At 44.3% G+C, this 144,179-nt stretch overlaps 1 protein-coding gene and 1 long non-coding RNA gene across 2 annotated transcripts; one reads left to right on the forward strand and one right to left on the reverse strand.

Moving 5' to 3' along the window:
- Positions 1 to 3,929: 3,929 nt before the first annotated feature.
- Usp31 (ubiquitin specific peptidase 31) lies at positions 3,930 to 75,390 on the forward strand. Its single transcript, XM_078024215.1, has 16 exons — positions 3,930 to 4,701; positions 37,178 to 37,315; positions 38,450 to 38,538; positions 38,624 to 38,716; positions 39,518 to 39,653; positions 42,004 to 42,148; positions 45,387 to 45,567; positions 48,512 to 48,623; positions 49,129 to 49,223; positions 50,535 to 50,612; positions 51,181 to 51,310; positions 55,663 to 55,782; positions 58,057 to 58,282; positions 63,405 to 63,563; positions 65,085 to 65,237; positions 67,226 to 75,390. The coding sequence occupies exons 1-16, from the start codon at positions 4,084 to 4,086 to the stop codon at positions 68,791 to 68,793; spliced, it is 4,041 nt and encodes a 1,346-aa protein (XP_077880341.1). The 5' UTR covers positions 3,930 to 4,083; the 3' UTR covers positions 68,794 to 75,390.
- A 34,105-nt stretch (positions 75,391 to 109,495) lies between these two features.
- Positions 109,496 to 119,895, reverse strand: LOC144367071 (uncharacterized). Its single transcript, XR_013426277.1, has 3 exons — positions 119,595 to 119,895; positions 110,588 to 110,745; positions 109,496 to 110,269 (listed from the first exon to the last, which is right to left on the reverse strand). It is a non-coding gene; the product is annotated as an uncharacterized LOC144367071 (long non-coding RNA).
- Positions 119,896 to 144,179: the final 24,284 nt, after the last annotated feature.

Here is a 144,179-nt window from a genome sequence, read left to right on the forward strand (position 1 = left end):
TATAAAGAAAAAAGGTTTTATTTTGGCTTATGGTTCTGAAGGCTGGAAACTCCTAGGTCTGGTGGCAGCATGCGGTGAGGGCCTTGTATTACTTCAACCCATGGTACAAAGCTGAAGGGCAAGTGGGCCACTTGGAAGAGAAGCACAAGAGAGTGAAGGAAGCTAAACTTGCTTTGTAACAGCTTGCTCCTGTGGTAACGAATCCAGCTGTGTTCAAACAAGAAGGAACTCACCTGAGAAGGGCATGAATCCCTTCATGAGGGCTCTGCTCCCTAACCCAAATACCTGCCCCTAGGTTCAGTCTTCAGCACTGCCACATAAGGATCAAACCGCAGCATTTTTGTTGGGGACAGATGACATTCAAGCCATAGTAGATTCTTACTGCATTCCTCACACAAAAATAAGTTCCAGACAAAGCAGGGGCAGGGCTGTTTGTCTAACCATGCCAAAAAAATCAGAAGCTTCCATTTGACTATATAAAATAACTAAAATTCTCTATATGATATAGAAACAGTGTAAACACAACCCAGTGAAATGGGTAGACCAAGGAGTTAATAGATGTATAAAGTGATTTTTTATCAGGTCACATTTATAAAAGGAATACAACAAAAGTAAAAATACAAATTGCTAATAAAAAGACATTGCGAGTCATTTTCTTGATTGCAAACAACAGAAACTGACACCAGTTAGTTTCAGCCATAAAGGAATTTATAGGAAGCCTATCAGGTTAGTTCACAGGATAAATAGAGCCGGAGAAACAGGCTTGGGCAGAAATGCAAGAAGGCAGATACTGGTCAGAACTTGCCATGAGAGCAGCTAACTAGAGACTGCTGCCACTGTCCCTGGCCCTGTCCACCACCGCCGGCCACACAGCTGAAAACACTCACTCATTTGCTGCTTTATCTCTAAGTCACTTTGTATCAACACTCCCAGAGCCAAAGACCAGGTAGGAGCTTCTAGCATGGGGTCACCTTCCTGGTTTCTACCTAACAGGGGGTGACTGATCAAGTGGAAGGGGAACACCTTCTCTCCATTCTGGCCCAGTTTTTATAACAGGAGTTTGGGTTGTCCTCCCCAATTTGATATCCCTTCTAGACAGGGTGCAGCTTTAAATGTTGGATAGCTCAAAGGCCGGCACACGATATGCAACCTCATTCATTCGGGAAGCCAACCGACATGCCGTCACATTGTTCATCAAATTTGTTCTCGTGTTTAATAAAACCGCACTCTGCCTGCTACTTACCAGCAGGGTACGAGGCACCTGGATGGATATATTATCGGATATACTAACATCCATAAAAATGTGAAGAATGAGGGGTGACTCTTTTTCATAGATGAAAAACCGACTCTTGAAGAAATAGGTCATTTTCCTCCAGTCATCTCTCAAGTGTGAGGCAGGGTTCATTTATTCAAACCAAGGCCTTTTGAGGACCCAGGCATAATGCCGACATCTGGGTTATTGGTCGTCAAATCTGCTGATGTGAAAAAGCCTGTAAAACTCAATGCGATCTTGGAGGTGGGAAATGTGTGCCCCTCATTCACTGTTGGCTGGATAAAACATCTCTAGGGGTCAGAGTGACAATAGGTGTCTTGTACGAAATGTGTGTACCCTTTGATCTGAGGTTTCCATCGAAGGATTGAGACGCAGGGGTGGACGAAGCATAGGTCAGGATAATATTCCTGCCATGTCACTTTTATTTGTGTTGAATTAATGAATAGCTTAAGAATAAGGGGGAAACAGTGGAAAGTTTTCTACATTGTCCCACCTTCCACTCCACACCCCCAGAGAGCTGGGAATGGGACCCAGGGCCTCATGCGTTCTAGGCAAGCACTCGACCACTGAGCTACTGTCCAAGCAGGAGATTTACTACAGAATGCTGTTTGGGGGTAAATCCTACAAGAATGACTGAGTGCTCCAACTAGGGACTCTTTCAAGCCTGTTCTGGCCAATCGCTATGGCTTTGGTGTCCTTGAGGACCACGAAGTCTAGAAGGGTAGGAGAGGCCAGACTGGGAAAGGGGTTCTCAGGTGTCCTTCAGAGAGTTCAGATGTCATTTAGACATTGCTTCATAACAACTATACCTTACAGTATTGAGTAAGATGGGTCTCTTCTGGGTTGAAGCCTGTAACTCAAGAGTGAAGGTGACAGATTGCAAGTTGAATTTCAATGTGATCAAGTCAGTGTCATGACTTAGAGGGATCAAGACAGCCTGCAGGAGGGGTTGCAGCTTCCTGGAGGGGTTGATGCCCAAGGTGAGACTTTGAGGATGAGGAGAATTTAGCTAAGTAAAGAATTTCAAGGAGAGATGTTTACAACAGAGGAAACCCATTGCGCAAAGGCTTGGAACAGCAAATGTGTGCAAACCTTGAAGGTCATTGTGTTTTTCTTTTAGGATGAGTGATCAGACAGATTTCTTCCTGATGTTCTGATGAGCTGAAGGTGCATCGAGGAACGGATGTTTTGACTAAGGGGTGGGAATAGAGGTGGTTTTGGGCCACTGCAGAGAACCCCAGGGGTATCACTATGGAACCCTACTTATCCCGAGGAGGTCAAAGACAACAGCCACTTACTTTGAAATGGACCTAAGATGACCTTCACGTTTTAAAAAGGCAAAGGGTTCTCCGATGATTTTTCTCTTCTTCAGTAACCAGGACTTAGCAAAGAGAATACACACAGAAGAGGTCACAGACCGGTGGCTTTGGGGCTTTGCAGCTTAAACACATACTGTTCTTTCCCCTACCCCCGCACTAATTTTTTTTTCTTTTTAAATTGAAAACCAACATTTAAAAATAGGATTTCCGCCTTCTCTTTAAAAATCGGATGATCTGGCAACACAGTCATCATTCTTGCATGGAAACAACTAACTAGCGCTGAGCGGATGCCACTCATTTAAAAGGAAAGATGTAGATTTGTAGTTTGTCCCATCATTTCTTATATTCTCCCCAACATTGAGAGCCAACGCACTTTAATTAAATATTATAGGTCAACAGATGATCCTTCACTCGTTGCTATGAGCTATATCTGGTCTGGTCACCGTGACAGTTGTGGTCTGTGACCCCTGGATTAGAGATCAAGTTTAGGGACTTGACTGAAACTTGGGTTTGAATGGGGGGTAATCTCAAAGGCGTTGGATTGAAGATTAAAGATCTACATGCGTGGCATATGGAGGCCATCGTAAGTATTCACCAAGAGTGTAGCTTGCAGGCGGACAGGCAGAAACCATGTTAGTTTCATTCGCTGTCGCATCCCCTCCCGCGCCCCCCAGTGCCTGGCAGGTGCTCAATAAATATCTGTTGACTGACTAACCGACTGAATGAATGAATGAACGAATGAATGAACGTTGGGAGAGCTCAGCGAGGTTTGGAAGGTTGCTCTGAAAAGCAAAGTAATTCTGATAACCCCGTTTCGCCAGGACCTCAAGGTACAGCTTGGAAGAAAAGTCCACCGGAATGTGCCCTGCTCCGTGACAGCGTTGGGGTGGTGCGCAGGCAGCAGGGATCTGCAACGTCCCTCGGGAGCCAGGCAGGGCTGCCTTGCCCAGGACTGGACAGAGCCACGTCCACTAGCTCTTCCACGGTCTCGTAAGGGGCAGACGTGGAAATCAGGCTGTTCGGTTCCCTAGACCTCTGCCATCAGATCAGCAACGACGGAGACCCGCCCGCGGAGGTCCCCCACCCAGCTCAAGTCTAGCCTTCTCCCCGAAGCCTGGACCATGCCCACACTAGACATGGCTTCCCTCAGGCTTCACGCCGCAGGACCGCGCCCGGAGCCGCGAGTCCTAGAGTCCGGCTGGAGAGGCGCTCCGTTCCCACAGTCAACATGGCGGCCGCCGCGGCTTCAGCCCCGGGCGGGCGGCGCTGAGAGGCGGTCACGTGAGCGGCCCAGCTGGGCGGACCGCGCGCGCGCCCGCCCGCCCCGCCGGCCGCTGCTCGCTCGCTGGCTGGCTCGGCGGCGCTCTGAGGTGTGTGGGGCGTCGAGCCCCCGGGCCCGGTGAGGCGCGGCGCGGCGGGATGCGCCGGCGGCCGTGGCGGGGTCCCGGGCCGGGCGGGCGGGCGCGGTGATGAGCGTCGGCGGCCGCCGCCATGTCCAAGGTAACGGCGCCCGGGCCCGGGCCGCCGGTGGCGGCGGCGGGCGGGAAGGAGAAGCGCTCCTTCAGCAAGCGGCTGTTCCGGAGCGGCCGCGCGGGCGGCGGCGGCGCGGGGGGCCCCGGGCCGGCCGCGCCCTCCTCGCCCTCTTCGGCGCGTTCCGTGGGCAGCTTCATGAGCCGCGTCCTCAAGACGCTGTCCACGCTCTCGCACCTCAGCTCCGAGGGCGCCGCCCCGGACCGCGGCGGCCTCCGCAGCTGCTTCCCGCCGGGGCCGGCCGCCGCGCCCACGCCGCCGCCCTGCCCGCCGCCGCCCGCCTCGCCCGCGCCGCCCGCCTGCGCCGCCGAGCCGGTGCCGGGAGTGGCGGGGCTCCGCAACCACGGCAACACGTGCTTCATGAACGCCACGCTGCAGTGCCTCAGCAACACCGAGCTCTTCGCCGAGTACCTGGCGCTGGGCCAGTACCGGGCGGGGCGGCCGGAGCCCTCGCCTGACCCCGAGCAGCCCTCGGGACGCGGCGCGCAGGGCCAGGGCGAGGTCACGGAGCAGCTGGCGCACCTGGTGCGGGCCCTCTGGACCCTGGAGTACACCCCGCAGCACAGCCGCGACTTCAAGGTGAGCCGCGCGCCGCGCCGCGCCGCGCCCCGAGCCCCGGGAGCATCGGCCGCCCGCGTCTTCCCGGGGCTCCTCCAGCCGGCCCACTTCTGCACCGGGTGCTTAGGGCGGTCGGGGCGCGTGACCGTGACCCGCACCCTGATTGCAAGGGAGATTCCTTCGTGCGTTCATCCATCCATCCATCCCATCATCGCTCCCTCCCACCCATCTGTTCATCCGTCCGTCCATCCATCATGGTGTATTGAGAGCCCACTGCGTGTGTGCCACGTCCTGAGTTAGGCACTGGGGAGGGATTTTTTTTTTTTTTTGCCCTGAGCAAAGCTCTGCTTTCAGGGAACTTGCATCCTTGTGAGTTGATAATGGGTCAGGGAGTGTTGAACTGGGTTCAAATCCTGGTTTTGCTATTTACTAGTGGTATGACTCTCAGCAAGTTACTCGCCATCTCTGTGCCACTCACTTATCCCCCCCACCCCCACCCCGTATGGTTACCAGTTTATAGCAAACTAGTTGATGCGTTAGGTTGGACACTTGGAAATTCCCCATTTTTGACTTACAGATTGATATTTAGTAGTAGTCAACCTACCTATGTTAAGTGCTTCAGTTGTTTAGTACCATGCGTATTTGTTGTTTTTTTTTTAAAAAAAGTTATTAAACACTTTAATAAGTTAAGAAGATAATATCAGATAGATAGTGGTTTGAAGAAAGCAGCACCTGGTGATGTGATTGATGAGCTGGCGGTCTGCTTTAAATTGAGGGAGGTGGCTTTGGGTCCTCTTTGCTGTCTGCTGGTGTGGCTACCCCGTATAGTGAGGGTGAGATTTTGAGACTTCAGCCATAGGCTTGGCCCAGTTGGTGGAGGGCCATTTAGACTGCATTATGGAATTGGGCTCTTATTTTAAGCAGAAGGGGAAGATGATTTGCAATTGTGTAAGGGACACTTTTAGGTGGGATGTTGTTGTGGTATTAAATAGAATGAAGTCACATTGTGAGGAAGTCTGTTCCTTTTTGTTCTCTTTATATCCTGATCCTGTGGAGGCGAAAGTTGCAGCATGATATTAGCCTGTTTGTAACACCTCTTCCAATTCCCCACACCCACCCTTTACAGATGGAACAACCTTCAAGTTTAGAGGCTTTGGTGGGTAGCAGTAGTTAGATTTAATAAAGTCATGCTTTTATTGGGCTTATTTTTTCATTTGTCTTTTCTATTTATGGCAAGTGGTGCTGGTTTTCCATTGGTTCGATCAAGTTTCTTTCTAAAATACATTTATTAAGTAAATGATTTGATTACAATATAAAATGGTGATCTGGCCGAGGAGTCTGCACTTGGGTAAGGTCCTGCTTTCTTGCTGAGAAGCAGTATTGCTGGTGTGCATCCCTTCCCTTTTAATACTTTTTACTTGTATTTTGTTTATGTTGCCCAGTAATGTTTTTCTCAAGAAAAAGTGGTTGCTGTTTGATCTTGAAAATTTGAATGGAAATACTTCAGTGAGCTAAGGGCTGGAAAAAAGAGAGTTCTGTATGAGAGATCTCAGAAGGTAGGAGAATGGCCACCAGCTGGCTATTGTAGTAGGTTCTTTGTGTTTCCTGCTCTTTGCTTAGAGCTGCCTGTAAACAGCCATAGCACTTGAAACTTTTCAAGGCCAGAGTGTGGTGTTAAGTTTGGTTTTCTGGTCTTTTTCAAAATGTGAAAGTCAGTTTCTACAGCATCTTAGCATGTGAAGATTTTCATTGCCTTTTATAATACGGTGTTCATTTTTTTTTTTTTAATCCATGAAGCTGTGAGCAGAAGTGGGTTAATAAGTCTGCAAGTGCAGGGGCTGATTGATGACAATTTTGGCAAAGTTGGATGGATTCTTAGAGGTCATTTCCATTACTTTTTATGAAGTCATGTTCACTTTTTTATCCATTAAGCTATGAACAGAAATGGGTCAATAAATCTAAAAGTGCAGAGACTTCATAGTCATGCTTTGGCAAAGTAGAGCAGATTCTTAGAGGACCTGTATTTTTTTAAAAAATGTCATCTTCTGAACCTTTACATTTTACTCGGCATTCATTTATTCACCTCCCATTTACTGAAGTTTTACTCCATCAGTTGGGAATGCATTCTGCACAAGATAGAACAGTCCCCAGTGAGAGTGCCTTAGCAGTAGAAATGCTCAATTAGCTCACGTGGGAGTTCGGGGTGGATGGTTCTGAGGTGGTTCAATGGACCTGCACCATTTCTGTTTTCCCACCCTGTTGTTCTTAGATATTATTGGCTTTTTAGTCTCATGCCTCTCACCTCATGGTTGCCGGATGATGGCAGCTGCAACACCCTACATTCTACCCAGGAAGGCAGGAAGTCATTAGGGAAATAGAAGTTGTTCCAGAAGCCCCTGCAGCAGGCTTCTGCTGCATCTCACTGATATAACCGCGACTGCCATGGAGGCTGGAATGTGGGCATTGGAGTTTCCTGCCTTCCTGGAGGAGATAAGTGGAGGAAGCGCTTGCCTCTTATGCATCCCATGAGAGAGCCTCACCTAATGTGTGTCAGGCACCATCTTTTGAGGAAGACACAGTACCTGTCTCTGAGGAGTAAATTCATGAACGCCACACTAAAGTGCCTCAGCAACACTGAGCCCAGGGCTGGCAAATTCCCCGAGATAGCACTTCTTACACTTTAACTTGCACACAACTCACACTCGTAATTTACATGGGGATCTTATTACAAAGCAAATTGGGATTTAGTAGAACTAGAGCGGGGCCTGGGAATCTGCATTTATTTCTAACCAGCCCTGGGGTGATGCGGATGCTGATAGTGCTGGCCCAAGGACCATACTTTGAATAGCAGGCTCAAAGGAAAAGTAAAACAGTACAGAAAAGGTGACTGGAACAGTGTTCTGAAGGATGACTAGAAATTTGCTGGGCAGAGAAGTGATGGGGCTGGCCTAGCAGAGCATGTATTTTTTGGGGAAACATGTTTAATAGCTGGTTGTATCTTGGAGAGCCATGGGGTGCAGAAAGCTCCCTCCATGTTATAAGGGGTTGTGAGTGGCTGTGTAGGCTGGTTTTGAGTTATCATTTGGAAGTTGAGAATCAGAGCCAATTTTTTTTTTTAATTAACATTTTTTAGTTTTCGGCGGACACAACATCTTTGTTTGTATGTGGTGCTGAGAATCGAACCCAGGCCGCACGCATGCCAGGCGAGCATGCTACTGCTTGAGCCACATCCCCAGCCCTTCAGAGCCAATTTTTAATAAGAGAGCGATATGATCGGATTTTTTCCCTCTCCTTCTCTGACTCTCTCTCTTTTCCATTCAATATGCAAACCTGGTGGCACTGTGGTGATTTGTGACTTTTATTTTTCCCCTAAAATCTTTTATTTTAGCCAAACTTGATGAGCATTATTTTGAGTATAAAGAACATGGAACCCCAAAGAGATGGACATGAGGCTCCCTGTCACCATATCCCTTGCCTGCTTGTGGCAGATGTTGATAAAGATTCTGATACTCTTGTTCAGAGCTCATATTCGGCCTCAGCATCCTGCTCAGTTCTGATGTCTAGGCAGCCACCACCAGTTGGTTATTGTTGGCAGAGGAGATAAAACCAATTTGCCATTTTGAGGTAGTTTGCCTTGAGGTCCCGAAGAGCATTCACTGTCTTTGAATGTGCTTTAATCATCTGAAAATGTTCCTAAGTTTCTAATGCTTCTCTCTGCAAGGTTTTCAAGTAGAATTCCTACTTGCTTTCTAACCACATTGATTTGAGCGTGAGGAGCTTGCCAGGTTAATGGTGTTTTGGTCTGATCTGGGTTCTGTGGTGGTAAAGTTGGATTTTCATATCCCAGAATGAAACAAGTTGAGTGGCCCCACCTTGATATGCTTTAAGAAACTTCTGTAGCTGTCACTTATATCCTATTCTCTCTCTCTCTCTCACACACACACTCTCTCTCTCTCTCTCTCTCTCTCTTTTTTTTTTTTTTTTAAACAGGTGTTTTTTTCTGCTCTTAAAGCACTGATTTTCAGCCAGGGCACTTTTGCTTCCCTCCACACCTCTCCCTACCCCTTGGGACACTTGCCTGTCTTTGGAGACATACTTGGTTGTCACAGCTGGAGTGGAGATGCTGCTGGCATCTTGTGGGTAAATTCCAGGGATGTCACAGAACATTTCAGGGCAACCCCTCTGGTAAAGAATTATCCAGCCCCAAATGTAAATAGTGCTGAGGTTGAGAAAGTGTTGGAGGAATGTTTCCAGCCTCTTCCGCAGTTTTCCTTCCTTTTTCTCTCTCCATCCAGGGTCGTCTTGCTACTCTGGCCTTTGCCTGTGCACGTGTTTACAGCAGCACTAGGGGAAAACTTGGATTTGACCGTATGTCAGTCATTTTCTTGGTAAAACAGTGAAAGTAAACATATAGTGTTGAACCTCTATACTAGTCTGTGCCATTTTAAGGGGAAATCTACTTACTGCTCTCACTTTAATAGGGGCATGGGTGCTCCAGATTCTTGCAGATCCTCTTTGATTTCTAGTTCTCAGTGCCCTTTTGCAACAAGTAAAAAAAAGAAGGCTAGGCATCTTTCAAGCAAGAAAGGTGAGTTTTATATCAGCAATTTTCAAAGCATGTTCTCAAAGAACAGCTAGGAACAGAGTGATCTACTGATAAAAGAACTATGGGGACTTCTTCCAAATTTGCAATAAACAAGAAGTAATTGATTAAAAGACTTTTTTTTCTCCCATATGTGTTCCCGTGCACCTTAATGCCTGGTTCTTATTAATCAGACTTTTGAAGCAGAAGTGCATAAATGAGTTAAGTCCAACAGCCTAGCAATCAAGATTACACTTGCTTAGTGTTTCACCCTATTTTTCCATGGACTCATGCTGGGGAGCTCTGATGATATGCTGTAAACAAATGATGTTAAATTTCCAGGTTTGTGTAAAGCTTTTTTTTTTTTTTTTTTTTTCAGTTGTAGATGGACACAATACCTTTGTTTTGTTTATTTACTTTTTTTATGTGGTGCTGAGGATCAAACCCAGTGCCCGACACAACGTTATGCAAGCGCTCTACCACTGAGCCCCAGCCCCAGCCCCTGTGTAAAGCTTTTTAGTATGCTGTTATATCAATGTTTCCCCCAAAGCAGTCTGACTTCAGGGTGTCCCCTGAGTCATTTGAAATGTAGGGAAAAATGAAGTTGTGTAGGTCACATTTAGATTTGTGATAGAATGGACATCTCTTCCCGATCAGTTCCCTTGTCTGTCACACGTTGTCACTTGAGTTTTTGTAAAGTTCCAGATCTCTGAAGGAGAAAGGAACGTGGTGGAATCCTAAGGTTGCAGACTTGGAAGCAGCCTTGGATGTGGTATGACTAGGCCCGGCCTTTCCAGATGAGGGGACCAAGGCTCACCCCCAGACTTAGGCGGAGGAGCAGAATCAGAGTTCCGATCTCCATTCACTGCCCTGCTGAGGTTCATACTGAATCCTGGGCCTGGGGTGGCCTCATCAGTACAACCATTGAAAAGATAGCTCTTAACATAAAACTTCAGCAAGCAGAGTGGACGTGCCAAAACGTGTAGCATCTTCCCCCTCTGAGATTGTGGTTCTGAACTGTAGGAAAATAAGATCATCCCGCAGCTAGATTCAAATGTGTGCCATGGCTTCTCAAGCTCAGGTACTTTTAAAAGTCTTCTTAAAAACAGTGTAAATGCATATGTAAATGTGTGGATCTCTCGCCAGTAAGGTTTGAGTTGATAAATGCACCTTAGTAAAGGAGAAATATAAGCATTATAAGAAATATTCCAAGAGGACTACTTGGGGGATAGAAATACACGGGACAACTATAGAACTCCGTATTTGCTGATGTTTTAGTTCATTCTCTGCTGCTGTGACAATTCCACAAACTGGGTAACTTAACACATTTTTATTTCTTAATAGTTCCGGAGGCTGGCAAGTCTGAAGTCCCACCTCTGGTGAGGGCTTTCTTGTTTCATTATCCATGTCAGAAGATGGAAGGACAGAGAGTGAGAGCCCTTGTCTTGTGAGAGAGGTAGAAGGAAGAGAGTAAGATCAGGGGGAGGCCAAACCCATACTTTTGTCCCTTGATAACTAACCCACTTGTGTGATGATGACATTCACCCCTCTACCAGGACAGAAGCCTTATGATCTAAGCACCTCCTAAAGGTCTCGACACCTGCATTGAAGATGAAATTTCTAGCACATGGAAACATATTCCCAGCACATGAGACACATTGAAGACATTGCAGCTAACTTAAGCCCTGTTAAATGCACAGTTATTGTGTTTAGGTGAGGGATTGGGAATAAAGGATTAAGTGTGAAGATTTAGGACCAGATTCTTGCCCTCAGAATTTACCTTATTTTAAGGAAGCTATTTTTAGGTATACTGAGAGACAGTTCAGTGGGAGTTCAGAGAGGGACAAGAAGCAGAAGATTCATTCATTCATCCTTTTCATTCATTATCAGCAATTCAGCGTCTACAAATTTGAGTTCCAGCTCCATGTTCTCTGAACACACGGTGCTAGTCACTGTGTGGTATTAGTGGTAAACAAAAGGTATGGGGATGGTAAAAAGGAAAAGGCTGCATGGCTCCTTCCCTAATGCACCTTGCCACAGAGGAGGCTGACGTTAACCAGTGAACACTGATAAATGTGAAATTAAAAACGATAAGAGCGGGCTGAGGTTCTGGCTCAGAGGTAGAGCACTCGCCTACCATGCATGAGGCATCGGGTTCGATCCTCAGCACCACATAAAAGTAAAATAAAAAAGATATTGTGTCCACCTATAACTAAAAAATAAATATAAAAAAAGGATAAGAGCAAAGAAGAAAAAGATAAGGTGTATGAGAAGGAATAATGTGTGTGACTGGGCAGGAGAAATAAAAGATCAGCGTGAAAAGTTCTATAGTTGGAAAGAACTGGGGGTGCTTTTAAAAGTCTGACAGGCCTTGTTTGCAGCTCAGAGAGCCAGTAGAGGGGACAGAGGCAGTAAGGAGGCAGGCATCAGGACAGGTCATATGGCACCTGGAGGCTGACCTGGGGGGTTTAGGTTTTATTCTAAGAGCAAAGGGGTGGCTGTTGCTGGTTTTAGATAGAGCTCTGGCATGATCTCATTAAAATGCAAAGTGGACATTCTGGGTGCTGAATAGGTGTGTAGAATGGGAGCAGGGAGGCCGTCTGTCACCGGTGAGGCATTTGTGACCTTCTAGGTAGAAGCGGTGGTGGGTGGAGATGGAGAAGTAGACAGTTGATATATGTCTGCAGTAGCCTCTTTTTTTTTTTTTTTGTGGGGGCGGGGTTTACCAAGGATTGAGCCCAGGGGCCCTGGACCACTGAGCCACACCTCCAGCCCTATTTTATACTTTATTTAGAGACAGGGTCTCACTGAGTTGCTTAGTGCCTCATTTTTGCTGAGGCTGGCTTTGAACTCATGATCCTTCAGCCTTAGCCCCCAGATCACCGAGTCCGGCTCCGGCTGTGGCAGCCTCTTTAGATTTGCTGAGTCTTGATTTGGGGGAGGGCACGGAGGCAGTGGGGATTCAAGAATATCTCCCAGCTGCATGTTCTGAGCAGCTCAGAGATTGCTGGTGCTGGATACTCATTTGAGGAGAAACAGGTTTTTGGGTTTTTTTTTTGGTGGTGGGGGGGAACCAGCAGATCATATTTGGATGTATTAAATAGGACACTACTGGAATGTCCAGAGGCAGTTGAAATAAGGGAATCTAGAGCTCAGATTGATTCTGGCTGGAGAATCAATCAGCCTGTAGATGGTATTGAAAGCCATGAGCTGGAGACTTAGAAAGTGGTTTGAGGATAAATAAGGCGTGGATAGTAAGTAGGGAAAGAGAGAACATTCCAGGTTCTGGTGAAAAATTCTGAGGAGAGGTAGAGAGGTGGCATAGCCTAGGAACAGGAAGCCTGGAATCGAACAGGGAGTTGGCACTGTGGGTGCCAAAAGCCCTGTCCCTTACCCACTGGGAAAGTGGTATTCCTCAAAAAAGGTCTCCAGATGTTGCTAAGTGTCCCCAGGGGGTCAGAATTGCCCCTGCTTGGGAACTGCTGTTATGGAGAAAAGGGGAAATAAATGAAGATGACTGGGAGAGGTGGGGGCAAATTATGGCTGGCTTTGAAAGTCTGTCACAACAGTTTAGTCTTGAAGCTGCAATTAGTAGTGATTCAAATTGAGGCTTCCTGAGGGTGCAGAGAGGGATTTGGTGAAACCGAGGTTTTAGGAGAATGGGTCTGACTGTGAGCCAAACTGTAAAAGCAGGAGAGCGGTGAAGTGAGGAAAAGGAGAAGAGGTGGGCGCAGGAGATGTTTCGAGGCCATTGTGACATTGAGAGAACTCCAGAGGTGGAGTGGTAAAGGGAACACCGGGTTTCAGGCCTGGGCGGACGGAGGGGAACTAAATGGGGACATGTGGTAGAAACTGAGCAGTTGGAACGGGAAGTGGTGTGTGGGTGCCAGGGGAAGAGAAGACCGTCCTTTGAATTTGGATATCTGGGCTGGGGTCATGGGACCCCCACACAGCGCCAAAGGGTAGTCTTAATAGTTGGAAATAGGGCGTTATTTCAGACCTGGATTCTGTACAGACAGGTGATAATTCCAGTGCCTAGTGGCCAGAGGCTGAAGGCCAGGCCCTTGGGGGAAACTAAACTGAGAGGAGAGAGAGGAACTGTTGAAGGGGGAGACCGAGGTAGGAGGGAAAGGCAGAAGGCAGAGTCGGGAGACCTGGATCACCTCACAGTGTGACTACGTGCTTTTAGGCCTGAATACGGTGTGGAGCTGCAGATATGTCAGTTTATACCTGTTAAGAATCAAAATTCATGTTGGTGTCATAGCCAAGAAATCATTGCCAAATCCAATGTCATGAAGTTTTCCCTGTCTCAAGAATTTTATAGTTTAGTTTCTTATGTTTAGGCTTTCAGGGTTTTTTTTTGGTAGGGCTGGGGATCAAACCCAGGACTTGGTGTATGCTGGCAAGTGTTCTACTATTGAGCTGTATTCCCAGCCTCCTTTTGATCCATTTCAAATAAATTTTTATAGGTAGTATAATGATCCAACCTAATCCTTTTGCCTGTGATAATTAGGTTTTTCCCAAGACCTTGGATAAAAAGTCTTTCCTATCTTTATACAATGATCTTGGCACCCTTGTTGAAAATCAGTTGATTATGTGAGGCTTCACTTCTGAGCTCCCTGTTCTATTCTGTTAGTCTGTATGTCTGTCTTAATGCCAGCACTGCCCTGTTTTGATTATCAAAGTTATTTGTGTAGTAAGTTTTGATATCAGGTATGACTCCTCAAACTTTTTCTTTTTTCAAGATCATTTTGGCTTCAGAATCTCTTGAGATTCTACAGGAATTTAATGATGGATTTTCTAAGAAAACGCTGTTAGGATTTTGATGGGAATTGCATTCAGTCTTAGATTTCTTTGGGTCGTAGGTCATAGTGTCATCTTAACACTATTAAGTCTTCCAGCCCAGGAACAGGGGGTGCCTCTTCATTTATGTCTTTAATTTCTTTCAGCTCTGTTTTGTAGTTTTCTGTGTATTGTTGTTCCCCCCCCCACTTCTTGATTAAATTTATTTCTAAGTAATTCATTCTTGTTGATGCTATGTAAATGAATGGGTGTGTGTGTGTGTGTGTGTGTGTGTGTGTGCGTGTGTACACGCACTGCACGGATGTGAGCATGCTTAAGCAGGCTCTCTAACACTGAGCTACACCTTCAGCCCTATAAATGGAATTGTTAATTTTCTTTTTGGATTGTTCATTGCTAGTGTATAAATGAAAGTGATTTTGCATGTTGATTCTGTACCCTCAGCTTTGTTAAATTCATTTATTAGCTCAAACAGAATTTTCTGGAATCTTTGGGGTTTTCTATAAACAGGATCATGTCATTTTTAAACAGAAATAATCTTAACATTTTTCTTTCTAGTTTTCATGCGTTTTGTTCCCTTTTCTTGCCTGATTACTTTGCCTAGAACTTTCAGTGTTATGTGAATAGAAGAGGCAAAGTGGGCATCCTGGAGGACAGGCCTTCTGCCTTTCCCCATAGTGTTTGGTGTTGGCTGAGGATTTCTGCATATGGGCGTTATCATGTTGAGGAAGTTTCCGTCTGTTCCTAGTTTGTTGAATGTGTGTGGGGTGTGTGTGGGGTGTGTGTGTGTGTGTTTAAGTCATGAAAGAGTATAGAGTTTTGTCAGATGTTTTTTTCTGCATCAACTGAGATGATCATGTATTTAGCTTTTTCCCAGTTCATTCTGTTAATGTATGCTTATTACATTGCTTGATTTTTGTATGTTGAACCGCTTTTTATTCCAGGAATAAATCCTACTTGGTCATGGTGTCTCTTGAGATGTTGAAACCTCCTCACTTTCTTTCTGTCTTCTCCATTTCATCTTTGTATAGTGTATGTGTGTGTAAGTAACAACTTCATTAAACATTGATACACTTGACATGAATTTCTTAGCCAGGTTCCATAGCGCATATACCCATTTTCCAACCCAGCAAATGTGAGGCTAAGGCATGAGGATTACACATTCGAAGCCAGCCAGTTTAGCCATTCCTAACTAACCTAAAGAGACCCTGGTTCAAAATAGAAAAAGGGAGGTAGCTCATTGGTAAAGCACCCAAGGGTTTGATCCCCAGTACCCAAAACAAAACAACAACAAAAAATATGTGTCTATTTCCTTCAGTCTCCTATTTTTCAATTTTAGATTGGTATATTTGTGTATTATAGAAAGTCTTAGTTTATATTTTTCAACCTGCCCCTTTTCCATAATTGCTTTTATTACTATATAGCTGAAAAAGTTACTCTTGCATATAGAATAATTTTTTCCCCTTTTTTGTTCTATTATGTTCTAAATTTTCTCTCTCTCTAGTACTTTGGAGTTGACTTTGGTGCTTGTGTAAAGTGGGTGTTTATCCTAAGGTTTGGCATTTCCTATCTTGTATGAATGGTGAGTGGTTGAGAGCTAGGCCACACTGCCCATGTGTGAATCCCACTGCACTGCTTCCGTGGAACCGTGGAGCTGAACTCTCTGGGCTCCCTTTCCTTATCTTAAAAACAGAGAAAAGAGTATTTCTACTTCATAAGCCTGTTTTGAAAACAAACAAGAGAAGGACTTGGCCAGGGCCTGGCTCAGATGATGATGTTACCATTACTACCCAACCTTATTATCACCTTGCTATACACAAAAAGTTTCTCCCTGTTTAGGATTTCTGAATTTTGTATCGCTTCAATCTTTTTGTTGGTACCATGTAGTATTATTATTGCTTCTTACTCTTTCTCATGTTGTTCTTTAAAAGTTCTCCAAATTTTAGGTCATTTTGCTAATAAGTTTCAAAAAAACCTCGAAGTATATTGTGTGAATTTTAATGTTAGATACCTTTAATTTGAGACAGATAACCATGTCTACTGAATGCCTGCCGCCATTGATAAAATCAGTATCTACCAACAAAACATTAATAATGTTACAGTGAGAAAATCTGAATCAACTGATAACTGAGAAAAGAATTCAGAGTGAATAAATAAATGCTTGTTCCCCAAAGGAACAGGGTTGTGTGAATTTACTCATATACTCCTCCAAGGATCAGACAGTCCCCATGTTGTGTGAACTGTTTGAAAAAGAAACACTTACTCTCAGAATCAAGAGGATTTGGTTTCTTAAACCTACTCTCTGTTTCCCCCTCCCCTTGCTGGTGACTGTTGTCTTCTTCAGCCTGAGTCTCTGTACTTGGTTTGTGGGAAGTGCACAGCGCTTGGCTAATCTGTCTGAAGAGGCCACATCCAAGGACACTTCACTCCAGCCTCCTTGTAAAGGGGAGGTCTGGTGAGGGGTGTTCTGACGCACACTTTGGTCAGATCTTAAGAACTAGCCTGATGACTCTTACTGGACTTTAAGCTTTCAGAGAGGAAGGGAGAAATTGGAAGAGGGCGTGGCAGGCCTCGGGCTATGGGATTTTATGAGCACAGTTGTCTGAAAATCAAAGGATCTACCTTAATGGTAGAGTACCTGTCACTGGACTCCTGCAGGCAGTCTTGGTGACTTGCGCCCCATTGTGGGTTGGGCTGGATTCTGCTTCTTTTCCTTTGCTTGTCTCTTGCTCCCTTCTTCTGACTTTTGATCACCTATAAAATGCCTGCTGGAAGTTGATGGTGTTGGCAGCTTGATGGGTGGGAAAGAACAAAGAGGAGGAGAAGCCAGGAGATTGAGGTTTTGGAGTAGGAGTCCAGGGGTGATGTTCCTCAGGACTGGAAAACAAAGTGATTAGTGGTTGCGTGGGGAGTGGAGTTCAGTTGGAGAGGCTCCTATGGTAACTGAGCATTAGAATCCCAGAGAAGCTCTTGGTGGAACTGTACTTGTTGAATGCTAAATTTTCAGGTGCTGCGCAAAGTGAAGCTGAAGTGGTCTAGACAGAGAAGTATCTTCTAAGTCAGGACACAGCTGTGGTAATATAGAGGCTGGTCCTCAGCCAGTTTTAAATTTTCCTTTGGCCTAAAGTTTTTGGTTTGACTCTGCCACTTTTGTTTTGTTACTAGTGTGTGGTTTGATGGATTTTTCCTGTCCCCTTCTATACACTGGTCACAATGAGGGGCTATTAAATGGGGCAGTGTTCTCTGTGTAGTTCTCCACAGCTGTTTCCTATAGTAAAGACTCTGGAAAACAATGACCTCATAGTTTCCATAAAAAAAATCCTTTTATATATAGTAGTGGAAAAGAAATCATTCAAAATTGAGTAATTTAAAGTTCTGCCCTCTGTTGCTTCTTCCTTCAAAAATATTCTTGTTTGCTCTGCTCATTAATTGTTCATTGGCTGTTCCTCAAATGACCTTCTGTGTTAACAAACAACAGTTTTGCAGTGGCGCCTATCAGGATGACTTGTCTTTCATGAAACCATGATTGTTCGTTGTCTGTTTAGCAGCCATTGTCTTATGTCATGGACTGTGGAGTTCCTAGAGGAATTGGCCAGTCACTGAACATCTGTTGCTTCTTCCCTCCAGTTGTCCAGCTCGGAAGGCAGTAAACAGTGTATCCACAAACAAACAGTTCACGTGGTGGAAGATTTCATGGTGCTGTTGGACCTGCTCCTGCTGGGAGGACTTTTAAGCTCATTAACCAGATCAGCACATCTTTTTACCTTTAACTTTTGGCATTTTTCTAATCTTTTAAGAACAGGACAAAGCTCTTTGATCTTTTCAGGAGATCTTAAAAACATTATTATTCATAATTCTGAAAGCCCCATTCATTTATGTAGAGCCAGATTATTTACAAGATAACTTCAAATTCATATGATGTTTCAAAATTTAATCTTCACAACAACTCTGTGAAGAAGCACTGATAACTCTCTAATTTTTTTCCTTTAAGGGTACCTAGGATTTAACCCTGGGGGCAATTTACCAATGAATCACATTCCCCGTTTTTTAAAAAAAATTAATTTGTTTTAGTTAGTTATACATGACAGTTGAATGCATTTATGCACTTTGATATACATAGATGGGATATAATTCCTCATTTTTTCTGAGTATACATGTTGCAGAATCATATTGGTCATGCAGTCACATATATACATAAAATAATAATGTCTGTTTCATTCTATCTCTTTTTTTTTTTTTAATTTTGAGAAAGGATTTTCACCAAATTGCTTTTAAAGTTTGGAAGTTAGAATTCACTGCAAGTAAGTAGCAGGGGTAGGACCGAAATCCTGCATGTTTTTTGTGAGCACGAAATGAGAAGATGTAAGTAAGGGTTCATTGTTGAAACTAGTAAGATGGATGGTGCAGGCACGTGTTCTCAACTTAAGGCCATCTGATTATCCTTACCTTTTCCTCAAGTAACCAAAGCCCTGAAAAACAAGCAAGTCGATGATGTGATTCTTCACACTCTGTATGGTTCTGGGGCCACTCATTATGACACTTGTTTTCCTGACCTGCTCCTTTCAGCGCTATGGTTCTCTATTGACATTGCAGATTTTCATGTATCATCCATCCTATTTGTAAAAATATTTTTGCTAGTGAATTGCATGAGGACCTAACAGGTGCATTACTTCAATTTGTAAATGTTCTACAACATACAGTTTATATTCAGAGTTACACGGTACATGAAAATCTTTAATGAAAATTAATAACTGACATAGAATGCCATATCTTGCATTGGAGTTAACAAATGCGCTACCCATAGTTCCTTTACATAGGGTCTGTTTTCAGTTCTTAATCTCCTTTCAAAGAAGTGTCATGATCTGGGGAGGTGATAGTGCTGTTCTAGTCAGACCACACCTTAGATTTTAAGTTTCATGCTGGGACATTACAGTGTTGTCTAATTCTGGGAGTGACAGCTGCATTGTGTCTGGATGGTGGTGCAGGAGCAGGGAAGTAGAGCTCCTGTTTGCCTCCCAGGGGGGTGTCCTCTAGTGGTGAGAGAGCTTCCTGGCACATAATTCCAACTCTCCTAGTTCCAGCCATCATGTCTCAGGTATATATCCACATTAGCCTTCCAGCCTCTCCCTGTTTCTAAACTTTCTGTTCCAACTGATGGTTTTTATTGCTGCTAGGTTAATCTTCTTAAAGCTTACCTGTAGTTATATTATTTTTCTTTTTAAAAATTGCCAATACTTTTCCTTTTATATACAAAAGGTAGTGTGAGTGTGTTAGCTTGCCATTTAAACTTCCCATGATGTGGCCCACCTTCTCCCTACCCAGAGAGACAGCGGACATGGGGAGAGCTGAAGACTCAGACTTGGGTCCAGATCCTGAGATCTGAGGCAAGTAACTTCCTTCTCTTAGCTGTTTCCTCTTTTATATGTTGCTTTCTTCATAGGATTGATATCAGGAATAGGAGAAATACAGTGTTAGGCACAGAGGAATCTGTTAGTATTGTTATTCATGGCCACCTGACCATCCTGCAGCTTTTTAAATGCTCCATACTTCTCTGTCTGTCTTGCTTTCTCTCTTTCTTCTTCCTGGGCCCAGGGTACAAACATTCTTCAAGACCTACTTTAAAAACCACTCCTGTGCAAAAGTTCCCTTTAACTCCCGTGGTTGGAAGTAATAGCTGCCTCATTTAAAAGCAGGTAGCATTTTTTATGAAATTTCTAGTGATACTAGTACGTCTATCTCTCATATACTTATGTTTAAACAATAACAGTAATAGCTAGGTATTCAGAAAACTATGAAAATTTCATGTCCCTCTCAACCAGTGTCAACAATTACTTATTTGTAGGTAACCTTACTCCATTTGTTTAACTGTTGTCTTTCTTCCCAAAAACCTTTGAAGCAAATTTCAAATGTGTTTCATCCATAAATATTTCAGTATATCTCTTTAACGGCTAAGTATGCTTTAAAAAATCATCTATTTTCCACCTAAGGAAAGTTAACATTAATTTCTTATTATCAGTTATCCACTATTGTTCACATTTTTCTGATTGTCTCACATTCATTTAGTCATGCACAATAGAGATTGTATGTGTGTGTGTGTGTGTGTATTACAGTTTGTGTATATTAGGACTCAAGTCATAAATTTTCAATGGATTGATAAATCATTTAAGACTCTCATAATCTGTCCTTTTTTATTTTAGTTTTTTTCTCTTGTAATTTATTTGTTGAATGAATTGGGTGTTTGTCTTAAAATTTCCAATCTCTTGTAAACTGATCATAAAATCCAATGTAAATGATTACATAAAAAGTAAAATAAAAAGGCATATGTAAGACCAGCTCCATTTAAAAAAAATTGTCAGGTTCATTAGATATAAAGGTACTGTTTAATCTGTAGATGTTTTAAAATGCATAGTCTCCTTTTCTATATGTATCTTGTCATGGACCAATGACAAAGAGTTCACCTGTTGCTGGGTCATATTTTGAAGAGCTTTGACAGACATTGTATGATTTTTTGTGCAGCTTCATTTAAAATGTGGTAGTTATATATAAAGTGGTAGTTATATCTCAAAAGTTTAACAAAATTAAAGTTGAAAGTTTTCCCTCCTTTTTTTGGGGTGAAACTGTGTTGTGTGGGTGGCATTGAAAATTTGCATCAGGAACCTATTCTGTCTGGTTGTACTTTTTGTAATGTCAATAGTCATTGATGATTATTCTCTAATCTGTTAATTCATTAAGGGTCAGAAAGTGGTAACATTATAATTCTAAAATTCACTCTTTATTAGCTAGAATACTGAAGATATTCTTGCCCTCATCAATTATTTGGTTACCCTAAAGCAAATTTGTAGAAAGTCTAGATAAATGTTTGGGTCCCTCTCTTTATTTTCCAGTTTTCACAATAATTATTTGATTTCAGATGTGGCTAGTTTTGGTAACCTATGAACTCAAGAGTTTAAGTGTATTTGATTGTTTAGTCAATTATAGTTATTAACCTTTTTTTGGGGGGGGGTGTAGTTCTTGTTATGTTGTCTTAGACTGATCTGATACTCCTGGGGTCAAGCAACCTCCTGCCTTGGATCTGCTCAGTGCTGGGGCTACGGGCTAGTACCAGCATACTTTGCTGTTAACCTTTTTTTTTTTGGTGGTGCTGGGGATTGAACCCAGGGCCTTGTGTATGCAAGGCAAGCACTCTGCCAACTGAGCTATATCCCTAGCTCTTCGCTGTTAACCTTTTTGTTGCTCCAAATTTTGATCATTTGGAACAGGTTGCCTTCCAAGTCCTTTTGACACAATACCTGTATTCTGTGCTGTTAAACCAGAGTAGAAGGAAGCCAAGGCGTTCTAAGCAATCTTACGTTTCTTGTACCAGGTTTGGAATCTCTTTAAGGAGCTCTGGTTCTTCGATGGTAAATGGTATTGAGAGACCAAATCTGGGCATTAGGGTTATGCATAGTTTCCAAGAAATGGATAATTTCTTTTAAAGTTAAATCATGATTTCATATTCATAATTCCAGTTCTGGGTTTCAGAGGTTTTATTTACCTCATTGGTCTTATAACTGTGTCTCCTTTCTCCCAAGCTGAAAATCCTATTTGTAACACCCATTTAAATTCTTACTTGCCTTATGTCATCATTCACTGACAAGTCACAGAATGATAACCCCAACACTACCACAAATAATATGAATATTAAAAAGTGGTTTAAGATTATTTGTAAGTTTTTTTTCTTTTTTGTCTATAATAGGGTATATCCTACTAAGTTTGTACAAGTTACAGTGTCTTAAAGCCACTGTGGTTCTGTCATCAACTGGATATAAAATTAAAATAATTTGTTTCTCTTGATTTTGAGGGATTGCTGTTTAAAATTTAACTTTGTTGCATAATTGTGCAAAAAATAGAATATGTGGCCCAGAGACAACTCTGCAAAGCAAAATCTGTTCAAAAGTCTAGCTTTGTCTGATTTTTGTACCCTATTTCTATTCTTCCCAAATTTTGTGATTTAGTCTTTGTTTAAATGTAAGCAGATATGTATGAGTATGTGTGTGTATGGTGTGTATTCATATTCTCCCTTTTATTTGCATAAATAGTAGCAGACTATGCATGTTTTTCTCCATCTCTTTCATGTAACTATCATAGGAGTGCTTACCATATGCTGTGCACAGTGGATTATTGTATTTAATCTTTATAGTGTTGCAAGGTAGACACACAGATTGTTATTTGTTTTCAGATGAAGAAAGGGACATCTCTGCACAGACTTTTAATTCCAGGATTCTCTTTATCCCCTGTAGTAACTAGTCCTGTTCTTTGTGTGCATATTCATGAGTACACAAGCAAGGAACTCCCTATTCTGCTTTGAGTAGTGATTGGGGCTGGGGGGCAGCAAAGACAGGCTTTGTTTAAACTGTAGGGAAAGACATTCAACCCTGTCTTTATTTGAGGGCCTTGGTTTTCCGTAGCTGGAGAAGAATAATAGTTAAGGTCCTCTTGTCTGACCAGAGTTGCCCCCAGCTGTTAAAAGATGCATTAAGTTGAAATGTACTTTAATCTTACCCTAACGAAAGAGTCCCTTTTTAACAGTTTAGTGACTCCTTGGTAAATCTCCCTTTAATTCATGGAAGTTATAATAAACTAGAGTAATTAAAGAAAAGACAACTCCTCCAACAGCAGCTGCCCATGGCAGATAGCTACTCGTTAATGATATCAGGATTATACAGAGGACACGGCAGCTTTTTATCCTGCATCCTGCAGTAGGAGGGTTACTTACCCTTCTGGCTCTGCTGTGATATGGCAGCTTGGTTGGGCTGCTGTGACCGATGCCATCTCTGGCCATATGGATCTCCTAGACTTCAGGCTGTCAGCATCAGAGGACAGTGTTGGGAGGAAGTGAGGGTTGGGGCCAGCAAGGTTTGGGGTCTCCTCATTTTCTTTTGAAAATCTGTGAACCCAGGAATTTTGAATTTAGTCAGAATTCTGGTGCGGCTGTGTTGGCTGCACTGTGTTTCCTTATTTTTCTTTTCATTGCCATATAACATCAGCCTTATAGATCCTGGCATTGAACAGCTGTGGGTTCCTTTACATCTGAGTGATGAAAACATTTTAGCAGGAAAAACCAGCCTATGAGAGCAAGCCTGTGACACATGAAAGGGACTCTGGCAGGACAAAGGTGTGGAGATTCCTGCAAAAGGCCACTGTATGAAATGCTGAAGAGGAATAATGCTCTGCCTCAGAGTCTTCTCCAGGTCTGGCCTGGCAGCCATAAGGGATGGCTTCCCTTGGGGCAGCTGTGCTCAGGGCTCTGGCCCTAGGATTGCAGACAGTGACTCACGGCGGGGTAATCCTCAGCAGGGTGTGTTCTGTGCCATTGTACTGTCATTGTATCATCTTTTGAAAAAACATGGTGATACTCCATTCATCTGACCTTTTGGGAAGTTCATTTTTTACATTTTATTTTTCAGATAAATTTTTTGAACATCAGATCTTAAAATTTTCACTTTTTTTTTGAGAGGGTTTTAGATGGATAAGCTACACGCTGTACACTCCCCCAGGGAGAGAATCCTGGACACACTTTCGCTTTCCTTTATTTGAGTCTCTGATGTGACCATGCTCTATGAGTTCCATTCTGTTTTATGGGAGGTTTTTTGGGGGGCCAGTTGGACAACACAGGGCCTTTAAGTGTTGGATCTGGATCGCTGCGTTGTTTGGGTTCTTGTTTGGCTTTGTGTGTTCTCCTCTACCGATTCCCACGTCTTCCTCCATGTCGTGTTCTCTTGCTTCATCCTCCTCCTGGGAGCCTACACCTTCTTCCTCACTTCTCTGTTTTACAGTTTCTAATCTGCTTTTAGTTAAGTAACTAGATAAATAGAATTGGCTCTAAATAAGATGAATTGTGGTCTAAGAGTCTGGCTAGATTTTAGTGTGTTTCTTTTTAGAAGACAACATTTTCTTTCAAATTTCTAAGTAAAGTATGGCATATACATACAGAAAAGTGCATAAGCCATTAGTGTACAGCTTGATGAATTGCCCTAAAGTAATAATTTATCACCTCGATCAAGAAATAGGGCATCACCAACACTCCAGAGGCTCTGTGCACTCTCCCTTCCCCACGCCACCCTCCCTGTCCTGCCCAGGAGACTACTCTCCTGGCTTCCAGCACTGTCAGTCAGTTTTGTCTATTTTTGAACTTTGTTATATGTTAAATAATAAGTGTTTATTTTAAAAAACAGCTTTATTGAGATAGTTTACTCAGCATGTAATTCACCTATCAAAGTGTACATTTCAGTGGTTTTCAGTTTATTCTCAGGTTGGGCAACCATCACTGTGATTTTAGAAAAATTGTATTATTCCCTAAAGATACCAGTGCTCATTAGCACTCACTCTCCGTTCCACCCTCCTGCCCTGGGCCACTACTAATCTACATTTCATATAAATGGAATCTTACAGTAAGTGGCCTTTTGTTTCTGGCTCCATTCACTTGGCATTGGGGTTCAAGGCTTATCATGTTGTGGCATGCATCATGCTTCAATCCTTTTTGCAGCCAAAAAATCCATTTTATGAATATTTACATTTTGCTTATCCATTGATGGACATGTGAGTTGTTTCTGTTCTTGGCTGTTATGAATAATTCTGTGGGACACCTGAGTATAAATTTTTGTGTGGGCACATTTTTTTCATTTCCCTTGGGTATAGGAATAGAATTGCTGGGTCATATAATAATTATGATTAATTAAGGAGCTGTCAGACTCTTTGCCAACATGCCTGTACCATTTTATACTCCCACCATCCATGTGTGAGGATTCTAATTCTTCCTTATCCTTATCAATACTTGTTAATTTTTTATTTTTATAACCATCGTAGTGTGAAGTGTTATCTCATTGTGATTTTGTATTATGCATCAAGTATGTATTTTTTGTGTCTGGTTTCTTTCCTAAGATTTGTTATAACTCCATTTCACTAAGGGTAGTATTCAAATTATTATAGAAAACTTAGAAAGTATATAAAAGTTAAATGAATAAAATGAAAAAAATATGTTATTTGGCGTGTTGCTTTCTTGCCCTCTGCTGTATTTAACCTAGTGTAGACCATGCACTGTATGTGTATATAGTTTTGCATTTATTTCATATTGTATTTTGAGAGATTTTTGTCATAAAAGTTTTCAAATTATTGCATGAGATACTGCAGTTTATTTTTGAGCACTTAGATGACTTCTGGTTATGATGAACCTTTTTTTTTTCTACATGAATCTTTCACTTTTGATCATTTCTTTAGGCTGTAGGAGTGAAATTCCTGATTAGTAGGAAGGCTAATTAAATCATATTCTTACCTTATTTTACAGAAGGATTAACTACTAGCAGTGAGTAAGGATAACTATAGTATACCACTATTGGAATAATAAAAGAAAAAGAAATCTTCTAATTAATCTCTATGTGAAACATAGCATTCTGCTGGTTTAACAGATTCCTAGTGCATTTCTTTGATGAGTAGTAGGTAGGAAAGTTTGATCTGATCTTTAAAGGGGAAGTATACCTACAGGATAGTAACGTGTTGCTTAGGGAATGACACTATTCTGATTTCACAGACTTTGTCTTGGCTTGCTACCTATGTATTTGTACATTCTTGCATTTAGCATCCCCCTAAAGGAGATGATCCAGGCCTCCACTGACTGGAATTTGGTCAAGATGGGGCCAGGTCAGGCCTAGGCTGGGAAAGTTCTAAATTGACTTTGCTAGGAAAATACTGGAGCCAGGAGGAGCTGGAGACTCCACGTTGGTGCTGGTTTTTATGGAATTTCATTATTGTGGCAAAGGCTGAAGGAATAGGTGGAAGCTGTGAGGGATTTGGGGACCACGCCTGTCTAGCTGAGGGTCAGCCTGGCTTGACTGGAGCCTGGACCTAGCACTGGGCGTGGAGAGGGGGTGCAGGGCCCGGGGTTGAAAAGCATCTCCAGCCAATTAAGATTTACTGGGAGCACCTGGGGTTTATGGTACTGTGCATAATGTGCAGTGAAACTCACGGAATCTGCTTGTGAGTAGTGCCTCTTGGTTACTGCTAATTGACGATCCAGTCATAAAAGAGCAATAGCAGAATAGTGATTCAAAGCAAGGCTGTTTTCAGAATATTTTGGATCTTATTATAAAACCTGTTCAGTGAAAAAATATCAATAACTAAGAGGACATCCATTTTTCCTGTTTGTGTGTAGATATACACAGTCTTGTGTTTTTTTGTGTTTAGAGAAGAAACAGTTCATCCTGTTATCTTCAGGTTCTCCGCCCACGGATTTTACCAGCTGCCCATGGGGTGGGGATTGCATCTGTACTGACCCTGTATGAACTTCTCTTCCTGTCATCGTTCCTTAAACAGATAGAGCTCTCTCCATAGCATTTGGGTTTTCTGTAATCTGGAAAGGACTTAAAGTATGCCAGAGTGTGCAGGGTACATGCAGGTGCATGGTGGTTGGAGGCCTCGCTGCCTCCTTTCTGCTCCATGTTCCACCTCTCACTTCACTTCCACCCCAGGGAGAAGAGACCCTCAACCAGGAGGTTCCTGGGCTGCCTTCTCAAGTCCTTGGGTCTCCCCTACTTCCTACCACTTGATCAGGAAGCGAGCTGGTGCCTCTCTTCTGTTTTCTCTTGCTAGTGCTAAGCTTTCCTCTCCCACCACCTGGCAAACGTGGATGGCCTGAAAACTCTCTTTTTCCTCTCTCCTTACCTCATTTTTCTTTGATGCGGGAGGCTGTCAACCTTTTTCTTCCTCAGAGGTTGGCATGGACTTTGGATTTAGCATTGATATAACTAGAAAACTTTGGTTTAAGACTCCATAGATCTGTTAGGTTGAAAAAAAAACCAGCTTTATTGAAATGTTATTGATATTTTGAAGTTGTAAATATTTAAGATGTACAGCATGATTCTTTAAAAACTCTCAAACATTTGTAAAGTTGGTGATAGAAAATATATAAAAATTTCTTAGATATTTAGATGGATTTCCCAGTTTTTCCTGTTTTCACTTTTAGCTTTTAAGATTTTATATTTACTTTAGGATGACCTTTTAGTTGTATAAGTCCTGGGTGTTTGCTTTGTGATTATAAACCAAAATCTCACCTCCCTTCCCTTCTTCCTTTCACAAAGAAAAAAAAGAAAAGGCGTTGTTTTACCATAACTGGGAAGAACTGTAGATTGTGCTGGGAAATGACAAGGAGACTGAAAAGAAGATAATTTTGAGTTACTTAATTGGATACATAAACACACTTTGGTGACCTGGGCTGACTTTACACTTGGAATTAGCTAGTGGCTGCCCTCAGAGTGTGCTGGGAAGGAGGGCAGACGTGATCTCCACCAGAGGGGGTGGGCACCCCAAGGTGAAGAGCACAGCCCTTCACCTTAGCGGATGAGACACCGAGTTGCGCAGAGCCAGAGCTCTGTCTCCTCTGTTGGCTTTCTCTAGCAAACTCCAGCTGGCGGGTTCTTCACAGGCTGTAATATGACCTTTCTACATAGTCTGCATTCCTCCTTGTTCCTCAAATAATAACATCTCAATTAAGCGGCATTTTTGTTTCTAGGCCATATTTTAGTCATAGGAAAAATGCAAATTACAACAAAACAAAAACTGATTAACAAGGATTTGTTTAAGAGCAAATAAACTCTTAGAAGCCTGGGGTTGGAGCAGCTGTAGTTGAGTCTCCAACATGTGTTTTATATCCACGTTGAGAATTGACACTTGGAATGAAGAACCTCACGCTCCGCGTAATCTTGAGTTGTATTGGGGGAAAACATTGTGAGTTCCTTTGTTTCTTGAAGGAGGATCATGGACAAAAATGTTTTAAGGCTTTTGTAAACAGTCGAGGTTGAGGAGTAGTGTAGTGGTAACTTTGGACAAATTATATCCCTTCCGAGTCCAAGTTTTTTTTTCTACTGTAAACAATAATGTAGCATGGAGAATTTCCTAAGGGTAAATTTTGTAGGAAATAAGACCCGTAACCACTTGGTATAATGTTTGATACAGTACAAGCACTCAGACATAACTTATTATTGTTAATCTTTGTGCCAAATATTCTATTTGGAAGGAGCCAGGGAAATAATAATGAATGAAGAATCACTCCTGATCCCTGTCCGGAGGTGAAGATGCACACCGGTTATCTGTCTTGGTAGTCCCAGGGCCATCAGTAAGACCCAGGGTCACCAGTGACTCAGTGCAGGTGTGGCTGAGGACCCTTTTAATGCTTTTGGAAGTGAAACTCTAGAGCTTTTCCAGGGTGGCCAGGTTTTTTCTGCCTTCACATTAGAAATACGATCATTTCAAAAGAAAATCATAGGGCTGAGGTTGTGGCTCAGCGGTGGAGCACTTGCCTAGCATGCGCGAGGCCTGGGTTCCACATAAAAATAAATAAATAAAATAAAGATCCTGTGTTCAATTACAATTTAAAAAAAAAAGAAAAAAAAGAAAATCACACTTTTTTTCTTTTAATTTATTTCTTACGTACATGACAATAGTGGAATGCATTACATTCATAATTATCCATTCATAGCACCATTTTTCGTAACTCTGTATATAAAGTATGTTCATCAGTGCTCAAATCCTGTCCATAGATTTGAGTCAGCATCTTTGGGCTCTTGTCAGGACATGGTTTTTATTTATTTGTTTGTTTGTTTTTAAGGTTTCCCAGGTGATTCTGATGTGCAGCCAGAGGGAAGAACCAGTGCTTTCAATATTTTCTCCTTTTCTTTCTCTTTGACATTTTCCAGGATTATTCCTTTCTCTTTTCTTGATTTTTTAAAACTCACATAATAGCATCTGTGTAGAGTTTTGGAGTTTATAAGAGCATTTATGTTCTCACTAAAGCCTCACATTAATCTTTGTATTATCATCCCCATTTTGTAGAAAAGATAGTTGAGGCTCAGAAAATTTGCTTTAAGTAAAGCTATTACGATGAAGACGTGGATCCGGGTGTTCATAATCCTGACTCTTTGCTTCTGCATTTGTAGCAGAAAGGGTCACTGCTAGTTCAGTACTTGAGGGCTTCTCTTGCTGCTGTATTTTCTACCTGTGTAGCTTTCTGATCTCTTGGGAAAGCTTTGCTCATTGTTCATCTGGCCACACCATTGTAGGATATCTTTTTGGTATTTGCCTCTTTTATCCTGGCCCTTGACTGTACTTTGACCCTTAGTTTTGTGGTTTCACGTACTGGTTATAATTTCTTGAAGTTCAAGACTTATTTTCCGGTAAGCCCTCTTTTGTATCTTTTTCCTTTGGTAAGGTATAATTCCTTCTCTCGTTTTAATTTCAACAATGGGTTCCTGTTACCATGGTTTGTGGTGCATATCTGTTTGTTGACCTTTTCAAACATTGTGTTATTATAATTGGTGGCACATATTAACTTCATAGATTAATGGGATTCACTGTGATATTTCCATATGTCCTGCATTGATTATGTCCTCCTACCCTTCCTCTGCTCTCTTTGCCCTCCTTTCCTTCCTTCTACCTCCTAGCATATTTCTCAGTCTCTAGAAGTCCCTTTTAATTTTTATCTGTCCCCTCTTCCTCCTTTCCCTGTCTCTAGCAACCACCAATCCATTTAGTAATTCTACCAGGCTGACATTGTTTCCCATAAATGAGTAAGGATGTGGTATTTGTCTTTATGTTTGGCATGTTTTATGCCACATAATCTCTAGTTCCGTCCATGTTGCTGCAGATGACAGGATTTCATTCTTTGTTTTATGCCTGAGTAGTACTTCATTGTGTAAATATACACGTTTTGTTTATCCATGCATCCACTGGAGGGCATCTGAATTGATTCCCTAATTGAGCTGTTGTGAATGGTGCTGCAAACGTGGTGGTGTAGTGTCTCTTTGGTAAGGAGTTTTCTTCTCCTTTGGGTATATGCCCAGTACAGGGGAATTATTCTTAAAATAGTGCAAGTATCTTTTGCAATCCATATCTGTTTGGTTCCTGAATTTGGATCCTGGGAATTCGGAGGAGGGGGAGGGACACCTGCACTTGAATTGCTCTGTGTTAGGCCATTGTGTCTGGAAGGATGAAGGAGCTGTGCACCTTCTCCTGTGGCCAGGCAGGAGCATGGAGTGCTGCAGGTGGCCTTCCCTCGCATTCTCATGTGGTTGTCTTTCCATCCTTGATGGAAGCTTCCTCCCTTTTCTCTCTCCTCTCTCCCGCCAGGGCTCTGCTTCATCCTGCTGAGGAAGGGGAGTGACAGTGGCTTGGTGGCTGGTGGAGGTCAGTCCAGTCCTAGGGAAAGAATGTGTGAAAGTTGAGGAGCCTGTTGTTGCCATGACCAGCTGATGCCAGGGCCTCTCAGCTGAATTTGTGCTGTTAGGTTAAAAGGCTTCCCCACCAGAGTGAAGAGGGGAGAAGCCCTCCAAGGGCACAGAGCCCTGTCTGCTGGGGCTGCTTTCTGTACCTGGGCTGGCAGAGCGCTGCATAGATACTTTGTCTCTATTATTATCTTTTTCCATGGGTCATATTGTTTTTATAGTATTCATCCATTTGTACAGATTTCATCCCTTAAATTTTAGTTATTCTTTGTCAACCTAGTAGGTAGCCTAAAAATCAGATTCATAAATGAAACTTTTCTCAAAACAAGTACTTACCACTCTTTCTAACAGGAGTCTGAGAACCAGATTTTACTTTTAGATACCAGCAATGAACGTAGTTGTTGACATTTCATCTTTCTATTTCTTTCTCTAAAATTGTAAATATAAAAAATACATTTTTTTCCTTTAAGGGAAAATAAATAAATGAATAAAAGTTCTCTGTTTGAAGTGTAAGGTGAAATGTTATGAAACTTAAAAACCCTGCAAGCATTTTGACTTTTGACTTTATTATTTAGTAAGTGATTGCTAAGGATCATCAACTGAGGGGACTGGCATAATGGCCAAATTTATTTATGGTAGAATGTATAGGATTCAAGCCACATGACTCAATATATTTTCTCGGACAGAAGCATTATGTCCAAATTCTCTAAAACAGACACAAATATGGAAAGTTAATTTTAACAAGGTTCACAAAGAAGCAACATATTTGAATAATTTCAATTCTTGAATGTTTGAATAATAGCATTGCTGCTATTTACAGATGACAGTGACAATCAACTTTTTAAAAACTGCAAAAAAATACAGAATGATTAATTTTAGGACATCAAATAAACTGAAGTTTAATTATGAAAAAAATCATAAAAGGTAAACCAAAGCAGCATTAGTTATGACTCAAAAGATGAACCAAGGTAAAGGTTTGGAATGCCAGGGGTCTCCATGAACCAGGAATCCCAAAGGCTGGTGGCAGAGCTGGGGCTTCCTGACTCCCACTGTTCTTTTCTGTGACATCAGCTAAAGGATTGACCATGAGATTATTCTCTGATTTGTTTTGTCTGGGGAAGAAGTAAAAATAAACAGACCCCTGGTTATCTGCACTGGGAAGAAGCCACCTCTGTGAGGGGTTAAAAGAGGCAGAAGGTGGAGCATTTGTGTTTGTGTGTGAGTGCTGTGATTTTCTTTTCCTTAATTTTCCCAGGTAGTGATTTAGGGTGGGGCTGACCCAGAGTGGTTTGTGCCCTGTTAGGTAGTGGAAGCCTTTCTGCTTGTCGAGTCGTGCCCAACAAAAATCTTGTTGAGCAGCCTTTTCACAGCACCTTAGCACGTGGTGATTGGTGAATTGCTCTGGACGAGGTGAAATGGTAGTGGTGTGGAACCTAGATACATTTAATTCAGCCCTGATAAAGAATGAAATATTGGTCTACCCTGAATTTGAATGGATGCTGTGAATAAAATATGTTTTGCCGGGTACAGTGGCACATGTCTGTAATCCCAGCTCCCTGGGAGGCTGAGGCAAGAGGATGGCAAGCTTAAGGCCAGTCTGGGCATCTGAGCAAGAACCTGTCTCAAAATAAAAAATGAAAAAAGGACTGGGGATGTAGTTTAATGGGAGAGTGCCCCTGTGTTCCATACCCAGGACTGCAAAAAAAATTAATAATAGTGAAAATAACAGTCTGTTTTGATGCATACTAAAGGTTTGATTTCAGTTAATTTGTTTTTTGGGGATGCATAGGCTGATAATCTTCTTTCATTTTTTTCCTTTGGGAGAACATAAGAGCATTTGAAACCAAGTTTGCTGTGCCTCTGACAGTTTTTGGCGGCCAGCTAACATGTCAAGAGATTTATTGTCACCCTGCTATACCTAGGACTTCCTCTGGGCAGTTGTCCCTTGCTTCCTCCACAAAGGGCAGAAGCACAGGATACAAAACAAGTTCAGGAAAACAGGTTCCCTGCCTTCCTGGAGTCTGCTTATCTGAGTCAAGGCCTCTCCTATGCCCTTATCTCCCTTATCTTCCGTGGCCCACTCTGTTTAAGGTGGATTCCTCTAGTTTTTCCAGCCCTCCTCCTCCCCAGGCTGAAGAATCCTCTTTGTCAGGTTTCTTCTTCCCCGGGGCTGCTTCTCGCAGGGGCTGCTTCTCCCAGCGTGTCCTTCGGGCAGTCCCAGCATCTTTCCTCCTTCCTTGTAAGCCCCGGCTGCTTGGACATGGCCGTCACTCAATCTCCGGACCTTTTCTTCTCTTCTAACCCTCTCTGACCAATATTCTGCTTCCCTGAGCACGCACAGGCAGGAGGCCTCTGCTCTGCCCCAGAGCCCTGTGCCTGTCCTCACTCCTGAGCAGTCGCATTGTTGCCTCATCCCCAGGGGCTTCCCCTCCCTCAGCTGCTGCCTCTTGTTTTCTTCATGGGCTCCTTTTCTGTGACTTGTCCCAGGATTCCTCAGCATTCTGTCCTGGTTGCCTCCTTTTCTCACAAGGTGTCCCCTGGGTCACCTTTCTCTGTCCATAAGATAGGCATACGCCTCTCAGATTTAAATTAATTTCACTTGGTTTTGTGTAGGTGCCTCAAACTCAGCTTATTCAAAACTCTGTAGTTCCCACTCCCTTCCTCTGTTCCTGATTTCATTATTCACCTAAGTGAGAAACAGAAAATTTTTGTGTCATCCCTGGTTTTCTCTTTTGCTCTGGTGACAATATAATAGTGTCACCACTCACCTGTTTCTCTTCTATTCTGAGTTAGCCACAGGGTTAATTGCTAATGCTGATGTATGTGTGTGTGTGTTTGTGTGTGTGTATGTATATGAGTGTGCGCGAGCAAGTGTGTAGCATATAGCTAATGATGTATATGAATATATGTTTATATGTGTTCTTTTTGTTTATTGATCCATTTTTTAAAACTAGGAAATCTTTTCTGTAGCTCTCATTCTTCCAGTATATTTACCAATGGCTTAGGTTTTGATGCTCTTAAATAAGGGAAACATAAGACCACAAGCCAAACTATTTCAAAACTAGTGTATAAAACGTGACAGGGAAATTCAAGAAATCAGACTGAGAAGGAGAAGATTTGATTTTCATTCAGATGGCATCTCCCTGTGTCTGGGGGAGGTTGTGGAGTAAAGACCTTCCCACATCTCCTCCTGCATGCCTGGTCTGAGTTGGGACCCCGTGGCATCTTTCCAGCATTTGAAACCTCGTTTATTATCAGGGTCCTTCTTCTCCCTTGTTCAGTTTATTAAGTTAGAGAATTTTGCCAGTGTCACCTCCATTTCTAATATTCCTTTATCCCGAATCCAAATCTCAGGATGTGTAATGAATCAGCTTGTCATTCCCATCTGATTGACTATTGAGCTGCGATGGTTCTCCCTCAAATTACAAGTCTGTTCCTTTCATCTCCATTATCATTATCTGAATTGGAAATATAGCCCACAGTTTTTGTTTGGCCTGCTTTATTATTCTTCAACTTTAATGCTGTTTTCCAACCTTTCCTTTGTACAACTCTCTTTACTTGACTCTTGTGTCTCCGTTTTCCATTGTCTTGCCATATCTTTGATCTCCTTTTAGCGCCCCCCCCCCAAAAAAAATATAGGTGTCCTCTGGATGCTGCCCTCTGGATGCTGCCCTCTGGCTTGGTCTCTCAGGATTCTGTGTGGGCACTCTCAGCCACACTCATGATTTCAGCTTCCACCATCTGTTGACTCCAGAATCCTTGTCCTTGGTGCAGACTCTCTTGCTGAGCCCGAGATCTGTCATTCAATTGTCTACTAGAACATTTTCTGGAGGTCTGCAGAATAGAGTAGATTTGAAAGATAACACATCACCTTCTGTCCCAGACTTCATCCTTCTTTGTTTTGTCTTGATGTAGTTCACCACCAGTTGTCCATCGTCCAGCGGAGACACTGGGGTCACATTAAGGCCTGCTTCCTCACCCTCCAATTTCACTGTGTCTCACAGAAATTCTATTGATTTTTTTTTAAAAAATCATCTTTTAATTTTTTTAAATTTTTGTGGTACTGGGATTGGACCCACTGGGCGCTCTACCCCCAAGTTACATCACCAGCTATATTCATCTATTTATTTATTTATTTTTATTTTGAGAAAGGATCTCACTAAATTGTCAAGACTGACTTTGAACTTGTGATCATCCTGCCTCGGCATCCCGAGTTGCTAGGATTCCAGGCATTTGCTGAGGTTCCAGGTATGTGCTTGTGCACCGGACTCCTGAATTCTATTGATTCTACTGCTTAAATCCTGAACTCTCAAATCTGCCTTCACATTTTGGTCTCATTGCTAAGTCTGGATCTTTGTTGTTTCTTGTCTCATCATTTTACTGTTTCCTAGTTACTCTCCTATTGTGTAGATGCCCCCCGCTTTTCTCCCTGCTTCCTAATATAACACCCACAGCTACAATTGGAGTGCTTACTATGTCTCAAATTTTACATGTAAAACATTTTGCATACATTCCCATCTCACAACCACAGGGAATAATTATAATCCTTGTACACTGGCCTCACAAATAGCAAGTGGGGGAACAGTTTCTTGGTCAGCTTTTTTGTCACTGTGACCAAAAGACTTGACAAAAACAATTAGAGGAGGAAAAGTTTATCTGGGGGCTTTCAGTTTCATCTCAGTCCATCGAAGGCAGGCTCCATTCCTTGAGGCTTGAGATGAGGCAGAACTCATGATGGAAGGGCGTGGCAGAGGAGAGAGGCTCAGGACATCCCGTCAGGAAGCCCGAGAGCTAGCTCCACTCAACAAGGAAGGACATCCCTGTGATCCCCCTCCTCCAGCCACACCTTACCAGCCTGCAGTCACCACTCAGTTAAGCTCTTTGGGGGATTAATTCACTAATTGGGTAAAGGCTCTCATAAGCGAATCCTTTCACCTCTAAACCTTCTTACATTGTCTCACATGAGCCTTTGGGGGCACCTCACATCTAAGACATAACGAGCAGGGACTGAGGTCGGCGGTGTGCTGTAGAACCCCATAGCTCACTCACAACCTCTGTGTGGCTTCCTAACCCCCCCCTGAGCCGGCCTCTACCTTACTTTTTCATTGCCTCCTACTCTGCCTGAGTGGACCTAGAATTGGGTCCTTTGGAACTTCTTGGTCTTCCTTAAAGGTATCATACTTTCTTATACCTTTGTGTGTTGGGACATGTTGCTTCCTCTGCCTTGAGATCCTGCCTTTATCCTTCAAGGCCCAGCTTAAGTGTCATTTCCTTTTGGAATGTCATCACTGTCCTGTTCCTTAGTTTGCTCCTGTTTTGTTCCCATGACACCCAGTATGCTCAACTGCCATCTTTATATTTATAAAAAATATATATAATCATATTTAAGTAAAAGTTTAAATTTTAGGATAGTTTTAAAGTTAAAGGAAAACTGGCAAAGGTGGCATAAAGAGTACCTGGAAAGTCCGCACACTCAATGTCCTTGTTGTTAATGGCCTGTGTCATTGTAGTGCAACTAGAAAACGAATATTGGCATGTTGCTCTTGACTAAATTTCATACTTCAGTGGGATTTCACCAATTGTTCCCTTGGTCCAAGACCCCATGTGTGCAAGCACACTGCATTTGGTTGTAGTGTCTCTAGTTTCTTCTCATCTGTGACAATTTTTCAGATTTGCCTTTTCCTTAATGACCCTGGTAGTTTTGAGAAGCACCAGTTAATTTTATTTTCATATATCCCTCAATTTGGGTTTTGTCTGATTTTATTTAAATTTTTTTTATGATTAGATGAGGCTATGGGTTTCTGGAAAGAAGCCACAGGGGTGAAGTGTTCTCCCATTACATCATATCAAGGGCGCACACAGCAGCAGGACTCGCCACTGATGATGCCAACCTTGCGCAGGGCTAGCTGGGTCCTGACTTTCAGCTTCCATCCTACCCCTCTTTCCATACTCAAGTCTTTGGAGGCAAGTCACAGTAACAGCCCACCCCTAGTAGGGGGTGGTAAACTCCACCTGTGGAGGAGAGATTATCAACATAAATTAATTGCAGTTCCTTTGTTAGGAGGAATTATTTATTTATTCATTTAATTATATCAGTATAGATTCATTTATGTTATGCTTTGGATTATAATCGCTGTTATTTATTTTGTTGCTCAAATAGTTCCAACTTTGGCCATTGGGGGCTCTTTGGGTTGGTTCCTGCATCCCTGTAACATGCCCATCTCAGCCCTAGAAGCAACCAGTTCTCCAAGAAACCCTAGTTTTTTGTTTTTTTTTTTTTTAAATTAGAGAATGACATTGGGAGGCAGTCTAGGTGCTGGTTGTACAGGTGTTGTGAGGGCATAGCTGTGCCAGCACGTGCAGGTCATGCTGTACTTTAAGCTTTGACTTTGCCCTGGCTCCCTCGCCAGGCTGTAGGTACCTTGGCCACTTATTAAATCTGTGTTGAATGAGTGATGAATCTTGAAAATGTAATATCTTACAAAAAAGTTTATTTAGCATTTTAGAAAAGTCAATTTAAATACATCTTACTCTAAAGTTTGAAACAAAAAAGTGATATCTGTAAACATTGGCTATTCTAAACCCTGATGAAAGTCTGTATAGTTTTGGCATGCTGTTTCAGTTGTTTCGTTTAAATGTATTCTAAAAGTAGAAGTGCTGGTTAAGGCGCATTTTAAAGTTCTTGGTTATATTTCTGGGATGAGGTTTTTACATTCAAGCATCTGATTTTACAGTGCTGCCCTTCTGGGATGTAATCTTCAGCATCTTTGGGCTCTTGCATTCCTCTTTTGAAATTATGATAAATAGTTTTCTCTTTAAAGCCAGGAGCTTACACCTGTTCATGCTGATTTATTTACTTGTGTAGAGTATTGTGTCAAAGAACGCGCTGCAGTATCGGGGGAATTCCCAGCATGATGCCCAGGAGTTTCTGCTGTGGCTTTTGGACCGAGTTCATGAAGACCTCAATCATGCTGTAAAGCAGAGTGGCCAGCCTCCTCTGAAGGTGAGGACCTGCGTTCCCCCTACTGCAGTCGGGGAGCAGTGCAACCTTTTCTCCCCAACCTCCACTGAGGACTTGTTGCATTTAGTTAATAAAATGAAATTGACTAAACGCTGGGTGAGTATAAAATTAAGTGGATCCTTTCATGAATATTCCATCTTATTTGCTACTGTGTGGCAGTGTAAGGCACAAGAGATGTGGTCTCTGCTCACATCCTTGTTTAACGAGAGTGGAAACATTTGTTCTCCAATAAAACATACTCGGCATCATTAGAACAAACACACAATCCAAAAGGAAATGTATGGAAGCTGTTGGAATTGGCTTTGAGCATAGGAACTGATCCTCCAGAATGGTCTTACTGAGAAACATGACGGTCGTACTCCTTTTTTTATACACGTAGCCTTAATATGATAGGTACTATGATGTATATAATGGAAACAGTTTAAGACTAAAGAGATACTTTCCAAAGCAACTTTTAAAAGTTTTTGCTAATTTTGCTCTGTTTCAAATTTCAGATTTCTAGTTTTGGTAGGTTATTAAATTATTCTGATCAAGATCCCTTTGTGCCTACACACTCTACGCTGTCATATGACTTTATGCATGTTGCTGACTCTCTCACCAAATTGAGTCCTCCTCAAGGTCACTGTGTCTTATTTACATTTGTGTTCTGAGGTTCTGTATGTGGTAGTAAATGCTCAATAGCTAGTCCTTAGGTGGAGGGACATGAAAAGTAGAATGTGATTAGACTTCAGAATGAATAGCCCAGCTAATAGCTGCACTAGAATTTAGGCATGGGGAGAACGGTCCTTTCAAAGTGGTTGAGCTTTTTTTCTTGGAAGAGGTTGCGGGTTGGGGTGCTTTGAGAGTTGGAGGGAGATTGGAGCATACTGGGGAAGAAGAGCTGCCCCATCCCTGAATGGGCTGGAGGTAGAGAAACCTGGTCTGTCTAAGGAGATGGGTCCATGTGACCTACACGCTGTTTGCTATGCTTTGGTTCCTTTAACAGGTGCCTGTCACTGAAGTATCTGGACATGATATGTAGCTTATAAAAGAAATTAAGGCAATTATGACTTTTTAGATTAATATTCAATAAAAACTTGGTACTTCTAGTCTGTGAATTGTACTTTTCTTTTTTAGCCTCCATCAGAGACTGATGGCATGCCTGAGGGACCATCTTTTCCTGTGTGTAGCACTTTTGTACAAGAACTTTTTCAAGCCCAGTACAGGTATGAACAAAGCAAATGTTCCCTCATATTTTGACATAGTTCAAGGTGATCTTAATGTGAATATCTTACGTTTTTGTTTTCAAAGATCTTCTTTGACATGTCCTCATTGTCAGAAACAGAGCAACACTTTTGATCCTTTCCTCTGCATTTCTTTGCCAATTCCTCTACCCCATACAAGGTAAGAATAGATTTGTAAAATTAAGACTGTACACTCTGATAGTATACCTTTTCCTCTATAAACTAATATTACATCTTTTACTTATTTAGGCGAATAATAAATTTAATGATAATTTTAATACATGCTTTATTAATTCCTTAAAGAAATAAGTACCTGTCTAAGTTTTCAGGTGAGCCTCAGGTTCAGCTGGTCATTCACAGACAGTATGGGGAAGGAGGAGGAATGTTGATTGACTTCTAAATTCTCTAGAGACTTTGCATTGTCCTTGTAATTAGGACAATGTTCCTCAAAACTTCCAGGAGTTAGGTTGTTTCAAAGGAAATACAAAAGACAGAATCAAGCATTGTTCAGTTTTGTTTTATGAATATTGCCTTTTCCAAATTGCCAATATTGCCTTCTCTCTCTCTCTTTTTAAGGTACTGGGGATTGAACCCAGGGACACTTAACCACTGAGCCACATTCTCAGCCCTTTTTTAATACTTTATTTAGAGACAAGGTCTTGCTGAATTGCTTAGGGCCTCACTAAGTTGCTGAGGCTAGCTTTGAACGTGCAGTCCTCCTGTCTCAGCCTCCCAAGCTGCTGGGATTGCAGGCATGTGCCACTGCTCCTGGCTCTCCAAAGATCTCTTGATTGTTGTTTTGATAGTTCTCCTTAGGTCCAAATGAACTTTTTAAATTCGGTTTCTAAAAAGAGGTAGGGATTGCTTCAGTTTTTGGGTAGATTTCAGATCAGGTCTATTTTATTTCTATATTTAGTTAAAATAAGTGACTAATGAGAAGATCTGACTTTGATCTGTACAGGCCTCTCTATGTCACTGTAGTGTATCAAGGGAAATGTTCTCACTGCATGAGGATTGGTGTGGCTGTGCCTCTGTCTGGGACTGTTGCCAGACTTCGGGAAGCAGTGTCTGTGGAAACAAAGATCCCCACTGATCAGGTAATAATGCTGCCAAGACCCACTGCATGTGAGCCACAAAGGTGCTGATTCTGTTTCTCTGAAATTTTTTATAATTCTTTGCCAAATATGGTCACTTAGATATTTAAAACCAGTTACATGTAGTCTGAGGGGAAAAAGAAATCAAGACCCATAAGAATAAAATGTATAGAAAACTTTTCATCCTTCATTTAATCACACACACACACACACACACACACACATATGTGTATGTATGTATATATTTGTGTGTTTGTATATTTGAAAGGAAAGGCTTATATTTTACATCAACACCTTCTTTAGCTTTGTTCATATAGTATAATTACTTAATCCCTCCTAAATTCTTATGGTTGTGTATGTGAACAATAGAAGAACATTACTGTGATGTTTGATAATCAAATAGGCTTAGAGAACTCTAGAACACCTCTTCCCATTATGGTGATGAGAATGGACATCTTGCTAGTATCGTGTCCTGCTCACAGTACATACTCAGTGTGTTTCACCCCCACCCCCTGCCAAATCCTGGGGTTGAACCCAAGGCCTCCTGCATGTTAGACAAAGTGCTTTACCAATGAGCTACTCCTTCAACCCTATTTTGTTTTCTTATTATAACTGAACCAGAGTCTCTTACTTGTTGAGATAAGGGAAAGTTGTGATTCTGTTTTTGGGGGAGTGGATCTTTGATAAGTAGTTAAAGTTTAAATGACCTAAAATGTTTTGGCCTCTTTGTGACTTGACATGTTTTTACATACAGTTTTTATTCAGTTCACTATTATTATTTCATTTGGAAAAACATCCCTTATTTAAGATTTTACTTCATAGCTAAACAACTTTTCCCTAGATAGCTTCTGGAAGCCACTATGTAATCACTTGAACAATAAAGGTGTTTTGTAGTCTGGCCTCATGTGGCCTTGGTTGGGAAGTTACCACAGTAAAACAAACACAACCAGTAGTGTGGCCCCAATATAGCAAATCTCTCATATTTTCATAGGCCTCGCACTGGCACATTGATAAAATGTTCATATTCTTCCTTACTCTGAAGAGCTCATTGATTCTTTTTTCCCCTCCAGGATGAGGGAAAGACGGAGAGGGAGGGAGAGAGACTTTGGTGGGGTCCAGAGAAAATCTGGTTGCATCTTTAAAGCTTCAGTGCTGTCTGGCTCTTTGTGCATGTGGTTCAAATTGGTGAAATAATTACAGTTTGCGTTGACCTCGGCTTGCTAAGGAGAGGGAATTATATTTGTGTGTTCACCAGCAGAAAAACAGCATGGCCAATGAATTCATTAGAAGGAAACCTGCCAGGAACATTTTCCCTGGGCTATTTGTAGAGTAGGTCACCAGCTCCTTTCTCCTCATAGACTGAAGAACGTTAATGCTGATGGGGGACCTTAGGGGTGCAGTGCAACCTTCCCCTTGCCCCATTTGAAGGAGGCCAAGAGAAACCATGTGATTTCTGCAAAGTCACAGGGCTGGTTGGTGGCAGGCTGGGACAGGAACCTTCTCTTGCCCAACCCAGTGCTTTTTTACCAGACAATGATGCCGAGCCTGTAAAGAGGCACTAAATGTCTTCATTGTTTTCCCCTTATCTTTTGTTTTTCTGTTTCACTGTAAAATACTTAACCATTTCAGAAGTACAACTTAGAAAGTGGAAGTATCCCAATACTAAATATTTTCCTGTACTGTACTAACTTTAGTACTGTTACATAGTGTTCATTCAGATTTTTTATGTGCATACGCTACATTATTTTATAAAAACATTGTTTATACATAACTTTTTTTTAACTTTACTTTTTTCCTTGATAGTGCAAATATATGTGCTCATTCTTTTTCTAATAGCTTTATAATTCTAGTAGAACTATAATATATTTCATTAGTGACTGTTATTGGACATTTGAGTTGATTTCATTTTCCCCCGGATGTCCGTGATTATTTGACATTTTCAATCTGAAAAGGGGGAAATTTAATGATGAGGGAGCAGATGCTACAGTCAGTTGTGAACTTTGTTCTTGGCATGAGATGGAATAGTTGTGCATCCTTAGGTGGGTTTCTCAGCCTCTCTTTCCTCTGTAAAACCAGAGAGTCTCCTGGCTCTCTTTTGCACCAAAACCTAAAGGAACTCTGGGTTAATGCCATAGATTTCTGAAACAGTCTGCATTGTCACACAATCGTAGGTGATATTGTGCTTCTAAGATGCTCTCACTGAAAGCAACAATGAGGGCCTGCGGGATATTTCAGAGCCTTTTTAGAGCGCTGCCAAGTCTTGATGGTCCAGAGAAGTTCATGGTGGAATTAGAAGATCATTTTGTATTGAATTTCCAGCTACCCAACTATTTTTATTTTCCCCACATTTCAGATTGTGTTGACAGAAATGTACTATGATGGGTTCCACCGTTCCTTTTGTGATACAGACGACCTGGAGACAGTCCATGAGAGTGACTGCATTTTTGCCTTTGAGACTCCAGAAATATTTCGGCCTGAAGGAATTCTCAGTCAAAGAGGTAAAGGAGCACCTGTTTCCATGCTGTTACCTGAGCTCTCAGGCCTGACAACAATCTCCCCTTTCAGATATAATATCATGTTATAAATATTTTTTAATTGTGAGAAAGTGCACACAGTGCTGTCCACTCAGATTTTCTTTATGTTTTGCCTGACAGTTATTTTTCTTGCTTTCAGTCAAATCCCTATTTCTCTGCCAATAATCTTTCTGAACCCCAGACCTTATTCCTCTTTATTGAGCATCTGACTGCTCAACTGCCTGTTGCACACAGTTCTCCACACTCCTCCATGGTGCCTGCCGCACCAGCTTTCTCTTCCCACTGGGGAGATTTACTTTAAGCTACTTTAGTCTCCAATTGTCTGTGCATGAGTGTTCTAATATTTCTGTTCTATTTAAAGGCTATGTTATGCACCTTTTAAAAATTTGTTTTCTTAATTTATTCAGAGAACATAGGTGCACCATGTTACACACCTTTTTTAAGATTTGTCTTCATACTTACTCAGAAATCACTTCTTGTGTTACCACCAGACCTACTGTTGTTCTGTATCTCATTGCAACAGGAATTTGTGTTCCTCAGTGATACATAAGAGTATTAATAAGTGGTGGTTCTGAGTATTAGGTGGTAAGCTCTTTCCACTGCCAGCTTCGTATTTAATTTTGTCTGGCCCACTGATGTTTATATTTCTCTCTATATCTATCTATCTATCTATCTATCTATCTATCTATCTATCTATCTATATTTATTTTTTAGTTTTAGTGGGGCACAATAGCTTTATTTATTTATTTATTTATTTTTATGTGGTGCTGAGGATAGAACCCAGTGCCTTACACGTGCCAGATGAGTGCACTTCCGCTGAGCCACAACCCCAGCCCCTGCTTATTTTATTTTCAGGTACTCTGTTATTTCAGTTTTCATTCTTCTTTGACCCAGGAACTTTCTTTTCTTCCAGTTGTTGCATTTTCATTCATATGCTTTTGTTTACTTAAATTATTTTCTAATTTTATTTCATTACAGTAAAAACACCCAGTCGTCACCTGTTCAGAAAGCCTTCTGAAAGTTCTGTCCTCTGACACCAAGGCTGGCTAACTCCCGCTTTTCTGTGTTCCCATTGCTTCTGCTATCTCTTAAGCTAGCGTGTGTGTGGAAATGATCTGTTTTCTCCTCTCTTTCCCATCATGTCTTTCCCAGTATGATGAATTATAAGAATTCTTACAAAGAATTCTTATAATTTAACCCCAAAACTACAAAGTGACTTACAAGAGTTGTGACCACTCTTTGCTTCATTTTTTGATACACAGTAATTCCTAATATGCAGCAAAAGCCCAGCTAATGATTGTTCAACTGAACATTTTCCCAAATTCCCTTTCCCATCCCCAGTTGTTTAGGATTAACACTATGTGTCTATGCTGAAGTAAATTTGTTAAGTCCAAATTTATCACGTGTGTTTTGGCTTCTGATCTAAAGACCTTACGAATGTTTGGCCCAGCACCTGTGAGGCATCCACTTTCCTCACTCTGCTTAGGAGGGGGCTGTGGCTGAGAGCAGTGAAGTAACTGGCCCCAGGTCACATGGCTGTAGGAGATGGGTCCATAATTTGAACACCGAGTTTGATTTCTGTTTAGTTGAGTGGCATTCTCTTATCTCATTATGGTTCTGACCGCTTCTAGTGACCTAAGTCTTCCCACCCTGACCTCTGTCAGGAACCTAGGAAAGGAGGTCATTCATTGTTTCAAATTCAGATTTCTAATATCTTTTATTCTCATACCAAAGTTCACGATGGTTATGAAGTGAAATCAACTCTTGTTCCTTTTGGGATTTCTTTATTGTGTTATGTTCAGAAAGCAATGGGAGCACAGAAAAGCAGGAGTTAGCTAGCCTTGGGGTCAGAGGACAGAACTTTCAGAAGCCTAAAAAGTTTTCTTCCCTCTAATAGCTTGATAAAGATTCAATTTTTTTTTTATTTCTAGTGTCTGTGATTTTTTTTGTCATCCTGTTATTTTGGTATTAATTATGTAGTCATAATTTCAAATTGCTATCATGCTAATATATCTTCAACAACATCTTGTATTGCTGGATATTTAAGTTACTATCAGAATTCTGCTATGAATAATTTTGTGCAGCCATTTGAATTTTATTCTTCTGATGGTAGTGTTATTATTTATGATGGTGGTAGGAGGGGCTTCTTTCTTCTCTATCATTTTACTAGACTATATACTTCCAACGGATTAAAGAAATGAACTGATATTTAGTCAGTATTTATTGACCTGCTGCAGGGCCTTGTGCAGGCTAGCTCTAATTGACAGGGAGGTCTGCTTTAGGACCTTGTGGAGACTAGTACTATGTCTGCCATACATCTATTTTTGTTAACTTTAATGTGAGTTGATTCAGTCCAGTTGATTTTGTTAAAGTTAGCGTGTTCTCATCATTATGAGAGTCTTGTTTCTTGTAATAATCAGGAATGAGAAACTGCTGTTGGGCTGGGCACAGTGGCACGTAATCTCAGAGGCTTGGGAGGCTGAGGCAGGAGGATCTAGAGTTCAAAGCCAGCCTCAGCAATGGAGAGGAACTAACAGTGAGACCCTGTCTGTAAATAAAATACAAAATAGGGCTGGGGATGTAGCTTACAAAATAGTGGTTCAGTGCCCTTGAATTCAATCCCCAGTACCTTGCCCCCCACCAAATGAAAGAAACTGATATTGGAACATTATAGACCATTTCAAATGTTCTTGTCTTTATTATTAGTTTTTAAAATTTATTTGGTTGCTGGGGCTCACTTTAAATTTTATTGCTGGATTATCTCTGCAAATTTATTCTTCTGAAATTGTATCTAACATTCATTGAAGTGGAGAATTTTGATTTTCAGTTTTTAAGATAGGTAAGGCTAATTTAAAGAAAATAATAGATGCTAATTTTTTTTCCTTAAAGGCTACCAGAGTAATTTCACAGGAGAGTATTTGTTCCTATTTTCAATTGTAGTTTAAATTATTTTTTTTTGAAAGTATTGGGGATTGAACCCAGGGGCACTGAGTTCATCCTTTAGCCTTTTTAATTTAATTTTATTTTTTTGAGACAGGGTCTCACTAAGCTGCTTAGGACTTCACTAAGTTACTGAGGCTGACCTTGAACTTGCAATTTAAAATGACATTTTTTTTTTCTGTTGGGTAAATGTCTTTGTAATGCATGAATGAATGAAAATAATTTTGAAGAGGTAAAAAGAGTAGTTTTTATTCTATTTCAGGAATTCACTTAAACAACAATCTCAATCACTTGAAGTTTGGCTTGGATCATCATCGACTGTCTTCCTCCACACAAACAGCAGCAAAGCAAGGGGAAATGGACCCGCCCACCACCAGAGCAGGCAGTGACAAGATTGTCGTGCTGGTGTGTAACCGAGCCTGCACCGGGCAGCAGGGGAGGAGGTGAGGCCAGCTTAATTTCCAATAAGTACTGAAGCTTTCAAGTTTGCTGCTTTTAAATGTTTAAAAAAAGCAGGGTGAGAAGCCTTACATTTAGCAGGAATAGTTGTGTAAGTTGACCTGATTCAGTGGGAGGGGGAGTAAAAGATTATGATGTGAGTTAGGAAGCCTGTTACAGCTCATCTGGTTTTGAAGGCTTATATGAATATTTTAGTTCAGACTCTCTTAGGATGCTGGACCTGTATCCAGATTGTCCTTTCCTTTTTAATTGGTACATGATAATTGTAGAAAACAGTAGGGTTCATTATGATGTATCTGTGCACGCACATAACAGAATTTGGTCAGTTTCACTGCCCAGCACCTCCCTTTCCTTCTCCTCCCTCCCTCGATCCCTACCTTCTAGTCCACTGGTCTCCTTTCTATTTTCATAAAATTTTTTTCCTTTTTTTCTAGCTTCCACATATGAGAGAAAACATATGACCCTGACTTTCTGAGTCTGGCTTATTTCGTGTCCAATTCTATCAATTTTCCTGAAAATAACTTGATTTTGTTCTTTTATGGCTGCATAAAACTTCATATATATACACACACCATATTTTCTTTATCTATTTATTGATAGGCACACAGGCTGGTTCTGAAACTTGGCCATTGTGAATTGTGCTGCTAGACATGGGTGCGCATGTGTGATTATAGTTACTGACTTTAATTCCTTTGGATAAATACTGAGGGGTGGGATAGCTGGGTCTATGGTGGTTCCATTCCTAGTTTTTTGAGAAACCTCTGTGCTCAATTGCATAGTGGTTTATAATCCCACCAGCAGTGTGTGAGTGTTCCTTTCCCATCTCATCCTCGCCAGCATTTGTTATTATTTACATTCCTGATGACCGTCATTCTCACTAGAGTGAAATGAAATCTCAGTGTAGTTTTGATTCACATTTCCCTGATTGCTAAGGATGTTGAACATTATTTCATAGCTTTACTGGCCAGTTGCAGTTCTGCTTTCTTAATAGCTTTTTAAAAAACAACCCTTAATTTATCTACTTTGTTAGTGCCTGCCCCCTAGTCTTAGGTCTCAAGCTGAGCATTTTACTTTCACCATGATACTGGTCCTCCAGTATCTCCTGTTGTGGCAGATGGCACAATTGTTCACTCAGCTTTGCAAATCAGAAATTTGGAACTCAGAAATCGCCCTCAGATTTCTTTTGCTGCCCTAAGAATTTATGGGAACTTTAGACTATCTTTTAAAGTAGCTTTGTCCCAGTAAGGTAAGTACCTTGGATGGTAAATACCATTGATGTGAAATGTGCTAATGTGTATATTGATCGTATTCATTAACGAAGGTGTTAGTGTTAGTGTCAGCGCTGTTCCAAACCCTAGGAATCCAGCGGAGAGCAACACAGACAGGGCTGTGTCCTCAGGGGGCTTGCACTCCCAGGGCCAGGCTGGCCTTAAGCAAGTGAACAACACATTAAGCTTGAGACAGTTAGCACCGTGTTGAAGACATCAGTGCAGGTTAGAGTGAGAGGGTGTGAGTGAGGAGAGGCGGCAGCTCTGCACTGGAAAGGCAGCTGGGAGGTGGCCCCAGGAGGCCTTAGCTGAGCCCAGTCCCTGTGAGGAGGAGCAGGCTGTGTGAACGTCCTGTGTGGCAGGAACACCCCGAGTGGACACTGTAGGAGGCTGTTTAAAGCTTGGGAGAAAAGGCAGCTCCTCATAATGGAGTTTCTTGGAGCCCATTTCACACCACAGTTGTTTTCAGGAGGGTAGGTTCACTGTTAAGTAGTACTGCGGGTAAACAGCTCCATGACTGTTAGGAATGAGTTTCCCAGTGATCTTTTATCTCTGCTTCAGCCTTGGCCTTAGAGCTCCCCTGGTAACTAGGTCGATTGATCATTCCTTCATTCATCATCTGCTATTTTTTAGGCATGGTTGGTTTAGGTTACTAACGCAAATCAATAACAGTTCTTGTTGTCAGATAACTCAGTCCATTGGTGGAGGCAGAAACACAGTATTTACAGCATGGTGGAGTTAGTGCCATGGCACACATAGGGAGAAAATAACCAGGTGCTACCTGGAGAAGGGTGTGTTCATGGGTATGAGTAGAAGACAGCCTAGAGAAGGGTGGGAAGGGTGTTCTAAGCTGGGGAGTGGCCTGCACAGAGACCTGAACATGTGGAGCTGGACACAGTCAAGGATCAGCACATAGGTTTGAATGACTCTGGATGTAGGTGAAAGTTGAGGCTGGGTCAGTGACCTTCAACTTCAGCTGCATACTAGAACCACCTGGGAAACTTCTGAGAAAATCTCAGCGTTTGGGGCCACATTCCAGACTGATGCCATCAGAATCTCTGTGGACTGGACTTAGGCATCATTATTTTTTTATAGTCCTTTGGTGATTTCACTGTGCATCTGAGGCTGACAACCACAGAGCTGCCTTTGATTCTCCAGGACACAGAACCTGGCAGAGGCCAAGTGGTGTCTAGCCTAAGGTGGGTGCTGACTTTCAGTGTGGCTTGCTGGCCAGTGCCTCTCTTGTTGTCAGAGGCTACCAGGACACGGCTGCCTGCCTGTTGGGCCTTCCGGCCCTGCCTGCTCCTCTGGCACCTCCTTGTAGGTTTGACCCACACTGTTTGCCAGATTCTTGTTTGTTCCCATCCCCTTTCTCACCATCCCTGCCAACCCTGTCCCTGGATGCCTGGTAGCCCAGCACCATGCTTCCCTGGAGTCACTTGGCATGGAGGCTGTTGAGATTTCTTAGAAATCGAGGCTGCACTTCTGACTTTGTCATCTTCTCTTTATGACAGTTACTGTTGACTTGTCTGTTCTGATTTGAGAACTGTCCTAAAACCAATTATGTTGTCATTCCATTTTAAAAGATGAAGAATAAGGAGTTAGGCCATTAAAGGAATTGCCATACTTTTAAGGTGATGCCAGTGTTTCTGTTTGGTAGATTTGGACTGCCTTTTGTGCTGCACTTAGAGAAGACGATAGCATGGGACCTTCTGCAGAAGGAAATCCTGGAGAAGATGAAGTATTTCCTGAGGCCTACTGTTTGCATTCAGGTTTGTAGGCATTTTGATATTCTAGCAGAGTGTGCATGTCTACACAGTGAAGAAACAGTCATTACAATGGAATTTGAATTTGTTTTGTTCAGATTTTTAAGACTGAGAACTTATTTCTCGTTTTATGAATGGAGTTGGTCATTGCAAGCTTTCCTGGACTGCTGTATATTCCTTTATAAAATTTATTTAATAAAGTTTGGAGAAGTTGCATAACCATCTGTATATTTTAAAAATGATTACTATGTTCAGGCACCCATGGAAGACCATTAAGTTAATGTTCAGCGAGAGCAGTGTATTATTTGCCTTGTATGACATTTGGTATATAAATTGCATTTGGTTAAATCATATTTAATAGTGTATTTGAGTGGCTCAACAGCCTAACAGATGTCATAGAGAAGCATTTTGCAAAACAGTTTGCTGTACCTCTAATCTGTTTGGAAATGCCACTGTAAAACATGCCTATGAAGAGAAAGTCATCCTAATTTTCATTTAATACTTGACGCAGGTGTGTCCGTTCAGTTTGCGAGTGGTCAGTGTTGTGGGAATTACATACTTGCTGCCCCAGGAGGAGCAGCCCCTGTGCCACCCAACAGTAGAAAGGTAAAGAGGAAAAAAAATTCACCTTCCATAATTTCACTTATACTCCATGTGATGTTTGGTATAATCCCATGTTATGTTCTTTAAGCTCACTAAGAAACTGTACTTAGTTCAGTTCTGATTCACACGTGAGTATGAAACATTTTATGGATCTTCCTTAAAATCAGAAAAGCCACAGAATATTCATGTTAGGAAAACAAATTACAGTTTCCTATTCACCAAGACTGAAGTTTTCCAAAATAGTGTGCTAGTCACACCTCGTTCCTCCTTGAAGCCTTTCAGTGGTGACTGTGGCCTACGAGGTGAAGGCTGGCTTCCACCGGATGCCAGATTCTCCACAGCCAGGACTCTGAGGACCTCTGTTTTGTGGGTCCTGCTCTTCCTTTCCCTTCCACCCCAAGCCTTCCTCAGTATCAGAGTACCAAGGAGCATTTGTGCACGCAGCACCATGCTGTGTGTGTCCTTTCTCAGGTGTGACTTCCGCTGTCCATAGTGCCTTTTCTTTAAAGTTTCTTTATGCTGTTCCTCTTTCTCTTAGTCGCTGTTCCATGCTGTTTCTGTACTTTCTACATCCTTCTATTATGTTTACAGTAGTCTACTAATAAAATAATGGATATGTGAATACACCATATACATATGGATATATAAATATCAAAACTCACATTGTCTTTATTATAATTTCTTTTAACAAAGGAATTGTGCCTACATTTCAAGATTTTCAAAAGGTACATAACATTGCTATTTGAAGGCTCCCTGTTGGTTTTAAAGAATGGGAACTAATAGATAAGATAATAATAAAAAATATTGAACAATATAAAAAAAGATTTGTTGAGTGATTTTAACAGTGACTGCTGAAAGAGTTTCTCAGAAGGTGGCCAGTCCAGTGAACTGGGGTAGTGGCTTTATGAAGGAGGGAAGAAGAAGGCACAGGGTAGGCGCATGGTGTGGAGCAGGTGGAGAGGTGCGAGGTCAGCTCTCCCCGGGTTGGTGGGGAGTCGGGCAAGAGCTGGAAAGGTCACATAGAATGTCCGAGAGTAATTGCAGACAGCCTTATAGTGAGTTACTAAATTTCTTCTAATCTATTTCTTCCATTATTTCTGTATTGGATATTTTAAAGATTTTTTTTTTAGCCCACTTGTAAACTATTTACTAAATCTATGGTTGTAATGGAGTCACTAAAATCTTTTTCTTCCGGGGGAACTATGAAGAGTTTTAGCAATTTTATGATTGTAGATAGGCCATAATCATATTTAAGTAAAATAATTTTTTTTTAAAGATAGCAACTTGGAGCTTCTTCTCTCCCCCATTCTATAGGGCATTAAAATCTTGTGGACCAGGTGGCACTGCTCATGTGAAGTTAGTGGTAGAATGGGACAAGGAGACAAAAGATTTGTGAGTATTCTTTTACTTAATATTTATAGAATTGTTTTATTTTAGGAGCACCCCATTGATCTTCCAAATTAGCTAAAATACAGAGCTTTCGTCTCTTCAGTCTCTAAGCATATCGTTAATCCTTTATTTAAGCAGCTTAATATTTCTTTCTTATACATTTTTCCCAACCTTAAAGCCTTTGAACATTTATTTACTACTGAGAGAGAAGCCATATTCATTAACTACTGTATAGGTCCAATTTGATTTTTATTAGAAGTCCCTCTGCCCAAATAAGCTTTATCGAATGCTTGCCCTTAGAGATGAAGGACAAGAATACATGATTTAATGGCACAAGTCATGGACAGCCCCAGAAAAACTAACTCCAACTTAGTTCCTAAAATAACTTGCAGATGGAAAACTTTTTCAAGAACACTTTGGGACATAGAAGAGTTAGATGACCTCCTTTGCTTTCTTACACCTCCATCTTCATGGTTATGAATTCATAGCCACTTTGTAAAACTGTAATAATTGTACTTTTGTGTCCGTGTTTTAAGACATTCTGTGATAATGTCTTTCCCTTTAATTGTAGCTTATTTGTAAACACTGAAGATGAGTATATCCCAGATGCAGAAAGTGTCCGCCTGCAGAGGGAGCGGCATCATCAACCTCAGACCTGCACTTTATCCCAGTGTTTCCAACTCTACACCAAAGAGGAACGAGTAAGAGCCAGGCAGCATTTCTTGGGTACTGAGTTGGTAGGGAAGGGGGAATGGCAAGATAACAGTAAAGAAACAGATTCTGCCCCTCAAAATCCCCTAGGATTTTACATTTTCCTAGTTTTGAACATGCATTGAGTATTCTGTTCCTTTTAGGACTTCAACAAAAAGAAGTTTAAATTTTTGATTAATTGGAATGCTCTTGAAATGAACCTTTATAATTCTTTTTTTTTTTTTTAATCGGGCTCATTTTTTGGGGTTGTTTTTGTTTTACTTTAGAAGTTTTAAGTTGTTTTCCTTTGTAATGAAAACGGTGTTTCTCATCGTAATACCTGTATGCTAAGAATGTAGTATCAGGACCTATTTAAATTAATTAAAGTAAAATGAAAAATTCAGTTCTTTTGTTGCACAAGCATCATTTTAGGTACTCTGCCATAGTTTGGCTGGGCATAAAATAACTGAGCCGCCATGAGGCACTTGTAGGTTCAAACAGGAACTCCTTTATTGCCCGAACTCCACCAGTACTCCACGTGCACTCCCCGGGAGTCCCCTGTTCTCCATGGGGCTCAGCGCAGACTTAGCGGGGAACCCCCTGAGAGCTCAACTAGAACTCCAAAGTAGTGGGGGGGCGGGCGGCAGGCAGCAGGAGCCCTCCTGTTGCCGGACTGCAGGGTCCATATACAACTCAATACATAGCCTGTTTCAATCCAGCATCATTCAGTCACAGCACTCCTTCTGGCAAAATGCCATGGGCCAACCCGACTCGGCTATGGCTCTCAACAGTGCTCAATAGACCCACATGGATGGCGCCTCCTGTACTGAACAGAGCAGATGTAGAGTTCTGTTGGGCAGCAGCTTTGGACTGTTTAGCACAGTGCTCTGCAGATAGTAGGACTCAATAAATATTGAAACAAATGGATGGACAGATAAGATTCTGTGGGAGGTAGCCAGCCTTGTGTGGTTTCTATGTGACTTTGGAAACCTAGACCAGAGCACATGGAGTTCATTTGATCTTATGTTGATACTTAGGATCATAATTTTGATCATTAGTTTCTAGTCTTTACTCCTGTACTTAGGGAATATTGCAATTTCAGGCTCAGAGGGAACTTTAAAGCTCCCTTTTTCTAATAGTTTAATTATTCTGCGTACTTTAAAATGGGTGACTGTCCAGCCTGTGTTTGAATGCTTTCTGTAATGAGGGGTTTGCCTGCTCAAGACTTGACATATCATTTCCTCTCTGGATAGCTCAAATGGTGACCCCACTGATCTTCCTAATTAGCTAAAATATGCTTTCATGAAATATGCCCCATATGAAATATGCCCCCATCTTAGTACCACCAAAAGAGGTGTTCTCTCTCTTGAGTTTAAGACTCGAAAGTCATAACTTTCTTCTACTTTTTTTCAAATATTTGAAAATAGTTTTCATCTTCTCACAAGTAGTTCATAGCTAGTTCCTTTAACAATAGTTTTTCACAAGACATGTTTTATCGGTCTTGGGCTTAATTATAAAATAGCTTTGAAACTGTTGATTGCAGATTCTATGTGACACACTGTTCTATTTAGTTCTTTTTATAAAAAATTGAGCTGAGAGCTGGGAGTGGTGGTGCACACCTCTAATCCTAGCAGCTCAGGAGCCTGAGGCAGGAGGATGGTGAGTTCAAAGCCAGCCTTAGCAATTAGGGAGCGAGGCCCTAAGCAACTTAGCAAGACACTGTCTCTAAATAAAATATAAAAAGGGATGGGGACATGGCTTAGTGGTTAAGTGTCCCTAGGTTCAATCCTTTGTCCCCCCCCCCCCCAAAAAAAAAAAAAGTTTTTCTGAGAGATCTTTGAGAATGGCACAAAGCTTAGGGGTGAGCAGATCTGCTAGATGATAGTATTGGTATCTACAAAACATTGTACATACCTACAGTGATGAGTTCATACTAGCAAGATGTTTTTCTTGGGGTTTGTTCATTTAGATGTATTGAATATACCTGCTATGTGCTGGCTGCTGCGCTAGTCAGGGGATACACATGTCAAGACAGACATCCTGCTATCATGCTGAGGGGATAATTAATAAAGGAAGCAAAGGTCCTGGGGTAGGAGGGAGATTGGCATGGTAGAAAAACAGAAATAAGACCAGTGTAGCTGGAGTACAAGAGGTAAAGGAGAGAGAATTAAGACAGTGTGAGCTCTATCTGGCTTTCACTAAATAATCTTGGTATCTAGAACAGTGCTTGGCACATAAGAAGTGTTCGATAAATACATCATTGAATACATGAGTGGTACTTGGACCCCAGAATCCAGTACAAATACAGAAGTAAAGGCAGTGGGACTTAGAAGTAGGCTGTGTGGTGGTAGCTGTGGGGTCCAGTTGTCTGCAGCTCAGATCGATCAGCAGCACCACATAGGCATAGGCCACTGTCGTGCTGCCGAATGGATACCCAGAACTCTGATAGGGACAGTGCTGCTCTCTTCCTCATATTAAATGTTCCCTGGTAGGAGGATGGCAAACTGGGACACATCCAGAGAGAGCTGGTGGGCTAGCACTGGAGGTCCTGTCGTTGCTGAGCACATCCTCCTTAAGGACCTCATAATCATTTTCAGGCACTTGAAGGACTATCCTGTGCATGAGGGAGTGGACTTCCCTTTATATAAACAGCAGAATCTAAAGATTGGGAAGGGAACTTAGAGAGTGATGTTATTTTCATGTCAGGAAGACTGAAAGTAGACTTGCTACCCGCTGCCCTGTCCCCTCCCCACTGCCAGGCAGTGTCAGCTGGATCAGTGATGCTCAGAATGTTGTCTGCAGGTCGGGAGCTCTTCAGCCACGTGCAGTGAGATCATTACAGAACCAGAGAAAGATCGGGAACTCTCAGAGCAATTAGATGGTGTCATGCCGTTCTCACTGTGTTTTACAAAAGTGTGTTTGTAATATACTGTGATTTAAACAAAGAAAACCCTGTTTACTTACTACCAACATTGGGCTGGATGGCCAGGTATGGGGAGTGTAAAATGTCACAGAGAAATGCAGGCTTTCCGGATGACACTGGGTCTGATTTTCTGATTTACTTTCATCTCTCCAACTTCTGTCCCTTCCCAGTTTTCTTACAACCATGTCTCTTTGTCATGGAAAAAAACCTTCCTTCATTCTGCTTCCTTCTCAGGTTCGCCCCAGTCTTCCTCCCGCTGTGTTCTGCTGAATTTACCACCAGTGGTTCCCCTCTCCCCATTCACTTGCTCCTTTCCTCCTCCCTCCCTCCCTGCCAAGACTCTCTCTTGTCCGACTTGCATTTTGGACCCGGGCCTGGGTGTTCTTGTGGCTCCTTGTGTGCCTCACTCAGCAGCCTCAGCTCAGGCTTCCTTTGACCCCCGCGTAGTTCATGCCCCTTATGACCACCTGTTCTCCCATTCTCTTTTCATGGAATGTATAGAGGAAATGTTTCTGACTTGCCTGTTTTTTTTTGTTTTTGTTTTTTTTTTAACTGCATCTTCAGGCCTGGTGGCTTCTGAGTTTGAGTACTTCCTTTAAAAACATGCATCCCCCGAGATTCTGACCTTGGTGCCTTTGTCTTCCAAATCCATGGGAATGTCATCCATTCCCAAGGCTTCCCATACCTCACACATTGATGACATCAGATCTATCTTCTGAACTCCAGAGCATATTACAATTTCTCACATTATGGCACCTGTAAATGAATGTCCTCATTGTGAAATTTTTCCGTACAGAGATGACATGTGGATTTGGGGTCTCAGGTTGATGTTTAGAAGGATCTTGCTGGTAGCAGGAGGGGTGGCTTGTTTGGAGCAAGTCAGAGTTTGTGGGAGAGAACAGGAGACGTGAAGAAGTCTAGGTGAGAGTAGGTGAGGACTTGGAACCAAGGTGGTTCCAGTGGGTGTGGAGAGGAGGAGGCACGAGAAATGGCAGAGAGAGAATTACTTTGGATGGACATGGACAAGAGGAGGAGGGAAGTAGGAAGGTTCTAGAGTTTGGAATGAACCCATGTTCCATCTTTGGTGGGCAGTACTGGTGTTACTGAAGTAGGACATACAGGAGCAGGAGGAAAGGTCCATGTTCATCATAAGATGAAGAGTTGAGTTTGGAGCTCTGCTTAGTTGGGGTGCGTTTGTGACATCTACAACCTCTCTGTGGCATTTACTAGTTTGATTATTTCTTCTTGAATGATAATCTCAGCACTTGTTCGGGTGCCAACTCTAGCCAGGTACCAGCTGTGATTGTGTTACTCCGTTGTGCAGTGTCTAGAGAGATTGTGCGTCGTGCTGTGCGCTGGACAAGAAGTTAGTACTTCTGTCTCCATAACAAAGCCACGCGTTAAGGGGTCTGGAACTGAAGTCACGCTCCTTGTTTTCAGCTGGCCCCAGATGATGCCTGGCGTTGCCCACACTGCAAGCAACTGCAGCAGGGGAGCATCACGCTGAGCCTGTGGACTCTGCCTGACGTGCTCATCATACACCTCAAGAGGTTTCGACAGGTAAGGGAAATGCAGCCGGACCAAGTTTCTTACACCCCCTGTGGGTGCTGTGGGTGGGTTCTTTGGTGTTCCTGTTGATCCCCTGACCCTGTCTGGATGGTAGACATATATTTACCCCTATTTGGGTTTGTGTTTTGTTCTTTCTCAAAGCAAAATTTGAGCATCCTGTGACCCTTTAAATCTTGAATATTTTAGTTCATATTGCAGATACTTTACTTTGTTCTCGAGGTTTGCTTTAGACTTGTGAATGTTATGCTTAAATGTTGTTAGGTTTTCTTTAGTATTTAAGGGGAAAAAAACGTTAAGTAGAGATCTCTTCTGGGGGAGGTAGGATTGTGCATCGTGCCGTGCACTGGACAACCCTTCCCACTTCCCTCCTCTTCTTGTCCATGTCCTTCCAAAGTAACTTGTCCTGCTCCCAAGGAGCTATTGTATAGTTGGGGAGATGAGTCAAAAATATAAATATACACAAAGAAGCTCTGCTGTTTATTGTATTACTTCGTGATTCATCTTTTCCAAAATGGTTATTCCCTGAGTCCAGGATTGCTCTAGACAGCCCCACTGTAAGAGAGGCAAATGGGAGGTGAGCATTGGCAGAATCTGTGAGGCCGGCTTTAAGGTTTGTCCCTGAGAGATGAGCAGGTGTCTTCCAGGTGAAAGGAAAGCAGGGGTTCACACTGGTAGTGGCAGAGGGAGCAGTGTGTGCAGAGCCTGGGCCCAAAGGAGTGCAGCACTTGGAGAGGCAGAAAGTAGGCCAGCGGGGCTGCGCTGCGGAGCGTGGGATGGTGGTGAGAACTGGGATAGGAGCAGGGCTTCTTGTCCAGGCAGACCCTTAGAGGCAGTGTCGCATTCTGGCGAGGTCTTTAAGCAGAGAAGCAGCACTACTCAGTGTTTGTTTTTAAGAGATCAAGAGAGGCCACAAGAATGAGGGCAGGGAGGCCTGGAGGAGGCCTCTGCAGTCATCCCGGAGGGCCATTGCTGGCTTCAGGTGGAGTCTTGGCCTGGAGATGGGAGGTGTGAATAGATGGAGAAGTGTTCAGCTCTGAGGAGGCAGAGAGGAAGAGGTGACATGCGCTCGGTCCCCATGGCTGGGGTTTTCCCCCCAAGGCTCAGAGTTGAATTCCTGTGGTAGAGAAGGATGGCATTTCCCTGCTTACTACTGGGCTCTGCAGGTGGAAGCCTGGTTGAGGGTTTGGAGCCCAGCCTTTCTGACTCCCTGCTCCTTTGCTGTTGGTTCCCTTGACGGCATATCTACATCCCTTTCAGAAACCCAGACCCAGAAACGCAGCAGCGTCTTTCACTTTTTTCTGGGCCTTCTCCTCTAGGCAGGCACTTCTGTGTGGCTGTGGTTGTCTCCCCCTGACTCCTGATGTGTCTTCTTGTACCAGCTGTCACCCTGCCAGCGTAGATGCTTTGCTACTCTCCAGTGGTCTCAGTTGCAGTGTCTTTGGGTTGATTTCTTGATGTCGCCACTCTGCCCCTGTAACTTGTTCTGTGTGCTGCTCACACAGTTCTTCACCCATGAGTCGGGAGACATCACCTCCCTCATAAAAGCCTCAGCATGTCCCCTTAGCTACAGAATAAGGCCCACATTCCTCAGCCTGGCCTTACTGGCTCTCAGGACCCTCTGTCCCTTTCGCTTGTGAGTGCTTTCCTTTCCTTGGTAGAGTCGAGCTCCTTGGGAGAGGAGTATCTAGGCCTGGTTAGTTTTAAAGTTCCTATGGACACAGGACACATGCAGTAAATGTCTGTTCAACTAGTGGTTGGTGTCAGAGGGATTTTCCATGGGCTTAATGGAAAGTGCAGGTTGACCAGCTGTCAACTAACTGAACATGTCAAACTAAGTCAGCATGAACTTTTAATGCACTTGTTGGAGGAGGTGGGGAGGAAAGGGATGCTGCTTATTGACTCTTCTGTGCAAGGTCCTGGGTCTTACCCTTCAAGTGGTTGTCACTGTTGATTTTCATGCCTCTGACAGGTATTAGGGTGAATCTTGTGAAATTATCAATTTTTTTTGTAAGGAAAAAAACCTAAAAATTCTTAGTAGATAAGGAAATGAAGACTCACGGAGGCTCATTTACCCCCAGTGGTTAGGCCACTTTTAGTTGTGTTAAAACTGGTTCTTCCAACTGCTTAAAACTGTCCATCTATTGTCCTGTTTTATCCGTGTCTTGGGAACTACTTCAGTGATTAGGGTCCACATTCCATGGTCACCTGATTTGCCATCTGTTTACATTAAAATATCATCAGAACTTGTTTTTCTTCTTGCAACAGGAAGGAGACAGGCGTGTGAAACTTCAGAACATGGTCAAGTTCCCCTTGACTGGCCTGGACATGACTCCTCATGTGGTCAAGAGAAGCCAGAGCAGCTGGAGTTTGCCATCCCATTGGTCCCCGTGGAGGCGGCCCTATGGACTCGGGAGGGACCCTGAGGACTACATCTATGACCTGTATGCTGTGTGCAATCACCATGGCACCATGCAAGGGGGGCACTACACAGGTCTGCAGTGCGAGAGGCCCGCGTGTCTGTGCTCACGGCTCCTTCAGGCGGGTGTTGCTTGTGACAGGGTGACGTGGCTTTAGAGCCTCCCTTTTTCCCGTGGGCAGGGTGCCCCTGTGAGGGCAGTTTCATGCCACAGGTCTCTCCCCAGAACTCTTCCTCTTCCTCCTGAGCTGGAAGGCGCAGCAGCTACCAGGCCTGAGTGGCAAGCATGTGTCCCAGCACCGTCCGCTCTGCCGAGGAACTGCCCTCGCGCCCCGGCTCGCACTCCCCAGTTTAGGTTTTGCTCTTCTTCTGAGGCCCTAGCTTCTCCCTCACTTAGGGTGACTGTGAACTGCTCTTACAGTGTCTTCATGTACTTACCTTTCATTTATAAAAGCAGCCGTGTTCCTCATGTGAAATTTAGAGACTAGAAAGAACACCATCATCTGTGGGTTGATCCCTTAAGCAACTCTTGCTAACATTTTAAAAAATTGTGAAATGTACATAACAAAATTTATTTTGTGTTAGCCATTTTCAGCATACAGTTGGGTGGCATTAAATACACCCACATTGTTGTACAGCCATCGTCACTGTCCCTCTCCAGGACTTGTCTTATCTTTCCAGCTGAAACCCTTGTCCTGTTATATAGTACTTTCCATTCTCCCCTCCCTGGCCCTGACAGCCCCCACACTCGCTTGTCTCTTGAATTTCACAGTCATAACTACCTCCCACAAGTGGATTTATACAGTGTTTGTCCTTTTGTAGACTAGTTCATCTGTGTTGTAGCCTGTATCAAAATTTCCCTCCTTTTTCACATTGATTAGTGTTCTTGTGTGAGCAGGAGCCCTCTCACACATGGCAGCTATATCTTCCAGGGAGTTGGTGTTGTTATTCTACACTGGTGTGTGCGGTTCAGTCGAACGTTTATTAAACACCTCATATTTAGCTTGCAGTGAGCTCTATTACACCAGAGTGGTACATGCTTGTAATTCCAGTGGTTTCAAGAGGCTAAGGCAGGAGGATTTCAAGTTCAAAGATAGCCTCAGCCATTTAGTGAGTCCTGAACAACTTGGTTAGATGCTGTCTCAAAATAAAAATAAAAAAGGATGTGGCTCAGTGGTTAAGCACCCCTGGGTTCAATCCCTGGTACCCACCACCAACCCCCTCACTTCCCGCAAAGAAAAGGAGCCATCACGTGTAGTAGGTTCTGTGGTAAAGGTATGTTTGTTCTGTGGTGAGCAGTGGGCTGAGGTGGGGTGCAGGGGCTGCACGTACCACAGTGGCCCCATACATTTGTATCATTTAATGATGTCAGAGTTGTCTTTGTGGAACTAGGTTTCCAGGATATTCAGACGACAGAATTGCCTAATGTGTTTCTTGGAACATATTCCTGTTGTTCAGCAACACGTGACTGTATGGTCATCCCCCATTGCTGAGCATCTATATTATTTCTGGCTTTTAACCTTTAATCTAATAAGATGGACATCTTTCTGTATATGCACTTTTTCTGAATTTTAATTCTGTGTTTCCTTGAGATTGAGTCTCAGAAGTGGAAGTGCTGGGCTAAAAGCATGCACGAACCATGTGGAGGCCAGGCAGACCATAGGGCTTCTTGTTTGGACATCTGTTTGTGTGAAGGTTGAAATGAGGGTGATTTGTTCATTTGGTATAGCTGGATATGGTTTCCAAGACTCAGATTTCTGCATTCTTTATACTCGTTGTATTTCACCCATACTTCTCAGGGATTTTATTTCTTCATCAACTTGGTCGTTTATGTTACAGTTGCCTACCTTGATTTTTAAAGGTAGTGGAGATGAAGGCAGGTTGGTCTCTTCCAATTGGTATTTTAAATCCCCGAGACTCTCCATAGCAGGTAGCCGCAGCCTGCCCTCCCTCCCATCAGCATGGTGGAAGCAGGTCCTCTCATGCTCCTTTCTTCAGCCTGCTTTTCCCCCCAGCGGGAGGGTAGGAGGTCAGGAGAATGACTGGATGCAAGAGACTTCTTGTTTTTTGATTTTATTTTTTGGGGGGTACTGGAGATTGAACCCAGGCCTCGCACATGGTGAGCAAGTGCTGTGCTACTGAGCTCCATCCTCAGCCCTGCAGTCTCTTGTTCTTGAAACCTGTTTAGTTCAAGTTCTTTAACTATTTCAATATTGTAGGCAGCAGTTGTTTGTGAGAGGACTGTTCCCAACTTAGTGAGATGCTGTCTCATGATGGAGTGGTTTGAATTGCCTTGAACCACTTGCAGGGAGAAACAGAAGGTAGGGAAGTTCCAGTCAAGCAAAATGTTAGTTAAATGCTTAAATGTATTTTATCTTTGTATTTTGGCTTAAGCTCAATTTAAATTGTGATGTTTTATTTGGTGTCTTGCATGTTTTGGGTTTCTGTTTCATGGGGGCCCCCTCTGTTAAGGTTGTGTTGAGTTGAATCGTTTCTCTTGTGGCATTACTAGTAATATCTGTGTTCTTGGACACTGCGCTGTGGAATCATAGATTCATGGATCTTAGAACAGAGAGGGACTTAGAGGTGATTTAACTTCACTAATTACCTAATGTAGTCATGTCTTTGCCAACATCCCTGATTGCTGTTCATCCAACTTCAGCTTTGGTAAAGATGCCATCTTCCATTTAGAGCACTGTTTATCAGGAAAATGTCGACTGGCTTGTTAGCATGCTTTCTAGCAAGAAATTATTGGGAAAAATAGGACAGTGATATATTTTATCACATCGTGTTGCTCTTTACATAGAACAGACTTTGGAAAATGCCTGAAAAACCTAGAGGCAGTATAGTTTAATGAAAGCAGTTCTGGTTGGAAGTTGGACCCATCTTCCCAGCTCTGTGGCCTTGGCCATGTAGCCTACTCTGACTTGGGGACCACGGTGGGACCACGGTAGTGTGCAGGAAGCAGGCCTGCCTTTCTCACAGGACGTGTTCCCTGGGAGGTGCTCAGATATTTTTGTTATTTCCCCTTTCCCATGCGTAAGCCACATTGTTGCTCTCCTGGTACACAGAATGTTAGAGTACATCTTAAATACCCCAGCACTGTGGGTTAAAGGGCTTCTCTTGTTAAGTTTTCATTTGGAGTGTCTGTTCTGATGTGTTTTTGGTTTTGCACTGGGTCTAGCTGTAATTATGTGGTTTGTGTATGGCTAACTTGTGCAAGGATCTAGAACAGAGCTTCTCAAATCATCTGCGATAAAGACCTTGTTTTTTCTATTTTAAAATTCCAATCCTTCACAAGCCAGCTCTTTTTGTAAAAATATAGCAAAACACTATGGCAGCACTGGATTGCTATGAAAGTTTTTGAATGCTTCTGCATTTTGGGGACAGCACCAATCTCCTGCCACAATTTGAGTAGCACTGGCCTAGGAAACACCTCAGAAAGTAAGGCTAGGAAGAAAAGCAAGTAGAATTATTTTGTAAATAACATTGTTTTCTCGTTAGTGAGTTACTGTGCTACCTTAGTTTCCACACTGTGATGCAGAGTAGACCAAAATTAGAGCACAATTATCTGTCCCCTTCTCTTGGATGTCTCCCCACTCCTTACAGTTCTAACTCCCACTTATCACCACCTCACCAGTGGGTGATGTATACATCAGGCCTGACCTGACACAACTTGAGTGCTGTTTTTATAGCTGTTTGCTGCTTGTATCTTCGTTTCTCTCCTCTTCTGGGTCTTGATGAGTTCACAGCTGCAGAGGACTTTCTTCCCCACATTTGTAGATTCTTCCTCTGCCCTTCATTTGAGGACCTGTTTGGTATAGTAACCCTTCCCTCTCTGGGTTTCATCTCTTATAGTGCCATACTTAGAAAAGTGTGTGGCCTGTTAATGGTTTACTCCTGGCACCTCTCAGGACCTTAGGTGCCCTGTCCTTGGGTATACTAAGTCTGTTTCAGCATCCAGCTAAATGTTCTAGCACTCATTTATTCTCGATCCAGTAAACGGATATTTTTAGGAAATGTGATAACAACGTGCCTTTTTGGATCAAGCTTATAAGACCCTTTGATATATCCTTTCAGGATAATTTGGTTTTGAGAATTTTATTTTATTTTATTTTTTTTGGTGCAGGGGTTGGAACCCAAGCCTTGTGCATGCTACAGCCCCGGCACCAAACTCTTTCAAGTTTTTGTTTTTTCTTGCTGGTTCTTGAACGCACTTTATTTCTACCTGAGCTTGGGATTTGAGCTGGGAGAGGGCCTTGTGCCTTCATGAGCTTGTGTATTCTTAATTTGCCAGGGACCCTCTGTGGAGCGCTGTTGTGTTGCCCCCTAGGGAGGCAAGGCAGGGCAGGGGCTGAAGCTCAGGCTCAAGTATCATATAAACCTAAACTGAAGTTGGCTCTGTACTTCAGCAAATGCATGCGGGTGGATGTGCTGGGTAGTCTTTTTAAGCCGCTATAAAATTGGGAGTAATAATAAAACAAATCTCAGGATTAAATGAAATTCTTGGTATACAAATGTTGAATATTAGATACTGGGTTAGTAGTAGTATTTCTCTTTATATTTCTCATAAACACGAAATACTGTCATATGCTTATGTCAAGATTTTTTAAAAAAATATTTGTTTAGTTATACATGGACACAATATATTTATTTTGTTTATTTTTATGCGGTACTGAGGATCAAACCCAGGGTCTCATACGTGCGAGGTGAGCACTCTACCGCTGAGCCACAACCCCAGCCCCTTTTGTCAGGATTTTTAACCCTGGAACTATTGACATTTTGGCTGGGTACTTCTGTGGTGGGGTGGTGTCCTGTACATTGTTGATAATTAGCAGCATCCCCAGGTGCTGGGCACTTCCCCCATCCCTCTTCAGTTGTGACAGTCAGAATGTCTCCATTCTTGGCTAAATGTCTCCTGTAGGGCAAAATTGTTCCTGGTTGAGACCCAGTAGTTTAAATAAATAAGTATATTTTGTTTTCTAAGGTGAAATAGAACTATATGAAATAATTTGGAATTTCTTTAAACACATTGTGATATGGAATTTGGATTTATTAAAAAGTTTCTTTCTGTGTTACTACGTGCAGACTTAAAAAGTTCTTGAATTAGTTGTATAAGCCAAAGTAATGGTTTCTGGATGGAATGGAACAGCTGGCGTGGTCTCCTCTGGTACTGACCATGGTCTCTTTTTGGCAGCATACTGTAAGAACTCTGTGGATGGCCTCTGGTATTGCTTCGATGACAGTGATGTGCAGCAGCTGTCGGAGGACGAGGTGTGCACGCAGACAGCCTATATCCTCTTCTACCAAAGGCGGACAGCCATCCCGTCGTGGTCAGCTAACAGCTCAGTAGCCGGTAAGGCTGACTGTTGTTCTTGGGCAGGTTTTTCTAGAGCAGAAGATTGTAGTTCATGGTCTAGGGATGTCTTAGAGGCTTCATGACCGTCAGTTTGATCAGGTTAATCTTCACATTTCTGTTAGTCTGAAAACCAGCTTGATTGCAATTAAGGAAGTGGGGTGGACTGTGTGGCAGCCATGGACCAGCACAGTCCATGCAGTGGTGGGCAGAGCCTGGCTCAGACAGCCTGCGCCTGTGCCTGTGGGATAGATGCACGGGGGAGTGGGTCAGTAGCCTGGCTGCTGCTCTCAGACCTTCTCCTGGAGCATGGTCCACCTGAGCCACATGGTCATCACCCAGCATGGGTGTAATAGTCATAGTCCTCCCTTATTGGATCATTGCTTGCATTAAATTAGGTAATGGATATGAGAACACTTTGTAAAGGGTCGACGAGTACCATTAGGAATAGTTCTTTTTTCCAATAAGATTGACTTGTTCTCTTTGGGAAGGGATTGATGACTGTAACAGATGGCTTGCATTTAGCCCGTAGGATCTAGCCTGTTATGTTAATAAGCATAGGAACCAGCACCCACCCACAAGACACATGCAGACACAAGACATAATCCAAACAAGGGCACATGTGCTTCCTGCTGTAAAGTTTGACTTTAAGAGAATGTGGCAGAGGACAAAACATGGTACTGTGTTGACAGGGTAGGGTAAGGAATGGTGACCACTGATTGTCTCCAAGCCTGGGAGAGGTGAGTTCAAAGAAGCTGAAAAGATGCCTTCCTCAAGTGCAATGAGCCCTGCTGAGCCAAACTCGCATTGTGTAGCTGCTCACTTCCTTGACAGGAAGTGGGAACTCAGTTGCTCTGAGGCTTCCCTGGGTGCTCTACCAGAGTCAGAGATGCTCAGAAATGACATGCTCTTGTCTGCTGAGCCAGTAGTGCTGCTTCATGTAGTCAACCTCAAGAGCACTTTCTGTTGCACTATTGTATATTGAAGGGCATTTCTGGAACAAATAGGAGATAGGACTGATGGACCTGAAAGGACATGTGTGTGTGTGTGTGTGTGTGTGTGTGTGTGTGTGTGTGTGTGTGTGTGTGTTATTAATATGACAACATGGTTAACAATTCTGTAAGGCAGTGAAGCTAAGAATAGTGCACATTGCTCCTTTCTTCTCGAGTCAAATGTTTCTACAGGTGCTCAGAATAGTTGCATGCTCTGTAGATGCTTAATCCATATTTGTAGAATGACAGACATGAATTGTTGTCTACATCCCATCTTTTTTGCCAACTTTTATGGGTCACATACTGCGTTCTGAAGTGGTCATCCCTGTGCTTGCATTTCATTCCTGCCTGTGTGCAGGAGCTGACTTCTGTTCTTCATCTTCACTGGGGTAATCAGCTCTGGGAGTTCACGGTGTCCTTAGGACAACAGATGTCCCCAGCTTGGCTTGCAGCACGTCCGTGAGGGCATGGGCAGTGCAGGCTGGCCACAGGACCTGGCTGACCTCAGCTCCCATCTCCTTTTCTACAGGCTCCACGAGTTCCTCCCTGTGCGAGCACTGGGTGAGCCGGCTTCCAGGGAGCAAGCAAGCCAGTGTGACTTCAGCGGCCTCCTCCAGACGCACCTCCCTGGCCTCGCTCTCTGAGTCCGTGGAGATGACCGGGGAAAGGAGTGAAGATGATGGTGGGTGTGGGTTTTGCTGATGGATTTTCAAAACAGCAACATACAGACACAGTGCAGGGGGCCTCAGGGTTAGGAACAAAGTCCCACGGAGATCGCGGGAGAACTCAAAGTGGGTAGGAGTGGGGCTGCCTAGCTGCAGTTATAATTGTAAGAAGTAACATTGTTTAAGGACATGGTCACTGGCTTTTCCTCTATGACCCAAGACTTTATCCACATCATCATTTTCCACTTTTATGGTCTAGTGTGAGGCTGAAGCTTTAACTGTATGATAATGTACACATTTTTTTTTCAAAGTGCTTTTATAATTTTCAGAGTGGCTGTAAGGGCTCAGTGAAGTTGTGCTTGCTCAGGGCCACCTGGTGAGTCCCAGCCTGGCAATGAGGCCCCTGACAACTTCAGCTCCAGATTTCTTACTCTGAGCGTAATCACAATATAAAAACTGGGCAAATCTGATTAAAAATTGAACTCTGAAGCCTTCACTTACCACTAGAGTAATGGCAGGATAGACCTTGGTCCTAACAGGGGCCCCAGGTGGTGTGGGAAAGATCAGGCAGCCACTGCCCTGAGAGCTGGAAGGAGCAGAGGGTGAGCTCAGCCTCTGTAATGAGGGCGGTGACTCATCCTCCAATGAGTCTCACTCTGCGGCCAGCATTTGGATCGCCATAATCTGTCTCTAGCGATGATGGATAATTCTGAGAAAATGAAATGGAGCTCAGAGTGCAGGAGGTTGGGAGAAGGTGGCAGACTAGGAGATCTGTATCAGGGTTTCAGCTCTGCCACTTTGTCTGGCTTACCGCTGTTTTATTTGTAAAATAAGAATATTGGACTATAATTGCTAAGCTCTTTCTAGCTCCTGACATTTTGTGAAAAGTCAACTAGTAAGCCTTTGCTTGTTTAGGTGGAGGTTATATTCAACATATCTTGTAAACTTAGAATTCACTGTCACCTTAATGATAAGTCTAGATATGGGTTGCCTTGATCTATTTTTAAACAGTGTAGTTGGTGGAATCAATATCCTCTCAAGCATTATCATCATTTAATGGTTCTGGATAGTGCCCACAGAACAGAGGCTGCCTCTTAGGAATTTATGCAGAGTTTCTTAAATGCCACAGCTACAGTATCAAGTATGAATAAAATTCAATTTAGAATATTTCTTTAGAAGTTTTAAGACACTACAAACTAACATATTGTTCTAATTATGAGGGTTTTCTTTGAAAGTGTTAGGTCCCTTAGGTTTGGTGCAGATTGTATCCAAGTTTCTAGTTCTTTCCATTGAAATCTCTAGTTCTTCTCCACTTTACTAGTCAACGATTGCAGACTAACTTACAGGTGGTATTTGAGCCAAGGGGTGAGGGGTTCTGGTATTAGCTCTGCCTTTAATTATTTGTGTAATCTTGGCAGGACTTGCCTCTGTGAGCCCCAGATGTGCCTTAGGAGGAGGAGGAAGCTGGATGAGCAGCTTCCATTTCATGAGCATCTGAAGTGCCAGGTCTTCTGCTGGGCACAGGACTTCTGAGATTTTCTTTAATCCTTATAGTAGACCAGTGGTCAGCACACAGCATCCTGTAGCCGACGGGCCCTGTGGCCTGCTGCCTTTTTTCTGTAAAGTTTTTTAGAATGCAGCCACGCCATTTTTTTGTTACCTATGTGGTTGCTTTTGTGCTATGGTGGCAGAGTTGAGCGGTCGTCCATGCAACCTAACATACTTCTGGTGGGCCTTTACAGGAAGTATGGTGACCTGGAGGGAGAGCCAGGAGGTACAGAGAATGGTTTGCTTACCCCTGAGCTAGAAGGTTCCTCTTTTATAGATAAGGGAACTGGGCTTCAGAAGGTTGAAGTCATATGGCTGTGACCTCAGACAGGTGACACTGAGAGTCATACTCCCGTCATTACATGTGGCCTGCTTTGGGTCCACCTTTACCATCTTAAGATGCTACAGGAATGTTTTTGTGGGTTTAGCTTAACAGAATTCTCTCTGCCATGTTTAGGTGGCTTTTCAACTCGGCCATTTGTGAGGAGTGTCCAGCGCCAGAGCTTGTCCTCCAGATCGTCTGTGACCAGCCCCTTGGCTGTTAATGAAAATTGCATGAGACCTTCTTGGTCCCTGTCTGCGAAGCTGCAGATGCGCTCCAATTCTCCTTCCCGCTTCTCAGGGGACTCTCCAATTCACAGCTCTGCCTCCACCTTAGAGAAGATCGGGGAGGCAGTAGATGACAAGGTCTCCATCTCTTGCTTTGGCAGCTTGAGGAACCTTTCCAGCAGTTATCAGGAAGTAAATGATAGTCACAGTCGACGAGAACACAAGGCTGTGGGCCGAGCCCCCCTGGCTGTCATGGAGGGCGTGTTCAGAGATGAGTCAGATACCCGCAAATTGAACTCCAGTGTTGTAGATACACAGAGCAAAAACTTAGCACAAGGGGATCGCTTACCTCCTGTCTCCGATGCATTTGATAACAATAATCAGATTGCTTATGTGGATCAGAGTGATTCCGTGGACAGCTCTCCAGTCAAAGAAGTGAAACCCCCAGGCCATCCAGGCTCGCTCACAAAGAAACCAGAGAGCACAACCAAGAGGTCCCCCAGTTCCAAAGGCACTTCTGAGCCAGATAAAAGCTTGCGGAAGGGGAGAGCAGCCTTGGCAAGCCAAGAATCATCTCTTTCAAGTACATCTCCTTCTTCTCCTGTTCCTGTCAAAGTTTCTCTAAAGCCTTCTCGCTCTCGAAGCAAAGCGGATTCTTCCAGGGCCAGTGGAAGGCATTCATCCCCTGCTCCTGCCCAGCCCAAAAAGGAGTCGGTCCCCAAGTCCCATGATTCCGCATCGTCTCCCTCGCCTCAGAAGCAGAAGTCGGCTTCTGCCCTCGCTTACACTGCTTCCTCTACATCTGCCAAAAAAGCCTCAGGCTCTGCCACCAGGGGCCCCTTCCCTCCTGGGAAGAACAGGACTTCAGACCGGACCTTGAGTAGGGAGGGCTCCAGACAAAGCCTGGGATCCGACAGAGCCAGTGTCACCTCCATTTCCAAACCCAGCTCACCTCGGGTGAGCCAGGCCAGAGCCGGGGAGGGCAGAGGTGACGGCAAGCACGTGCGCAGCTCCTCCATGGCCAGCCTGCGCTCCCCCAGCACGAGCGTGCGCTCAGGTCTGAAGAGGGACAGCAAGTCTGAGGATAAGGGGCTGTCCTTCTTCAAGTCAGCCTTGAGACAGAAGGAAACTAGGCGGTCGACGGACCTTGGCAAGACAACCTTGCTGTCTAAAAAGACAGGGGGCAGCTCTGTCAAGTCAGACAGTAAGAGTGCCAGGGATGACAAGGCCGAGAAAGGCCCCCAGCCTCCGGGCCCCCAGCAGCCAAATGCCCATGCAGTTGGAAAGGAGCAGCTTGTCTCTAAGGACCCTGCCTCCGCTAAACATTCCCTGCTCTCTGCTCACAAGTCCAAGTCTTCCCAGCTGGATTCCGGACTTCCCTCATCTCCCAGCGGCAAGCAGCCTGCTGAGAAAGCCTCCAAAAAGTTACCTTCTAGCATGCAGACCTCTGCACGGCCTTCTCAGAAACCTCAGTGACATTCCGCAGCCTAAATGTTCTGTCTGTAAAGATGTTTATTTATTTAGCACCCCTCCTCTCCCACCAAAGCCCTCTATGCTTTTGTTTTGTTATTTTGTTGGGGTCATGTGCCTGATTGTGTGTGCGTGCGCGTGCGTGAGTGTGTGTTTGTATGCAAGGAGAAGTCAGTTGTAAATTGTTAAAAGCGTCGCCTTATTCTGCCATTGAACCAAATAACAGCCATAGGCAAAGCATTGATACCAGGCTAACTGGAGTAATTATAGACAATACCCAGACAGTCCCTTTAGCAATTGTATATATTTCTTTCTAGAGAACTCTAATGACTTTCATTGGACACTAGGGTCTTGAAACCTGTGAACCAGTTAAGCTATCATTAGTGTGTGAAAGGGTGAATTATTTGACTTGGGTTTCATCTGAGCAGGATTTGTCCACACTGCGGATTGTCGAGTGGCACCAGGAGCTCTAAAAACTGTGACAATAACATATGAAACAAACCGAGATAAAACTGTTGCTTTCTGCACTTGTGCCCCATTTACCAGTCTTTGTAAAGGGCAATATTTTAACACTAATGTTTCTCAGGTATCTATACTCAGCTAGTCCAGGATGGATGTGCATCAGTAAATGGATTAAAGAGGAAGGTGACATGTGGGTGACTGTGTCATTTCTCCTACTGCCACAGAGACATTACAGAGGTAGAAGCAAAGTCTTAGACTACCTTTATCTCTGCAGAGGTGTGCAGCACCCTCACCTGTCTTAACTCTTGAGATGTGTTCCAAGAAGTAGCAAATTGGATAGCCAGGATCCAGTCACTAATTAAATTTTTTTCCTTCTACGTTTGCTAGCTAAGTCCATTTGGATTTTGAACTGTAGCAGAGCAGTTAACACCTTTGAAAGATTCCTGGAAAAAAATGCATTCTAAACTGGAGGCATGCATCCTACCATTCTCCTCTGGTATTGCTTTTTCTGTTAGAAGCTGAAGGCTCCATGGTGCCCCCATCTGCATGCTTGTGTCCCCTCATCTCATAGCTTGAAAAGGAAAGAAGTCGCTTCCTGCCAACAGTCAGTGATGGTGTGTGGAAGCAGTGTGTGACACAGTATTACAGATGCACTTTGGATCCCGCTTGTCAGTTTTCGTTCTGACTGCTTTTCAGTAACTCATTTATATCTTCTTTGTGCTGAAGATGTAATCGCACGCCCAGACCTCACAAGTGGGGTTTGGAGTGTGTTCCATCTGGCAGTGTCAGTGCAAACTGCATTTCTTATATAGAAAAAGGAGCACCTCATAGAAATAGCACAGAAAAGCAAATCTATAGTTTTTCAAGCTCTCTGGATGTCTCCTGGTAATCATTTCCTGCTTCAATTTTAGCTTTTATTTTATTTGCTTTTTAAATATAAGGAGAATCATAGTCCTGATTCTCCTTGAATAGCATTTGTCACTTTGCCATAAAATATAGAATGCTAAGTTTATGTTGTTTTTTATTATTATTATTATTGTTGTTATTATTTTGGTCATAGACTATTCAGGTTCTTCCTGAACTCATGGTGCACAGATTCGTTGATAGCCTTCCTTTTCAGTATTGCTGTGTATGAAGTAATGACAACACATATGCATGCATAGCTGTGAATTCTGCCCTCTTTTTTCTTTCTTTTATTTTTTTCCATGAATACCTCTTGGGAACTGTTTCCAGTAGGTTACTTAACTTTATTTTGCTGCTAATTTGAGCATTAGCTGGTAACCTGCAAGGAGCCATTATGTTGAGGGTAGCTGGAATTTTCGACCCTTGCAGTGGTGAAGACTTGCTTATTCCACTCGCGAAGGTTACCGTAGTGCTCCATGTAACTCATTCAGCATGAGCCGTCACCCTGGCACCGAGCCCTGTACTAGACACTTCACTAGGTGTTGTCCTTGTGCTGTGTGGATTCAGTGGTTTCCCAAGCAGCGTTGTCCTGTGCTGTGGCCTGACTGCGGGGCTGGCTGCCTTTGATACCACCTCACCAACAGCCCCGCCCGTGTCAGCCACTGCTCTGGTTTTCCTGTATTGCTTTTATTTCCTGAAAAAGATGCACAAATGTGGGTTCATCAATATCAGGAATTGAATGTTTGTCTAATTTGAACCTGTTGTCTTTGTTAGGTAGATTTCATTTGAAATCTATCAGAAGCTCTAAAGCAGTCTTAGAATTATATTTTGATTAGGCAGAGGGTTTTAATAACACTTTTTTTCCATAGTCAGTTAAGCATTAATAGAAACTAGTTTGATTCTTACAAGGGTAAATATTTTTATTCGTGAGTCCTATAGGAATGGATTTTCCATTATGTGTAATGCCTTTGAAAAAAAAAAAAACCTCTACAAATCTCTTTAATTTTCCATGGGATCTAGAAATAAAATTTCTATAATATAATAAAATCTATAAACTATATGTCTATGGAATTTAGTCCTTGCTTCAGGTTTAATTAAATAGAAAAAATGCCAAGAAGTATTATGGCATTGGCCAGGCATCGTTAAGCTTTCTATTTCCAGGGTTGGTAAACAATGAAAATTTCATTATTCCTAACGACTAGTTACAACTTTAAGCCACAGAAAAGGAAATTTTTCCCCAAAGTTTGAAGGTGCTCTTTCAGGTGGGAGTATTGTTACTTGGTTCAATTTAGTTCTTTGTTAGGGTCAAGGACTTAGTCTGTCTGTCTTTCTTTTCTTTTCTTTTCTTTTCTTTTCTTTTCTTTTCTTTTCTTTTCTTTTCTTTTCTTTTCTTTTCTTTTCTTTTCTTTTCCCTTCCTCCCTTCCTCCCTCCCTCCCTCCCTCCCTCCCTTCCTTCCTTCCTTTTCTCAGTGATATTTGGCGCAATGATCATTATGTGCTTTGGGGTTAAAATCATCTGCTAAGGGTGGTGGGTCTGGGTTTCTGGTTGACACCTCGATGGGCCTGATGACAGAAGTCCTTTCCTTGTAGGCACCACGTAGTCACCAACAGTAGGGTTGCATTGGGAATGTTTGCTTATTTACAAAAATTATTCTTGATTTCTCTTTCTGTAAACATCCAGTGCACTGGCCTGTCTCAATCCTTAAGACAGCCCTGTGCCTCACCTTTGTTAACCCCCTAGAGAATATGGAAGCACAAGGAAACTGAGGAGCCTTTTTTGGTAGGCCCTCTCCTGCCTTTTGTATTTTCTCATCCTAAAAGCAGCCAAACTGAAAGTATGTCCTAGCACGCTGGCCTGGTAGCAGTGGAATTGGTTGTTTGTGGTGTGTGCTGAAATGCTGTAATTGTCTGTGAGGCTGCCCGAGCTCTTTTGAAATCCTTCTTTCCAGCCTTCATTCATTCTGCAAATGTTCACTGAGGGCCTGTTTTGTGTTTAAAGACCTGCTGAAGCTTCAGGAATTTGCTGTAGCCAAAGAGCCCTGCCAGCATAGCTCATGAGGCTGGGAAGGCTGGCGGTGGGCTGGACGGAATGGCAGTCCTCTCGACAAAAAGATATGTTGGATTCTGGCTCTGGCTAAGGCTCATGGTCCTCTTGAGCATGTTTGTTTTGTCTGGAAACCAAAAGTACCCTTCATCTCTGCAGACATCCTGCTCTTCGATTTGCTGGTTCAGGCTGAGCTGCCTCTGCTGTTGGAGGACTTGAAAATCCAAGTCACTTTGCATTAGAATTTGGTCATCCATTTGTCTTGAGGTGGATATTGGGATTTTTCTCTGGGTTTGGGGAATTGTCATCCCTCTAAATGAACTATCATGAAAACGTCAGGAACAGTAGTGGCCGCTTAGGGCAATCGGAGCAGAGAACAGTGAACAAAGCTTATTTATTTCAGAGAAACACGTTTTTAGAAGTAGATGGACATCTGATGTTACATTTCATTCTGACAAATTCCTGAGCAGCTGAAGTTATTGTTTCCTAGGTAAGTTGTTTTGGATACGAAGATAGTGTTTCTGGGTTGAATTTTTGAAATAGTATGCAAATAATAAGCACAGTTTAAAATGTATTCTGAAGGCACATTGAAGCTTATATTATTTGGAATTGAGAAGGGTGAAATTTGTTGACAAACCAGTGCCTGTCGTAAACACAAAACACAGACAGACATGGCTGTGAGTGTGCACGCTGTCTTTGTCTTTAATTTCATGAAGGCAACATTATTGTTAAACCTGACTGCCTTTTTTTTTTTTTTTTGGGCAGGGGAGTCCAATGCCTTTATTTAACAGAACGCCCAGTGTCGCCCAGTGTCTCATGCTGTCTTTGGATCAACTCCCCAAGTGTTTGTTTTTGCAGCCACATTTTGGGCATGACCACTCATGATTCCCTCAGTAATGGAAAAGGTCTTGCATGCCCTCCATCTAATCCAAAAAGCATGCTCTTACTACCTATGCAAGCAACCAATAAAGAAAAGACTATACTAAATGTTAAGCATTAAAAAAAAAAAAAAAAGCAACTCTTAGATTATGGAGCTCTATTTTTGAATTTGTAATTTTTCAAATGTGGCTTAATCCTCAGTGTAGATGAGCATGAATGTGATCTCTTGGTTTGCTTCGCATCTATTTCTCTTTGCCAATTTTTTTATTATTGGTGTGGTTGTATGTAAAATAATAAGTATTTTGGAAGCAGGAGTGGAATTGGAGATACTGAACATACACTGGTGTATATACTGTATTTAGCCTGAAGACTTTCCTAAAGTATTTTGTTCTAAAAATAACCTGCCATTTTCTATAGATTTTAATTTTTTATATCTTCTAGGGTTCTATCGTGGTCACAAGGAAAGAATGTGGCTTCAAACAGTGCTAACAATTTTAAAATGCTTTTGTAGAGACTTAGAGCTGTTTTGGAAAGCTGTGGAGCTTCCCACCCATTGGTCCCAGTGAGAACAAGGCTGTGGAATTTATGATAGTGTTGTGCAGTGGATTCTGATCTAGATCCATCTCATATTCACTTAAAAGCAGTGTTTCCCAGTGTGGAGGAGAAAGGGGTTTATGGCAGAGTTGAGAGCCACTTCTGAATGACTCATCTGAGATTGTGATACCCAGTGTTTACTAGAATCATCTAAAGAACTTTTAAACCTGGGACTCCTCCCGAGCTTTTGATCTAGGTAGTGTAGGGGCCTGTCCCAGGAACCACCATTACAGCTCGTAGGTGTTTCTGATTTGTAGTTGGAATTGAGAACCACTGCGATACACCCTTCGTTTGCCGAGAATTATGGTGATAATCACTGCCATATGAAGTCTCAAGAGTGATACCAGTTGCTCAGTTGTGTTAGGGAGGAAAATATCAACCTCCTGTTTGGAATATGAGGCCTTTCTGATTCCAGGCCTGATTCGGGGGGTGGATGGCTTGGCATTTCCCAGCCTGGTGGGAATTGGTGGTCTTGGGGTCTGCATCTTTCTCCAAAGTCTCCCCACCAGATTTCATGGTGGATCAGAAACCAACCCACTGAGGAGAAGGGAAGTTCCTCCAAGTGAGAATATTTGGGAGAATTAAAAAACACACACACACACAAAAACAACCTTTCTAGCCTTGGAAGACGTGTCCCTGCTTTTGATAGAATGGTTGCCTTTTTGTAGTAATTGAAATAGCAAACCCCAGGCTGCTGTACTCAGCTCATTCTCTACTGTAGCTCTTACTTACCCAGAACGTAGTTTCAGGAATTCTTTTTAGTTTGAAATGAATGTGAAACATTTTACTTGGAATTTTTTTTTTTTTGTAACCCTCATTGCAATTTTTTCGTGTAACTCAAGAAATACTCATCCAAAAACTTGGCAGTATGTTACCTATGGAGGCATATGACATTTAGTTTTAATCTGTGGTGAGCTGAATGCACTACAACATCTTCAAAATAATCTGCTGGGCTCGGGTGGTTTCATCCTGTCAAGCATTATGCTGCCTACAAAACGAAAAGAAATGTAATTTACCTGGTATTTTCAACATTTCAAGGAGTAAAGATAACAAGGAAATGTTTCTTTAGAAAGGCCTCCCAGAGGAGTGAGCTCTGTGGCAATTGGTAAGACGCAATATGAAATTTCCTAGGTGCTATTCTACACGGTGAGGTTTCATTAAACCAAGGGGAAAGGCAATTACGGTATTACCCAAGTTGAAGTTCTCTTTGAAGGCCTTTCAGGTATGCATTTGTGTTCAGGTATGGATTTGCCCACCAACTGTGCCTCTCACCACTGGTTAAAACTGAATTCAAGTCTCATTACCAGAGTAGTTTCTTGGTTGAACTTTTCCGTATTTACGCTGTAAAATCTGCATGTATATCACTGTACACAAAATGCTTCGGTATTGTTCACGCACCGTCCATAGTTCTGTGTAATTTTCTTTAGTTATACAGAAAAATGTAAGGCAGGATGTCTTTCCTAGAGGCTGGAAGAAAAGTGTATCATACATTTTAAATTATTTTAGGCCAGTGCATGAGATGTGTCACTGACTTCTGTTATTTATTTGTATGTTTTATTATTCAAGGTGTATGCACTTTTAAGAAGCAAAATTTATATTTTTATGTTTAAAACGTTTTATTTCTGAAACAGCAGTTGATTATATAGTATACAGTTGGAATTAAGAGAAAAGTGGAAAATGTAACAAAATATAATAAATTTATTACGTGATGCCCTCTTCAAGCCACATTCCTCTTTTCTCCCCCTTGCCAACCAGTATCTGTTTGGTGTTGACTAATGATGTTTGTACTACATCAATCTATACAAAATGCCTCAAAATTGCCATGTTGAATGTCAAAAAGCAAATTACAGGATACGTACAAAGACCCTCTAAGTAAAGTTACAACAAAAGGCGCACATTCATGAGGATATAATCTGCACAGTGATTGTTATTCCCATTTCCTCCCCGATGATCTGAGTTGTTTTGTCCTGGGCCAGGGAGTTGGACGAGAAGGAACTCACCTTCTGACTCTGTTCCAACAGACTTTTCAAAGTTTCCTATTGTTTTTCCTCTCCTACCAGATGTTTATGATAGGAAGAAATGGCGGCATAAAAGGGACCATCCATTTCTTGGTCCTCTCCTACTCCCATGTATTTAGTGTCTTGGTTTTTTGACTCTCCTGCTCTGAGGATGTGTCTTTCCAGCCGTCTTTCCTGTCCTTGCCGACAGAACTCATTGCTGAGGATGTCACATCACTTATGACCACTTGGGGGCAGTAGAGATCGCCATTGTCAAATGTATTTAAAAACCCCAGTCTGCAGGTGCTTAGCCTCTGTTCTCTGAGTGTGGCAATGCTCATTCCGTATGAAATGAGAAAAGCAGCATCAGTGAGCAGGATTTCCCTTCAGGTGAGTACCAGCCATCCCATGTTCCTAGAAACTGGTGAATACAGATCATAGAGCAGATCTTGTTTTCCTAAAGTCGTTATTATGGTTTAGGGTAGGAACGGGGAGATGGTATTTCTAACCAAGGACTAGTGTGAGCCACGTATGAAAACCAGAGGTATAGATGGCACTTACAGCTTGTATTGTTTTAAATGAGGCAGGTTTATTTAGGTTTTGTTAGTCTAACCCCATAGTACAATGATTATTCAAGAGGCTTCACTATGCCTAAAAGTGTTCACATGTCACAAAATATATAGATTTGATAGTTATACAGATATTTGAGGATCACTTTGTCCCCTTAGAACTTGGAGGGTTGCTTTCAAATACTTGGTGTCTCTGAACACTTCTGTGCCTTTTAATTCTTCAAGAAAGTTGTGACAAAGCCCCTTGCCCTGGACCCAAGTTTCTGTGTGTTCAAGTGCCCCAGGAGTGATCTGAGGCCTGACTCGGCTGGAATGGCTGGAGGTCTGTCCCCAGACCCGGCACTGCTCCCTGTTCCTAGGCAGACTCCACGGATCTCGGGATGGGGGGTTATCTTGCCTTTCCTCTGTGGCCCGTTCCTCTCAGCATCTCCACATGGCCCTGATGGTTGGTCTCTGGGTAGGTTGCACCCCTTCAGCAGAATCCTTTGGGATTCAGTCTTGATTTGGTCTGGTCTTGGCCATCCATGTTTTTCACACTCTGCCAACATTTGCTGCACAAAGTGGGGACAAGGGTTCTTTTTACCCAACATGATAAAATTTGGCACATGTAACCCAGTGGCTTGCACCCCGTTTTCAGGGGTACGTTAGGCCTGCTCTTTGGGTTTATAGCAGCCCTATTTTTCTTGAGTGTGAGAAGTGGGTATAAACGAGACCACAGTGATTAGTCCAAGTCAGGCCTCCCTGCCTCTGGTGGAACCTTGGGCACGTGACATCCTCCCTCTCTTGTGCCTTCACTTTGTTTAGGAAGGACCCATAGCGCCTGCAGTATACATATCCAATTCCAGGGACACGGTGACAGGGTGTCAGTTATGTCTGTCCTCTTGAGGGGCATGGAAGGCATTGGCGATGGAGCAGTGTGATTGAAGATGGACTGTATCAGCCTCAGATTCTGAGTCCACAAAAGTTTGCATAGAGAAGGTGCCAATTTGCTATCACACCTAGAATTGAGTCCAGGCACAGAGTGGTTCCTTAGTAAATGTTCACGTTTGCTCAGTCAGTGGTTTGACCTTCCTGTCTGGAAGATGGAGAATAAAGGTCCTTGCATCATCCGGTTGTGAAAAGCTTCAGTGGGAACGAGGCTTAAAGGATGGAGCACGGTGCTGGGCTCCGAGGCAGGGCTGGGGAGTGGAGGAGAGGGCAGTGGAGAATAACTCATATTCCAGGCAGGAAAAAGTGCTGTGCTTTCTGGCAACCTGCTAGAATGCAGGGCAGGAAGCAGTGAATGAAATGGGTGCGGGAGGAACATTTTATGACCTCCTCCATTTGTTCTGAAGTAAATGACAATCCAGGGTGAGATTTTAATTTAGGAGAGAGACGATATCCATTTTGTGCCATAGCATGGTTACCATGACAACAACATGGTGTCACCAGAGAGCCTGGTTAGCAGTGTATGCCAGAAATCTGGGTGCAGGGTAGGAAGGCAGACCTAGAGCCTGTTTCTCAAACATTGGGCCCACTGCTGCTAGAGTAGTGGACAGGAGATGTGCTTACCTAACGTGCATACCGCTGGTCACCAGGCCTGTGACCTTGACTTGTTGGCTGGACAATTAGGACAGGTTACTCAACTTCCCTGTGCCTCAAAACCTGCACCTATAAAAAGATATCTTTGTGACCATTGTGCAGCTTAATTGAGGAGGTTGGTTTATTTATATTTAATGTAGTTTTGAATGTATTTGGTTTTATCTACTCTATTTATCCATACTGTATAAGAATTGTTATTATTTTAATAGTACTTCTCAGCCTCTGAAATTCATTCTTGGGTTCGTCATCCCTCTCCCCCAGTGGAAGGTAGTAGTTCCCATGACAGCAGAGTCTTTGGTCTGTCTTTCCTCCCATATGGGTCTAGTTCTGAAGGCTTTCAGCTCTGCCTAACAGAATGTCCAACCAGAGCTGGTGCCCTGTTTCAGTTTTGCACGTATGTATACCAAGGCCCGGAGAGTAAATAACTTACCTCCAAATCGCTCAGTATTGAATGGAAATCTTGGGTATGGACTATGAACTTGGGCCTGTTTTACTTCACAGCTTGTATTTTGGTAACTTATTCCTCCAACACCCTACACTAGATTAAACAGGAAAATTTAATAATGAACACAGCCAACTGCACTTGGTAATACACTTACAGGAAGGGGGCCCCCTTGGATTGGCTATAATCTTTTTCTTTGCAGTCCCTGAGTAAGGTGTACTGCTGCAATTCTGAAAGTGATGAAATTTCTACATTTTGGTAATGGAATTTCAGAGCGCCTCCTTGGCTCGAATTTTTTTAAAAAAATGTACAGAAGGGCTGGGGTTGTGGCTCAGTGTAGAGTGCTTGCCTAGCATGCATGAGGCACTGGGTTTGATCCTTGGCACCACATACAAATAAACAAATAAAATAAAGGTATCGTGTCCATCTGCAACTAAAAAAAAAAAATTTAAAAATGTACAGAAAATTCGCAAAAACAATTTCAGTGAATTCCCATACACCCTTCAGCCACCTTCCCTGAGTAACAGCAGCTTGTAGCACAGTGATCAAAACCAGAAACTAAGTCAGAACAGTACAGATGATGTGGATCTCACCCATTTCTCCATTTAGGTCTTTTCTGTCTCAGAATCCAATCTCAGATCCCACACTGCATTTAGTTGTCTTCATAACTCCTCCAACTCCTCCGTCGTTTGTGACCTTGACACTTCCAAAGAGTACCAGCCGCTTACATAGGACATTCTTCCATTTTGGGTCTGTCTCATGTATTCTCATGAATTGATTGAGGTTTTGCTTTTTTTTTTTTTCTGGGCAAGAGTACCACAAAAGCAATGTGCCCTTCTCGGTGCTTCAGGGGGAAGGAGGCGTCGATAATGACTCTACTGGTGATCTTGACCTTGATCGCCTGGCTAAGGTGGGTTTCACCGCTGTGGAAAGTTGCTCTTTTTATCATCATTATACAATTTGGCGGAGATCCTTTTTTTAGGCCATGCAAATATCCTGTTTCTCAAACACTGGGCCCACTAATTTTAGCATCTATCAATGTGGACCTCACCTGCAACGATTTTTATTACTGTGGCTTTCTCATAGTGAAGGATATTTTAAAATACCCACTTGGTGAGAAGTCCAGAGTCAGGGCAGGTGCAGGGGTCAGCTCAGTCCTTCAGGGGTGTCGTCTAGGACCATGGCTCTTTCCCTTCTCTCCACCATCCTTGGCACACTGATTGTCCTCAGATTTGGCCTTCCGTGACCGATAAAGTTCTGCAAACCTGACAACATCCAGTTGAAGAAGATGGGACCTTTCTCTGCCCAGGTCTTTTTTCACCAGAAAGCAAACTGTTTCCCAGAAGCACCTCTGCTCTCTGAAAATTTTCCTGCAGATCCCACGGAGCAGGATCTGGGTCGCCAGCCCATGGCCAAGGGCAAGGAAGGTGAAGGAGGTATCTGGCGCTCCCAACTGGGGTGGGTGAGGGGACCCCGGCACAGATGACCCACGGGACAGTGAGTCTTGTGGAGGCAGCCACATGGCGCCATCCTGGCTCCTAGGGCAGTGCCCGCCTCCGCCAGGGCTCAGCAAATCTTGGTGGAGTGAGTGGGGTTCTTCTCTGCTGCCTGGAGTTTGGGGACCTACGGTTACCCAGGAGCATCAGAGCTCTTGACCGTGGAATCAGAAGACAGCAAGTAGGAGAGTGGATCAGGGGAATGGAGAGGAAAGAGCGACAGCCCTGGTGGCCAGGATGGGTCCCTGGTGGGACAGTTCCCAGCTCCACAGTGCCCTGGGTTTCGTGGTGCCTGGATCTCCAGCACAGTGCTGCACCTCTGGTCTTTCAGGGCTTCTACCAAAGCCCTGGAGAGACCTCAGGTGGCATTTTGGAAGGAAGGAAAGCAGAGGAACCCGTGTTCTCTGCCCAACCACCCTGCTCCCAAGGTTGACCAGAGGGAGCGGGCGACGGGAGGGCTGTTCCCCATGCACTCGTGAGTCTTGCTCTGGGGGCCTCCAACACAGCCTGGTAGCTTGTTTGGTAAATAATGACATTGTTATAAATATTTAATAAGTCAAGGGACTGCAGTGCATGAAAAATTGATGAGGTCCCTGGGTGGGAAACGCAGGCTTTTCTCTACGGATGCTCTAGAGGAGGTAGTTAGAGTCTGACGTCCGCCCGAGCTGACACCTGTATTTGTGGTAGGGCTGATGAATGGCCAGAGAAATAGTCACCGTGTTTAGGAAGCATCAATCCATCATGCTGGAGTTTAGGCTGAGGGAGGGATTCGCAGCCATCCATATTCCCCATGTTTATTAAGCACCGCGTGCTGCGGGAGACAGCGGGCCCGCACTGGTCCTGGGAGCAGCGCCTGCGGAAAGGGCACGGTGCTCGTTGATGAATGACTTTAATAAGCAGCAGATTGGAAGTACCTTCAAGTAAGAAACTAATAACAATAATTAGATGTTTCTTAATCATTTATTTATTTTATAACGTATGCCCAGCCTGCTTCTGGATAAAAGAATGGAAGTGGCTTGCCACGGAGACACATCTACCCGGGACGGTTCAAATGAAGATAAACAAGAGATCAGAAACCGTATGGAGGGAGTGAATTTTTCTTAATCAACTTTCCTGCGACCAGCTGAGAATATGCTATTCCTTTTCCATCTGCAGCCACAGAAGCAGACGTAGAGCAGAGGTGCGGCTGTGTCACGGGGACAGGAGGACGAGGCGGAGTACGATGTGACCTGCAGCCTCGACATCTTGGTGCTGGGGCTTCAAGTCACATTTGCACTTCATTTGTCATGGCTCCAAACCAGTCTGTGTGTCTGCAGCACAACGGCATGAAAAATTAACGCCCCTGTGTCAGGCACAGCTTGTCAGGGGGACGGTGCAGAAGGAAAGAGCAGAAGGTACTTTCTACTTGTCAACCACTCTTGTGTTCCTGAGTGCCTTCTCCTGAGCCTGCGTGTTGGGACTGATGGACTTCAGCAGAGAGCCCATCTCTGGGGGCAGTGGCTCTGTCTGTGTGTCAGGAGCTTGCCTTCCTCCGCCCAGTGAGATCACAAGTACCTGTGGTCAGAGCTGAGTGACCTGAACCATCCTGGGCACAGAGGAGGCGACGGATCATCAGAGTCTCCTCAGAAAGCAGTCTAGGGCAGAGACGTCCCCAAGGCTCCCGTGCAGAATTACCGGGGGGGAGGGTGTGGGAGACTGAGCTTCTATCTGTTGCTTTATACCCCTCTTGAGAGGTGTGTGAAAACTTCCCAGCACATTTAGATGCTCAACAAATCCTTGTTCCGTGTGACCCAATATTGGCTTCTTTCTACTTTTAAGTAGAAATCACTCCCTCTTCCCCGCCTCGAATGCTCTGGTGGGGTGATGAGAGACACGGATCCTGGGGCCAGTCTGCCTGGGTTCAGATCCCAGCTTTGCCACTTTGTGACCTGGGGCAAATTGTTTGACAATTTTGTGCTTTGTTTTCTTCAATGTAAAATACATAGAAAAATGTGATGTGCTTATTATTAGGTATTATGGGTCTATGGTATCATGGTATTGTATTATGGTATTCATGGTATTAGGGGTTTACTATTAGTCCCCTTGGTCTTCATCCAAGGTGAATGGACCAGGAAGGGCTATGGGACACAGTGACCCAGCCTTGCACCTCACCAAAGAAATGAGCTGACCAGAGCTTTGGAACCAGATTTGGGGTTTTGCCGACTTGCTGAGTGGCTTGGGAAAAGTCTACATCTTCTGTCTTGTTGAGCCACTGAAGAAAAAAGAAGTCCCTCTTGCCTCTCTTCTCCAAATACAAGCAAACAATGAGAGAAGCCACCCCCACCCGCCAGTGCCCAGCAAGACACTCTTTTACACAGTAGAAAGAGACAACCCTTTTCTGCCCTTTGTGGAGACTGAGTGGTATTTCTGAATGTGAGGGCACTGGGTTAGATTCCCCTTGGGAATTGATTTTGGAAAAATCCCAGAACCCTTACCTAGAGATTCTGATCCAATCAGTTTCCAGTGAGGGCTGGATAACGGGTTGTCATGGTTCCTGGCTGAGAGCCTTTAGTTTTCTCTGATAATTGCAATATTTAATTCTGAAATATATTTCCCTGTTAAACAGAGAATGAAATGATGAACAAGCCAAGAGTATCTGCTGGAGGTGCGTAGGATGATAAGGTCCCAAAGAGGCTCTAGACCTCGGATCTAAGGGCTGCAACCTGATTTTGCATGGGACGTGGATGATAAATATGGTAAAAATGGTAACAGTGGGGGCTGGGGTTGTGGCTCAGTGGTGGAGCCCTTGCCTAGTATGTGTGAGGCACTGGGTTCGATCCTCAGCACTGCATAAAAAAGTAAACTAATTATTTTATTGGTTTAAACAAGTTTTAAAACAAAAATGGTAAAAGTGGTTCTGAAGTGGCTGGTCAAACGCTGTGGTTGGGGCTGATTTGGCCGTCAGAGGCTGACTCCCACCATGTAATAGGAATTTCTATCCATGCTTAGCAGGTGCTGAGGCATTGAGAGATACATTGATCTCTCTGGATTAATGATCTTGTCTCTGCAGCAGAACCTGCTAATTGTCCACTATCATCATTCTTCTCTGTTTGGCTAGAGGGTACATTTCCCAGACTCCCACTTAGTCAGTATGATCACATGAATAAATGCTGGCCAGTGTGGCCTAAAGGGGATTGATATGTGCAACTTGCAGATTGCATCTTTAAAAAGAAAGCAAGTGCACCTCCACTTTCTGTCTTTCCGTCTCCTTGCTGGCTGGGAAATTGGCAATGCCTTGGATCAGCCAGCCGCTGCCTGGGACCTAGAAATGGAGGGCGACACAGTTCTGCAGCTCTGCACTGTCATCCTGGGGCGTGTGAGGGGAAAGTCAAGGCAGCTGTTTTATCTAAGTGAACATGTTGTTGTTTCAGTAGCATAGACTATACCCTAGTTAATACATGCTTCATTTGGTGCTAATTTTGTCGCCTTCCAGAATTCCAGGAAGAAGACTGGGAAAGAAGAGAGACAAGAAGAAGAGGGGGCAGAAGGAATGAGTAGGAGATTTTTGTCACCTACCGGATCTATTATTTTTCTCAAGTACCAGAAAAGTCTTCCTTGATTCTGTGACTAGGTTTATCACCCTCTGAGTCCCTTATCATAATGCGGCTTTAATCCCATCACCTCCTGATTTGCAGCCTGTTTCACAACTGTGATTTTTACACACTCCTTTGGCTCTTGTGCCACCTGCAGATTTGCTCTCACTTGGCACAGGTTCTAAGTAGTTGTCCAAGCCTTGCCAGGGCAGGAGGAAGAGCACATTAATCTTTGACCCCTTGAGCCATGTGCTGTGGGGACTCCCTGCCCTGTTCCTGTGGTCGAAACATGGATCTGCTGTTCCAGCCAAAGCCCAACATTTCAACATAGATTCTGCCCAGCTGTCCAGGGTTTTGTTCAAGATTTGCTCATTTATTCAAGAGAGGCTGACTGGATGCCCATGCTGTCAGCCAGGACCCACTGGACACTGGGGATATGGTGCTGAGCAGATGTGACATGTTCTCTGCTTTAATGTAGTTTATAGTTAAGTGGAGAGAAAGGGAAGTTAATTGAATAACCCCATTGACCCACATTATCCACAGAGAAATGTTTGTGTTTTTCCACCTTGTTTAGTTCTATCGGAAAAATAAGAGAAGAAGAATAGCCATCAGTAATCATTCTTTTGGTAAAGGGGAAGAACTCTAGTGTCATTTTGATTCTTAGGATTTAGGTTTTTTCCCCTCTGATGGGACAGAAAATAAATAAGCCGGAGAAAAGGCTTTTACAGTTCACACGACAATTTAAAGCCACAGTTCTAGCTCTTTCTCTCTTTCACTAGCCCATTGAAGTGGCCCAGCTTAAGCAAAAGGGAAGCTCTAGTCCACTGCTGGAGGTCTGGTGTAGTCTGTCCACACCTAGAACCTCAGAAGAAGCCAGTGGAATGCTTATGGTCAGAGGAGGCAGCGGCCTGCTGAAGCTCATTGCCTTCAGAACATAACTTGCTGCTATGTTTGGATGCGAGGTGTCACCCTAAAGCTCCTGTTAATGCAGACATTCCCAGGTGACATGATTGGATTACAAGAGCTGGAACCTCATCAGCCCATCCTAGTTTGAATGGACCGACTGGGTGGTAACTGTAGGCAGGTGGGGCGTGGCTCCAGGAGGTGGGTCACAGGGGCGTGTCCTGGAAGGGTACATCTTTCCCTGTGCCTTTCCACCTCCTTGGCCCACCAGCTCCCTGCCTCCACCATGAGCTGAGCAGCTTCCCTCTCCTAGGCTGCTAAACCTTGGGCCCAGAGCAATGGAGTCCGCTGTCTATGGACTGAGAACTCTGAGAGCCCCAGATAAACTTCCCCTCCTCTAAGTTGTTCTTGTCAGGTATTTTGATCACAGTGATGAAAAACTGGCCAAAACACACCCCCTCCCCCCCAAAAAAAAGTGGTAAATGGATTCTCAGTTTCAACCTCCCTAAACCCCATAGCATCTGACAAATCAGTGAAGGAAGGAGACAAGGAGCAGAAGTGCAGAACAACTGGGGGACATGTCCTGCGTGTCCGCCATGGAGGAAGGTTCCAGGGAATGGGGGTTCCCAGCATTGCCTAGAGGGTTACAGAGGGGGGACCCTGTTGGAGGGGAGAGTCATCAAGTCGATGCCCACATAAAACAAGAGAAGGCTTTTCATAGATGGGGGATGAGACTGTGCCAGACTAGGAACACATGGTCACCCCAGTGTTCTGTGACTGAGGTCATTAGGTATATAACCCAGTGATCAAAAACAGAATTTCCTTCTCTCTTGGTCTCGCAGTCCACCAACAGGAGGGGTTGTTAGTGAAGCCCACTCTCAGCTACTGGCATCAAAGTGTCTTGGCCTTATTTTGTGAAAATCTGCAGGAGCACGTAGAAATTTATCAGAATGATATAGGGGAAGTGCTCTGAGGACTCATAATATGTTGTGAAGTCAGGCTGCTCCAGTGAGATTTAGGAGGAGGAGGTCTTGGAAAGAGCAAAGGCAATGGGCTATGAAACCGTGCCGTCAGAGAAACGGGGGGGGGGGGGGTTGCAAAGTGTGATGGGAAAATAATTGAATAGTACGATCAGTTTGAAGGAATGAAAAGGTTTGTCAAGAAACTCCTAGAACTTAGGGGAAAAAAGAGAAAGAAATAAAAATCATGAAAGACAAAGATATGAGACTAGATCAAATGAAATACACACAGACACACACACACATATATATGAACTTTTTTATAAATATATATATATATAAAACTTTATAATATAAATATACATAACTTTATTGATCTGAATATTTGAATCTTTATGCCAAAGGGGCTCCCTGATTGATGTTCAGATTAATGGAAGGAAGGTCTGTACTTGGACATGTTTTGTAGATTTTTATAAATTCTGAGTTGAGAAAATATTAAAATCAGGGGGGAAAAACAGTGAAAGTTGGTTGGCTAAGTAATGTTAGCGTGGTTGTTAAATCTATTACAACCGATAAAAATTTGGTAGAAATGTGGGTTATTTTAAAAAGGAACAGAACTAGAGTAGGACTGTATAATATGGCATTAATATGCAACACTGTTAGAAAGTAGTGGTAAGAGTTCTCAGGAGAAAGGATTGTGACCCCAGAATTCTGTACTCTCCAAAATTATTGTGTTTGTGTAGGGATGAAAGAAAAATCGTTTCAGATGTTCAAGAGCTAATAAAAGACAGCAAACACATACAAGAAATAAGTTGGAAGTAAAAGGTTGGCAAAATATGTAGCATGCAAATAGCAACCATTAGGAAGCTGGAGTGACTAGACTAATAGATGAAATAGACTTTCAAACTAAAACAGATACTGAAGAACACTTATGATGTTAAAAGGATTGCTGCATCAGGAAGATGCACCAATTATATATTCACCTGACAGCAGCACCCCAGAATACATGAAAGAGAAAAGGCCAAAACTGAGGGCAGAATTGATAATCCAATAAAAAATAGGGGGAGACTTTAAATAATCTCACTTTCTTTTTTTAAGTTTTATTTTATTTTGATTGTCACATAATTGTATAAGAGTACGCGGTGAAGTTCCAGTATAATGTCTATACATTGTGTGCTGCTCAAATGAAAGTAATAGGCATATCATCAATACCCATTTTGATGATAGATGAAACAAGTAGGTAAAAGATCAAAAAGGAAACAGAAGATCTTCAATCAAAAATATAATCTTCCAATGGATGTGGTGACACATACCTGTAATCCCAGTGACTTGGGAGGCCGAGACAGGAGGATTGCAAGTTTGACACCAGCCTCAGCAACTTAGGGAGAGCTTTTCACAATATAAAACAAGGGGAGAGGGGCTTGGGGATGTAGCTCAGTGAAAGCACTTGTGGGTTTGGTCCCCAGTACCCAAAACAAAGAAAATCCCCATAACCCTCCTCCTTGATACATGGGGAAAAGAAGAACAAACAAAACCTTAAGCAAACAGAGGGGAATAATAAGGATTTAATCAGAAATTACTGAAATAGAGACTGGAAAGACAATAAAGAAAAATCAACAGAACAAAGTTGGTGCTTTGAATAGTTCAACAAAATTGACAAATATTTTCCTAGAACCACCAAGAAAAAAAGACCCCTTGAATTATTAAAATAAGGAGTGAAAGAGAACACATTACCATTGATCTTACAGAAATAAAAAGGTTCATAAGAGAATACTATAAACACTGTGTGCCAAAAAGTAAGATAACTTAAGTTGAATGGGCAAATATTTAGAAGACATTAATAAAACTGACTCTAGAAGAAGTTGAACATCTAAATAGACTTTTAAAAAGTAGAGACTGATCCAAATCAAACTGATCTAAAACAAAGCAAAAGAACAATAAAAAACCCTAAGTTGCCCACAAAGTAAAGCCTGGGCACAGATGATTTCATTGATAAATTCTACCAAAATTTTAAGATTTAATATCATTTTCTTCATAAGCTCTTTCAAAAAATAGTAGAGGAGGGATTTGTTTCCATCTCATTTTATGAAGCTTGTTTACCCTGATGTCATAACAACATAAGGTCAGCACTAGAAAAATAAACTACAGACCAATGTTTCTTATGAACATGGAGGCAAAAAAAAAAAAATTCTCATCAAAAACTAGTAAAGTGAATCCAGCACATCCAGGGTTACACATAGCCTAGGAATGCAAGGTTGGTTTAACAACAACAACAACAACAATTAGTTAATTTAAAATCTCTTATGAATAGAATAAAGAACAAAAATCAATAGATAAAGAAAAGGTATTGGCTAACGTTCAATGCCCCTTGATTATAAAATTACTCAACAAACTAAGAGTAGAAGGAAATATCTTCAACCTGATAAATGCCACCTGTTTAAAAATAGTGAAAGACTGAAGACTTCTAAGATCAGGAACAGGAAGGATGTCTGTTCTCATCACTTCTATTCTACATTTAGTGGAGGTTTAAGCCAGCCCAATTAGTCTAGAGAATGAAATAAAAGGAATCCGGATTGGCAAGGAAGCAATCAATTCATCTCTGTTTGCATAGTACATGATTTTAAACCTAGAAAATCCTATGGAACCTATGATTAGAATTCATGAAGGAGTCCAGCAAAGTTGCAGGATACAGGGCCAATATACAAGAAAAAAATGATGATAACTTTTTATGACCTTATTATAGACAATGGTTTCTTAGGACACCAAAAGGACAAACAACAGAAGAAAAATAGAAATCTGAAATCATCAAGACTGAAAACGTTTGTTTCAAAGGGAACATCAAAATTAGAAGACAACATGAAAAATGGGCTGTAATTTTTGCAAACCATATATCTGATAAGGAACTTGAATTAATCTAAGTAAAGAACTTAACAACGTGACAATGCAGAGATGAATGACCCAATTTAAAAATGAGTAAGGAATCTGAATAGACAATTCCCTAAAGAAGATAAATCTATGGCCAATAAAGCTCATGAGAAGAGGTCAACATTATTAACCATCAGGTGAGTACAAATTGAGCCTATAAGGAGACACTGCTTCCCACTCATTACACTCGATGGTGTAATGAAAACGGCAGATGATAACTAGGATTGTGGAGGATATGGAGCAATTGGAACCCTCATAGAGTGTTGGTGGGTGGTAAATGGGTGTTAGGGTTTAGATATGAGGTGTCTCCCAAAAGCTCATGTGTGAGACAATGCAAGAATGTTCAGAAGTGAAATGATCATGAGAGACGTAGCCTAACCAGGGGATTAATCCACTAATCCACTGGGTTAACTGGGTGATAAATGTAGGCAGGTAGAAAGTGACTGGAGGAAGGGGGTCACTGGGGGGGTGTGCCTTTGGTGTTTATATTTTGTCCCTGGTGAGTGGAGCCCCCTGTCCGCCTCCTGGTTTCCCTGTTCTGAGCTGCTTCCCTCTGCTGTGCTTCTCTGCCGTGATGTTCTGCCTCACCTCAGGGCCCAGAGCTATGCAGTTGGTTGACCATGGACTGAACCTCTGAAATCGTGAGATAAAATAAACTTCTCTTCCTCTAAGTGGTTCTCATTGGGTGTCTAGAAGAGCAACAAAAACCTGCCTACAACAATGGGGTCTGGAGAACAGGCTGGTTCTTCCTCAAAAGTTGAACTTGGAGTAACCACACCACCCAGCAAAGAATTGAAAAATAAGCATTTAAAAAACTTAATCACAGATATTCATAACAGCATTATTCATAAAAGCAAAAGATGAAATCAATCCAACCGTCTCTCTACTAAAATAATATAATATTCAGAAATAAAAAACGAGGCACTGGGGCTGAGATTCTGGCTCAGTGGTAGAGCGTTTGCCTAGCATGCATGAGGCACTGGGTCCCATCCTCGGTACCACATAAAATAAATAAATAAATAAATAAAATAAAGTTATTTTAAATAGATAATAAAAAAAAAGAAATGAAGCACTGATGCTGAAGCATGGACAAATTCTGAAAACATTAAGGAAGCTAGTCATAAAAGGCATATAATAAGGTTGTGCTATGTGATTCCATTATAATAATTCTACTTTTATTATTTATTTATTTATTTTGGTGCTTGGGGATTTGAACCCAGGGCCCCATGCATGGCAGGCAATCACTTTATCACTGGGCCACATCCCCAGCCCTACAATTCCATTTATATAAAATGTCCAGAATATGCAGATCCATAGACACATAAGATACATTAGTGGTTGCTGAATGCTGTGGGCAGGGGGAAGGGCACTGGAATCCTTTAGTAAGTACAGAGTTCTTGTTAGGGAGGTAAAAATATTCTAAAATAAACTGTGGTGATGGTTGCACAACTTTGTGTATATATTAAAAATTATTGAATTGTATACTTTTAGCATGTAAATTACATCTCGAATTTTTACAAAAAAAAAGAACAACAGTGAATCAACAACTTCAGTCAGTTAAAGTTGGCTAAGTAATGCTGGTATAGTTGGTAAGACTATAATAGTTGACAAAAGATATATTTTATTGCAAAAATAGATTCTTTGTAAAGAAAATGAATAAAGTAGTCTTATTACAGAATTTTCATATATAAAACAGAAAGTAATGGGTCCCTATTTACCCATCACTCAGCTTCAACAATTATCAAAATTTTGGCAATCTTCTTTCATCTCATAGCATGTTTTTAATACATCACTGATAATCTGGAAACATAAACCCTTTTCCATATTTAGAGATGTGTGTTTAGCATTCTTTTCATTTTTGTCTGCTGAATATTTTCAAAGCATTATTATTCCCTGAAGATGGGAATTGTCTGTCTTGTTTACATGCTGAATTCTTTTATCACTCAGAAATACTTTCAAATGAAAGTAACAAGAAACTCAACCACAGTGGCTTGTACAAACATGAGCTTATTTTTTCTTCATATTAAAAAAAACCGGAGGTAGACACCTCTAGTGTTGGTTCAGAAGCTCAGGCAAATAGCTCTGAGATTCCTTTGGATTTTCTACCATGAATAGTTAAGACAGGAAGGGAGACAGGCAGCATCAATATTAGAAAAGTAAAAGTGTTCCCAGGAATCCCACCCATGTCTGCTTAAATCTGGGCCACTTCTGGCTGGAAAGTTCGTGAGAAATAGGGGGTTTGGAAATAGGAATGGGAAGTGGGTCACCAACTGACAATATCTTGCAGACAGTCTTAACATATAGTAGGAGGTATCTTCATAGACCCTTATAAACGTCTGTTGAGTGCCTATGGTGGAATGTTTATTCATGAATACCCAGGGCTCCTCCCTTCATGGGATAAGACCTCCATGCTCCACTGAACTCAGGCATCTGAATTATCTTTGGTGAATGAAATGGACATAGAAGTGGCTATAAGAGAGAGACTTTCTTATGTCTGCAACATGGAAGCATGGCTTGAGATGTCCCTTCCATCAGTTGGGGTCCTTTATTAACTATGATGAGAATTTCCAGCTTATCCATCAAGAATATGTTGTATGAACAAGGATTAACCTCTATTATGTAAGCCAATGAGATTTTTTTGGTTGTTACTGCAGCCTCATTTATCCTATACTGACTAATGCAATGCTGGTACCAGGTTACAAAGAAATCCATAACAAATTTTCCAGATAAATATTTAAAAGCTTATATTTCTGATCACATTACACACTAATACCAAGAGTGTGCCTAAATTAAGATAAATGATAGCTACTTGAAAGTTAAACAACATAAAAAATAACTTCTATCAATGTGAAAATCAATGCTTTTGGTGGGGTAGACTAGTCATTTAAGATAATGGGACCATTGTATAAAAATACATGTAGGGTACGATAGCATTGTTCTTAGCAAAATCTATACTCTAAAGCTGTTATTACTAAAAATAAATGCGTTCAACTGGCTAAAGATAAAAATTAAGAATTCAAAAATAAGAAGTAGAAAATGAACAGCAAAATAAAAGTATAGTCAGAGGAAGCAATTCATACAGATAAGAGCATGCATTAATCACAAAGAAAAACATTCAGTGAGATTGATTACTCAGATCAAGACTCAGTTGGTAAAACAGGAAAATCTTTGGAAAGGCTAATTCTCCCTAAAACCAGAGAAAACACAGATATTTGGCACAGGATATGAGGAAAGGGCAGGATCAATTGATCCAGCACTTCTGGTGGGTGGTTGGATATGACCGTCAAAATGTGACAGGAGCATACCTTGAAGATTTGAGGAATTTGTAATGTCAGATTGAACCAAATGAGGTTCTCAAATATGAAGTCTCATGAGAAAATGTTACTTTTCTTTTTGTAAGCAATTTGGGTCCCTGGACCCGGCGTGAAGAGGAAGCCCCTCTCCAACAGACTTTGGGGCAGAAGACGTCAGTCATTCTGGTCCTGCAGATAGGTCGCCGGACCTGGTCCCCGTGATCCTTTAAATCCTGTGCAAGGGGGATAATCTCTGTTATCTCACTTCTGTTCTTTCTTCCCCTTCTAGAAATTTCTCCCGGATGATCCTCAAGCTCAAAAAGATGAAATCACCCTCAGGTTCCCTCCAAACTACAGGGGTGGTCCCAGCCATGCCTTATCTATCCACCAAGTCATCTCCTGTCTCCGATGCCTTCAGAGAAGCCCCTGGGGTTAACTTGCTTCTTCTCATGCTAAAAGGCAGGGCTCTTTCTGAGCTCAGGAGCAAACCCCCTCCTCTTCTACCGTTTTTTCTTCGCTAGGCTTAGAAGAATGAGCAATTAAGAATGGAAGCCTGAGGACCATTCTGACCTCTAGATCTTTGTCTGCCCTTATCAGCTCCATCTCCAATGGGAGGATTTCTTCCTTACTGTCCAGGATCCTTGGGTGTAAAGGACAAACGCATCCAGGCTCTTCGTCTAGAGTAGACCCTGGCCATTGGCACTGAGGGCCAGCACTGAATGACAGGCCATTCCTTGGTGCATATCCACATTTATTCATTTACTCATTCATTCACTCAAAAATATTTCTCTGCACACCTGCTTGGTGCTGGATCATTTGCTAGACCCTGAGGATTCAGCAGTGAAATCAGTAGAGAAAAATCCCTGCCCTCTTGGAGCTAACATTTTGGAAGTGCAGAGGAAACAAGAAGCCAAATAAATCGGTCAACTAAAATGCACGCCCCTAGTAGTAAGATCTGTGGAGGAAAAAAATAAAAACAGGAACGGAGGCTGGGGCCTGAGGGCGGCTGCAGTTTTAAAGGCAGACATTCAAGACCCCACTGACGGGTGACCTTGGAATGAAGGCAGGAAGGAGGAGTGAGTGGACCATGCAGGTTCCTGGGAGAGAGAAATTCCAGGTAGAAGGGTTGACCAGGGATTAGTCCTGAAGAGGAGGCCTGGGAAGAGCATGGGAGGAAACAGCAGAGAGATCGGGAGCTGAGGTGGAGGTGACTGCAGGGTGGAGGGCGGACGTTGGCTGTTGCCCTAGTGAACTGGGAGCTACTGAAGGATCCTGAGGGAGGGTGGGGATCATTGTGGGGACGCTCTGCGGGGAACAGACCCTGGTGCAGCTCAGTGGGTTAAGAGGCGCCTGTCGTAACCTGGGTGAGAGGCGGCGGTGGTTAGACCCTGAAGCATCACAGGAGGAGATGAAAGTGGCTGGGAGCTGGGGATCCTGCAGGTGGCATTGTGGAGAGGCCGTCTGGAGAGGAAGACGGGAATCGGCAATGGCTCCAACCCCAGCTTTGAATCCCCAGATCCACAAGGCGATGTGACCTCTCAGATCTCCTCTTTCATCCGCCTCCTTCCCCTCTCAGGACCTTCGTGAGATTCCCCTCTGCACGCTGTTCTCTGGAGCTCAGTGACTCTCTCTCCAGAGGGCTCTGTGCTTGGACCTGGGGGTGGGGGCAGGCGGGAGAGAAGAAGGGAGCCTCAGCTCATCGGAATTCTGCCTCAGTCTCCTTGCTCTCTTCAGTGACAGTGGAAAAAAACATGTCTGTGTCACCTGTTCAGTGAAAAGCAATATTTAATTAGGGCTGGGAGAGTTAGACAAGCAAACAATTAAATGTTCTATTACGATCAGTCGTGAGCCATTTAAGCTTCAGTCCAATAAAGAATCATTATAAAGTTCTCATGGAAATGGAAATAAAAATAGTGCAGCCTTGGGTTGCATTCCCATGTCCTTGGGCTGCCGAGGCTCTGAAGGCAGTTTGGGGGCGGATGAAGGCTCCCAGCCCCAAGGGGACTCCGCACAGTCCGGAAGGAGGTGCAAGGCAGGCGCATCCTCCCGGGGAAGGAGGGACAAGGGCAGGAGAGGAGCTTTCAGCTGAGCCGGTTTGCACCAGGGCAACAGGGACTTTTTCATCTTATTTTTAGAGAAGCAACATGAGTATTTTGCCTGGGAGGGAGAAGCAGCTTAAAAGAAATTTCGGAATGTCTTGTGAGATGTTGGATTATAGAATAAATATGTCTAATAAAATCCCCCTGGTTGCTCAGCTTTGAGGATTTGAAAGTAACTTCAGACTGTTCCGGAAGGTGTTGCTTGGCTGCAGCTGGAAAAATACCTGCTGAGGGCTTTGAGATGAAGCGATCATCCATCTCCGAGTCCCTGCAGCCAGGACTCCCGCCCGGGCTGCTGGGGACGCATGGAGGGCAAACTCAGGCTCTCCTTGTGGTTTCCTCTCAGCATCCCCTGCTCCACTCCAGGAGCCCCTGTCCCCTCTTTGGAACGGCCAGTGCATCATGGGAATAGGCTTTAGATAAAGCCCTAGTGTAAGTCGGGTCTTTGGGGTTGCAAGTAACAGAAAACACACTCAAACTGGTTTAAGTAAAATGAGAAACCTGTGGCTCAGGTACCTGAAAAAGTTCAGGGCTAGATCTAGCCCCAGGCTGGACTGGATCAAAGTGCTGTTACGTCCACAGGAATCCAGCTCCCTCCCCTTGACTCCGTTGGCATCACTCATGGATAGAGGCTCTGGGGCCGGTGGCCACGTGGCTTCTGGAGGCCACTTGGAAGAATTTGCTTCTTTTTCCTCTTGGCTCTGTTCAAGCACATTCTCAATCTGATTCCAGAGGCCAGAAAGGTGGGACAACTTAATTGGCCAGACTAAGGTCACAAGCTTACCCCTGGATCCAAGGTGCGATGGACCCTTACATAAAACACAGGATGAATTCTTGCCTCCTGATTTCCCATCATGGTCAAAGGCTTATTTGAGGCCAGTTAGGAACCAGGGAGGAACGTCCGTGAAATGAGGAGCAACATGTCTGTCTCAAGTCCATGGGTTGAGACCTTGGGAAGAGACCCCCAGTTTGCAGGGTGTTAATACTTGCTTTCCTTAAGCACTGTGTTGTCTAGAGTGGGGTGGGCAGCCTTGTTCTCTCAAGGGCCATATATTAAAATTTTAGCTGCAGATGATCCTTGACTCGTAATGGTTCCACTTAACAAATTCTCGGGGATTTTCGATGTTGCGGGGGCAATATTTATTTGGTAGAGACTCTGTTTCAAATTGTGAATTTTGATCTTTTTCAGGCTAGCCCGGTGTGACAGGAAGCAGCTGGCTGTAGCCACAGGATCATTAGGGTGCATGATAGATGGTCTACAGGGGTCTGCTGCAAGGCTAGGGTGTTGGTAGGCTAAGTGTGGAAGAGCATTTTCAACTGACGGTGGGTTTTCCGAGACTGCAGAGGACCTTCTGCATTCATGAGCATAGTCTCTGCCCCAGTACTTAACTCTGCCATTGTGGTTGGGAAACCAGCCATAGACACTCAGGAAACAAAGAGGCGTGGTTGAGTTCCAATAAAACTTTATTTTTAAAAACTAAGGCTCAGGCCAGGACGGGGCCCGATTTGCTGGCTTCGACCTCAGGCTGGGCTTCTTGGGGTGCTGCATTGGAGTTAGAGGGCGGGCACAAGGTTTGTGGCCGGTGGGGTGGGTGAGATGTGGGAAAAGAAAAATGAGAGACAGGATTGGGCTGGAGGGGCCGTGAGACCACATTGCAGAACTCATAAGGTCCCTGCCAGCCCTTGGGAGATGTTCTGGAGCAAAGGTGCCCATGGAAGGAGGCCTGCAGGGAGCAGAAACGGTCAGACCCTGGTTCACTACCTTGCTTCATCCTTAGCCAGGGACCACCCCAAAAGAGTTTGTGCAATAGCTGAGGAGGTTGAAGTTGCTGCTGGGTGGAGAGTGTTGGTCACTCCCACTCCTTACCACTGGGGGGCGCGTTCTCCCTGAGGGTGGATTGAGCGCCACATCTCCAAGTCCTCTGCAAGAGTGAGGAGGGGTCAGCTCAGAGGGAAGGGACCAGGGAGGAAGATTCGCTTTGGAGTAATACTTTGACCTGCCCCTAGAATGGGCCCAAAGCGTTCCATCTGTGCTTTTCCGTAAAAAAGAGTGTGATTTAGCTTAGTGCATCCTTTCTCTTGTGCACAGGTGGCATTGAGCATCAGAGCAAGAAGTCAGAGGCTGCCACGTTTGAAGTGGGTCAGGCTTGTCCTGCTCGGTTTTATTTTTAAATGACAAACTTCTGATTATAGTTTGGCTTTGCACGTGGCTTTCTACAGCAGAGAATGTACTGCTCTTTTCACTGAGAAGGGAGGTCTTGGAATTATAGCTTCTTACCAGCCTTCATTTCCCGTGAGTCTACCCCAGAGACATGAATCTGGGCGACAGTCCTACTGGATCAGCGGAGAGTGGGCTGGAACCCTGGGAGAGCCACCAAAGCCAGGGCCCCGGTCAGCGTTTTTGGAGCTCAGGAAGGTTGGCTTTCTTAGAAACCTCCTGATCTTGCGAATCTCGTCTTCAGACCTTTGGCACTGCACCTGTAAGAAGAGAGTTATCAGGTGCATGACAGCCACTAAGTCTTTTTATTTGCTTACATTTTATTCAGTGATCTTTTTAATTGACGCGTAATAATTGTACATATTTATGGGATGCTATGTGATGTTTTGCCACATAGAGACATTATGTAATGTTCAACTCACGGTAAGCATGTCTGTCTCCTCCAACGTAGTTTCCTTATGGTGAGAAAACTGAGCATTTATAGACGGATCTTGACCATCGTGAAAAGGAAGATTTGGAAATGTTAAGTAAACATTGTGACCTTTGCCGGTGAAGGGATGGAACTGGAGACTTTCATGCTAAATGAAATAGTCCCCAAAGGTCAAAGGTTTTCTCTGCTATGTGGACACTAATCCAAAAGAAGGTGGAGGGGGGTTTAAAAAATAATAGAAGAAATATCAGTGGAGTAGACCAAGGGAAATGAAGGGAAGTGAGGAGGGTTGGGGTCGGGAAAGAGAGTGGAATGAATCTGACCTACCTTTCCTATGTGTATATATATGAAAATTTCCCAGCGAATCTCACCATCATGTACATCCACAAGACACTGTTTTTTGTTTTTTTTTAAGTAAGTAAATAGCAGGAAGATCAATAGAGAGAAGGAAACACGGGGAGGGAGGTGGAGAAGGGAAGGGGAAATACCGGGGACCGAATTAGAGCAAATTATATTCTGTGCTTTTGTAATGATGTCAAAATAAATTCTCTTGTCATGTATAACTACAAAGAACCGATAAAAATTAAAAAAAAAAAAAAAGAAATGCTAAGTAACTTGCCTAAGGTTGTACAGATGGCAAACTAAACCAGGATCCAAAAGGCAGATGTATGTCACAGCGTTTGGGCTCCTTTCTCATCTTGAGTGTCATCTCTTTGGTAGGACAGAGTTCTCTGGTTATATAGCCAGAAAAGCAGCATTTCCCCCTGGACCCGTGTTGTTCTGACAGCTAGTATGAAATTCTGCTCTGTAGTGGCTTTGGATTTCCTTAGGTGTCTGTGTCTACAAGTAACAGGGAGGCTGAGGCCATTGTGAAAATCCAGGGTACGGGTGAGCCCCTGGGAGTGGGGGAGCATGGGTCAGCATGGAATGGACCTCAGTGCCTAGGTCTATGTAAGACAGTGGTCACATGTGGAAAAAAAATGCCACCAGAAACGTCTTTTGGGAACATGAAGCCCACCTTCCAATTCTTTGCACACATGCAGTAAGTAACCGCAGGGCTACGGGGGCTGTTGGTGATGGAAATTAGCCTGATCTATTCAAAGAGCCGACAAAAGGCATGAATCACCAGGTATCTGAGAGAACAGACCAAGTCGCCAGCAGATTTTTATTGTTTTTGTTTGGCCCCGAAGGAGGGGGATTCAAAGCATTTGACAGCATTTCAATCGTGGAAGAGCTCGTTTGAAAATTCCATTTCTAGTTCTTCCTCTGGAGACCCTGGGCCAGCTGCCCTTGTCGGTGTCACTCGTCTGGCTCTCCGTTCTTCCTGTGTTTCTGACCCTCTGTTTTAGGGAACAGAGAAAGCTGGGATTTCCAGAGGACCGTGGGCATCTTCCCCAGTAGGATGGATCCCAGGTACCAACTTGCAGGATGGACAACCGGGAGGAATCCTTAGAGCATACGCAATGCAGGGACATGACATGGGTCAGGGGCCACACAAGGCCACGTGGAATGGCATCTTCCCGAGGGGTCGGGTTGATGTTCCCAGAGCTGCAGAATTTCCCCTGATCCAGTTAGGCCAAGATGGCCGGCCACTGGTCTATGTGCAGCTCGGAGGTGGGTGAACGAGTGGACGTGGGTACAGGTGGCATTTCTGGGTGGCCTCTGGGGGGAATGAGGTGCTTGCTGAGGATGTGTTGCAGTGAATGACAGAATTGTGTCTTGACTGTGTGCCTTGAACCCAGGGTGTTCAAGATGGCGGCTCACACTGGAGTGAACGTGCTTAGATTTTATCACGTAGCCCTTTTATCAGCATATTATTTCAGTTTAATTGTCCCTCCTCCAGTCCCTGGGGTTTGACACTGACAGCAGAAGTAAGAGCCATCCGTGTTGGTTTCACATGGTGTCAGGACTCATCTCCTGGCCCTGGTTTGCCTGTCTGACTAGTTGTCTAGCTAGCGGTCGAGTGGGTCAGATTTCAAGTTACCTTTGTGGGTTTCCTCTCTTTTCCAAGCCTCATTTTGGGCTTGTTCCGTGGAGTCATGAAGCCCCAGTTCTCTCGGTAAGTCCATGCTGCAGAATTCTTTTCTAAAAAAAATATTTAAATGAGTTTGAATCCTTTCAGAATATATTAGATGACCCGCTCCCTTGGGTTGGATATTTGCAGGGATGAAAGTAAACTGAACATTTATCAGACATCTTTTCTTTCTCCTTTTAATTGAACGGGAGCCTGGCTGCTGGGAGGATTGGTATTCTGCCTAAGGGTCTCCCTGAGCATCCACAGCCGGGCTCCTGATGGCCAGGCCAGGGCAAAGGTGCCCCAGCATGGAGAATCAGAACCTCCACTTGTGGGTCAACTCCATTGAAGGCCCTCCTGAATCTGTGATGGCCGAGTCCCTTCTTAATTGGCAGCCCATCTGTCTCCTCGGGGGACTCAGAGAGACCTCATACCAGCGTTAGTAACTTTGTATTTTGCAAATGGTTTATGGTTTATGATGAACCAAACATCTGCCTTTCAGACGACCTGTTGGGGTAAGTCTGACCTGGGGCTGGAGTCCATAGTGGGGGACCCCATCCTGTATGTCCACAGGGTAATCCTGATCAACCTTCGCTGGGAGCCCCCAGAGTGTGAATTTGCAAACTGTGCCCCTCTGGGGAGACAGCCCCACTGCCACACAGTTGGGCAACCCAAGAGCTTGTCCTTCTAGAAGAAAGCATGACCTTATCCCTTCAGCCATGCAGAGAGTGTAGCTCCCGCTGGCCCCTGGAGTCCTGAAGTGAATGTTATTCATTCTTTTGTGACAGTTGAGCAAACCTCTCCAGGTGCTGGTTCTTTCCAGAGAAAGAAAGATCTACCTCCTCCGTGTCCAGTCTTCTTTGCGTCCTCCTTGTGACCTAGCCATTTGGCTGTGATGTGAGCGTTGTTGGTCTCATTTTAGAGATGAGAACTTTGGGGGCTCAGAGGATCACTGTGCAGTTTTGAAGGGATCAGACTGGAATGATCAGAGCTCGGGTTTGCCCATCCCAAAGCCCATGATTCTTCAACGACGCCTCCCTGTGCCGTCGTGGGAGAGGGTCTGGTTTTGTATGGACGGTGGTTCTGTGTACCTCTCTGTCCCTCCCCAACCCTGATAATGCCTGAAGTTCAAATCCAGCTCCAACTCCTTGCCTAGCTCCGTGATCAATGCCTAAGAGGTAAAGAGCAAGAGGAACATCCTGTTGAGTTTGGAGAGATTGACAAGTCAATCAACGTCCCTCTCCGTTTCTGTTTCTCCATGAGAAATATCTGAGGGAGAAGGGGAGCCCTGACCTGGGATCTCCCCTCAGGCTGGCCACTAATTTGCTGTGTATAGCCCTGAACACGTCACTCGACTAGGTGACCACCTCATTGGGGTTTGCTTGGGACTTTCTCAGTTTTAGCACTGAATGTCCTTGGAGACCCCTTTGTTCCTGAGTAAATCTCACAGGATTGTGGTCATCCTTCATGTGATCCTAAAACTTCTGCCTGGCTCAGAGCTTCATTTCACATAAAACAGGGAGTCAGCTTTTTTTTTCTTCCTTTCTTTCTTTGTAAAACAATTATACAAGTCATGCATTTGATTGCTGAAAACAGAGATAACCCCAAAGCATGATGCTCAAACTAATTAAGGGAAGAAAAGATGCTCAATGGTGATTTTAAAGAAACAAGAATCAAAACACGCTATCATCTTCACCTTTCAGATTGGAAAGAAAATGAAAATATTGAGAAGGCTTAGTTTCAGCTGGAAAGGATGACGGTGCTGGGGGAGAGGGAACGTAGCCTCTCATTTTCTGTTCTGCGAGTGCAAATTGGGGCAACCTTTTAGGAAGCCCATTGGGTACATTTATTAACATTTGAGTGTGAACATCATTTATTGTAGCAGATCCATTTCTAAGAATGTGTCCTCTAGAAATATTTGTCTGGGTCTATGAAGATGTGTATGAAAGAAGGTTCAATACAGATTTTTTATTTTTATTGTAAGAAAAAAATGGAACTCATCTAGGAATCCACCCACTGGGACGAACGGTGGAACAATTCCATATGGTGGACGTTTGGGTATTTCTCTTTCTGTTCTTCCTGTAGAAAGAGTTCTCAAACTTTAGCATGCATCTGAATCACCTGGAGGGTTTGTTCAAATGGATGCCAGGTCCTCATCTCCAGAGTTCTTGTTTTAGTAAGTCTGGGACGGAGCCCAAGAATTTGCATTTCTAAATACGCTCCCAGATGATGTTTCTGGTCCCAGGACCATATTTTGAAAAAAAAAAAAAAACATTGATATAGAGAAAAAGGAGAAGATCTTTTTAAAATGAGATCTAGTCCAAGTCTGGGAGCAGCACATTAGAGAGAGAGAGAGAGAGACAGAGACAGAGAGAGAGAGAGAGAGAGAGAGAGCGAGAGCGAGCGAGCGCGCACACCTTGGACAGAAGTCCAGGCATGGGGCAGAGGGACCCTCTGATTTACCCTCCACTGGCCTGGACCTCCCACCTTATCACTTAGAGAATGAGCCAAGTAAAAAGGGGCTGGATTACTCAGCAAACTTAAAAAAAAATAGCGATTCTTATAGAGCAAGTCTCAGGTGTGGTCAGAAGGAGGACTTGGCTTGTGAGCTGTCCCTCCCCAGCACAGACACAGGGCGAGGAGGAGGAGGAGGAGGAGGAGGAGGAGGAGGAGGAGGAGGGCGGGCTGGCGGGGACTCCTGCCAGCTGTGTTTGTTGGTGTCTCTGCTCCTCCCTGGGAAGCTGGCATTCTGGTTTCGAGGACAACATCAGATGCTCAGGGACTAAAGGAGCAGGTGTTCCCAGGAACTGAGCCTTGCGAACAAATTAACAGGTGTTGACTGCCGCCGGGCAGAGGTGGGTTGCGTGTGGATGTGGTTTCCTGCCTTCTTCTCCTGTTCGGTCCCAGGCTCGCATCACCACGTTGGTCCCCTGCTCCCGTCAAGCTTCTCTTGAGCCCTTCCTGTTGCATCCTGTGACTTAATTTGGGACTTCTCCCCAGGCGCAGGGTTCTGCCCCTTCTTCCCCAGCCTCGACGGTGAGGTTTGCTCTGTGAGGAGGAAGAGGAGGATGGAGTGAGGGAAAACCCCCTCCTCTTTCCCTCCATCATGTCCACCATTACCACCACCTTTGCTAGAATTTTCTTCCATGTCCCAGGTAAGATCAAGGGAGGGAAAGGAAACACAAATCGCTGTTGCTGTGCGACTCCTCGTCCACCAATCTGAGCTTTGCTCTGTTTCTGGACACACAATCCGCATTTTGTGTCTCACCCTCTGTTCAGGCTCTGTGCACCACCTAGAAAAAGCACACTGGTGTGCACTCACACCAGTGTGCTTTTTCTAGATCTCTCTCTCTCTCTCTCTCTCTCTCTCTCTCTCTCTCTCTCTCTCTCTCTCTCTCTCTCTCCCTTTTTATTTCCAGACTGGGTCTCACTAAGTTGCTTAGAGCTTCACTAAGTTGCTGAGGCTGGCCTCGAACTTATGATTCTCCTGCCTCAGCCTCCCAAGCTACTGGGATCACAGGCGTGCAGCACCACACCTTGCTTATTCTTGAACAACTTTGATTCATTCATTGCAGCTTGCTTCATTCTGGATTTGACTTTCCTGGCTATTGAATTTGCTACTCGTTCTCCCATTCATCTCCTTTCCTCAGATTGGTACCAACTTGGCCGCACTCAGAAATGATTTGAATTCTCCAACCAAGAATCCCTTTCCTAGGCTACCATGGGCAGTTCCTAATGTCAGTTCTCTCTAGTAACCTTTACCTGACCCTTCCTGTTCCAACACCACACCTTCAGACAGAGCAACCTCCAAGGGAAAGACTCGGGATTTCTTCTGTCGGAATCCCTGGCCTGAACCGGAGGAGAGAAATATGAACTTGGAAGTAAACTGGAAGTCAATGACCCCCATGGAGGAAGGTCAGAACTGTAAAACTGCAGACTAAAGCCGAATCAATGTTGAGCTGACTAGAAGGTGTTACAAGGTGCTGGTCATTGAACAGAACTCTGTGAGGATCCTGGTGGGCAGCGCATCTGCTGTCCATGGTGCTAAATTGCCCCTGGGAGAGGAACAGGAGTGGGTCCACAGGAAGGAGAATGGGAACAATTGTGCTACTGTCCCCATCAAGAAGGTGCATACTGTTAAATTAGGCTCTAGTTAAGCTGTAGTTATTTGAGGCTGTCTGATTGGACTTGTGATCCATGACCACGGAGAAAGGAAATATCATTGAATCTTTGGCTAGGCGTTGTGCTTGACACTGAAGCTACATAATTTTTTTTTCTTCTTAGTAGCAGGGATTAAACTCAGGGGTACTGAGCTACATCCCCAGCCCTATTTTGTATTTTTATTTAAGGAGAGACAGGGTCTCACTGAGTTGCTTAGGGCCTCCCTAAGTTGCTGAGGCTGGCTTTGAACTCGTGATCCCGTGATCTCACCCTCCTGAGCCGCTGGGATTCCTGGCTGAGCTACATAATTTATTTTAAGCTTTAGAATAGCTAAAGGTAAGTATTAGTATCTTCATTTTACTGATAACGAAAGAGAGGCCCAAGAAAAGTTGCTCATACTTTGGTCAAACTCCTAGAGCTATAAAGTGGTGACCAGGGCTCAAACCACAGAGGATTCCATCCCCAAAGCCACCACTGGTGACATTAGATCCACATGAATAGAAGGTGTTACAAGTTGAACAGAACTCTGTGACGATCCTGGTGGGCAGCCAGTGCCAATGATTCTTTTTTTAGGCAGTTACTCGAGAACTGTGGACACCTTGGTAGGTTACCAGATTGCACGTTTTTTTTTGCACCAGGACAGTTCAGATTTCAAATCTTGGAGATTCCGAAATGATTTCACCCACTTTCTTTGTCTTCCAACAACACACACCACACTCCCACCAATGAACAATCTTCATGGACTTTTTCTTTTCCTAGGACAGGGATGTGAATGTAAGCAAGACATTCAAATTAAAGTGGACTGTTTCATTTTAATTGACCTTTGAGTCCCCATTCACCATCTCCCTCCCTGCCCGCCCCCTCCTCCGTGGCTTGCTGGGCTCTGAGATTCATCAGCGCCTGAGGCTCAGCAGCTGTAATTGGTTTGTAACTTCCTGGAATGTCAAAGCCAAGATGGAAATTTTACGTATCACTCCACCAATTCCATCCTGGCTTTAATAATAAGTTGGCAGAAGGGAAGGCAGATTTACAGCGGGAGAGAAATGTAATCAAATTTGGAGGTGAAATGCAATAAGTACAAATGCTAGTTTTCATTTGGAAGCTTCTTAGATAAATGTGATTTCACTCGGCTCCCCAGCCGAATCCTTTGTTTCTTCCCTGGGAACAGCGGAGGGCCTGGGCACAGTAATAACCCTGGAAGGGAGAGTCTGTATCCGGGGGTTCCCCACCCTGGCTCCGGCAAGTGACCCTGGCCACTGGGAGGTGCTGCTGGGAGATCATAAAAGGTCAGCTGGCGGGACAAGGTTTAATTGGGAGCCTCTGACTTGCTGAATACCAGAGGGAAAAGCAGTGTATTAAGTCCTTTGAATGCCTTATCTATTTCAGGTTCACAGCAATGGTGTAAAGTAATATTCTTTCCATTTCATAGGGGAATAAAGTTAGGCTTAGGGAGAGGATTTTCAACAATAGCAGAGTGGGATTCTGTTAGTCTCTGTGGCCTTTCTTTTTTATCCTCTCTCGCAGAAATAACAACAGTTAACGTTTCTTATTAGAATAAATAACAGTTAATGTTTCTTGAATATTGGTGTGCTGGGTTCTTTAGGAGAACTGTCACAACATCTCTGTGTGGTTGTCCACACATCCGTAGGATGTTGTCCTATTTTAATATCTGGGTATCAGATGAGAATGCTCTCTCAAGATTGATCTCCTTATAAGAGTCGGAGAGAGCCCCGTGGAAAGATGTTCACCATCATTAGTTATTGGGGAAATGCAAAATAAGCCACACTGAGACACCATTAGACATCCATTGGCAGAGGGAAAAAAAATTGGGGGAGGGTAACCAGGGATTGAACTCAGGGACCCTCAACCCCTAAGCCCCATCCCCAGCCCTATTTTGTATTTTATTTAGAGACAGGGTCTCACTAAGTTTCTTGGTGCCTTGCTGTTGCTGAGGCTGGCTTTGAACTCGCGATCCTCCTGCCTCCACCTCTGAACTGCTGGGATGACAGGCGTGCGCCACCGTGCCTGGCTAAAAAGTTTTTTTTTAAAGTGATAACACCAAATACTGGGAGGATGTCAAGGATTAGGATGGCCCAGTCATTGCTGGTGGCAATGGAGAGTGATTCAGCCACTCTCAAAAATGGACCCCAGTTTCTTATAGAATTAAACACGTGCTTACCGTGCTACCCAGCAGGTGTACTCTTGGGTCTTTGACCCAGAGAAATGACAACTTTTGTTCATACAAAAGCTGGCACAATGAGTGTTCATGGCAGCTTTCTACCTAGCAGCCAATAATTGGAAATAATCCAAATGTCCTTTGACGGTGGGTGGTTATGCAAACTGTGAAGCATCTGCACTCTGAATTCCTGGTCAGCAATAAAAAGGATCAAGCTACAGATCCACGCAACCACTTAGATGGATCTCAAGGGAATTAGACGGAGTGGTAAAAAAAAGCCAATCCCCAAAGGTTACGAGCTACGTGCTTCTATTTAGATAGATTCTTGAAATGACATAATTATAGACATGGAGGGAGACTCCATATGGTGGCTGCAGATAGGAGAACGGAGGAGGAGACTGGCTGTGGCTACCATCGTACGGGTGGTGGTGATGGATCTGGATCATGGTGGTGGCCACATAAATCTATGCATATCAAAGATTTGAATAAAAACCACCCACCCACATACACCCCCCACACACACACACCTCAGTACACTGTAAAACTGGTAAAATCAAATAAAGGTGGTGAATCATATCCATTCCCTGGTTGTATTGAATTGTACCCTATTTATGCAAGATTAAAGGTATTGTCGGGAAAAATGGGGTAAAGCAATGTGTGATCTCTTGTTTTCTTAAAACTTCATGTGAAACTCTAATTAACTCAAAAAGGTGCTTTTGAAGGGTGATGAGGGAAGTGGATAAAGAAAGGGCAAGGCACTTGCCCAAGGTCACATGCTGGGTGATGGGACTTCTAAGTCTTGAGCTCCTCACCTCTGCTCCATGCTGTTGGGACCTTTGCTTCTGGAATTTGCCCTTCCCCTCTCCTCGTGGCTCTAGTGACCTGAGATTGCAAGTGCACGCTCTCACCCACACTCGGGGCGGACCTGTGAATGCTGAGTGCCATGCCCACCTGCCCCACAAGATGGAGGGGGGGGCATCCAGGAGGTCTGTGAGCCAAGCAGGGCCAGAGTCCTTTTAGAGGGAAATATCATGGAGGCCGAGAAAGAGAAAGACTCTTTAGTTCTGAGAGGACCACGGAAACAGAAATCTCCAAGTGCCAGTTCTCCACCAGGGCAAGATGGTGTGTCCGAAGATCAAGAGAAGGGAAATCAGAGCAAGGGATGGGGAAAGAGAGGTCGAAACCTGGTGATTGATAGAAGAGAGGCTCATCTGGGTCCATATCTGTTGTCATCCACCTAATATTCACAACTGAAGCCTCCTCTCCTTGACTTTTTGAAGCAGTAGATTCCCTTTTGGAGTACTTTACTATTATTTCTAAAATTAGCCACTCCCCATCGGTAGACCCGTTTTTCCTTGGGGGTCTACACCTTGGAGACGATTTTCCACCGAAGTTGTCAGCCCACCTCCAAAAGAGTTTAGATCAGGACTCAGGGAATACAGATTCTCACCCGAGTTCTGACACGGGTTGTGGGACATGGGACAAGTCACCTAACCACCAGTGTCCTCATCTGCTGCCTGGGATTTGACATCCCCCTCCCCAGTGAACCACACTAGGGGAGCCTGGTGGTTGGTTTGCATTTCTGATTTAGCTGACCAGATCCTCGGATGACCAAACCTGTCCACTAAGTCCTTTCACAGAAGGGTCAGGGCTGGGTTCTGGGAGATGCTGGGTTCTGGGAGATGCTGGGCAGGCGGAGGGGGAAGAAAGCACAAGGCTTGGTGAGGATTAAGGTGGGAAAGCCTCAAAAGACGCACTTCAAGGGATTTGTGCTTTACCTTGTTCAGGGCCCCCTAAGGTTGATCTTACCAAGGAGGCTCATCTTGAAATTCTCCTCCCTAGTGCACACCCCAATGCTCTGTGTTCCTCCGTGCAGCAGGGACTCTGGGGTCCAGCCTACCCAACAGATGGGACTCAGTCCGACAGCTTGCACTTGACTCCCACCTCAACCACGGCCTGTGAGAGTGGCCAAAGAGTGGATCTCAGAATCTCAGGTTCAGGTCCTAAGCTCTTCAAGTCTCTTCCGCAGCTTCACTGGGTACGGATTGAATGCTCTCTCCGAATGGAGGCACAGGATGGTAAACAACTTTTCCAAGGTCAGGAAACCACGGAGCGGAATAGCCAGAAGTTGAACCCTGGTGTGGGTACGCTTTTATCCACCCTCCATAGCAATCGGGGAAGGTTTCTACGAGGCGATGGTCAAAGGCTGTTTTTATTCTCTGTCTTGATGAAGTATTTGTATGCTCTGACATTTACAAGGTAAACAGAACATGAGCTCATAAGTCAGGAAGCTATTCCCTACCACTCTCTATATTCAGGTGAGACTGACCTCCCCCTGATCTGGGGGTGGCCATAGATTTGGGGGTGGCCACAGATCAGGTCTGTCCAACCAGGATTCATGTGCTCCGGGCCATAGTGATTAATTCAGCGGTGGGCACTTAACACAAGCCAGATCCATGATATATATATATATATATTAGTATTTATGTTTTAGTTGTAGCTGGACACAATACCTTTATTTTATTTATATATTTTCATGTGGTGCTGAGGATTGAACCCAGGTTCTCACCGGTACTAGGCCAGTGCTCTACGGCTGAGCCACAATCCCAGTCCCCAGATCCATGAGATTTGATCTGGGATTTTTTTGATGGCCCCTGGCAGGATGCTATTTGTTGATTGGCCGGGACTGAGTCATGTGCTCAGCTTCCAACCAATGGCTGTGGAGGAAGGGAGAAGATAGGATAATGGACTCTCCAAGGTCACGTCTACTCTAAGTGCATAAAGAGAGGGGGCAGGGGATTGGGTCTCTGAAGAAAAGCTTACCTTAGGTCAAGGGCATGGAGCTAGGAAGGTGCTGTTCCCATGCTCTTGCCTCCATGGAGGCTGGACGGAATTCTCCTCCACCAGCCCAGCCCTGTCCCAAGACAGACCAAGCCAGAATGGAGGAGGTGAACCCAATTTCATGAAATACAGTGGTGGGGGACACCTTCCGGCAGGCTGATTTTCAGGATCCCAGAGTCCCAGGCTACTCTTGTGTGGAGTCTCCCCCACATGATCAAGGTGTCCTGTACCCAGGTCCTGAGCTGTCCCCTCTGGGTCATAGGACGGTGCTTCCATCCTGCCTCCCATCTCAGATTCCTGCTATAGCTATGGCCTGCGCTTCCGGTTTCTCCACGGAGGAAATTACAAAGTGATGATCCATGAATGTGTTTTCTTTGGCTTGCACAGTTTTGTTTTTTTTTTTTTTTTTTAAGTGAAATCCATTGACATCTTTGAAAATCTACACTTCCAGGTTGTCTTAAAAAACTTGGAGGAAACTGTAACAGGCTGAGTAGAGGTGGCCCCAGGTTAGAGGGACATGCATCATTCAGCTCCCCACAGTGAGCCCGGACCACTTCAGTCACAGCTGTTTCCTGCCTGGGCTCGGTGGATACGGGGTTAGGACCCCTGCCCTCAAAGCCTGGGCCTCCTCCCACTGCCGGCCCTCTCCCATGGAGCTGAGGTTGTTCACTGAAATGCCGCCCAGGCTTGCTCTGAGCTGCCATGCGCTCTGCCACACTGTGCCCAGTGGCCTAGGGCAGACCACTAGAGGCTCTGGGACCCGGGTCCTGCAGGGAAGAGACAAGCAGATAACAGATATGAATGTCTCAGAAGCAAAAGTGCTCAGATGTGGGTTGGTGACTTGGATAGCACGCCCCCCTCCCCCCCATTTTTCTTTCTTTCTTTTTTTTTCTTTTTTTGGTAGACTGGGTTTGTTGGGGTTCTGGAAAAGTTTCCAAGATATCACAAACACAACTGGCTGGTGTCGAACCCAAAGGAGTGGACAGTTTTCAAGTGCCCCATTACTTGCCTTCATCTTTTCCTTCAAGGGGATGCGTTTGCCTCGAAATTTAGAAGGCGCAGGAAACCCTTCTCCCTGGCGACTCTAAGCCATCTTCCAGTTTTGAGTCTCCCCAAAGTATTATAAGTAGCCATGTCATGTGACTAGACAGGACCAGGGGGTGGAGGAGGGATGCAATCAGGAGACCAAAGACAAATCCCGGGGATAGGAGGGTCCCCATTTTCTCACTCTGAACTCTTCATCATTTCAGGATTTTTAAGAGCGGCTCATCATTTTGGAAGGCTGTGTGGTTTTCACGAACCGTGTGGTGCTTGGGTCCCTCCGCTAAGGTCTGACCTTGAGGATGGATGGAGACCAGCACTGAATGGATCCTTCATACCTGGGCCGGGGGCCTGGATCTGCGGTCTAGACACCACCCCGGAGTTACTGAGTCCAGGAATCTGCATGGTTACCAAGCCACACCTTCACGCGGTAAACCATATTCACATGAAAGATTGAGATGAACTGATTCAGGCTCTCAATGTTAGAAGAAATTGTTAACAATATATAGGCGGTGGACGTTGAGGTCTTCACTAGATGGCTCTGTTTCCTAGACAAGGCTGCTGTCTGGAAAACTGCAGTGTTGAAGGCTGGGACCTGAGGCTGCAAAAGCATTAAGAGATTAGGGTGTTCCCAGACCTGTCAATAGGAATTCCAAATAAAAACAACAGTCAAGAGTAAAACACACGTCTACACGTTGCAATGGCTTTCTTCTGGAGGTGCAAATTAGGAAATGTTGAATGAATATGTTTATTGAGACAGAAACAGTCTTATTCTAGGGATGCTTGCTGCTGTGTGGGCTCATGCCCCGTGATGATCCTTGTTCAGCCTCCTGAGTCGTCTGGCTCTGGTATCCTTTATTCATTCAATAAACATGCAACAAAGGTTTATGGAGCACAGCAGCTAACAAATAAGCAAACCCTTTGCCTCTGTGGAGCTCACATTCAGGTGATGGGGAGACAGGGAATAAACAGAGAAGATAAGCAACCTGCATGGCATGGGAAGAGAGATAAGGGCTCTGCGGGGAATGGGCATAGAAGTTCCCGGGGCTGAGTGATCAGGGAGGGCTTTCCAGAAGGACAGAAGTTTTTTTTTTTTTTTTGTACCAAGGATTGTGCTCAGGGGCATGCAATCACTAAGCCCCATCCCCAGCCCTATTTTGTATTTTATTTAGAGACAGGGTCTCACTGAGTTGCTTACCACCTTGCTTTTGCTGAGGCTGGCTTTGAACTCAAGATCCTCCTGCTTCAGCCTCCAGAGCTACTGGGATGACAGGTGTGCACCACTGCACCCAGCCCCAAGGTCAGATTTAAGTGCTGAAAGGGGCAAGCAAGAAAGCCACATGGCCCTGGAGGAAGAGGGTCCAGACAGAGGGGACGGGAGTTTGCCTGACTCTGGAGCAGCCACGACGTGGCCTTGCGTTCCCCTCATAACCCAGAGGTAAGCTCTTATCTCATGGTTGACAGCCGAGTTTAACTGGTTCCCCTTATGGTTGGGGGGCCATAGGGGCTGTCACCCAGACTCTGCTCACAGTTGCCACGTTCTCCTGGGAGCTCACGTCAGATCTGTCAAGTGAGCATCAGTTTGCTCCGTGCCTGGACCTGTGCCAGGCATCTGAAGCTCAGAGACTGGTGGGCAAACCAGACCAGGAACTCGAGAACTTGCTACATATGAGAAGCGGAGAAGGGACGTCTCTTTCAGCCTTGGGGCCCGGGGTGACTGGGGACTCCTCACCTCCTTCCCTGACTGCTCCGCAGCCTGGGTCACCGCCCCGGGAGCAGCCTCCTCTATTTCCTTCCGAGATCCTTGGGCACTGGTCTTCACACTCCATTCTCCACGGACGTCGGGACTCCGTTTCTTCCATTTGTCCCTCCGCCTCCAGGGCCTGACAGATAGAAGGTTCTAGATCAATACAGATGAAGACCATTTCCAAACGAGGGATGGTTGAACCACCCCTGCTCTCTGGCAGGTTTTCCTCCAGCCTCACCCCTTCTGCCTGCCCCACGGCCCCCCCCTCAGAACACTCCTGGATGCCCTCTCTGCCCCGGAGAAGCTTGTCCTCGGTCCCACCAGACCCAAGCAGTGTCATGGTCAAGACTATGGACTGGGGCATCCAGACAGGCTTGCTTGGGTCTCTGCCCCTGCCGCTTGCAAACTGGGCAAGTTAATCAAACTCTCTGAGCCCCAGCCTCGGTTTCCCCACCTGAGCGGAGAGTGCCTTCCGTCAGCAGCCACTTGGTTATTCTTCCAAACAACCATTACTCCATCCTTCTCTCTGCAGGGGTCGCTGATACCACCGCCTGCCTTAGAGGAGAGCCCGGGGCCTGGGCTGGAGGCCCCTGGGAACCCCCCAACAGAGACCTAACAAAATGAAAAAGCCCAAACTCAGTGATTGTGCCCCTGGGGACCCCGAGTTGATGATCCGGGGACAGTTAATGAGCTCCCTTCTCTGCTCTCCCCCTTGGCAGGTGGTGGGGCGGCCACCCAGACCCAGCGGCTGCTCCCCGCACCTGCCCCCCCCATTCCAATTCCTTTGCAGTGTCCTAAAAAGCTAACGAGGCTGAAATCACTCCTCCCACGGCCCTGCCACTCCCAGGCTGAAATCACTCCTCCCACGGCCCTGCCACTCCCAGCCGTTATCCAGTGTTCTCTGAGGCCCCTGCCTCCTCCCCGCTGCCCAGCCCTCTCCATCTGCTGGGGGCGCTCCCAGGGCCTGGCAATGGGAAGTGCAGAGATGGTCTCTTCTGTGCCGGGTCTGCCTTGCTCAGGGTGGAGGACAGAGAGAGAGGCTGACCCCGAGGGCCTGCTTTGGTGGAGAATTCCAACAGTGACCCTTCTGGCCCCTGAGCAATCATCCTGGGGTGTCACATTATGAAATCATGAATGTCCCCTGTGAGTGCCCCAGGAGAGGGGGCAGGCCATGGTGGCTCAGACCCTAGTCCTAGGACCAGGAAGCCTGGGATCCAGTCTTGGCCCCACTCTTTAATAACTATGGAATCTCAAATCTCAGTCCAAAATAATATGAGCTGCTTTTCCTCCCTCTTTTTTTTTTTTTTTTTTTCTGGGTGCTGGGGATTGAACCGAAGGACTTCGTGTGCGCTAAGCATGGACTCTACCTCCGAGCCGCGTCCCCAACCCCTCATGGTAGCTTTGGTTTCACGCACAGCCTGCTCTTGGTGGCCGGCCTTTGCTCATAAGCCCACACGCTAATAATAATCCTACTAGCTGATGTTCGTTGAGAACCAAACAATGCTTCTTGATGAATTAATCCAATCTCCACAGGACAGACACGTTAATGGGTAACTTTTGGGGGGTGTTCAGGGTTGTGCCTAATCTAAGGTTGGATACCGAAGCCCAGGACTCCTGGGCATTATTTGCAGGAGTGAGTGGCATGCAGGCAGGGGACTGTGATAAGGACATTTTAAGGATTCGTCTCCAGGATCAGAGCGGAGAGGACACTGTGTCCTCAGGCCAGCCCCATGGACTGAGGGGGGTGTGTGAACGTGAGGAACAACAGTACATTCTTTGGGTTTTTGGTAACGTTGTGTTTCTTTTCTGTATCTTTATATCCGTGCTTTCTGGATTTCTCAGCCTTCAGAATCATGAGCTAAAGAAACCTCTATTCCTTAATAATTACTTGTTCTCGGGTGCCAGGGATTGAACCCACGGGTGTTTCACCCCTGAGCCACATCCTCTGCCCTTCCTGTGTTTTATTGTGAGACAGGGTTTTGCTAAGGTACTTCTAGCCTCTCTAAGTGGCCGAGGCTGGCTTTGAACTCACGATCCTCCTGCCTCAGCCTCCTGAGCCGCTGGGATGACAGGCGGGCGCTTCCTTGCTCAGTCCATCTCTTGAGCTGGAGGGTTGGTATTGGTTTCGGTGCCTCGCACCCCAACCCCTCAGCCCTTGTCAGACCTCACCGCCGCCCTGGTGAGGGGTCCTCATGCACACAAGGTGTCCGCCAAAGGTTCACATGTTAGAAAAGGAATCCCCAAAAGTTACATGTCAATGGCATTTGCCGGAGACTGAGGGAGGTAATTAGGTTGGTTGAGGTCCTGAGACTGGGGACCCCGTGGTGGCATTAGTGGATGGGCTTGCTCTGTCTCACCGTGTGATGCCCTCTGCACATTATGCTGCTGCAGGAAGACCCTCACCAGGTGCTGGCACCAAGCTCTTGAACTTGCCAGCCTTTAGAAGCCTGAGCTCAATAAACCTTTTTTTCCTAATAATGACTTGGTCTCCGGTGTTTTGTTATATAACAAGAGAAAATGGACCAAGGCAGGTCAATAACCCACAACGTATTGACTTTGCCTCCTTCCCTCTTCCTCTCTTTTCTTTTTTCACTCCTGTAAGGTCAGGCTACGGCGACCAAAAGGAGACAGATTCAAAAAGGCCCGTGAACGAGGCTTTATTGAGACTCCACTCCCAGGAGGAACCCTTAGACCAGGAGCGTGAGAAGAGGGTCTGAGAGGAAGCGCTCTGGGGCTGGACTGGACTGGAATTTTTATGGGCTTAGGGCAGGCAGGGAGCCCTTGGGACAGGAAAAGGGGTTTTTAGAGTCCCTTGTCCTACTGGGGTTGGTCAGAGGGAGCTGGCTAAGATGCAGGATTGGCCGGGAGATCCCGCTGATGGACAGCGGCAGAGCTCTTCTCTCTGCGGAGGCTGCCACAGCATACGTGGCTGGTGCGCAGGGGCCTGGGGTCCCCGGGTGGTGTCCAAGCGCCTATGACACATCTCCCATAGACTCCCAGCAAAACCTGAGGTGGTGCCATGGCAGAGACTCCTTATTGCCCTAGGACTCCGAAGGCCGAGTCTCCAGTGGCAGTTACACTTCCCGGCTTCCCTTGCCACTAGAGTGGCCCTCTTGTTGCCAATGGAATGTGGGCGGAAGGGATGGGTCACCACTTAAAGGGAATGGTTTGGTTTTACTTCCTCTGATGCCCTTCTCTGGGGGTTGGCCGTGGACGGGGTGGTGGTGGTGGTGCACGGGCCGTGGGTGAGAGCAGCATCTCAATGCAATGTGGAGCAACAAGGTCAAAGGAGCTGGAACCCCGAGGGACATTGTGGAGCAGAGTTGCCTCCCCGTGTAGTCAATGGGTGTCCCTGCAGGGCACAGGCCAGCTTAGCCGTTCAGAGCGGGGAGGAGGATTGCCATCCACCTCTGGGATGTTACATGAGAGAGAGAGAAATACACTTTTATTCTGCTCAGACTGCAAAGAGCGTGCGGCTGTTTCAGCAACTCATCCTGCGCCCCAACTAACGCAGTCAACAGGGGTCTGAGCAAGCGAGTTACAGGCATAAATGCTGACGCCACCTCATTCGTGCCCCGAGGCTGGTGAGGCCTGGGGACGTTTCCTTTACATAACCACCCTGCCTTGTGCTCAGCACCGCAGAGCCCTGGGAGTTAGCAAAGCTCCTGGGACACTCCTGGGACCCAGGCTCCTCTCAAATGGTCACCTCAGCAGTCCCCGTCTTAGACTGTGTCCCCTGTCCCCCAGTGCTGTCCATTTCGATGTATTTCCTTCCAAGTCCTCTCCCCGCAGACATGGCTGCACATTGGTACCCGGGCTGCTTCCCGGGGAGCGGCCTTCAAAAGGAACATTGACCAGCCTTGGGGGACGTGGGCGCACGCAACAAATGGGCAGCAGTTCTGGAACAAACATGCCTGGCCTGTGCTGTCCGGTTGTTGATCTCCGGGTGGGGGCCATTTTCCACCCCGTGGTCATCCTGTATCTCCTTGTTGTTAAGCAGAGCCAGAAGCTTAGCGCAAAATGGCACCTGCTTATTATCTTGCAGTTCTGTAGATGGGAAATTTGGGGTGGGCATGGCTGGATTCTCTACTTAGGGTCTCCTAAGGCTGAAATCAAGGCATCAGCCGGCTGGACTCTTATCTGAAGGCTTTGGGGGAAGAATTTGCTTCTAAGCTTGTTCTTGTGGGTGGGAGAAATTTAGGTGCTTGTGGGTGTAGGACTGAGGTCCCTCTCACCTCCAGGATGCCGCTCCCCAGCTGGGTCTCTGTCACCTCCAGGATGTCATTCTCCAGTCCTCACACGTGGCCTCTCCATATGCAAAGTCAGTAATGGTGTCCTCCACCTTTTTCATCCTTTGACTCTCTCTGACTTAAGTTTCTGCCACTAACTTGAGGAACATGCTCCGCTTTCAAAGGGTTCATGTGATTCTGTGGGGCCCATAGAATACCCTCCCTCTCACTCGACTCAGAGTCTATTGATAAGCAACGGGAATCACAGCTGCAAAATCCCTTTTTGCCACCCAAGGTGACCCATGGCATGGCATCATATTCAGGGTCCTAGAGATATGAGCAGAAAATCAGCTTAGAATTCTGCCTGCCGTGTCTAACAACCCCTTGTATCTTAGCATACGTAAGCTTCCCCTTCCCTGGGGGGAAATAAAGGTGATCTCTGGATGCCAGGTTAGGGGGAAGACCCTCACAATGTGGAGGACACTGGAGGAAGGGTGAGTAAGCATCAGGAGGACGGATGAGTCTTGGATGAAGGACGGACGCTTTCTACGCGCATCCAGCCGCATTGATTGAGAACCTACGGTTGCAGGGGCCTTGTATCTGGCAGGAGACAGAACAGCTCAGGTGGAGCTGATGGTCTAGTGAGATAGCTGATTAAATAAAGATGGTGAGTGTCCCCCAAAGAGTAATGTGGGGTTCAGTGGGAAGGAACCAGGGAATAGAATGTCGGCTGAGCATGACAAGGCACGGATTGACATAGGGTTGGTAGAACCTATATGAAGATTGGGGACACCGTCTCCCAGGTGACGTTACACCTCAAGTCCCTGCCATCTTGTTTATAGAGAGTACTGAGCCCCCTAAGAATCGGGACTTGTCTTTGAGCCCCGAGGGTCACCAGGAGACTACATGTCTTAGCGTATTGACTAAACCAGGGGGTAACTAACTCAGTGGGAATACCGACTTCACATGAATAAATGAAACTGTCTACATGCGAACAGAAGAACAGGACAGGTGTATTGACAAACGGTGCCTGTCCCTGACCCACGGTGCCAAGGAAGGAGTAACAGGGAGTGGTGGGTTCTCGACTCTGGAGAGGAAAAGTAAATATCGTATTTACCTTAGTATCTACAGTTCTTAGTACAAGGTGGGCCTTCGATAAATATTTGAGCATTGGACAGATGATACATCGGTCATCATTTGGGTTCATGCAAAATAACTCTGTGCTTTTTACAGACATTGTGATTGAAGCCTGGGAGTGCACCAGGGTGGGAGAGCACTTACCAAGCATGTGCAAGGTCCTTGATTCAATCCCCAGCGCTGCAAGAAACCAACCCCTCCCCCAAACCAAATAAGCACTATGATTGAGGACCCATCCCTTGCATTGCTCAGTGTTCCTTAATTGGTGAGGGTGACAGGCTGTTTTAATTTTCCCAGGGCTGAGAGAGTTCTTGGAACCCAGGACTTGGAGTTAAAACTAAGATTGGAAGGGTTTCCCCCCAACCAGAGACTTCCAATGTAAAAATTGGGAAAGTCCCAGGAAAAGAGAGGTGCGTTGATCACCCCACCCTGAATAAAGACCCAGAGGAAAAAAGAAGATTCTCTTGACGTTCAACTAATGGATGGGATGTTGGGAAACTCCCTCTTTGCCTTGACCTCAAAAGAGCTCCAGGGTCAGTTTTATGGATAACGTAGATGGCCGGTCAGTCTAGGATGTCTGTCTGAAATAGTTGTTTCTGCTTTGCTTTTTATTGTTTTAATTCTCTCAAAAAAATTAAAACAAACAGCACAAACTGCACCCGAGATCACACTGAATGACTCTTAACTGAACGTACTCGAGAGATGCCTGTTCTTTTCGTCTTGTTATTTCCCTTCAACTGGCTATTTCCTTCTGTGTATTTATTATTTAGGTGGCCGGCAAGCCGTGGCCTGTGAGCTAAATCGGGCTTGCTGTCTTTTTCGTTCAAATGAATTTTGTTGGAAGCATACTCATTAATTTATACGCTGACTAGGACTGCATCCGTGTTTTGATGACAGAGTTGAGTTGTTATGACAGAGGCTATATGGCCCAAACAGCCTAAAATATTTACTACTTGGGTGTGACGGCTAATCTTGTTTTTTTTTGGGGGGGGGTGTGTACCGGGGAATGATCTCAGGGGCACTTGACTACGGAGCCCCATCCCCAGCCCTATTTTGTATTTTATTTAGAGATAGGGTCTCCCTGAGTGGCTTAGGGCCTCACTTTTGCTGAGGCTGGCTTTGAACCTGCGAACCTCCTGCCTCAGCCTCCCGAGCTGCTGGGATGACAGGCGTGCACCACCGTGCCCGGGTGTGATGGCTAATCTTGTTGTCAGTTTTGAGTGCATTGAGAGACCCTAGAAAATTGGCAAAGCACACGTCTCTGTGTGCTGTGAGGCATTTGCAGAGATGATTGATGGGCACGTGGGTCGGCGAGCTGAACGTGGAAGGAACCATCCAGTAGTCTGGGGGTCCAGGGGAACACACAGCAGCAGCAGGAGGAAGCTCATTCAGGTGTAGCCAGTTCTTGAGCACCTGGGTTTTTGCTGCAGCCATTGACCACAGACATTAGACTCCAGCTGCTTCAGCCTTTGACCGTGGACTCAGGCCTGAGGCTCTCCAAGGAGTTTCCAGGCCTTCAGCCTCAGACCGGGCCTGCGTCACGGGTCTCTCTTCTTCTGAGGCTTCCAGGATCTTGGACTGAGTGGCCACTGGGTTCCCTGACTCTCCAGGTTGCAGATGGCCACTGTGGGACTCGCCAGCCTCTGACTGTGCAAGCCAATCTAGTAAGTCCCTTTTTATAATTATATGTACATTCTGTTGATTCTGTTTCTCGAGAGAACCCTGACTAACACATGGGACCTTTACCACGAAAACGGTCAGCCGAGTGTGGTGGCCCACGCCTATAATCCCAGCGACTCAGGAGGCTGAGGCAGGAGGATCACAAATTCAAAACCAGCCTCAGCAACTTAGCGAGGCTCTAAGCAGCTTAGCAAGGCACGGTCTTAAAATAAAATATAAAAAGGGCTGGAAACTTAAAAGGGCTGGAGATGTGGCTCAGTGGTGACGTCCTCGTGAGTTCAATCCCTCGTACCCCCCCCAAAAAAACCAAAGAACAACCAAACAAAAACCTGTCGATTCCTGGATTATGTCTGAAACCCCTAACCCTTTTAAAGGATTTATATGTCGTTGCACATTTTACACAAACATGTATATTTCCTGTTTCAGAAGTGCATATCTTCTCTATATGCGTATTTTAATTTTACAAAAGTAATATATACACATTAGAGAAATGATAACATCACAGAAATCTGTAATAACAATAACATAGATTCCCCTTTAATAAGTTCCTGTTGGTGGCCTCGTTAACTCGTTAACGACTGTCCGTTTCTCCACTATCCTTCCAACGCATCAACCAATCTATGTATATCATTAAAATAACACTGCACACAAAAAATAAATCTCTATGTGAGCAAATTTTTCCTGGGTAAGCATTCTTAAATTCTGTACCAGCAGCATTTTCCTGACACACTCAGACTTTCTCACTCATTGTTTCCAATATCTTTCCTCATTGATCTGGTTGAATGAAAGCCTTTTCTGTATCCCGCTTCACAACAGCAACATCATTGCAAGTTCTAATTATTTCTGGTACCTCTTATTACCGTAAGTATTCTCTTTGAAAAAAAAAAAATGTCAGTATTAATTGCTGTGACTTTAACTCCAGGGATCAACGAGGATGGCAGATGCCAGGGGACTGTCACCTTGCTTCCAAAACATCGCACTAAGTGTTCAGGACTTTTGGCTTCTGCTGGTTTCTCACTGGCCTCTAAAAGACTAGCAGGACCGGTGTCCTCGTGCTACACACGTCTCATTGCTCACCTCCGGAAGTCTGGGTCTTCTAGGGCCTCTGGCACCATCCCGAATCTCAGAGCCTGGAGCGCTCTGCATCCCTAATTGCACGGATGCCTGTGTCCCCCTCAGTTCTCTTCTCAAACATTCCTTAGGTGCCTCTGGAACTCCCATTCTGCAGCCAGCAAACGTCCTGATACTTTCAATGTCTTTCCCGAACATGGTCTTTATTCTCTTGTCCTAGATTAAACCCAGTGGCCCTGCGCCTCTTGTTCAGCCTTCTCAAATGCGGGGTGTTTTTCTAACCTCATGCACCCCAGAGCTCTCCTGGTCACTTTCAAAGTGTCCCCTTTACTTAAAACATCCCAGAAACCTTCCATGGAAAGCCCTCAGGTCCACCTCAATTCGGACCAGCCGCCCTGCAAGCACTCAATGGCCGCCATATTGGACAGAAGAGCTGTGGCCTCCGCTGCTCCTCAGAGAGATCATCCTTTGTCCCATCAATCATCAGATAATCCCGTGCCCACCTGTGGCTGTGTTCTGCCCACGGTTTCCATCTCATCATCCTGGGTGTTTTCAGTACTCACGGACAGCTCAGCCAAAGTTGACGTCCTCGCTCCTGGTCCTCCCCACCCAGCCACCATCTGTTCCCCCACCACTTCACCACTCTGTCCTACAGCCACACCTTGGACCTCACCGCTGCTGGTGACTATTCAGTCTCTGAGATGTGGATTTCAAGTGTCCCATTTTCTGACTAAATACCTTTACTCCAAGCCACATCCCTGCTTAGTGAGACCTTTAGTTCACCCTCACCCAATGGAAACATATGCAAGCCACATATGCCACTTAAAAGCCACATTAAGCTGGACACGGTGGCACACACCTGTAATCCCAGCAGCTGGGGAGGCTGAGGCAGAAGGTAGGAAAGTGTAAGGTCAGCAACTTAGTGAGGCCCTAAGCAACCTATTTCAAAATAAAAAGGGTTGGGGCTATGATTCAGTGGTCGAGCACTCCGAGTTCAATCCCCAGTACCAAAAAAACAAAACAAAACACACATTAAGAAATATAAAATAAACAATTAAAATTAATTTTAGCAATATATTTAATCCAATAGAACTAAAACATTATTGTCCACGTGCAATCAATATAAAAATTATTAATGAGATATCATACACATTTTTTTTCCTTACTGCCTTTGAAATCCACGCGTACTGTCCACTTGGCACATTTTAATTGAGACCAGCCACTTATCAAGGGCTCCACGGCCACGTGCAGCTAGTGGCTACCATGTTGGATACAGCTGCTGGAGTTCATTGACCTAATTAAATTTTTATCCAACCACTCCAACGTCCTCCCGTTCTTTCTTACCCAGTGCAGATGCCATATCCTACGATGACATGATTCAGAACGTTCCTCCACTCTCTTTTTATTTCTTCACCTGGAAGGAAAGCTCATGACTGGTTGGACCGGACCACCAGTCTGTACCCCTGCAGTTGAATATCACAGGAGGAAATCACCCACCCGGGCTGCTCTGCCTCACCTTATCTTGGTGGCCACAAATTAAAAAAAAAAGACATCTAATGCTCCCCAGAAGGCTGATTCCACTTCCCTGGTTGAATTTCCTTCCTCTCTCTCTGAGACTCCTGTTGAGTCTGTTTTCATCTCTTCTCAGACCTCCCTGGCCTCCTCCTCCTCCTCCTCCGCCCACCTCTCCCTCTCAGCTCCTGCCCTTGCTCCATTATTCATTAACAGACGTCACACATAGAGCATGTCCACATCGCAGCCGTGCCCTCCCCTGGCTGTTCCATTCGGGTCATGGTGTCGTCACCAAGGTGGAAACCCGAGCCCTTTCTCATTCTTTCCTCACTTCTTATCCAAACCGAACCTAAAATCTGCCCGCTCTGGATGGAGCCACCACCGTCTCTGGCCCCGGCCGCAGTGACAGCTGGCTGGTCCTTTTGGTCTCCGCGCTGACACCTTGAAATCCGCTTTCTACCCAGCAGCCGGTACAGTCTCTGAAACACAGATCCTGCCATTCCCTTCCTTAGGACGACTCGTTTCCATGGCTACAAAGGTCCTCCGCGGTCTGACCCTTGCTCACGTCTCAGTGCAATCCTCCTGTATTCCTTTCCCCACGCCCTGCGTTCCAGCCACACCAGCTCCTCTCTTGTTCCTTGGGCACACGAAGCTCTTTCTTTCCTTCTGGCTTTTCAGTTGCTGACCCTCCACCTGGAAAGATCTTCTCCTGGTGGGGCCTGGGCGATGGCTTCCCCTCCTTCTGCATTTTGGAGATCCTCCCTTTACAATCCCACACGAAGCTTCTCCTCCCATTCCTCATCAGTTCTGTTATTCTCCTCCCTGCATTGATTATCTGAAACCACCTGGCTTGTTTCTTGTTTACTTCTTTATCTTCTGTTTATTCACTAGAGGAAAGTTCCACAAGGGGAGGGAGCTTTGTCTTGTTCCCTACTCTTTCCTGTGCCTGGCGGAGTATCTGGCACATAATAGAAATCCAATGAATATTTCATCAAATGAACGGATGGTTGGAGGGAGGAAGGAAGGAGCTGGGAGTTCTCACGTTTCAAGGCTCCTCTCCTTGCTGTGAATTGCACGGGCTCATGGGATTGAACTTAACAGCCTCAGGAAGTTCATTAACTTCAGATTTGGGTCACCGAGGTTGACAAAGTGCTGGTCCCCTTTCCCCCCTCGATAGAGACCATGTCTATAAATACAAGCTGGGTATTTAAGGCTCTTTAAATGGTACTAAAACAGCAAGTCTAAATAGATGGCTGTTCTGACCAGGGTTGGGTCAACAGAATACATATTATTCCAGGGAGGGAGATGGGGTTGAAGCCTCGGGGCTACATCAGATTGAGAGCTCCCGGGGATGTTCATCACGCAGGTTGTACAAATAGGTCACGACCTAGTGGTAGTTCTGGGAACTTATCATCGAGTCCCTTATAAAAATCATGCTGGCTTCTCTCCATGGGGGATGGATGGGAATGGAGACAAGAGTTGGGAGACTTTGGTTTGTAAGTGGCAGAAGCTCAAATTGGTTACAGCCATGAAAGAATGTATTGACTCACGTCATCCAGGAGGCTGGGAGTGTGTAGCTTCAGGTATAGACGGATCCAGCGGCTCCGAATTATCCTTAGCCAGGATGTGGAGTTGAACTACCCCCCATCTCCTTTGAGTATGGACTTACTTCTAAAGAACAGAGTATGAAAGAGGAGGAAAAACCAAAATAGCTTGATAGTTGAGAAATCGGGCAAACACTATGTTGGTCAGGTAATGAAGGTTAATGTCCCCAGCGATGAATCATTTTGATGAATCATTCCCTGTCATCACACAACGGGAGGGACATTTCACTTTTGTAGTGTTGTCTCTGAAGCCCAAAACTCCAGTTCAATCATGAAAGAAAACATCCAGCAAACCCATGAGGAGGGGCATTCCACTTCCTGCCTGATGAGTGCTCCGTAAGACTCTCAGTGCCTTAAAAAACAAGGAAAGACGGAGAAGCTGTGATTGACCAGAGACCGCTATGGAGACGGGATAACTGAACACACACCGTGTTCTCCCAGATTGGATCCTGGCACAGGAAAGGCATCGGAGGAACAGCGAGCGAAACCCCAGGAAAGGGTGGAACTCGGTCAATAGTAATGACCCAACGTCAGTGTCTAAGTTGTGACATGCGCGTAGCATGCTCACACAAGTAGTTGACAGTCGTGGGGACTGGGTAATAGGGTGCAAGGGACTCTCTGAACTATCTTTGCAACTTTTCTGAAATGCTAAAAGTCACTGCCCAATAGACAGGTTGTTTAAAAAGTGGGATTGAGTCTCTTAAAATGTTGTGTATTTATTAGCAAAAAAAAAAAAAAAAAATCTATGACCTTTGAAAGATTTTAAAGTTAGGGTAAAGTATACATAACAAAATTCATCATTTTAACCTTTTTAGGTGTACACTTAAATGGAATTAAGCTCAGTCACACGATTGTACAACTATCACCACCGTCCACACACAGAATTCTTTAACCTTCCAAAATTAAGATTCTATGGCTGTTAAAATATAACTCCCTGTTCTCTCCTAGACCCAGCCCTGGCAACTACCGCTCTATTTCCTATCTCTGTGAGTTTTGTTATGGTTTAAATAGGGGGCGTCCACCAAGGGTCGTGTGTTAATGCTGGAATATTCAGAGGGGGAATGATTGAATGGTGAGAGCTGGCACCTGATCGGCCATGTAACTAGAGACAAGTGAGGCATGGCTGGAGGAGGGGGTCCCTGGAGGTGGGCTCTGGAGGAGTTCCTCTTCCCTGAAACCTGCTCGCCTTTCTCTGTCTGTTCCCTAGCCATCACAGACAGAGCAGCCCTCCGCCACCAGGCCCTTCCACCAAGATGCCCCACCTCACCTCAGAACCACAGCAATGCAGTTGGCCAACCTCGGACTGGACCCCGGCAACCGTGAGCCAAAAAAACCTTCCCTCTTCTGAGTCGTTCTTGTCAGACTCGGTCACAGCAAGGAAAACCCTAACTGCACAGAAATTGGTACCAGAAGTGGGGGCCCTGGCTGTGACTAACCTGACCCTGTGGTTCAGACGCCTTTAGGACGGGTTTGGGGGAGGAGTCTGGAAAAGTTTAGAGATTCTGGCTGAAGCCTTAGAATGTTTTAAATATTCATCCTTTTAATTTCACGTAGCCTAATGCACTCAAGGTTTATCCATGGTGTAGCCGTGTGTCAGAATTCCCTTACTTTGAAAGATTGACTAATATTCTATTGTTTGCATATGTAATATGGTTTATCCATCCGCTCATGGAAGGGTATTTGGGTCGCTTCCTCCTGTTGGCAAAGCAAAATAAATTTTACCTCTAGTTCTGAACTCTGCTTTTCCTGCTGTCAGCGCTTATCATGGGCAGAAGGACTAATCACCCCATTTTTTTCCAAGTTCCAATTTTTGGTCTATCGGCCAGCATAATTTACTCTTAAAGTGTCCCAGTTTGGTTGCTAAATTATGTGCCCACCCAATCTCCCTGTGCAGATCTCAGCAGCTCTGGACTCCCACCCTCCCAGCCAGTTCTGACCTGCAATGGGCCCGGCAGAGTCGGATTGAGTCCGGTGGCTGATCTCAAAGCAATCATGTGAATAAGGTTATATCATGTTTTGGTGGTATCGTAAGCATGCCCACCTTTTGTATCAGGACTGGAGTCAGCTATACCCAAACCACATTGGAGAGAGGGAGGATTTGCTTCTCAGACAAAAATCAGAGGTGGAAAGGACGCCAGGTAGGCAAAGCACAGATGTCAATCAGATGGGGAGAGGAGAGGTCTTTAGGTGATTTACTTTCCAAATCTCCAAACTGGAATGGGGCCAAGGCTGTGCTCCTCATGCCCCGCTCGCTAGTGTGTTAAGAACCCCACGTCCTTGCAGCGGATCTGGTCGTGGGGACAGTTCATAGTGATCGATGGTTGCTGTTATGTTGTTTTCTTAACCACGATAGTTGGGAATTATTGTCCTGTTTGTGAGCTGTCATCTATAGTCGCTTCAGATTTCTTTTACGGTTTGCCCTCGGGCAAAGCGGAAATTTATTTGTGCCGCTGGAGATACACTGTGAATTCTATCTGGTACTTGTCGATGGTCAGAGTCATTGTTACCAAGGACAGATGTCTGTCCCCTATTATAAGACACCCCAGCGCCATGGAGCAGGGCTGGCAGAATTCTCAGGGTGCTGGGTCCTTGGCAAGTCCCATCCACCTGGGCACCTGATTCAAATACCTGCTAAGATCCTAAAATCCAAAGGAGGACAGCCTGTGTTGGAACCTCAGGGTTCCCCCAAAGCTGTGTGACTCTTGGCAAATTACTTAATCTCAGTAGCTTATATGGCACCATTACAAACCCCCTGTGCAGCATTTAGCAAAACCTGCTATGCATTCCTTCTTCTCTCCTTCCCCGTGTACCAACCCCCAGAGCCCAGGAACTGAGATGCGTTTTTTGTTTTTTTTTGCGACTCCAAATAGTACTCAACGCACAGCATGTGCTTCGTCAATGATGCTTGAGTTAATTTAGCAGGAAGAAATTATAGCTCACAATGTCTTTTATATTTGGAAAGTCCTCAGTGCAGAGGGTTAATGAAAATTCTCTCTGGGTTAGAGAAGGAAGGTAGCCAGGCTCCCAGAAATGTAGGCGTGGGAACAGAGCGATTCTCTTGTTAGTGAGAACATTTCAAAGCCTCTTAGCTATTAGGCTGAGTGTCTTTCTGTATTTGAAAAGCAGACTACAAACGAGTACCAAGTGTCACAGGTCTCGTCCGCTGGCACATAACACTCTGATGAGACCGTGGCTCCTTTATTTATTTATTTATTTATTTTTCATCGACATAGAATTGTGCCTACTTATGGGACACGCTGTGATATTTCAAGCTATCTGTACAATATGCCATCATCAGCTGAGGATAGGTGGTCTATCGGTCTTCTCAACCTTTCTCCTTTCTTTGTGTTGGGAATCTTCAAAATCTTCTCCACCAGCAATAATGAAATATGCAATTAATTGTCAATCATAGTGACCCTACGGGGCCACAAATATTCTGACTGCAATCCTGCTCCCCTGAGCCATCCTGTCTCTGTCCCCTGTCTGCCCGTTCCTGCCTCTGGAAGCCACGATTCCACTTCTCTACCTCTACCAGGTCCACTTTTTGGCTTCTCTATGTCGGTGAGACCACACGGTATTTGTTTTTTCCGGGCCTGACCTATTTCACTCAACACAATGCCTTCGGGAGATGGATATTTGCTGGGGAATTCAATTTATTTGACTGGTTTTTTTTCTTTCAAGACACCATCCTTAGAAGATAGAGGCTGGGAGAAGGAACCAGAAGGAAAAGGAATAATTAAGAAAAATAATGGGTTTCGAAATAGCGTGACAACCCTATTTAGTAAAAAAAAAAAAAAAAAAAAAAAATGGGCTGTGTCTTTTCTGCTGGATAAATAATGGAACAGAATGAGACAGGGGATGCCGAACAGAAGGCTCTTGACAAAGACGATCAATTTAGAGTTGAACTATTTCAGATGTCTCCCGGTGCCCCACGCTCCACCCAGCTGCAATGGCTTATGTCTCTCCTCCTGTCTGTCTCTTAGACTCACAGCTGCTGAAGTTTAACCAGCCTTTTCCCAGTTGGATGGAGACGCCAAGGCTGTGGCGGACAGGGTCCCGTTGGTGTGGGAATCGGGGGAACATCGATTTCAATGGAGAAGAAGTGATCTACTGGGCTCTGACAGGAGGGACTGTCTGGATCCTCCTGGATTCCTGAGTTTCCCAAGATGGGTCCGTGGCCAGAAGGAATCGCGAGACCTCACAAGTTTTGTCCGTGTCATGATATGGTCTGTACCTTGGGATCAGGACTGTGGAGGTCCCCAGCACACTCACGGGAGTCGTAGGCATTCGAACAGTATTTTAATAAGGTACCGGCCGATATGTCCTCTTAATTCTGTGTCAAGTGGCAGGGAGTGACCTGCTCATCAAAAGAGGTAGCCTAGCCAATTTCACACACGCTATGGCTTTGTGTGTGTGTGTGTGGGGGGGTGGTGTTCTTTGCATTTCCTATTTTGGGGATCTTGGTGACTTAGGACATTCAGCACAGGCTGAGTACAGTGGACAGTTGGCTAGAAGGTTCCACCGCTTTCTTTGGCGGTCTTGGCCCCACGATCTCACCAGGTCTAGCACTAGGAGAGCAGGCACCTGCCCACCCTGGAGTCCAGCTGATGATAAAGATTGACCATCAGGATGGTGAGGCCAACCCTAGTGACCCAGGGCAGGGCAGTAGGCCTGAGTGTATCCTCTGGGGTGTCTCCGTTGATGTCTTGGGGGTTCTGCAGGAGGGTGGCGCCCCAGTGGGAACAGAGACAGCTCTGACGATGCTGGTGGGTCCCATGGATCTCATCACAGAGACTCTGTCATAGGGTGAACTGTGTCCCCCCGAAAAGATAGGCTGAAGTCTTACTCTCCACCCAGTAGGATCTTTGCAGAGAGCCAGACAGTAAATATTCTAGGCTTTGGGGGTCACATGGTCTCCATCACAATTATCCACCTCTGCTTTTGTAGCGGGAAGGCAGCCTTGGACTGTAGGTGGGCAAGTGGGCGTGGCTGTGTGCCAATAAAACTTTATTTCCAAAGCAAGCCGAGGACAGGGCTTGGGCCCAGGTGCTGTCGTGAAGGAAGCTGGGGTCTCGCCATAGAGTTAGACTCCTGGGGGCAGTTTCTTCCTGATGCACTTCACCGCCCCAGACCTGTTTGTTCCAAGCTTAGGTGGAGAGGTGCAGGGGCCTTGGCAGCGGCCCCCTGTCTGGGGAGTGAAAGATGAACCCTCATCATCGTGTGCAAGATGGAGAGAGCGATGGAGACAGTCCACTAAGGCCCTGGCCACTTTCCTACATGTAGAACTTCTTCCCAAACAGAAATGGATCGAGCCGCACAGCTTGATTCATATTGCCTCATCAGAGCATCTCACTGCTCCGCTCCAAATCCTCCCCTGGCTCTGTCTCACCCAGAGTAAAGCCAACGTCCCTGAGATTGGCTTGCAAGGCCCTGGGTACCTCTTGGACCACATCTTCCTCTCCTCTTCCCTCGGTTCCTCCCACCACATTGGCCCCCCCTTGTTGTTCTTTGAACACACTGAAAATACTCTCACCCCAGGACATTTGCACTGACTGTTCCCTTTGCCCTAGATCCTTTCCCCCCAGTTATCTGCACAACTGGCTAGCTCATTACCTCTGTCGGGTCCTCTTGTCTTTGGAGTTTTCTCCGACCACCTTATTGGAAATGGCAACCTTCCTTTTCTCCGCCTCCTCAGACCCCTTCTTTCTTTTTTTTCTGTTGTATCACTCCCAGACACCACCATCTCACAGTCTATGCATCTTAATGACTTATGTGCTCATTGTCCGTTACCCTCCATTAAAACACAGACTTTTCAGAGGGCAGAAATGCTGTTTTGCTCAAAGCTACCTCTTTAGCACCTAAAATAGAACCTGGTGCAAAGTGTCTATTTAATACTGTACAATTTTTTTTTTGCAACTTTCTGGTTGATATAAATTAATCACAGAGCTTTTATGAATTCCATTATGTGGTTATATCCTCATTTATTAACCCGACTTCCTTCTGATGGACAGCATCTCCTGGTTCTATTGTTTGGGTATTAAAAATAGTGCTGCAAAAGCTAGACTGTGAAAAACTTTACAAATGACCTGGTTTTTTTTTTTTTTTTTCTTTTTCAGCAAGGAAATTGCCAGGAAAGAGACAGACATGGGTGAGGGTGGGGGAGAAGAAACTTGAGAGACATATCAATAAATAGCAATGTGTGAACCTTCATCCAAGTAAACAAAGTCTCAACAATCGTATTTTTTTTGGACATTTATTTATTTATTTATTCTGATTTGTTATATATGACAGCAGAATGCCATTGGAAGTTTCAACACAGGTTCTTTAGCAATGCTAGGAAAATATCGTGAGTTAAGTTGGGGTGTGATCGTGACTCTGGCGGGGGGGTTATGTGAAATAAAAGAATAACATTTTCGCCTTTGGAGATACAGGCTGAGCACTGTTTGTGTGAAAGTCCAAAATCTGAAATCTTTCTGAACCCCCCCAAAGTTATAGATTTTGGAGCATTTCAGATTTGGGATCCTTCAGTGGTATATAGACCATGAAAATATTCCAAAATCTGAAAAAAAAACCACCCTGAAATCTGAAATTCTTCTCCTCCTAAGAGTTTTGGATAAGGGATACTCAGCCTACATTTAATGAAATATTTGCAGGTCAAATGATGTGATGTCTGGGGCCCGGTCGCAAATAACATAGAGATAGGCAGATGAGAAAAATGCAGTTTTCTAGAAATAAGACTGGCCATGTTTGAATAATTGATGCAGTTGGGAGGTAGCTTTTGGGGGTCTCTTGTATTATTACTATTATTATTATTGGCACTAGGGATTGAACCCAGAGGCACCTAACTACTAAGCCACTTCCTCAGCCTTTTTTCCTTTTTTATTTTGAGACAGGGTCTTGCTAAGTTGCCGAAGCTGGCTTTGAACTTGTGATCCTTCCACCTCAGCCTCCTGAGCCACTGGGATTACAGGTGAGCGCCACCGCGCCCGGCCCATTTTTGACACCTTTCATAACAAGAAAATCTAAAAATACGTAGTGATTAATAATCTAACGTGTGGGGTATGACTCATGGGTGAGGCTTTACATGAAATAGAACTGAACATACATCGGATGGAGTGCCTGCTGGGTATGTGAGGTCTTCGAAGCCATCCCCTCTACTATATAACACCTAACATTTTCTGTAGTGACGAGGGACTCTCCTGCCGGGCAGTGAATATCTTGCATAAACTCCCTAATCTTTCCCTTGATCTTGATGGGGCTGATCCAGCCCTGTTGAATGTGGTATTTGGCCAAAATCCATTTCCAGTTTAATGTACTAATTTTTTTTTATTAAACGCAATGTTATTGAAATATAATTTACATATCATATATAAATTCACCCGTTTTAAGAAATAAATCCATGATTTTTGGTACCTTCACAGAATCATGCGTTTATCACCGTAATCTAGTTTCCAGAATTTCCATCATGAGCCCTTGCACTTCATCTTCTTTCTCACCCCCAGACCTGGGTCCCCACCAACCTACCTTCTGTCACTACATATTGGCCTTCTCCAGATACATCCTTTTTTATTTGGGGTTTTTACCTGGAATTTTTCGACATTCTCCTTCCTACTCAATAAAAATGGTATTTCTTACTCAGAGATGCTTCTTGGTCTGTTATTACTGAACCAGTTTTTTTTTTTCCTTTTTTAAATCAAATCTTACTGATTTTGCTCATAAATTTAAAAGATCCAATTCCCTACATTTGGGTAATTATCGTGTCACAGTAATGTCTGTGACCCTGAAGTTACATAGAAATTAATGATATGCTAATAGGACAGTAATGATCCAGGCTCAGAAAATGTCCTGCAGGTTAATGAATGGCTTAGCGAGCAGACAGTCAAATCCGAACCTAGAGGTCAGCAGACCCAATAAGTATGTTTCTCCATCAATGTCCCCAGGAGCAGGGCTGTAAGATGAGGTCTGAGAGCTCTCTGGTGTTTTTGCCACCCCATGGCTCAAATTTGCATTATTTCCACGCCATAGATCTTTGACCCAGGTCCTACAGGGCATCCATATAATGATATTGCTGAGGTTTAGTTCTTTACTTTGTAATTTATCACATCCTCCAAGTTCATTATAAAGTGTACACTGGGGGTTCTTATATTTCGTGAGCTAGATTTCTCTTAGGATCCAGAATATGAATGAAGGACCTCCTATCCAAGTTATTGGATAGTCTCTATCTATTGAATAATTTCCTATATAAATCCTGAGCCACGAGGCGATACATTTGTTCACTCATTCATTTAATAAGTACAAACCATGTGTGGAAGTTCACAGTGTATCGGTGAAGACAGACATAGAAATAATAGCAAAAACTAGAATATTCTGTGCAAGATATAATGTTGATATAGAGGGAGTCAGGATACATTGCACAGATCTTATGTTGGATTTGGGTCTCGAGGGGTAAGAGTTTGCATATGGCAAAAGAGCCAGGAACATTTTAGGAGAGAGAAAAAATTTTAAAAAATGAGGCATAAAATGAGATTTGAGAGCCTAATTATTTCCCTGAGTTCCTTTGAGTATGATTTTTTCCCCCTTTCTCAACTCTGAGGTAAAATGCCTTTGCTTCTCTATAGCTATTAGTATTCAATAAGCTATAAATTTACTTTTGTATGTTGCTTTGGATACACCTCATATTTTTGACATGAAGTGGGTTTTTTTTGTTGTTGCTTTCAAGATTAAAATCTGTTGGTAGAAATCTAGGTTTAAAATAGATTTCTGAATTTTTCAGCATGGCAATCTTTGTGAGCTAACTTTTACCTATTTCTCCAATTTTACATCTGGCTTTACCCTCAACACTCATGTAATAGCAATATTCAAGTTCCTGAATGATCCTTCTCTTGATCATTTTAATGAGTTTGTCTATGTTATTGTTTTCTGGATTTGTGGACCTTTAGTCATGCTTCCCAAACACTTTTGACTTTGAGAACACTGCCTCCCTAGGAGTTTTCCAGGTTGATTTAGCAGCAAAATACATAGAGATACTTAAAAAAAAGGTTTAACTTGCTCTAGAAAGTAATTTAATATCGAGTAAGTAAATTTGGGGAATGACTCCCAAAGACAATCAATTTTAGTTTTATAAGGCTGATATTGAGCTATTTTTATTATTGCACGTAAGCAACAGAGTAACTTGTCTCAGGAGGTTCATGATAGTAAATCTTGAAACTACATCCTCAACATATGAGCATATATTTTTCTTCCTACTTTTCACAAGGCAGACTATCCTGACTCCATTTGTGGTTCTTACAGTGAAATGAAGAGACAGATGGGATTAGGTGTGTTCAGGATGGGATGGCCATAGATAAGATACAGACCTCTTAGGTGACTTGACATCAGGAAACGTGTCTCAAGTTTCTCCGTCTTAGACTGTGTTATCCAAATACTCAGAGACAAATGAAAAAATAAGTGAGTAAAATTTGCCAGTAGTCTTACATTTTTCTTGGCAGACATTGTCCTAAGAAGGCAAAGGAAACTTGGTGGCTAATACAAAATAATATACTTAGTACTCACTTGAGGCCTCAAACTGATTTATTCAGAATGCAATCAGTTGAGTATAAAGCTGGAATATGAACTTCAAGTGTTATCTGGAAAATGAACAGCTCTATAACTTGGGCGGCTGATCAAGTTGCAGCTGAGTTCATCTAGAGGGAAGAGTATCTCAAGGGCAAAAACAAGGAACTGTGGAAATCTGTCAGAAAAGGTTTTCTAAGCCGGGTGCGGTGGTGCACACCTGTCATCCCAGTGGCTCAGGAGGCTGAGGCAGGAGGATCGCGAGTTCAAAGCCAGCCTCAGCAACAGCGAGGTGCTAAGCAACTCAGGGAGACCCTGTCCCTAAATAAAATACAAAATAGGGCTGGGGGTGTGGCTCAGTGGTCAATCCCCAGTACCAAAAAAAAAAAAAAAAAGAAAGAAAGAAAAAGGGTTTTCTATAGTTCTTGGCATGTATCAGGGGGTGTTTCTGTATATTTTAGCATCTTCAGTCCATCTTTGCTTTAGGATTCCTTTCAGATGCCTTCTGCTGTTTTAATTCTGACCAGATTTCCGCAAGCGGACATAGGCCACTATGTCCACAAGCCTGATTGTATGCACATTTCTTGGCAGATTTTTTTTTTCCTTGCTTCTGGGATTCACTTACCTTTTTTTTCTTTAATTTACTTCTTTTATTTAATTACTTAGTGAAGACAGCATTTTACTTTTCATAAATGTCCTTATTCTGTTCTTGTGAGAGAGGGCTGGTTTAGCTAGGCATGCACTTCTCCACGGAGTCCTTTTCTTTCGGACCCTTGAAGCTTTCCTTACTATCATTTCCAAGTTTTCACGGTTGCTATGGAGAAGTCCCCTGCTGCTCAAATTTCCATTCCTTTGTCTTTCATTTCAGTCTGCTTTTAAGATCTTGTTCCTTGACAGGGGAGAAGAGTTGGAACACCCTTCAGTTTTGCTGTGGTTTGTCTGGGTGCTGAGTTTTTAGTTTTGTTTTCTTGAATGATTTGGATTTGCCTATTTTTCTGAGAGTGCATGTTCATTTCTTCATCCGTTTTGGAAAATGCTCAGTTCTTGTCTCTTCACTAATCGCTTCCTTCTTGCTGATGACTTTCTTGGAAACAGGATTACAGAGATGCTCTAGAAGCGATGTTTCTAGAGCCCTTACAATTTCGTCTTCCCTTATCTCTCTGTACAATCCTCTGGGTCGTTCATTCAGGTCTATTTTTTTCTGGTGCTGTGGATTGAACCCAAAGCCTCTTACGTGCTAATCATCCCCTCTGCTCTGTCACACCCCTGATCTGCTTCCTTATTTTGGCATCTCAAGATTTCTGTTATTTGGATACTGGCTCATCCATTCAAGTTACATTTTTCATTACCAAAATTATGCTTGTGATTTTTCGCTTTTGCCCTTTCTCTCATGCCTTGTGCTCTTTTTGAAAAATGTTTCAGTCTTTCTCCTTCTTAAAAAAAAAAAAATGTAGTTCCTATTTTGAATCGGATAATTCTACATCGTGACGTTCTGAGGAACCTAGTTATTCTGTTTATGTGTCTCCTAGATTCCATTCATGGTGATTTACTTCTTCGTGTGATTTTTAGTTTTGACTAGTGAGCAGATGTTTTAATAGGGCATTATCTGTGGGATTCCTGGGAGGCCTGGGGTGGAGGTGGCTACCTCCGGAGGGAATTTGTATTATCTTCCTCTGGGTACTCTCGAGCATCACCAACTTGGAATCACTCTACTAATTTTTTTTTTTTTTCACACTGTGGAGGCGAAACCGGTCTTGAAAATCAGGATTGGATTCTCATTCCCCCAGTGTTGAAGATTAAACACCCAAGAAATGGAGAGGCGAGAGCAAAAAGTAAATTTTATTTAAGAAACAGAAGAGAGAGAGAGAGAGAGAGAGAGAGAGAGAGAGAGAGAGAGAGAGAGAGAGAGAGCCCTCTGGAGAGCAAGGGGGTCCATAGCTGGTACCCAAGAGAGTAGGGGTGTCTGGCCCCTTTACAGATTTCAAATTTTCTTTCTTCCCATGTCCCTGCCTCTTATCTTTTCTACAGGACCAAGAGTGACCAAAAGGGCCGGAAGAGAGCCGTCCAGAGGGTGTTGGCTTGTGTTGGAAAATATGATCCTTCTCCTCCCCCAAAGGTTGTTAGCAACTGGGTGATGGGTAGTGCTATCTACCTATTTCCATTTCTTTGATAATTAGCTGCCTGTCCTTTGTCCTGGTCTCCTAGGGAGTCACATTTAAATCCCAAGTTTACATGAGAATAATTCTGCAGTTAGGAGTCAGTCCAATAGTCTTCTTTAACTGTTGCCTCTGGCAATGGGTGAATTATTTTCTAGCCAAAGAGAGTAGTCCTTTGAGAGTCCTGGCTTTATATGGTATTTTCCTTGTATGGGCGGGCTTAGAACTTGGTCGTTTGTCTCCATCTGACTGTTAAAATCTGCAAACTGTGAAGACTTCTTGGTCACTGAGATTCGCAAACATCCCTGAGGTGGTGAGAGCCCTATGCCAACTTACCACTCTGTTTTTTTTTTTTTTTTTTGGTTTTTTTTTGAGCTTCTACTTCATGTTTTGGCATTGGAAGATTTCTGTTATTTGGATACTGGCTCATCTATTCATTTAAAAGCATCTCTACATGTTTTACGTCAGAGGTTTTCCCGGGATATCCAGCCTACTAGAATATTAGAAATGTAAGTCCTATTTTTAAAAAAAATTTTTTCCTTACTAATCATATATCATGAACATATTTGGTACCAATAAATATTCATTTAAAACATGATTCTTATGAATGAAAATATTTGCCTGTTTGTATAGTTCTTTGTACATTTCTATAAGAGGTTTTCCATTTCATTGGTATTTCAATAGACAAATTTAGATATATGGATCGATTTCTCCATTTTGAAAAGTGAGCAGTTTGGGGGTGTGTCCAGCGAGCCATCATATCCTTTTTCCTGCTGCATCCTGATGACAACTTAAACAAGCCCTTAAACTGTTGTCCCAGGTGTGAGTCTTCTGATTCTTCTTTGTGCAGATGTCCCCTCCCCCTCCTTGGCTAAATGTCCCAGACATTATTATCCCTGTGCACGCTTACCAAGGCTATTTATAAAAGCAAGAGAAATAGACAGAATGTGTGTGTGTGTGTGTGTGTGTGTGTGTGTGTGTGTGGCAGAGACACAAGCAGAGCAGACAGACTGAAGACCCTCAGAGGTGTGCGTACTTACCTGTCACTCGGGAATCTCACAGAGAGGAGAAACCACGGCTTCATCTGATTTCGGTTTCCCCATCGTGAGCTCCGCTCACCAGGGCTGTGGCTAAGCCTGGCTCTGCATGGCTTGGGGCTGGCCTGGGCTGCTATTGATTTCAGGGTTGCTAATGACCGTATGGAATAGAAGAAGCTTTTGTGGCCAGACTGCACCCAGACGCAGAGTCGCATGACTAACTGTTCCTGAAACGCCGCCTGCTGAGGTAGTCAAAGTGGGTTTGATATTTTTGTGAACTTTTTGGCTCCAGTCTCTTTGAGGCCGGTCAGATACGGCTGGGAGGGCAGTCTGGGCAGGACTGGGTGCCCCCTGGGAGGCGAGATGCTGAACAAGGAAAGGGTTTCCTCCGGGGGCAGTGGAGGAGGGAAGCGACCTTGGATGAGTCTTTCGGTACACCCACATAAGGCACAATCTCCTCCTAAGGTCACGCAGACAGCAGTTGCTTTAGGAATATACCCCCCCGCCCCACCCCGCCCCGGGTGGCAGACTTCCTCCCAGGACTCCTGGGAACACATACTAAATGGGACAGGCCTGGTCCCAAGCGTCCTCTTCATTCAAGGACATACACAGAGTGCTCAGGAAAAGGACCACCCACCAAGCTCTAAGTCAGCAGACGTCACAGAAACTGAAATTTCCTCAGTGTCCAAATTCTGGTCTTTAGGATGTCTCTCACTTTGGCTGGGATGACTGAGAAAGAAGGGAGGCTTCACTTCTGTTTCCCTACAGGCATCGGATGACTTCTCACCTCGTTAGGGCTTCAGCTGTGTGTAAAACAGAAAGAAAAGGAATACGTAAGTATAGTTCAGAGCACCCCTGGAATATCATCCAGTGGCCATGACCACGAATTGTTCTAAAATGGACCACTTGCCACTCTGTAGGTTGAACAAGAGGAAATGGGGAATATGTCCCTGTAACTTCATCCATCTGTCCATCCATCCATCCTCCCACCCATCCATCCATCCATCCATCCTCCCACCCATCCATCCATCCATCCATCCTCCCACCCATCCATCCATCCACCCACCCACCCACCCATCCATCCAGCCAGCCATCCACCCACCCCTCACCCACTCACCCATCCATCCATCCATCCTTGTATCCATCCATCCATCCACTCACCCAGTCACCCATCCACCCACCCACCCATCCTTCCATCCATCTATCCACCCATCCACCCACCCATCCATCCATCTATCCATCCATCTATCCATCCATCCATCCATCCATCCATCCATCCATCCATCCATCCATCCATCTATCCACCCATCCACCCACCCATCCACCCACCCATCCATCCATCTATCCATCCATCTATCCATCCATCCATCCATCCATCCATCCATCCATCCATCCATCCATCCATGTATCTACCCATCCATCCACTCATCCATCCATCCATCCATCCATGTATTCATCCATCCATCCACCCACCCACCCTCCCATTCATCCATCCATCCACCCACCCACCCACCCATCCATCCATCTATCCATCCATCTATCCATCCACTCATCCATCCATCCATCCATCCATCCACCCACCCACCCTCCCATTCATCCATCCATCCACCCACCCACCCACCCATCCATCCATCCATCCATCCATCCATCCATCCATCCATCCATCCACTCACCCAGCCACCCACTATCCATTGGCTTATCCATCCACTCACTGAGTGACCCTGCAGCATCAGGCACTGTTTTGGGTACTGCAACACAGAATCAAAGAGATAACAAGAGAGCTCCCAGCCTGTCAGGTGAGATGGATAGAGAATAAATGATTAGGCGATTCATCGAATTGGTGGTAAGGGCCGCACGATGAGCGTTGCCTATTAAGACTGACGGCCACTCATTTTCTGATTCGTACCCCTCTGGTCCACGTCACCAGCAGCTCTTGCTTTCTGAATGGACTCATGTTTCTGCCCCTCCTTGTTCTTTCTCCTTCAGTCTGTTCTCCATACAGCACCCAGAGGGACCCTGTTAGGAACCCATCCATCTCCTCCCTCTTCCACTCACCACCCCTCCAAGTGGCTCCCTTTGCAGAGGGACCCTCCTGTTCTAGCCCATCCCATGACTCTGGGACCTCATCTCCTGGTGTTCACTCCTGACTCACCTGCCCCGGCCACCCAGCCTCCCCGTTGCTCCTGGACCATGTCAAACCCCACCACAACTCTGAGCCTTTGCTCTTCCTTCCAGTTGGAATGCTTTTCTTCCAAATATCCACATGGTCAGATCCCTCACCACCTTGGTCGGTGTCCAAATGGTGCCTTCTTGTTTTCCAGATTTATTCTTCCCTCAGCTCTTACCGCCAACACCACGCATCTTAATTACTTACAGTATTTATGGTCCCTCTCTCTGCTTTGGAGTTAAGGTCCAAGAGAGCATGTCTGTGTGTGTTGTTCTCAGCTGATCTCCAGCAACTAGAACGCGGCCAGGCTGCTCACAGGCTCTCTCTTTCTCTCTCCAAGAACCTGACATGCTTGCACCGTGATCTTGGATTTCCAGCGATTTTCCAAAACTGTAAGAGGTAAATTTCTGTTGTTTAAGCCACCCAGTCAGGGGGGTCGTGTTAAAGCTGCCTGAACTGAGAGAGACAGCCATGCACCAAACCCGGGTGCCACGCATTTCAGCCCAGAGTCTAGCTGGCCATGGCCAAGAGGAGGATCCCCAAACAAGTTGAAAAACCAGGGCTGTCATAAGGAATGGAATGCAGTGGCAGAGTGGCCCAGGGATAGACCTGGGGGTGACTCCTAAGCTCATTGTGGGGCCAGCTGCTGTTTCTGAATCTACTCTCCACTGCAAAATCAGACTTTTCTATTTACCATCCTCTGGGGCCATTCCCCCCCCCCCCTCATGCCCTAGAGAGCTTGGAGTTACACTCTCAAGCCACTAGGTGGTGACTCTACTTTGAAAAGTCAAAACCCAGAGGTGACCACTGACCAGGAGCTGGGCACTCCATAGGAAAGCACGTTGCACACGCTATCTCATTTAAACTTCATGACAACTTTAAGGAGTCAATGCTATTATTGTCTGTAATTTACCGACCAAAAAGCCTTCGACTTATCAAACTTTAAGGGTTTTGCCTAATGTCACTTACCCGATAGGTGGCTCTCTTAACACATTGTACGTTTGGGATGGGAGGAAAGTAAACAATGACCCTTTTGCAGTTGTGTTGTAGGGACAGATGAGGCAGGGCACCGAAGACAGCAGGAGACAGTTTTATTTGGCTGCAGCCAGGTTCAGAGGGCACAGCTTTTGCTGTCATCAATCAATTCCCTGAACCCTGAGTCCAGGGAGTTTCAGAGTTTTATCCCCAGCATGTAAGGGGAGGGGCTCAGAAGTTCACAGTCTGCAGAAGTTCACATAAAATCAGCTTTTTCTTTCACTGTTCTGGGCAAGTTAACTCTTCAAGGACAGCACCTGAGAAGGGGAGAGCTTCTTCTCCCCTTTCTTTCCTCCCCCTGCCAGCTGTTACCATGGAGCCCATTTGTAAGGTATCTTAAAAATGTAGACACCTCTGGGAAGCCCAGCTCAAGGCCAGAGGCCTTGTCTGCACATTTCTACAAACTACTATACTGGAAACTAGTAAGGGGGTGTCCAGCACCTGGAGTGCTGGTATCTTCTCGGCCAGTGGCCAAGTAAACAGGGCGACATGAAAATAGGAAGTTTATCTACATTGGACTCTTTTGCTGACCGTCTCCAAATCAGCCCTGGTGAAGATTTCTGAAGAAGCCCAATTAAGACTCTTCTGTGGGGAAAGGGGGTGTCACTTCAGCTGGACAGGGGCGGTGCTCCAGGAAGTCATGTATATTGAAAAAAAATCACTAATGGTATTCCGTGCTCACTGGTGCCGAAGTCTGGCTTGGCACAAATCAGGAGCCACTTGTCAAAAAGAAACTAACTTTATTTTTAGAACTACAAACGCCAAACAAAACAGCTCCAGGGAAAAACCCTCAGAGCCCAACTGCCACCACCGGCTTCCACAAGCCTCTCTCCCCCACACCAGCCTCCCAACCTCCCACAATCCTCCTCCTCTTGAGGCCGATTGGCTGGGTTGCGTGGGCAGAGCCAAAGAAGTCACCCAATGAGCAGCTCCGTGGAGGAGCCAATCAGCTAGATGTTGCTGGGGCAGCTGTGAGCCAATCATCAGCTGGCAGTCTGAAGGGCAGGGAAACAGCCCAATGAACATCACCGCAGAGGAGCCAATCAGCTAGATGTTGCTGGGGCAGTCTGAAGCTTGCTGGCAGCTGGAAGTTTGCTGGGGCCCCTTTGGCTGTGGCTCTCAACATCTCCCCCTCTCTGTTTAAACAACAAGCATGTGGCTTATGGACCGTGCCTGCCTTAGGTTGTCCAATACATATGGTCCTTACCCGTCTTCGGATGAGCTGACCTCAGGGCGTCAGCCTCCTGTCTTAGGTTGGTACCATTGTAATTGGATCTTACCCGTCATTGACTACCGGTCCAGTACAGCCACACCTGTGGAGAGGTCTCAGCGGGGGGGGGGGGGTGAGGTTCTTTGCCTCACCTCTGTTGACCCCCAAATTTTAGCTGAATGATCTGTCTCGGTTTTGTTTGGCGTCATCTTGTTGGGTTGTATTATAGTAGAAATACGGGATCAGCAATTAGTAAAAAACAAACCGAAAGAGTGTTAAGTAAATTGTTAGAGGAAGGAAGCTTCCCAGTAAAATCAAGAGCAGTCAGGGCATACGTTGATGTAATACAAGAATATAGCCCATGGCTTTTTAAGGAGGAGCTGTTAGATATATCACAATGGAACCATCATGGTGAAGATTTAAAAAGAATAGAAAAGAACAACCCAGGGACTCTGCCAGTTGGCACATTGTCATTGTGGACGTTGGTATCTAGTTTGCTTAGTCCAAAGCCTTCAGTTCAGACAGAGGTAGAGGAAGAAGAAAACATATTGATTCAAGTAGAAGAGGAAGTCTCTCAAGTTAGTCAGAAAGAGGAAAAGATTCAAGTGAAAGAGAAGGTCTTTCGAGATAGTGAGACAGAGGAAGAAAGTTTAGAGCAGAAAAATCTATCAGGGGAAAATTTAAAACAGGAGACTGCTAATAAGACCCTTTTATTAGAGAGCGTAAGTGTCCAACCAACAGCACCGCCTCTACAGGAGACTGCTACTAATAGCATTCTATCACCAGAGGGCGTAAGTGTTCAACCAACAGCGCCACCTCTACTAGAGACTGCTACTAACAGCACTCTATCACCAGAGGGCATAAGTGTCCAATCAACAGCACCACCTCCATATGCTAAGAGACTCCCAACCCCCGCAGTTGATAGTTGGGATCCTGAGACAGGATCTCAAGTATGCCCTGTATTTGAGGTAGGAGGGCAGCGAACTTACCAGGGTTTAAATTTCAAATCAGTGAAGGAGCTAAAAGAGGCTGTAGCAACCTATGGTCCTCAAGCACCCTTCACTGTAAGCTTGGTCGAATCCATTACCAACTTAAGCATGACGCCAGCAGATTGGGCTAGTTTGTGTAAAGCTGTGCTAAATGGAGGACAATACCTGTTATGGAAGGTTGCCAATGAGGAATTTTGCAAGGAGACGGCTAGTCGAAATGCAGCAGCTGGTTATCCTCAGAGAAATCTAGATATGTTCTTAGGAAAGGGACCTTATGAGGATCGGCAGCAACAACTTGCATATGATCCTGGTGTATATTTACAAATTGCTGTAGATGCAGTTAGGGCATGGAAGTCTTTACAAGAACCTGGAGGTTTACAAGGTCAATTATCTAAGATAATACAAGGAGCTAATGAACCTTACGCTGAATTTGTAGATAGGCTTATTCAAACAGCTACCAGACTTTTTGGGAATACAGAACAAGCAATGCCATTTATAAAACAACTGGCTTATGACCAAGCGAATCGTTGGTGTAGAGATATCATTAGACCATGGAAACAGGAAGATTTAAACACATATATTAAATTATGTAGAGACATTAATGAACAAGGGCAAATTGTGGCAGCTGCAGTAAAACAAGCTTTAGATGCCAGAGACATTAATGAACAAGGGCAAATTGTGGCAGCTGCAGTAAAACAGGCTTTAGATGCCAGAGACATTAATGAACAAGGGCAAATTGTGGCAGCTGCAGTAAAACAAGTTTTGGATGCCAGAGACATTAATGAACAAGGGCAAATTGTGGCAGCTGCAGTAAAACAGGCTTTAGATGCCAGGCCAAGAACATGCTACAATTGTCAACAAACAGGACATTTTAAAAGGAATTGCCCCATAGGAGGAGGGTTTAACAAAACTAGGTATCAAACAAGTAGAATACCGGGTATTTGCCCACGATGCCGTAGAGGGAGACATTGGGCTAATGAATGCCGTTCTCAAACCACCATAGAGGGTACTCCATTATATTGGGCTAATGAATACCGTCCTCAAACCACCATAGAGGGTACTCCATTATCAAAAAACGAACAAGGACAAGGTGTTTATCCACAATATCGTGGACAAAGGCATCAGGCTCCGTTGCCAAAAAATGGACAGGGGGCCCCAATGCTCCGGGGCCCCAAACCACAAATATACGGAGCACTGGAGGAACCCAGCAACCCCAGCAACCCCATCAGGGTAGTGCCCAGCACATCAGATCCCTCATCAGACAAACCAGAGGGAGCGCAGGGTTGGACATCTGCGCCTCCACCAAATCAGTACTAACTCCAGAGATGGGAGTTCAAATCATTCCCACAGGGGTAAAAGGACCTCTTCCCAAAGGAACAGTAGGCTTATTATTGGGACGCAGCTCTTCTACTCTAAAAGGACTTTTGATAAGTCCTGGGGTAATTGATTCCAATTATGAAGGTGAAATAAAAATTATAGCCAGTTCTCCAAAGGGTATATCAGTAATTTCACCAGGAGATAGAATAGCACAGTTACTAATAATACCAAGCCTACATGATAAATTTTCCAGTCATGTTGTAGAAAGAGGTTCCAAGGGATTAGGCTCCACAGGTGTAGATTGGGCTATGCTTTCTTTAAATTTAGATTCTCGCCCCATGCTAAAACTAAATATTCAAGGACATGAATTTAATGGGCTACTGGATACAGGTGCAGACCTTAGCATCATCTCTCGTCAAGAATGGCCAAAACATTGGCCATTACAACAAGCCACTCAATCGCTTCGGGGCCTAGGAGTGGCGACTAATCCCGATAGAAGTGCAATGCTATTAGATTGGAAGGATCCTGAAGGATGTGAAGGAACTATACAGCCATATGTATTGGATCATCTTCCCGTAAATTTATGGGGACGAGATGTCTTAGATCAATTAGGTTTGACATTAACAAATAATATCAATCAAAATGCACCCACTATTATGGCTAGACAAGGTTTTAGGAAAGGAAAAAGATTAGAAAGACAAGAACAATGTATAGCAGCACCAATACAAATAGATCAAGGAACAGACAGACATGGGTTGGATTTTCACAAAGGGCCACTGAGACAATAAAAATTACATGGAAATCAGAAAGACCAGTATGGGTTCCTCAGTGGCCCTTGACTAAAGAAAAGACACAAGTAGCCCATGATCTGGTCAAACAACAATTAGCGGAAGGACATATACAACCTTCTGTATCTCCCCATAATACTCCCATTTTTGTCATCAAAAAGAAATCTGGTAAATGGAGATTACTGCAAGATTTAAGAGCCATTAACAATGAAATGGTCATTATGGGACCTGCTCAATCGGGGATTCCTCAATTGTCTGCTTTGCCAAAAACCTGGTATGTTTTAGTTATAGATATTAAAGATTGTTTTTTTTCAATTCCAATTCATCCTGAGGATAGTCCACGTTTTGCATTTACTATCCCTGCACTAAATCATGAAGGTCCTGATCAGAGATATGAATGGAAAGTACTCCCTCAAGGGATGGCTAACAGCCCAACTATGTGTCAAATTTATGTTAACAAAGTAATCCAGCCACTTAGAAATCAAAATCCTGAACTACAAATATTTCACTATATGGATGATGTGTTATTGGCACACAAAGCTAAAAACACATTGCTAGAATGTTATGCCACACTTACAAACTTATTAAAAAATTATAATCTAGAGATAGCAATAGATAAAGTACAATTAAATTTTCCAATTAATTATTTAGGAGTTCTATTATCCTCAACCATGGTCCGTCCACCAAAAATTCAAATACGAGTAGATCAACTCAAATCACTTAATGACTTTCAAAAGTTATTAGGAGACATAAATTGGATAAGGCCTTATCTAGGTATTCCAACAGGAGAATTGGGACCTTTATTTGATATCCTAAAAGGTCCATCAGATCCAAATTCACCCCGAATGTTAACGCCTGAAGCAAGAAAGGCATTAAAAATCATTGAAACATATATGGAAAATATGCATTTGGATAGAATTGATATAAGTTTGCCTTTATTATTTATTGTACTACCAACAAAATATATTCCTACAGGAGTATTTTGGCAAGAAGGTCCATTATTATGGATACATTTATCTTATTCTCCTAACACTATTCTTACTAGGTATCCTGAGGCTGTAGGACAATTAATACTCAAAGGAATAAAAACAGCAAAGGCAGTGTTTGGAATTTCTCCCCATAAAATTATTACTCCATATACTATGAATCAAATTGATGAATTAGCTAATGAGTTAAATACTTGGGCAATAATAATGTGCAAATCTAATGTTTCATTTGATAACCACTTACCATCTAATCCTTTATTGTCTTTTTGGTCATTGCATCCTGTAATTTTTCCAAAAATGACAAGAAAAACACCTATCATGAATGCTCCAAATATATTCACTGATGGGTCAAATAATGGTACAGCAGCAATAGTTACACCTGATCAAACTTTTACATTTTTAGTACCCAAACAATCAGCTCAAAAGGTAGAGCTTAATGCAGTATTACAAACTTTTGTGATGTTTAAAGATTCTGTATTTAATTTATTTTCTGATAGCCAGTATATAGTTAATGCTATAGTATCCCTTGAAGATGCTGGTAGAATTTCCCCCTATCTGGTGCTGATAACGCCAAGGTCGCGGGTTCGATCCCCGTACGGGCCACCAAATGCCGAAGTCTGGCTTGGCACAAATCAGGAGCCACTTGTCAAAAAGAAACTAACTTTATTTTTAGAACTACAAACGCCAAACAAAACAGCTCCAGGGAAAAACCCTCAGAGCCCAACTGCCACCACCGGCTTCCACAAGCCTCTCTCCCCCACACCAGCCTCCCAACCTCCCACAATCCTCCTCCTCTTGAGGCCGATTGGCTGGGTTGCGTGGGCAGAGCCAAAGAAGTCACCCAATGAGCAGCTCCGTGGAGGAGCCAATCAGCTAGATGTTGCTGGGGCAGCTGTGAGCCAATCATCAGCTGGCAGTCTGAAGGGCAGGGAAACAGCCCAATGAACATCACCGCAGAGGAGCCAATCAGCTAGATGTTGCTGGGGCAGTCTGAAGCTTGCTGGCAGCTGGAAGTTTGCTGGGGCCCCTTTGGCTGTGGCTCTCAACACACTGGTGGAGTACTTCCTACATCTCAGGAATGACGGTTTACAGACAATATTTAATTTAACCCTCAAAACCACCCTATCCGTTGGGCACCGTTGATATCCTCACCAGATGGGCGCATTTGGTGAGGGGCAGAGAGTTTAAGCAAATGGCTGTGTTGTGTGTCTGAGTAGGTGGAGCCCCAAGGTCAATAGCCGAGATTGCCTGACTTCGCAGGTGCTGTGCCTGGGAATCTAAGTGGGAACAGGGAGGACCTCAGTCCTTGGCATCTGCTGGAGGTTTGGAGGGGGGGGTCTCAGAAAGGGTGAAGGTAGCCCGATAAAATTCCCAAACTTCCTCAAACAGGGAGCAGTCAAAATTTTGGCTCCAGATCCGAACTTTGGCCAGGAATTAAGCAATTGGCTTCTCCTGTGCGGTGGGGGCTTGTTTTTTTCTTTTCTTTCCCAACTACACAAGAAAAGAGTTTGACTCCCTCTACGTAAAGGTTTTCCACTCAAATGCTTATAGAGCCAGACAGGAAACTAAACCAGTT

Source organism: Ictidomys tridecemlineatus, chromosome 10 (genome assembly GCF_052094955.1).
Source record: "Ictidomys tridecemlineatus isolate mIctTri1 chromosome 10, mIctTri1.hap1, whole genome shotgun sequence".
In the NCBI taxonomy this organism is placed as follows: domain Eukaryota; kingdom Metazoa; phylum Chordata; class Mammalia; order Rodentia; family Sciuridae; genus Ictidomys; species Ictidomys tridecemlineatus.

Excerpts from the sequence above, each read along its gene's own strand:
- Usp31 (XM_078024215.1), top strand. The coding sequence starts at position 4,084 with ATGTCCAAGGTAACGGCGCCCGGGCCCGGGCCGCCGGTGGCGGCGGCG. Across the intron at positions 38,717-39,517 it reads ATTCCTCTACCCCATACAAG|GCCTCTCTATGTCACTGTAG; the intron begins GTAAGAATAGAT and ends TGATCTGTACAG. Across the intron at positions 39,654-42,003 it reads CAAAGATCCCCACTGATCAG|ATTGTGTTGACAGAAATGTA; the intron begins GTAATAATGCTG and ends CCCACATTTCAG.